The 106,250-nt window shown below is 42.6% G+C and overlaps 8 protein-coding genes across 12 annotated transcripts; 4 read left to right on the top strand and 4 right to left on the bottom strand.

The window, feature by feature from the left end:
- Positions 1–4,498: 4,498 nt before the first annotated feature.
- LOC311494667 (uncharacterized protein) lies at positions 4,499–24,314 on the top strand (the record flags this gene model as incomplete). Its single annotated transcript, XM_084553838.1, has 54 exons — positions 4,499–4,592; positions 6,387–6,593; positions 7,676–7,692; positions 7,813–7,845; positions 8,378–8,410; positions 8,515–8,568; positions 9,062–9,154; positions 9,623–9,700; positions 10,226–10,270; positions 10,372–10,425; positions 10,713–10,766; positions 11,104–11,157; positions 11,259–11,312; positions 11,429–11,482; positions 11,576–11,620; positions 11,758–11,811; positions 11,952–11,996; positions 12,140–12,193; positions 12,440–12,538; positions 12,640–12,684; positions 12,793–12,891; positions 12,994–13,047; positions 13,164–13,271; positions 13,386–13,439; positions 13,601–13,699; positions 13,891–13,944; positions 14,409–14,507; positions 14,686–14,739; positions 14,845–14,898; positions 15,006–15,059; positions 15,190–15,243; positions 15,756–15,800; positions 15,984–16,082; positions 16,834–16,941; positions 17,118–17,171; positions 17,279–17,332; positions 17,460–17,513; positions 17,769–17,822; positions 17,921–18,028; positions 18,190–18,243; positions 19,159–19,212; positions 19,302–19,463; positions 19,555–19,662; positions 19,973–20,080; positions 20,210–20,263; positions 20,388–20,495; positions 20,686–20,739; positions 20,851–20,958; positions 21,052–21,105; positions 21,685–21,792; positions 21,890–22,178; positions 22,729–22,916; positions 23,006–23,248; positions 23,367–24,314. The coding sequence occupies 54 exons, from the start codon at positions 4,499–4,501 to the stop codon at positions 23,511–23,513; spliced, it is 4,464 nt and encodes a 1,487-aa protein (XP_084409964.1). The 3' UTR covers positions 23,514–24,314.
- Positions 24,315–26,378: 2,064 nt separating this feature from the next.
- aaas (achalasia, adrenocortical insufficiency, alacrimia) lies at positions 26,379–32,771 on the bottom strand. 2 transcript variants are annotated; one of them, XM_084553738.1, is made up of 17 exons: positions 32,294–32,771; positions 31,955–32,087; positions 31,475–31,602; positions 31,106–31,161; positions 30,939–31,030; positions 30,803–30,849; positions 30,360–30,458; positions 29,978–30,121; positions 29,490–29,610; positions 29,289–29,413; positions 28,961–29,021; positions 28,768–28,858; positions 28,226–28,322; positions 27,657–27,724; positions 27,485–27,566; positions 27,320–27,404; positions 26,379–26,618 (listed from the first exon to the last, which is right to left on the bottom strand). In XM_084553738.1, the coding sequence occupies exons 2-17, from the start codon at positions 32,063–32,065 to the stop codon at positions 26,463–26,465; spliced, it is 1,563 nt and encodes a 520-aa protein (XP_084409864.1). In that variant the 5' UTR covers positions 32,066–32,087; positions 32,294–32,771; the 3' UTR covers positions 26,379–26,462. The 2 variants fall into 2 exon arrangements, with proteins under 2 accessions (XP_084409864.1, XP_084409865.1); XM_084553739.1 differs by having other exon boundaries at positions 28,226–28,319.
- A 1,883-nt stretch (positions 32,772–34,654) lies between these two features.
- On the top strand, positions 34,655–41,608 carry map3k12 (mitogen-activated protein kinase kinase kinase 12; the record flags this gene model as incomplete). Its single annotated transcript, XM_084552621.1, has 13 exons — positions 34,655–35,117; positions 36,319–36,502; positions 36,609–36,800; positions 36,903–37,061; positions 37,176–37,334; positions 37,544–37,652; positions 37,832–37,941; positions 38,204–38,320; positions 38,412–38,546; positions 38,661–39,384; positions 39,477–39,544; positions 39,704–40,001; positions 40,844–41,608. The coding sequence occupies 13 exons, from the start codon at positions 34,655–34,657 to the stop codon at positions 40,997–40,999; spliced, it is 2,874 nt and encodes a 957-aa protein (XP_084408747.1). The 3' UTR covers positions 41,000–41,608.
- A 1,590-nt stretch (positions 41,609–43,198) lies between these two features.
- On the bottom strand, positions 43,199–48,421 carry LOC311494007 (poly(rC)-binding protein 2-like). 2 transcript variants are annotated; one of them, XM_084552839.1, is made up of 13 exons: positions 48,285–48,421; positions 47,326–47,454; positions 47,201–47,224; positions 47,076–47,108; positions 46,831–46,947; positions 46,599–46,730; positions 46,380–46,508; positions 46,208–46,282; positions 45,962–46,021; positions 45,581–45,653; positions 45,429–45,484; positions 45,109–45,278; positions 43,199–44,444 (listed from the first exon to the last, which is right to left on the bottom strand). In XM_084552839.1, exons 2-13 carry the CDS (start codon positions 47,392–47,394, stop codon positions 44,408–44,410), a joined length of 975 nt encoding a protein of 324 aa, XP_084408965.1. In that variant the 5' UTR covers positions 47,395–47,454; positions 48,285–48,421; the 3' UTR covers positions 43,199–44,407. The 2 variants fall into 2 exon arrangements, with proteins under 2 accessions (XP_084408965.1, XP_084408966.1); XM_084552840.1 differs by having other exon boundaries at positions 45,980–46,021.
- Positions 48,422–51,958: 3,537 nt separating this feature from the next.
- LOC311494485 (transcriptional regulator QRICH1-like) lies at positions 51,959–59,982 on the top strand. 2 transcript variants are annotated; one of them, XM_084553554.1, is made up of 12 exons: positions 51,959–52,374; positions 53,093–53,378; positions 53,466–53,558; positions 53,649–53,789; positions 53,884–54,660; positions 54,751–54,928; positions 55,058–55,212; positions 55,329–55,443; positions 56,293–56,401; positions 56,602–56,750; positions 56,857–56,947; positions 58,289–59,982. In XM_084553554.1, exons 2-12 carry the CDS (start codon positions 53,124–53,126, stop codon positions 58,473–58,475), a joined length of 2,250 nt encoding a protein of 749 aa, XP_084409680.1. In that variant the 5' UTR covers positions 51,959–52,374; positions 53,093–53,123; the 3' UTR covers positions 58,476–59,982. The 2 variants fall into 2 exon arrangements, with proteins under 2 accessions (XP_084409680.1, XP_084409679.1); XM_084553553.1 differs by having other exon boundaries at positions 53,884–54,928.
- A 47-nt stretch (positions 59,983–60,029) lies between these two features.
- LOC311494486 (receptor-type tyrosine-protein phosphatase O-like) lies at positions 60,030–64,683 on the bottom strand. The gene is made up of 11 exons (XM_084553555.1): positions 64,372–64,683; positions 64,025–64,085; positions 63,570–63,669; positions 63,396–63,486; positions 63,237–63,313; positions 62,989–63,123; positions 61,867–61,989; positions 61,569–61,726; positions 61,301–61,436; positions 60,367–60,428; positions 60,030–60,246 (listed from the first exon to the last, which is right to left on the bottom strand). Exons 2-11 carry the CDS (start codon positions 64,027–64,029, stop codon positions 60,039–60,041), a joined length of 1,095 nt encoding a protein of 364 aa, XP_084409681.1. The 5' UTR covers positions 64,030–64,085; positions 64,372–64,683; the 3' UTR covers positions 60,030–60,038.
- Positions 64,684–65,617: 934 nt separating this feature from the next.
- On the top strand, positions 65,618–74,107 carry LOC311494986 (uncharacterized protein). Of its 2 annotated transcripts, XM_084554267.1 has the most exons (8): positions 65,618–66,270; positions 67,024–67,092; positions 67,192–67,295; positions 67,423–67,604; positions 70,023–70,081; positions 70,727–70,762; positions 72,343–72,483; positions 73,250–74,107. In XM_084554267.1, the coding sequence occupies exons 1-8, from the start codon at positions 66,232–66,234 to the stop codon at positions 73,430–73,432; spliced, it is 813 nt and encodes a 270-aa protein (XP_084410393.1). In that variant the 5' UTR covers positions 65,618–66,231; the 3' UTR covers positions 73,433–74,107. The 2 variants fall into 2 exon arrangements, with proteins under 2 accessions (XP_084410393.1, XP_084410394.1); XM_084554268.1 differs by lacking the exon at positions 70,727–70,762.
- A 2,481-nt stretch (positions 74,108–76,588) lies between these two features.
- Positions 76,589–85,281, bottom strand: LOC311494249 (prickle-like protein 2; the record flags this gene model as incomplete). The annotated part of the gene is made up of 8 exons (XM_084553196.1): positions 84,750–85,281; positions 80,682–80,795; positions 80,431–80,568; positions 80,028–80,231; positions 79,257–79,443; positions 78,514–78,668; positions 77,634–78,435; positions 76,589–77,547 (listed from the first exon to the last, which is right to left on the bottom strand). The coding sequence occupies exons 1-8, from the start codon at positions 85,011–85,013 to the stop codon at positions 76,589–76,591; spliced, it is 2,823 nt and encodes a 940-aa protein (XP_084409322.1). The 5' UTR covers positions 85,014–85,281.
- Positions 85,282–106,250: the final 20,969 nt, after the last annotated feature.

Here is a 106,250-nt window from a genome sequence, read left to right as displayed (position 1 = left end):
GAAAGCGGTAAAATCTCCCATCGTGTCAAATCCGATTTTATCTGAGCTATTAATCTACCATAATTCGCTTTGTATAGCTGTGATGTTTCTGTAGTAATGGTGATACCTAGGTATCTAAATCCCTGTGTTGACCAATTAAATGAAACCTCTTTGTCCAACTGAGGTGGCCATTTTCCCACCAACATCATAGCTTCAGACTTAGTTTCATTAACTTTATACCCAGACACCATCCCAAAATCCCCCAAACATTTAAGAAGTGTTGGGATAGAAGTTAGGGGGTCACTTATGTACAAAATGACATCATCAGCGTACAGCGAGATTTTATGCAATCCCCCTCTATCAAATATTCCATGTATTCCAGGGTCTACCCTTATCATTTCTGCTAACGGCTCTATGCTAATCGCGAACAATAGCGGCGACAGGGGGCATCCTTGTCTAGTCCCTCTTTTCAATTCAAAGTGTCCAGACATGCATCCATTAACTCGAACCCTTGACAGAGGTCCTGAGTACAGTACTTTGACCCAATTAATAAAATCTGCATGAAATCCCATTTTCTCTAATGTGAGCTGCAAATACAACCAATCTACTCTGTCAAATGCTTTCTCAGCGTCCAAGCTGAGAAGCATTGAAGTTCGTTGAGTCTTGCGAGCCACCGAGATTAAATTTAGTGTTCGTCTAATATTATTTATTCCTTGTCTACCAGGTATAAATCCTGTCTGATCTGATTTGATTATTTTATTAATACACGCCTGGACTCTTCTAGCCATTATTGTGCTCAATATCTTAACATCACCGCAAAGCAAACTTATGGGTCTGTATGAAGCGCAACTTGTAGGGTCCTTCCCTTCCTTTGGAATCACAGAAATTACTGCCTCTGACCATGTCTTAGGAGGGTCTCTCTCTTTGAGGGCATAATTGAACACTCTTTGGAGAAGGGGTGTGATCTCTTTACTAAAACATTTATAAAATTCCCCCGGATATCCATCCATCCCCGGTGTCTTGTTGTTTTTCAAATTTTTTATAACTTCCTCGATTTCTTCTCTTTCAATCGGTTTTGCCATTAGTTTTGACTCTTCCTCATGCAATTTTGATAAATTAATTTTTCCAAGTAATGATCTAATCTTCCCTGCTTTCTCTTCTATCGCCGGCGAATCATAAAGTGCCTTATAATATGTAGAAAAAGCTTCCGCTATATCTTTAGGGTGGGAGACAATTTTTTTGGTGGAGGGATTAACAATTTTCGAAACCACTCGGCTAGCTTGTGCCTTTCGCAACTGAAAAGCCAGCAGCCGACTGGCTCTGTTTCCTGATTCGTAATACCTCTGATTCGTAAATCTTAGTGTGCCTTCCGCTTTGTACGTCAGTAAATCATTTAATTCCCGTCTACACTGGCTAAGAGATTTCAAAGTGGTTTCATCATTTGTCTTTTTGTGTTCCTGTTCAAATTTTTTGATGTTGTCTTCTAAATCTTTTTGTTTTTTCTCTCGCTGTCTTTTCAGCCTAGAAGAGAGTGCAATTATCTTCCCCCTAAGCACCGCCTTTGCTGCGTCCCACAAAGTAGACAATGACACCTCCCCGTTATCATTCTGATCCAAGTAATTATTAATTTCCTCTTTTATATTTTGTACCACATCAGAGTCGTTTAGTAGGGAAACATTCAACCTCCACTGTTTTGAATATTTTTCAGGTTCTAGAATAATTGACATTACCATCATTTACTTTTTATATGTGCCACTTTGTACACTGCGCTCCTCCAGCAGTTTGCTGACTACCCTCCCATCACCAGCTTGTGTGTACACAGAGGAACACAGCCACCCCTCTGCTATGGTCACTGTGCCGAAACCTAGACACCTTCTAGACCCCTGGAGCCTCTGTGCACCCGTACAGTAGTGAAGGATCAGCCCCACCATCGCCACCCTCCTTCCGTCAACTGCCATCTCTTCCCCTTCCCCTACCCTCAAACCAACCCCCCCTCCTCGACCTCCACCTCCCCCTTTTCATCCTCCGAGCTTCCACACCCTTCCTCACCCACCAACCCCCATCCTCACCATGCAGCTATCCCACTGCCCTGCCATCTCGCAGCATTCCGCGGGCCGTGCACACAGAGGCCTATTGTGTGTGCTGGGAGACGGCAGTAGGCAGTATACAGTCGGGGCACCGGAGAAAAAGGATGTGTGGTGCCGAACTGCACTCAAGACTCCTACTTTACATTTACACAGATCTGTAACTTAACTTGCCCCGGCATTCAGAGACGTAACGCTAACATCTCTTTAAAGAGATCTGCAACAATACTGCACTGATGAATATGAAATGATTGCTCCACAGCTCTCTGCTGGGTTTTGAGGTTATACATTCTCAGCACTTGTCGGATGCTATAAATGGTGGCAGTAGTTTCTTCAGCATCTCATATCAGTGTTGCTTCTTCTGGATGCTGTAATCAGCCAATCTTTGTAGTCTTGTCTTTTGAACAGTTTTCAAACTTTATAATCTGTGTTTCTTTAGTCTTTGTTTCACTCCATTCAAACTAATATATAAATGTTGACACGCATAAAGTAGGAGACAGACAGTCATTATCCAAGCCCCCTCCAAGCTGCAACTTCATCTTTCTTTACATGACCCAGCAATAATGACTTGACCTGACAGCAAATTGAACGGGGTGTTAGCGCTCAATGGGACTGTGTACACCTCCTTGTGTTTAAGGACACTGATTATTGATTCAGCTGTGAAAGTGGCTGTTTAAATTCCTGAAATACTTTCACTACTTTCTGACTCATCTGCATTATCACTGGTTTGTGTGTCCTTTTACACTTTAAAATATCTAAACCAAAAGTCCTCCTAGTTTCTTTCAGAGTAGCTTAAACTATGTGACAAACTAGATGATGAATATGAATTAGACTACATGGCCACAGGAAATTAGTGCAGAGGATACGCTTCAGGGTTTCTGTGACATGATTTCACCACATACTGGACAATTTTTCTAATAACTTCTGACTTAAATTCCAACATAGTTAACTGGTCATAGACCTGGTAGAGGCACCATGTTGGTTTAAAATCTTTCTTTCCTCCATGTGGAATGAGGGGGGCTCTCGAGAAGGTCATGACCCTGGAATTACAGTGCCTCTCCTCATGACAAAGACCCCCTTTCAAGCTCTTTCACCTGGGCCTATCTACCAAAGAGGTACATGATAAAGATCACACAGACGTTTCATCACCCTTCTGGCTCAGCTTCACAATAGATAATTCTGGCAGATATGTGCTATTTTGTCAGGAATGTTGCTGAGAAGGTAAATAATCACGTTAAAAAACTACTGGATAATTAAACTGCATATGGGCCAGCAATACAGAGAGACAATCATAACATTTAACTGCTGTTTGCGGAACATTTACTTTTAGCTAAAAGTTTGTGGTTGAAGTTTCCTTTTTACAAAAGCCCTAGCAGACCAGTCTTTGAAAGCCCTCACAACTTCTTGTTAATTGTCTTTGTCCAAATTTACCCAAGCCTCTCAGAAAGTTTTACTTTAAAGAGAACATTGACATATCCGTTGACTGGTTGGCTCGACACTTAAAGGCTGTCTAAAGTCTGCGGATTAATTCCTAATCCAAGAGACTGGTGCAAAACAACCCCACTGACCCAGTGTTGAGTTCCCATAACCGGAGAGTTGGACTTCTAGTAACACCTCATTAATGTGGACACATTCACATCTATTTGCCGTCCAAGTGTGTTTTACATGTGGATCTAGTAGTCACGTGTAGTGTTTAGTTAGAAAAGATATGTATTTTATCTGCTGATTAAAACATAGCACATGGAGTTCAATTGATAAAGATTATGTGCAGACAGTTCTAAAGATGCTCAGCATACAGGTAGTCAAGGAGGAATACATAATTTTATTATATTTGTGTACACCAAGACATATTTGGTTTATATGCCAATAGTATTTTATAGTTCTTTTAGACTTGTCCACAAGGAAACTACTATTTTTATGAAATGACGTGAGTCGTGGCGCTGAAATCCAGCTTTTTACACAATGGCATGTAGTTGATTCAAAGGTTGACCTGTACTCTGCTGCTTGTGTCTGTCATTTTAATGTGAAAGTGAAGGTGCATCTCTTGGCCTGGCCAGGCCAAACAGGTCAAGGGAGGAAGGAGGGCTTGAGTTAAAAAAAAATCCCTGGGAGAAGTAGATGCTGCTGGATTGAGGGGAGGGAGATGTGGTTCAGGTTTCAGCCTGACAGGGGGTCTGGGGGAAGGACTGGTATTTTGGAATATACGAAGATCCATACAAGGCACAGTGGACATAAAACCGCGGTACTTGCCCTGACGCGGTGGGTGCAGAGTGCCAGCTGGGGCCCCGCGTTGGATTCCACTTAGATTTTGGAGGGTTTGACTGCATGGTTCCATAAGTCTCTGGGAACACTCACTTAACACACCACTGTCTGAAAGCCGGGTCTACTCCGTCCCTTCATTCTCACCCAAGCTCCTGCATGTCTAATATTTAGACATGTTCAGCTTTGTGGATTCAAGGACTGTTCTGCTACTTGTAGCATCCCAAGTTGTTTTACTATCCGTGGTCAGATGTCAGGAAGAGGATGACCGTAAGTTGCAAAGTTTCTTTTATTTTTCCTTTTTTCTTGCAAACTCTGTAAGCTCTGATCCCATTACTAATTTTATGTTGCCATTTCAATACTTCATACCTGTAGTTTTATAAGATTTGTGTTGGGGAAATTACATTTCTGTGGTGTTATGTCAAATGAAGCTGTCTGGATGTAGTTTTTTTTTCATGTTAGTAAAAATATAGAAGTTTTTACTTATTTCTGAGCTGTGAGTTCATACTGTGAAACAGGCCGTCAAAAGTCTTTCCACAGAAGCCAGTGCATTTCTTTCTGTAGGATAGCTGAGGCTGTCAAGGTGCATCTGTGTGGGATGGAGGACCAGGTGAACAAGTGCCCATTTGTCACTGGGTCCTGCTCAGACTTTCCTGCAGAGTTTGGTCACATTACAGTCCTATTTGCTTAGCTATATTAAGCTGAGTTTCAGCTGGAAATCAGCTCTGCAGTGTTTTCAGCAAAAAACTATATTTCATGCATGCCTTTTTTTCCTGACAATCTGTAGCACAAACAATTGCCCACTATGTACAAATGAAAAGTGAGTTTAATTGTTTTTTCAAGACTTGCAAAATAAACCTCAGCCACAGGGTTTGGCTGGAGCAGACTCAGGATTTTCATGATGCAAAGTGACAGGGTCAGACAGCGCTTGACCCCAGACTAGCAGGCTCAAAGGGGAGCAGGAAGGGAGTAAGACAGAGGACAGCATGCACAGCAGGGAGTCAACAGATGATGGACATATATTTTTAGCAAGATTCACTTTAGGTTTACGGCTTCTAGTTTTCTCCTGTCTTATTTCTTTTATTAGCTCTTAGCATCCAAAAGTTTAAATAAAAAGACATGGTGGTTCATTTGCAAGCAGTCAAACTGATTGTCTCATAACACCTATGTGCTAAGTATCACTCTTAAAAACTAATTACAGTAGTTAGCAGGCCCAGTCCCAAGCTGTATGCATTAAACAAATCACCCATTCTTAATTCCCCAATGTGTTTGCACTAACTCTTAGCACATCTATGGGATCCAGATGGAGAAATTCAGAGAGACACCTCTGTTTACTTAAGGCAGCAGCTTGTCAATTGGGCACAGTATCCCTGTAAGAGAGGTTCATTCATTCGAGCCGCAGAGCAGGCCTCCAGGTTAAATATACTGAGCTAAAGACGTGAAATACCTCAGGGCTGTTAGCTGTTAACTGTGGCTCGTGTTGACATTAAATTTAATGCTCCTGTAAAATTCTCCATATGATGAATTGGGGAATTCTCTTGCCTTCTTTGTGAGTTATTATTAAAGCTTGTAAATTATAGTTGTGCTCCACAGTTAATCATTTATACCAGAGTATTTTTGGGTCAAAGCACCTGTTCATCAGCATCAAAGGGAAAAGTCTTCTCCCTCCATGTTAATTTAAAGTCACTCTGTGTTTTATTAATGCATTATCCTGTTTTTTTAATGTGAACACTTTTTCAGAAAGTCTTTTTATTTAAGATTACTTCTTTTTATTTCTTCCTTCTGCGCACCTCCACTGTACCCACTAACCACTCCTCCATCTTACCCCATACTGCTTTTACTCCTCCCACATCCTCGTCTTGCCCCTTGACCCCTTACATCCTCTTATTCCCACTTCCTTTTCTTAAACCTTTTTTTAAACATTTACTATACCATCTCACAACACTAAAACAAATCCCATTGCCTTTGCTGGTCTTGTTCTTTCTTAAACCAACCTTTCTACCCTCTTATTACTCCTATTCCTTTCCTGTCCTCCTGTCACCCGCCCCCTGCTGGTCACCACAGAGGAGGCAGGTGGCTGCATCCAGGACGGCCAGCAGTATAATGATAAGGATGTGTGGAAGCCAGAGTCGTGTCGCATCTGTGTGTGTGACAGCGGAGCGGTTCTGTGTGATGAGATAATCTGCGAGGAGATCAAAGAGTGTGCCAACCCTATCATCCCATCTGGAGAGTGCTGTCCCATCTGCCCCGCTGATGCCAGTGCGCCCATTGGTTGTAATTTATTTATTCACATACCCATAAATAAATTACTCTTTTTTGCTTGCATTTATCTCTTTTCTGGCTGACACTTTTGAACAGGGAACTGCCACTGAATCCAAATGTTCTGCCTGATCAGGATTAAAATAGATTAGAATCATAGTGTCTGCTTGATTTCATGATTTGGAGTTTGTAACTCAGTTGACATCAGGCGTTCCCTATTCACAAAGTGACCCTCGTGTTTTTTTATGGAGACTAGACAAGCAGCATTATCAGGATTTTTACATCCTCAATGAAAGTCTTTTCCATTTGGGATTTGGATCCTGGGATGTGCTATCTGGTCTTCACCTAAACCAACAGAGACACTTCTGCACAGTGTAACACAAGATGAAGTCTGTCTTTATATTGAGCCACAACTCAACGTTTGACCAGTTCAAGGTCTACTCTAAAATTTAAGTGTCTTCTTAGAGTCTCTCTAACCTGTCATGCCAAGACTACACTATATGGCTGAACCTGTGAAAGTTTCAGGTTCTTGTACACAGCTACTGTATTCCTGTCAAATGATGACTAAGCTGTTAAAGACAAAACACATACATGAAAGTATTTTTTAAATCTAAATTAGAGTAATTTGAACAAAATCATGACTATCAAAGCACATTTAATGACATCTCATCACTTTCTCCAGGCAGTCAGTAACAAATAATGTTTAATTTCACTTGAAGTATGGTTCCATAAATTTCCTATAAATAACAACCCAAACAAAATGTATTAAATAAACTGACACCACTTGCTTTCTACTTGCTTTAACGTTTTGCTTTAATGATTGGATCTAAACCCTCATCTCTCAGTCCATGCTTGCTTCTGCCTCATCGCTTGCATCATTAATATAAACTGGATGGGTTCTTTACCTTTGGGGTTTGGTAAATGGTATTTGATCACCTTAGCATCCTTAGATTTTTCTTGCAGGTTCCCCTTTCTTAGGAATCACAGACTGTAGATTTCAAGTCAATCATGGTGTCTGAAATGTGTCACAGCAAAGTACCACTTTTAATGATGTTCTTCTTTCTTCCCTCTCATCCGTCTATCTGCAACAACAGAGACTCTTGGTGCTAAGGTGAGGTGGTGGGAAAATATTGATACCTATACTCCCAACAAATAATACCCTCACACAGCATAACTTTTTTTGTAAATGTAACAGTATTTAATTTTGTTTTGTTGTTTTTCCTCATCTCAGGGCCAGAAAGGAGAACCAGGAGATATTGCAGATGTAAGTATGGACCCTCCTGGATACATAAGAGTGAAGAAATACTTAAAACATAACCACTGAACATGAAACTACCAGGCTTCCTTAGAGAATTATCAACTGCAGAATAAAAATGTATTATTAAAATATATCATAATTCTCACCCACACAAAGCATACTTTCCTTACTTTCCTTGAGTATTCAACATTTTTCCACAAAGAAAGGAAAGGTTTCTCACTGATAACCACAATATCTAAGAGTTCCCATTAAATGAGGACAAACCGTGCATTCCTAGGACATAATGAACCCAATCAAATCCTCTTAGCTCTTCTCAGCAACTTTGGGTCAAGTGCACACGTCAGGTGAAGAAAGTCAGCCAAACCAGAGGTCAAGAGGAGGTGATGTTTTTAGAAAAAGCTTTTCCTGTCAAACTAATTCCTCATCAGGTTTTAAGCATGAGAGCCACCTCCTACAAAGTTGGAATGTTCTCGAAATATAGTGTGTTTAGAAACAAAGGAGGCCTCCTGACTAAACCTTCCTTTTCATATTTGTGCAGGTTGTAGGCCCAAAAGGACCCCCCGGCCCTATGGTAACTATTAAACATTTTGTTAATTCTAAGTTTGCCATATTTGTTTTGCTGTGAATCTTTTCGTCATGTTGGGTTGCTCAGACAAACATGTTTGTTTTTTGCAGGGACCCCCAGGCGAGCAAGGATCACGTGGAGAAGCTGGCGCTAAGGGTGACAAGGTAAGAGACATCACACTGAGACGAAACAACCCCCCTACTAATCTACTGTGGAGATAATTCAGAGGAAACTGTCTCATATTAATTGATACTGTTATAAAATAATTTGAGCTCTAAGCCACCAGAACTTGGTCAAACAACAGCAGTTCTGATCATTATTAGAAGTAAACTGGCTGAGTCAGTTCTACACAAGCATGGGAACCTAATCATGCAAAAAATATATGACTCTAAATGCCTTGTTAAAAAGGAGATCGATGAAACAAGAGACCACTGAAACCAGTGACTAACAGAGAAACCATTTCATGCAACTGTAAAGCTTAAAAAATATGGAATTAACACGGTGCTCCTGCTGGTTAACGCCAGCAGCAGATGGATGAAGTCACACAGATGGTGGCTTTGTCTGCATCTCTGTACAACACTGTTACCATTATGACCTGAGGTCTTTTTTTAATGCTTTCAGTGACTCAAAGAAATCACCTCTCTCTCTTTTCCCTAGGGAAATCCTGGACCACGAGGAAGAGATGGTGAGCCTGGCACCCCTGGAAATCCAGGACCTGCTGGACCACCCGGACCACCAGGGCTTGGAGGGGTGAGTCTAAGCTGTAAAACACGGCATTTTGCCAAATTGTGCCAAGCCCAATATTACACACACACACATACCGTACAGTGTTAAAATGTATGACACACTGGAAACTAATAATATACTGTACATTACACTGATATCTGTGTGTTTTCCATTACTCAATATGCTTGTTCTTTAGGCAAAACAGAGGACGAAAAAACTGATATGTGAATCTGAAATCTGGCATAAAATGATTCTGTGAAAAGCATAAAGACATAAACAAGTGAACAGACAAACCAGCAGGTCGACAGGCTGCAGACACACTGGCACCTGTTATAGAAATAAAAAGTGTGACAAATTATGTGCAGGGAGCAGGTGCAGGTGTTTTTCAGGCATATCTTCCATAAAGCTCCATTCAAATCAGTATTTGAGACCCACTTAGCTCCAGCAGACAAACATGATGAACTGAGACTGGTCTGTTTTGTGTGTTTACAGAACTTTGCTGCTCAGATGGCCGGAGGTTTTGATGAGAAGGCTGGAGGTGCTCAGATGGGTGTGATGCAGGGACCAATGGTATGTAGTATTGCTTACTGTGGTACATCTTACAGGATGAGTCTATGTGTAATTGTCCAGTATGAAGAGAGTTTATCTTCCACAAACACCAAACATTATTGAAAATGATGAACTTAAAAAATACTTTCATCACTGAGATGATTGCAGTGCTGCCACCTTGTGATTGAGTAATTTGAGTAATTTCTCATGCAGAGATTCCATCTGACTTTTTAAATTGATGTTTGCTGAGCTGAATACCGGAGTTGAAATTTAAACAGACCATAAAAAGAGTATGTTTGAGAATAAATTACATTGAAATGTGCCTTATAAGTCATATTGCATAACATTATTTTTTAAAGATCTCTAGAATAGATTTTGTAGAGGCCTTCTAATAAAGGTATGGTAATGGGATATCAGCTCTAAGGCCTTTCTGAGCCCAAGTTGGATCAAGGGTTACATTTTACTCAGCTTTGGTTGTTTGTTTGTCGGATGAGATTGTAAAATATATTCCGCACTAATGTTTTATGTCTTATGTTTCTTTTTCAGGGTCCTATGGGTCCTCGTGGTCCTCCTGGACCTACTGGAGCTCCTGTAAGTACATTCAGTCAAGCACCCAGTGTTCAAATACATCAAGAATTGTTGACATAAATTTAGAAATTTATATTGCTGCTGTTTGTCATTTGAACAAATAGGGGCCACAGGGTTTCCAAGGCGCCCCCGGCGAGGCTGGAGAGCCTGGTCCAGCTGTAAGTATAAATATCAATCCCAGAATGCATCTCTACTTGATATCTGATGCAATGTTTAAGATTTAACAACAACACATACTTTCTTATTGTTCTATAGATAGTACCATGAGTCCATTTTAATCTTAATCAAGCTGTTTAGTACATCTCACTCAGAGCAAATCACTAATATTACAGCTAACTCTGGAGATACAGTTAACACTTTGCATCACATAAGACTATTTAATTGTCCGTATGTGGAGCTAGTACAAAATAGTAAGTAATGACTTGTCTTGTTTGCTTTTTGACAGGGATCGATGGGACCTCGTGGACCACCTGGACCTTCTGGAAAACCAGGAAGCGATGTAAGTGGCGAATCATCAACTAAATATAATGCTCAGAGCTCCTTAAATTATAAACACACTACCTACACCAAGCCATCCTTATTTTTTTTTATATAAAAATGGTCCTTAAACATGTTCCAGCTATATACAAAACTATCTCAGTCTGTTCCCTTACTTTTACACTGACATCAAAGTCAATCTGTTCCTTCTTTTTCACAACTTTTCACAACCTACCACCAGGGGGCACTATATGTCCCCAAATGTTACTGAAGAAAATGATGACTTCACACGTGTACCTGTTTGCAGTAGCTTTCCAGTGAAGTGCATGGCACTCATTCTACTTCCTGTTTGTCTTCAGGGTGATGCTGGCAAACCTGGCAAAGCTGGTGAACGTGGACCTGCAGGGCCTCAGGTGAGCAGATAATAATCAGTATTTTTCAGCTGTAGCCCACTTAAGGCTTAAACCACAAAATGGCGGTGAATAAAACATAATCATTTTTTTTTTTATTTCAGGGAGCTCGTGGATTCCCTGGAACTCCTGGACTACCTGGAATCAAAGGACACAGAGTGAGTGTTTCAGCCATCGTTGCTAAAATATGAATTTTTAACTAAACTGTAGATGCTCATTCACAATGAATGAACACTGGCTGATGTGTGAGTCCTGATGTCATGTTTCTTTCTAGGGTCATCCTGGTCTGGATGGAGCTAAGGGAGAGACTGGTACTGCAGGAGCTAAGGTTAGATCATTGTCTAATTGTCCTGTATCTTTAGAGCTTTCACTGTTTTATGCTCACTTCTTCTAATTTTTTCTTTATCTTGGTTCCTATCAGGGTGAGAGTGGTTCTTCCGGAGAGAATGGTGCCCCTGGACCCATGGTGAGTGTACACTGCTATATCGGGTCGACCACATTTATAGTGTATAGTATAGTGTATAGTGACACATTGCTGGTAAGAGAAATAATAGATGTTTGAATCAAAACGATTAACCTGATCAGTTGTATCTTCTGTCATAGGGACCACGTGGTCTGCCTGGTGAGAGGGGACGTTCTGGACCTGCTGGAGCTGCAGTAAGTGATAATTTCACATATGCATCAATCAGTTCACAAGAAAATAAGTTTCTAACTCTGGATCCTTTGGTAGATTATAATTTTATTGGCCTTTTTGTAATGATCCACAGAAGTGACTGTTCTGTCTTTGCACTTTTCAGGGTGCCCGTGGAAATGATGGCTTGCCCGGTCCTGCTGGTCCCCCTGTACGTATCACAGTCCCCATTTTTTGTCCAATTCATCTCATTGATTTTTCTTTTATAATTCAGTTTTGTATCACTTTGATATATCACAGCAGCAAGGTGATCAAAGGTGAACTCTAACCTGATGATTTTTGTTGCCACTACAGGGTCCAGTTGGTCCTGCTGGAGCTCCCGGTTTCCCAGGATCCCCAGGAGCTAAGGTTTGTACAGATCACTTCATCCTAAATATGTATCTGTAGTAGACCTTATGTATGGAGTCTCAACCTATAGTTTAATTTTTCATAGACAACTTATACAAATTACTCATAGACATAGACAGGTTATATCAGTGTCATGCATCTTGGAACACACCGTATGATAACGAGGAACTCCAGCATTATGTTCAGCCGGATGAAATGGTGGTACAAATGCTGCAGTGTTATTCACAATTTATTATGACCTGCCAGGGAGAAGCTGGTCCTACTGGTGCCCGTGGAGCTGAAGGAGCACAGGGACCCCGTGGAGAGGCTGGTACCCCAGGATCTCCTGGACCTGCCGGAGCATCGGTTAGTTTACGATCTCAGTATCATTCTTACATCATGATTTTTTTTCTGATTTATTGTTGATGCACTGTAATGCAATGTTTCCTCCTTCTCTGTCTGTATAGGGTAACCCTGGTACTGATGGTATTCCTGGAGCTAAAGGATCTGCTGTAAGTCCATACTCTTGATGGTTCTTTGATGTTATATTATCTCATCATACTTTATATTTTATCAGATCTACATTTACATGATACGTTATTGTTTCTTTTTACCTGAAGGGTGCTTCTGGTATTGCTGGTGCTCCTGGATTTCCTGGCCCCCGTGGCCCACCTGGACCTCAGGGAGCAACTGGACCTCTGGGCCCCAAAGGACAGTCTGTAAGTGAGCTGTGGACAAACTGAAACTATGTGAAACCTCAATATTTGCTCATGTTGTGATTAGTAATTGTTGTGGCTGTCTTCTTTTCTTGCCATGTTTAGGGAGACCCTGGTCTTCCTGGATTTAAAGGAGAAGCTGGACCCAAGGGAGAGCTTGTGAGTTGCTCAGATTGAATTTAATGGATTTTTGGCCATATAATATAGTGGGCCATAAACATAAGGAGACATCTAGGACTTGGATTGGATTTACTGATATGTCATGATATTTTCAGGGCCCTGCTGGTCCTCAAGGTGCACCTGGCCCTGCAGGAGAAGAAGGAAAGAGAGGCGCCAGGGGAGAGCCTGGAGCTGCTGGACCACTCGGACCTCCAGGAGAGAGAGTACGTAATCAGGACGTGGAAAAACTTATTGGTCACTTTTTACCAGTAACACAGGTAACATGGGCTTTTTATGCACACTCTAATCTTTATGTTTCTTTCTGTGATTTCTCTCAGGGAGCTCCTGGTAACCGTGGTTTCCCAGGTCAGGATGGTCTTGCTGGTGCTAAGGTGGGTCCTGTGCAAAGTAGTATTTATTGAATACTGATTTCATCTCACAGACACCGCTGTCTTTATCTGTGGCCAAAACAGTACGGCAAGACAAAAATATAACAGCAGCTGATTGTTATGTAACTCATATTTAAAGCTTGATTCCTTTTGTCGTTTTTAAGGGTGCCCCTGGTGACCGTGGCGTTGCTGGTGCTGCTGGGCCTAAAGGTGCTACTGGAGACCCCGGACGCACAGGAGAGTCTGGCCTCCCTGGAGCCAGAGTGAGTCTTGCAATTTCACACAGTACTAGTCCAGAATCAGTCAAGCAGTGTTGCTCTCCTATAGTCTTCTTGGATATTTAGTGTGGTTGCTGTGTTTCCACTGAATTCATTTCATCCAGTGCAGTATCAAGAGTTGTCCCACTTTCTGAATAATGCTGACAATATCTAAAACATGGGTGTGCCTTTCATAGGGTCTTACTGGTCGTCCTGGAGATGCTGGTCCTCAAGGCAAAGTTGGACCCTCTGTAAGTACAATATTAATGTAATTTTCTATGATACACAGGCCTAACCACTGATATGCATTTTCATATCCAAAAATATTACTGAAGCAGCACAGATGAACTACTATACATGTCCATTAAAACACAGTAAATATAACGCGAAGTCATTTACTGCAACATTTAATTCACCATGATCTAAAGCATTGTATTGAATAGACTCAACACAATGAGTCTGTATTTCACTGTAGCAGAGAACAGAGCAATTTACACTCTCTTTACATTCCATAAGCCACAACGCCTGATACACAACCTAGAGACATCTATTTTCACTTTAGAATCATTTTTGCATTCTAGTATAATGATCTTTACCTACATATATAATATAAAATATACATTATAAACATCAAGAGCACAAATGTTTCAACTCTTGGGTTGAGATCTGCTGCTTCTTTGTTTCAGTGCTGATTTATGATTTGTGCTTGTGACAGGGTGCTGCTGGCGAGGACGGTCGCCCTGGCCCACCTGGTCCTCAGGGAGCCCGTGGACAGCCAGGAGTGATGGGATTCCCTGGACCAAAGGGAGCCAATGTACGTGTCTGAGTGTCACAGAGTTCACCATTGCCAGCAACACACTATTCTAAATACACCCCTGTACACGCATATACAAATGATACTACTCTACTATAATTATACTACATTAATCTTTGTGCCCTCAAAAGCCAAAGAGACTTTCCACAGATGATTTAATGTTGTTTCTCTTCAATAGGGTGAACCTGGAAAGTCTGGAGAGAAGGGTCTTGTGGGTCGTCCTGGTCTAAGAGTAAGTACCTTTACCTTCCTCCAACTCTTACAGATCTTACAAATGGATTCAACAATTTCAGTTTCCTGAGCACTTTTCATAGTTTAAGTGCTCTTCTCTGAACAGGGTCTGCCTGGAAAAGATGGCGAGACTGGTGCTGCTGGACCTTCTGGCCCTGCTGTGAGTATTTCAGTATACCTACATGTTGTAAGATATGTCTTACACTCAGATGACAGTTTGCTTGTTCTTTGCCCTTCACTGATCACCTGTGTTTGGGTCTATGTTAGGGTCCTGCTGGAGAGAGAGGAGAGCAAGGACAGCCTGGACCCTCTGGCTTCCAGGTGAGTACATGTTATCATCTGGTACACCTGCCTGTACACGCAAAACGTTGATACAAATAATTAAAACATGAACAGCAATAGAAGTTGTCAGTATGAGACTTTCACCAACTCATTTGCTGTTGTTGAACAGGGTCTGCCTGGACCATCTGGTGCCCCTGGAGAGGCTGGAAAACCTGGAGACCAAGTGAGTATTCATTTTTACTGATTTGTGCCATCTGTAGGTTCATCTGTGGTTTAAGAAAGTAGAGATAAGGTAATGTATTTTATATTAAAAGTAACTGCCATTTATTAATTTCAGCATCAGCGTCGTATTATTATTGTGCCCTACAGCACAATTCAGTGCTGTTCTCTGTCACAACAAGAAGAAGCCACTTAAATATCCCTGTGTTAATGCTAAACGCTAAAATGACCAAAATGGCTCATCAACCCCCCAAATCAGCTCTTATTTAATAGTCTTATTAGTCTTTATTCTCTGTTGTAGTATTATGATTTTGTCATTGTCTATAATTTGGCATTTTAATGTTTTTATATGACATGGTTATGTTCCTGCAGAATGGCCAGTACAATTAGCTTTAAGTACAACAAATTACATTCATTCACATTCATTCTTGGACTAAGAAGGACAGCTCAACAGAAGTTTTTAGATGTGTGAATGTGTGATTATTATAAAAACTAATAAGTCTTTTCTTTCTGCAGGGTGTTCCTGGAGAGGGTGGCGCTCCTGGTGCTGTTGGACCCAGAGTGAGTTTCCATGTTCAGGCTTCTCATCTACAGTTCTAGTGTTATTAATCGAAAGAGAAATACAAACACTGCAAGCTATGTCTATCATGTACACTTAGAGTCGGTAGGTCTTGATTTTAACTGAGATATTGATGTCACTTCCTGTTTCTCCTGCTGATCCACCGTGTCTTTGTTCACTGACAGGGTGAACGTGGTTTCCCTGGTGAGAGGGGTGGTGCTGGACCTCAGGGTCTTCAGGGACCTCGTGGACTTCCTGGAACACCTGGAACTGATGGACCCAAGGTCAGTAGATGATTTTTGAACCTCTCCCAAATAATTGCTTATCTTAGAGTGAAATAACTATACCATGTAATGTATTAGCTGTTCCTTAGAAAGTACTTTAATTTTTCCATGTGGAGCTTAAGAGAATGTGTGAAGAAGTCTGTGGTGGCTGGATTTAACTTAATATCATCCACATCAGAATGTCTTCAGGGTGAAACAAAGGATAAAAATTTAAGTCAAGCCAGAGTCATTGCTTAAAAAAAACACACACAATGAATTTTTGATAATTTCTTTAAGCTACTTAGGGTTTTCTTAGGATTTTCTTTTGATTTCTTGAACAATGGGCAAAGACTTCCTGAAGTCTCTACTGATTGCCTGGAAACCTCACAGTTATAACTAAACTCCAGACATTTTTGCATCCCGCCAATAACTGTTCCATCATAACCCAAATTAAACCACAACATTTTTACACTTAAATATCTGCCAGATATGGCATGTTTATCAGTGACCTTTACATATGCTGGAGCTGAAAGCCGACTGATTCTTAGCAGTGATGGTGTCATCTGTGTCATTGTTGGATATGCTGAAAAGCAACTTTGGTCAACTTTTCTGAAGGGTGATATATTTTAAATGAATAATGAAGCTTTATTGGGACAGATTAAAGCTTTTTGCAGCTTTTATAAAATACTGCAGGTTCACCATGACACCAAAGAATATGACTTACCAGTGAGCTCCTATTTCTAATCCAGCTTTGCTTCTTGGTTTTTATCAGGGAGCTATTGGACCAGCTGGTGCTGCTGGATCCCAGGGACCCCCAGGCCTGCAGGGTATGCCCGGAGAGAGAGGAGCCGGTGGTATCCCAGGACCAAAGGGAGACAGAGTGAGTGACAAATATTTTTTGAAAATGTTATGGCACACTTTTATTTTAGCTTTGTGTATTATTTCATGAGTAAGTGTGTAGCTCATAGTAGTAGTGCAGTGTAATGTCTAATGCTGCACAAATAAATAATTTCATAGGGTATATGGTTAAACGTAGCCTTCTTTTTTATCCAACAGGGTGACAATGGACAGAAGGGACCTGAGGGCGCTCCTGGAAAAGATGGTTCTAGAGTGAGTTCAGAATAAATTTTGAAGAATAAAACACTTGGGCAATTCAACATACATTCACATCTGAGCTCTTTCTCTTATTTCGCCATCCATGCTTTTTTCTTTCTCAGGGTTTGACTGGTCCCATTGGTCCTCCTGGCCCATCTGGACCCAATGGTGCCAAGGTATGAATACCAGCGTTTGCTCCTAGATGGTTAAAGAGATCAACTGGGATATAGTTTACTTCAGAACAAACAATATTGTATGAGAGTCATCTTGGTTGTTTTAACTGACAGTTTCTCTTCTATCCAGGGTGAGACTGGACCTTCAGGCCCAAGTGGTGCTCCTGGTGTCCGTGGTGCTCCTGTAAGTACCTTCTTCTGTGTCAGTGCCACAGTTTGGAGTAAACACCAATGTTAAGTACTTGGTCTGATATGTGGGCTGATTGGATTAATACTTTCTCACTGTTAATTCAGTCTGTGTTGTAACAGAAATGTATTTGTGCTTTCTAATTTGGTCCTATTTAACCATGGAATTCCAACCCTTATCCTTGAAAGAGTGTCATGCTGTAATAAGTATTATTGGCAGCACTGACCAACAGTCTCTTCCACTTTCTCACAGGGTGACCGTGGTGAGGTTGGTCCTCCTGGGCCTGCTGGCTTCGCTGGACCTCCTGTAAGTAAAATCACCTCGATACTTTCTGTTCACATCAAATAGCTTAACCCCATTTACTGGCACTCTGCTAATGTCACTGTTCTGTTTGAAATATACAGGGTGCAGATGGTCAGCCTGGTGCCAAGGGAGAACTCGGTGAGGGCGGACAGAAGGGAGAAGCTGGTTCTCCTGGACCTCAGGGACCATCCGGAGCTCCTGGACCCGTGGTGAGTGTCTGACCTGAAAGTGAAGACCCGGAAATGGACACTTTATCTCTTGTATCCATTTCTGTATTAAACTAAACTGGAGATAGACACACAGCAGTGCTACATTGCTAGAGTTACTCTAATGTGACGTGAAAATGATTAATTGTTTATCTCTTCTTCAGGGACCTACTGGTGTAACTGGGCCTAAAGGAGCACGTGGTGCTCAGGGAGCTCCTGTAAGTAACTCCTACACCATCACATATATGGTCCATTTTGTAGTCCTGAACAATGACTGATTAATTAATACTTCATGTAAACAAGACACGGGACACACTAAAACTTAGTTAGTTGATAGAAAAATCTTCAGAAATGCCCAAATAAACCCATAATTGAAAATCTCAATGAAAAAATACCTCCCAAGGTTAGAGCTCCTAATCCACTGTGAGGATTTGTTGGTAGTAAACTGACTGACACAGTTATGACACAATTTATTTAATACAGTAACACAACTCATTTCTCAACATTTGTATTGTTTACTAATCTAGTTGGACACTCCTCATTTTTGTTCATCCAAAGCAAAAGCCTCAATTAATAGATAGTAATCTTTAATTGTAGCCTTAAAGAGATGTAGATATTTGGATACAGTATAGACAGTAAATTAAACTGGCAAGCCAACCAGGTGGACACAGACCAGTTTGCATGGATCACTGTTGGTGCTCATTGTTATTTCACCTCAACATACACTAAACGAAACATATTTTTACAAACCCATCATTACTTATTGCACACTGTCGCATTGTGCTTTAGAGATGAACATCAGCAAATCTAAAGGTATCTATCTGATGTCACATTGGACAATGAAGCTCCAACTTCTACTGGCAACATTAAAAGCCTTACAGAAGTAATACTGTACCAGCACTCTGTCCTAGTGTCACAGTGAGATAGCATGTAATATACCAAGACTTTAAAACTGACCAATGAAATGAGATCAGTCATTATACTATTAATTGTATTACTCATTATTTACATGTGTTTCCCATGTGTTTTCCCTAATGTGTCAAAAGGAGAGTATGTAGTTTATTTTGATTCAGCATACAAGGAGAAGTGAGTTTATGTGTTGATGTTTACTAAAATCTCTTTCACATTAACAGGGCGCTACAGGTTTCCCTGGAGCTGCAGGCAGAGTTGGAACTCCTGGTCCTAATGTGAGTATTTCATCAAAAACAAACAAATAAATTCTAAATGATTTTATTTCTGCTCTCACCCACTGAAATTCATTATCTTTCCAATGTAGGGTAACCCTGGCCCTTCAGGTCCTGCTGGCCCTGCTGGTAAAGATGGACCAAAGGGTGCCCGCGGTGATGCTGGCCCCCCAGGAAGACAGGGAGACGCTGGGCTCCGTGGACCTGCTGGCGCACAGGGAGAGAAGGGAGAGCCTGGAGAGGATGGGCCACCTGTGAGTTTGATTCTGTACCTATTTCAGTTCAGTCATGTGCACCTGAACAAGAACATTTCATGACTTGGTCTTCTCTGTCTTGGCTCTGTAGGGTGTTGATGGACCTTCAGGTCCCATGGGTCTGGCTGGATCCCGTGGTATTGTTGGTTTGCCTGGTCAACGTGGAGAGAGAGGTTTCCCTGGACTCCCTGGACCTTCTGTAAGTGCTTTTGTCAACTAATGTGTTTGAGTTTGTTTCAGTGTAAGCTATGGGACAATTGAAATAAAATTGTAGATACCACATAGTTTTTGTAAATCTGGACATATCAACATTTTTCAGACAACCCTTAATTTTAATGTGACTTTGTCTTAGATTTACCATAGACCATCTCTAGTTACAATATCTGTGAATAACTCAAAACTGTGAATAGTGATTCTTTTATTGATTTATTGAATGTCCAGATATTATACTCGACCTTTGATGATGATGAAGGAGCTGCTGAAATATATGTTTTTTCCTCTGTGTGTAGGGAGAGCCTGGCAAACAGGGATCTCCTGGCTCTGCTGGTGACCGTGGACCCCCTGGACCTGTGGGCCCCCCTGGACTTACTGGCCCTGCTGGAGAGACTGGAAGAGAGGTAAGAACTGAACAACAATAACATCAAAATAGTCATATTTACAACTCCGGAAATAATGCTGTCATCTTGGTCCATCAAATCGACCCATGCTGTATCATAATTTTAATTTGGGGTTTTTTCGTGAATCAGGGAACCCCTGGATCAGATGGACCCCCTGGAAGAGATGGATCTGCTGGAGTCAAGGTGGGAGACTCCCATAAAGATCAGAAATCAGTCTAACACTTTACTGTTTGACAAATACCTACCAGATGTGCTAGTTAGCAAAAGTGACTGTTACCCTGCGTCATCATCTTTTGTCCTCCTGCAGGGAGAGCGAGGTAACACTGGTCCTGCTGGTGCCCCCGGAGCTCCTGGTTCCCCTGGTGCCCCTGGACCCGTCGGACCCCTCGGCAAGCAGGGAGACAGAGGAGAGGCTGTAAGTGACACACTGTAGGGATTATAAGATAAGATAAGATTTTATTTGTCACATGCACAGTTATACATAGTAATATATATAGGCACATTATATATATAGGCATATTATATTATATTATAGGCACAGTGTTGGGCACTGACTCATACAGTATATTTCATAAAATTCCCACTCTTATCATTTCTTTACGTAGGGTGCACAAGGACCTGCAGGACCCCCTGGATCAGCTGGTGCTAGAGGAATGGCTGTAAGTATACTGAAACCTACCATTAAGTTTTTTTCAGATTTTACTTTGACTGAGGTGATTAAAAGTGCTTATTACATGCAGTAATGAATTACCTACCAACCTTTACTCCAGGGACCACAAGGACCACGTGGAGACAAGGGAGAGGCTGGTGAGACTGGAGAGAGGGGACAGAAGGGTCACCGTGGCTTCACTGGTCTGCAAGGTCTTCCTGGACCTCCTGTAAGCAATTCAAGCCTAATATTTCATCCCTGCAGTGCCACTTATCATCTGTCTTGTGCGTCCTCTAATCTGTTATTGTCCTTGTCTTGACAGGGCCCCGCCGGAGATTCTGGATCTGCCGGACCTGCAGGACCAAGTGGCGCTAAGGTGAGCAAACTGGGTGAAAGAGAAGAAACACTCCCTTGTTACATTTCCATCTTGCAGCTTTAACATTCAAGATATGTGATGGTAATGTAGGGCACAGGTCAGTCTCTTTGTAAGTCTCCAATCACCTGACTTAGATGGGGACAGGAAAGGCAACGTGCTTTAATTACCTACTGCTGTGATAAGATGGGCAGCCAAAGCATTTTGTAATTACTCTCCGTGAGGAAAAGTGGCAGACATTCAGGGGGGACCGTGATTTGTGAAACCACTCCTGCTGAGATCGGAAATGGGCTTCAATATCTGTCCTAGATTAGCCGAACACTGAGGATGATAAGAAAAAATGTGAAGAAATGTCACCATACGAATACTCTTCATGCATTAGGCAAATGTCTGAGCATAGTAGAGAGAAGCTGCTGGTGCATTTGAATTGATTTTTCAGATTCTTTCTTATCCAAACTACATAGTGGCTTTAAAGTCAGAGAAAAAATAGTTTAACAGAAAGTGTAAGTTTAGTAAATGAAGTGGCGTTTCATGTGAGCATCCTCTGGCTGTCACTTTGATTAACACTCACTGTTTCTGTAGGGACCACCTGGACCTTCTGGACCCGCTGGCAAAGACGGAACTAATGGACAGCTTGGTCCCATTGGACCCCCCGGACCTCGTGGACGTTCTGGAGAATCTGGTCCCGCTGTATGTAACATGCCGTTAGAAAATCTACAACCTCCACAGGCCTATATACTGTTCTGTTCCAGTCAGGTCTCATTTCTCCTCTTTCACCATCCTTTAGGGTCCTCCTGGTAACCCCGGACCCCCTGGTCCTCCCGGTCCCCCTGGCCCTGGTATCGACATGTCTGCCTTTGCTGGACTGGGTCAGACTGAGAAGTCCCCCGATCCTCTCAGGTACATGAGAGCCGATGAGGCCTCCAACTCTCTGAGGCAGCACGACGTTGAGGTCGATTCCTCCCTCAAGTCCCTCAACAACCAGATTGAGAACCTGCGCAACCCCGACGGCTCCCAGAAGAACCCTGCTCGCACCTGCAGAGACCTCAAACTGTGCCATCCTGAGTGGAAGAGCGGTAAGTAGAGCAAAGATCCAAGGCCTTACTGGCCACTGAAAGATAAATGAAAACAAGCTTGTGTGGACTGCACTTTTAATGATGTTCATGTGATGTTATACTATCCTGTCTTCATACTTCTGGATTCCCACACTGCATTTCATACAGTATAAAAATAACTACGGATTGTCTGTGCAGAAAACTTTGAAAGCACCAGAACAGCAGGATAGAGCATCATCAGTTATGCTGTGATATGCTTCTATTTCCCCAGCTTGCTTAATTAGTCTGATTATGTGGATTCACTGATGCTGAACACTGGAGATTTAATAAGTTTAGAAAAGAGGTGGCCTGGCCATGTTTAGAGTTCAAACTAAAAGATAAATGACTAAGAACAAGACACAACACTCAAATGAACATATTATAAAAGATTTAATCAAATATCTCACATAAACCACACTGATTAAATATTTCTCAGCTCAAGAACATGGTTTTGTAAAATGAGCGATTCGACATTTTTGCATTCAGTTATTAGCCTCCTCTCATCATTTACCTGCCTCTCTCATCTGTCCAGGTGACTACTGGGTTGATCCCAACATCGGTAGCACAGCTGATGCCATCAAGGTCTTCTGTAACATGGAGACCGGAGAGACCTGTGTCTACCCAAGCATCGACAAGGTACCAAAGAAGAACTGGTGGACCAGCAAGAGCAAGGACCGCAAACACGTCTGGTTCGGAGAGACCATGAATGGTGGATTCCACGTGAGTAGTGTTGTGTTTAAACTAATCCCGAAGAGACGGAAGTTAATGTGGAATCTGCTGACTCCCCCGCCTGTTGTCTGGCTCTACAGTTCAGCTACGCGCAGGACGGCCCTGCTGGCAACGCCGGCAGCGTCCAGCTGACTTTCTTGAGGCTTCTGTCCACTGAAGCATCCCAGAACCTCACTTACCACTGCAAGAACAGCATCGCCTACATGGACCAGGCCACAGGCAACCTGAAGAAGGCTTTGCTGCTGCAGGGCTCCAATGATGTGGAGATCCGTGCAGAGGGAAACAGTCGCTTCACTTACAGCGTGCTGGAGGATGGCTGCAAGGTGAGTGCGAAACAGAAACAGGACAAAGAGCCTCTCAACTACATATACTATATATTTGTAGAAATGTCATTGCATTATAAGACTGTAGGTAACAAATTTATCCGTTGTCACCCAACAGAGACACACAGGCCGGTGGGGCAAGACTGTCTATGAGTACAAAACACAGAAAACCTCCCGTCTGCCAATCGTGGACATTGCTCCTATGGACATCGGAGGAGCGGATCAGGAGTTCGGAGTGGATGTAGGCGCTGTCTGCTTCTTGTAAAGTGGAGTATCACAATGGCCCCCCAAAACACAGGAAATAAATAAACTCAACCATGAAACATTACACACACGTCCACAATAAAGAAGACTGGAAAATTGTAAAAGAAAATTGATACTTTTTCTCTCACAACAAAGTGCTCTCCAAGTTGTACTCCCTGGATGTTAGCACTGAAGGGCACCGGCAATATCTGTACACCACACCAGCATTCTCTGTCAACCCGCTTCCTGAAATCCAGTCATGTTTCCCATGGCCCACTGTTGACGGGAATGAGTCAGAGCCAGGAGGAAGAGGGACCAAGCAAACAAGTTATGGAGAACAGAAACATGACTTGATGTCACTTATTTATTGTCTAACCTGAATGGGCAGAGTTGAGGTAGGACTGGACGGGTTCACTTTGTAAGTAAGACAAGCCCCCAACCTTTTCCACTACAGAACAGCCGCACAACCTCTGTCCCAGTCCTACTCCACCTCCCTCCCCGTTTCCCTCCTCCTGACACACAAATACGGCATTTTGAATCAGTGTAGAATTAAAATCAATATTCTCAGTAAGTAAAAACCAACCGTGCGCTCCAGGCCTGTCCATCGTGAGCAGGAGCCGAAGCTTTACTGTGTATTATAAATCCTTGGTTCTATTGTTGTAAAAGTCTGTGTTTATAAACAACCAGATGGTTTTATATATATTTCCACATTATGTGTGTACATGTGTCTATATGCACACCAACACTTTTTGGAAAGTGAGGTTACATTTGGGATGTATGTTTCAGTGTCCTGTACCCCTTGACTGCCCATCAGAAGAAGGCCCAGTTCTCATCCCCAAAAACATTGAAAAAATTGAATTTGTTTTGCTCATTTTTTATTTTTTTTGTTTTATTGTAGTCATCCAGATTGTTTAAAGCTACCTCACGCTGAAAAACAAAGTGAACATGTTGAGTTTAAATCTGAGCTGAACCAAACATTAGCTTTCAGATGGATCTGGGGCTGAACGGCCGTCTTTGCTTTGGGTTGCTCTCTCTTCAGAAGGTGCTACGAGTTCTGTTAATTCACCCCCCCCCCCCCCTCCGCCCGCATACCCCCAAACCCCATCCCTAATTCCCACTAGCCTCACACCACACACTCACACTCCACCCTGGAGGAGGGGTGAGCCGGGTTAAGACAGGGGAGACAGGGCTCGGAGTCCCCAACAGCCGAACGCGGGACTCCGGGGACAGCTGATCAAAAACAACCAGGGTGGGTTGTCTCTGTGTGTGTGAGGGCGTGTACATTTTTCTAATTAATTTTATTATGATCACGATCGTTTTTGTTTTTATTTTGTTACACTTCTAATTGATGTAAATTGGAAAATAAAAGGAAAACCGAATGAAGGCTGAGGTGGATTTTTAATTGACTTTTGAATAAAAACAGAAATGGCGCGAGGATGTATCTCTTCTTTCAGCAGAACCATTCACGCGTGCTCGAAAACCTTTTTTTTTTGCTAAACCTGTACTTCTCGAGGTCAGTTACTCTTCACTGTGAGTGTGTGTGAGCATGTGTGTGATAGTTTAAGACTGTGACGGAAATGTGTGTCTTCGTGGGAGAATCTCGTAACAAAAAAAAAAAAAAAAGAACAAAAGTACTGTATTCGTTCTGCGGTATCAGGGTGGGGCTGACGCTGGCTCCTGTTTGTCTGAACTAACACGCATAAATAAAGAACATATTGTTGACTGGAATCAAGTATTTTGTAGAGGAGTTGTGCGCCGGAACAGCTGCATCTCTGCTCATATTTACTGCTTCCTCTCCTGAGCAATAAAAGCTTGACTGAAGCCACTGCAGTGACATATTTTCATTTAAGGTCATACAGCTTCATTTACACAAGGTCTAGTTTCCATTTCAAACATGTGAGGTTAGGAAATATGTCTGACAAAAATACACCATGATTAATATTAATGTTATTCTAAGATTAGACATCAGAGTTAAGAAAAAAAATATAGGATTTCTTTCTATAAATTAAACTAAATGGGCAACAAACTACCTTAAAAACACCCAAAAAATACTTCATATACTCAGGTGAGGCGGGTTAAGCCAGTCAAGCCCATGACTGGGTGAGTGGGTGCAGTGTTCAGGTGTAAATGAATATGAGGAGCCTTGTGTGAACCAATGATGTCACTGGATCATAGATTACAAGCAAGATGCTGCCTCACTCGGGCATAGAGAGGGATATAAACCAGGAGCATAATGTTGCCATGGATACAGTGAGTTACAATATAGGCTGAGAACATGTGTTTGAAATTTTCAAAAGGAGAGGTAAAGGTGTATTAACGATGGTTCAGTTCCATTACGTGTCCCAGTATGACATAATAGTTAACCAGCAGGCACAACAGCAGGGCCTGCCCTAAACGGGACGCAGCCGGCATTAATCTATTGGAAATTTGGTTTATTAATGGTTTACTTGGCATTGTGGGTAATGAAGGCACCAAGAATGCGTGGAATCAAATCAAAATCAAATATTAGCTGCATGTTAGCAGGCTCTGCTAATTGCACACAGAATGTGCAACACAGGAAGAAAAATTTTCAAAAGAAGATCAATGAAGTTAGTTTCCAACAGGTCAAGGTGAGCAACTTGACTTAACTTTGCTCCACTGAAAGCATTTATTTTATTCAGTTGTGTGAAACTCCTCCACTTATTTATACTGTAATTATCAACAGCATCAACAGTACACTTTCAGCTGCTCTAATTTAATTTTGTCACCTCTTCCGTTTGACTACACCACCTGCTCTAGCCTGCTCACAGTAAGCACGTAGTATGGAGTTTTGCCTGAACATCGAGAGCCCAACAGTAAGTGCTATACTCGCGTCAAATGTTTGAGGAAACAGTGCAGCAAGCAAGTGTTCATATAGCAATAACTTTCTACACATTTATTAACAATCAACGATAATAGAAATCACTTGTGAGTGGTAGTGGTAGTGGGCCGGTCAGGAGATGAGCTCTGTAAAGAGCGACTGATTGGCGAAGTCGCCGGGTCTTTCCTGCGGGCGAGGCAGAGACGGACTGCCGCTGAGGCCAAAGTGGGGGACGCCAGCGCTCACGAAATAGAAAGGCACGTGGGATATTCTCCCATTGGACCAACACTGAGGACGGAGAGAGAAACATTACTTTGGAGATGGCAGAGGACAACAGTGAGTCTTTAAAGACTTATTGAATGTGACGTAGGTTCCAGCTTAACACCTGTGTCATGATCACACACACGAAATGATGATTAAAAACCAGTAGGGATGAACTGGACAAGAACTAATTATAGTTATATGACCTCTGAATAGTTTTTAACAAGAATCCCATTAATATAACCAATCAAATTAAAGATGCTTGAACAAAACAGATTTATCAACTAGTAGTTTGTGTAAATTACTCGATCAATTGCAAGTTTCACAGAATAAAATCAAACATTCAGAAATGCAGAAAACCAGGTGACAATGGATGAAGGTTCAATTAGGAAAGCTAAATCAATTTAAAAAAAAAACAGTAAAAGATTTATCTTTTGCAGAGTTAACGATCGTCCAAAAGTCAATTTAGCTTCTCTCTGTGTCTGGGGCAGATTTCTTGCTCAGTAACGTCAGTACACTTGAATAGATATGTAACTAGTGAACTGAAATTATAAATGAAGGATGAGCTCTGGGAAATCAAACTCGTAATCAAACAAAAACTATTTATATTGAACAAGCTGTCTACAGCAGGTGAGAGCAAATATTTAACACCTTAGCTGGAGCAGACTCTTTAATACCTGTAGATAAATACAACCATGTGACTAATAATATACTTTATCAAGACTGACCACAGTGAGGAGAGCTCCGTGCCGGAAATTCGGATGAAACTGCATCAGTCTGGGCTCCGCTCCTGGCTCCCCTTGAACGAACCCACTAAACAAGACAGCAGTGTTACAGGGAAACACAATGACGCTACACAAGAAAGAAGTGAAACCACACGTTAAAGTACACACCACGGCAAAAGCTCAAAGATGGGGTTGGCCCTCGTCTTGAACACGGCTATGATCGCAGGCCGGCCCGCTGCTTGTGGATCACCTGAGAGGACAGGAAACCAAGAAAGACTGAGACGAGTTATAGAAAACATAAACATTGACAGGGTTCGTGAAAACAGAAGAAAAGTGAGACCTTTGAGAAGCACGGCGAGTCTCTCTCCTCTTGGGTCCCAGGATAAAGACTGGATCTCTCCACCAACACTGACAGATACATTAGACAGAGGTTAGCGACGCTGAACGCCAGGGGTCACTTTGATCTCATATTCAGCAGAGGAGAAACATTCAGATGATGTACTGACGTAAAAGGAGCAACACGACATTGGAAATAGATTAAAAGTAAATGAATTGTATTAAAAGTACTGTCACTGTACTTGCTTAAATGTAGTGGATCATTTTGACTACTTTTATTTGTATTCCTTTCTGGTTTTATCCATTAAAACTGATAGTTCTTATAAACTGTTCATCTGTATTGTATGTAGAGTAACTACTAACTACTGCTGTTGCTCTAAAATATAACTGAGAGAGACTGAGCTCAGTCTATTTTCTACTAAACACCTCCTGTCTGCTAATTTGTGCTTATGGAATACTAAATACGTTTTCAGGACAAAGCTTCCAACTGCCTTGCTGTTGTCTGTGGGCGTCTGTTTTTGATGTAGTTAGGTTAAAAGATGTCCAATTAGCCGTCTAACGAAGAGCTCTTACATGATGTCTCCATCTGGCGTGTTAAAGGTCGTCTCCGATAGGTCGGCCACCACAACTGCTGCCTGCGACCCCACTGACGTGCTTGTAGGCACAGCTGCTGAATAACAATCACATCATACAAATTTAAACATTAAATTAACAGAAGTTAGCAAAACTCTTTAAGTACTTCAATCCATTGATCCCTCGTTGGCCTTCTGACTGGTCTACTGACCTCAAATCAAACGGCTCATTCCCTTTGTCAAGCAACCACTTCCTGTGTAACTGTGGTTTGGTTACCACATGCAACAACCGAGCAGAATCACTATTAGCAGTTTAAATGCTTAATAAATACACAGGGTTTCAATGTTTTGTATAGGAATGGACCTCCACATGGTTATTGTTGGTCTAACCTAGCAAGAGTAACATAGAAAGTTGGGAACTGGCTGGTTGTTGGTGAGCAGACCAATCAGAAGGCCAACAAAGGGTCAAATGAGATCTATGTTTATAAGGAAACAATTATTATCTGTGTGAGTTTCTTTTGTGTAAAGGCTGGGATGGTTAACCTGGTGTGTCGGTGAAGGTCAGAGCGTAGATGACCGTCTCTCCCTGTACGCTGAAGAGAAGTCGACTCCCGTCTGGACTCCAACAACCAGACTAACCACAAACAGACAATCATTATTTATTGAATATGTGAGTTAGAGAATATTTAGTCACTTAATTTAAGCAATAGTGTTAAACGTGGTGAGGAGTTTTTACCTGGCAGCGCCCTTTCAAACACGGCCAACGCTCACAGGTCCACATCCTCGTCTCCCAAACTCTGAAGAAAGACATTTTTATTGTAACATGTGTAAAAGCTTTCTGTCCTTTTATTACCTTGTACTAATACCTGCTAAACTCCAGAGCGTGCTGCTAATCCCTTACATGTTCATAAATATTCATAAAGGTGAGCCGGCCTCTATTATGACATAGCATGTGGCCAATCTCTCGGATGCATACACACTAAATCATTTAAATGTCCCGTAGCAGCTCTAAAGTAAGGCAGGAAGGTTTTCATGTGAGACTTCTGCAAAGTATTTGCTCTGACCTGAACAGGGCGGACGGTGTAGAAGCCAGGACGTGGCTGCCGTCAGGGGACCAGGACAGGAAGGTGACCCCGCCTCCTCCAACACGCTGAAGTGGTACGCAGTTTTCTGCAGCTACGTCCCAAACCTAAAAGACACATTCATGTCAAAGCTGCAACAACAACAACAAGAAGAATCCCAGTCAAACACTGGTTCCCTCATACCATCATTGCCGTGTCCATTGGCGAGGCAGAAACGAGGAGAGATCCGCTGGGAGACCAGGCGATGGAAGTGACAGGAGAGTGACCAGGATGAGACAAAACCTGAGCGCAGCCGGACGAAGGCCTGGACACAGAGAAGACATACTCATATCTAGGCCATAAGAGCACCATGTGTTGGAGGAAGAAAACTCAAAGCTCAAAACATATTCCTTCAACTACACGTAAGTATTTGGTCGTTAACAGACCACAGTTATGTGAGTTTCAGGTGAGCCTACCCCATAGATGTTCCTATTTAAACCCTAACTCCCCACAAGTCATTTACAACAGAAGAAGCTATGCGTTAGAGTGTGAATGTGTTCAAGAAAACCAAACAAGTCCAGTCGCTTTTGCTATAACTGAGAACCTTCACAGACACCTAATCCTAGCACTAAAACCAAGAATAAAGATAAAGCCAAGAGCCAAGATAAAGCACTTCACAAACTTTGAAATACCTGGTTGACAGGGAGCAGGGGTCCACGTGCCAAACCAGTAAACAGTTCTGACACGCGACGGCGAGGGCAGACGCACACAGCGGCTTCCACTGCACTGCTGCAACGTTCCTCTGCAGACGGTGCTTCAGCGTGGGAGTCGTCGCACTGAGAAAGAGACAGAAAACAAATGTCACAGAATGACTGAGAGATCAAAGAACAACGCTGCTCTGTGTTCAATTTTAGTTTGTACTCTGTCACAGAGACACAGACAACCATAAATTATGGTCGTCTGTGTTTCCACTTTGTTACAAATCAAGTACCTACAAGTTAGAAAAGAAAGCAGGAGTGTTTTAGATAACAGATATAAGCTGTAGCCTTTATTCCAAGAGCTGTTGTTTTGCACCTTTTGGGGTTGTAGATCTTGATGGAGTCGTCTAGCAGAGCTACAGCAAACTTATCTGTATGAGGATGCCACGCAAAGGCTCGCACCACACAGTCAGACCTGGTAACAAAGGAAAGGTTAAATAAAGCAATGGAAAGGTCACAATTTATACAAACAATTTTAAGATGAAAAGGGAACTACAGATGGTAAACAAGATTACAGTGTTGCAGAATTATACAGAGCTTCAATTAGTGATTGTTTTCATTATCCATTGATTTAAGGATAAATGAACAATTCAATCTTTGGTATATAAAACACTGCCATTAAATGTCCTGTTTTATCAAACCATAGTTCAAAACCTAAGGGAATATAAAAATAATTGCAGTTTCTTCAGAACATTTAAATCATTCATAATTTCAGAGGAAAAAAAAAAACAACCTTCAGATTACCCACTTGTCACTTACCAGTTCAGCACTTGTGAAAACTCAGCGATCATGTCCTCACTGCTCAACTGTTCAAAGAAATAACAGGTAATGCATATTTTCACACAACAAACATCTGGTAGTAAAGTGTAAGATGTTCAACCAGCACACAACTCACTGTGAGATGAGGAAACAGGGAGCCATGGAAGGAAGAGACCCATCGGAGCAACGCCAGAGTACAACCAGAACTCATCGACAGCCATTTAGGCACTGCAAGAGAACCAGTTATATGACGGTTAACTCCTCACTGTATGTGCAGAATCAGGACTTTATGGGCGTACGTACCCTCTGTGTGCGAGTTGGTAATTTCATTGAGCAGCCCTGTGAACCCACCATCCCGCCTGGAAGAGACATAGAAAGGTTTGATGAATTGTTTTTGTTCAAGGTTTGGTTTATTTTACAAAACATGCAAAAAATAATTATTAAATAAAATCGGACTCAGATCAGCCAGAGCTCAATAACGAATTAGTGGGATTGGAACAGGGGCAAAATAACTTGACTGGGACATCCCAAGGGACATGCATGGCAAATGAACATAAAACTGATTCAACGAAAACTGGACAGTACGACATTCATGAAGGTGGGTTTCACTGCAGCTCTCCCAGGTTTTATGTATAAAGTATGTTACTGTATGCCTTTCTGTCTGTCACCTACCACGCTGCAGCGCTCCTCATCCACAGTGTTTCAGAGTGGTCCAGGAAGGCCGCCTTGCTGCTGCTTTCTGTGCGACTGTGAAGCTTCAGAGACTCTCGGGGGAAATGCAGATTCAGAGGACTGGAGTCCTGCGGAGAACACAACACACATACAAAACTAATGTACAGATGCATTTAGCAACTAATGATTAGTTAGTGACTAGTTAACAAAAGCTGGAGGAGAAAACACATTTTAATTCAAAAATATTATATATATTTTAATATTAAATGTAAACTAAGGCTCCACATTTGTAACAATTAAATATAATCTCAAACACGGTGGACGCTAAGGAAAACTAATATTACTTGAAAACCAAAACACATACACAGTCAAACAAAAAACACAAACTATGACTTATATTTAAAGACGTGATTTTACAATCTTATGCCGTAGTGGCTGATTATTAGTTATATATATTTTAACGGGCTGTATAATAAACACCTGTTTCAGTCGGTCTTCAGTGCTGGACCCGGACAGCAGCTCGTTGCTGGACTCACACAGAGTGATGTGTCCGGAGGGCAGCGGAGGGGGGAACAGAGCCAAAGAGCACATCTTCAGCACCGTCTGATGGACCCTGGAGACACAGCATGGCTCCGTCAGGTAAACACAGAGTAGTAGTGGATGTCATGTTTAAAAACGCATCGCTACAAACGGTGGACGCACTTTAAAAAGTGGCTAGCTAGCTAGCTAACGGTTGAAGTTAGCTAGCTAGCTAGCTAGCTCTACCAGTGTTAGTTAACGACTTTAGCAACAGCGTCCCATATGTATCGTGGACATTACCTTGTACCGTTTCCTGTATAATGTGGTGAATTATCTCTCTTTTATTTTCCCAAAAGCAACAAACTATAACACATGCTAACTGTTGTGACACATTTCAGGTGCCTACTTTAAGTGTGTCCCGCCGTGTGAGCTACGGCAAGCCGAAGGGACACACAATGCGGAATACGCTCAAACTGGACAAAGCTGGTGTGCTGCCCTCTTCAGGACACAAAGCGACATGACACCCACACTGATGCAAACAGGCACCAACTATTATTGAGTATAGAGTTTAGAGGGCTGAAAATTTATGTAACGCCCACAATATATACTGTTTTAAATTATTAAATTATTTAGAGTCCACGCATTACCATCATCCAGTTGACCAAATGTCGTCTAAACAAGGGTTTGATTTATTGTTAAGGTACATTTAATGATGCTGTCTTTCTCTCCTCATTTGGGAGCACATGGTCAGTGGCACGGCACCATCCAAGGTGGAGAGTCAGTGTGTCTTGCTCAAGGGCACATCATCATCATCATCAGCATCAGCAGCAGCAGGGTGGATGTTTTTGATATGAGACCGCTTGGTTAAAGATTAGAAAAAAAACAAAACATAGGAATCGATGAATGGCATTCAGCCATAATGACACATTTTGCGAATGGAAATGATGGAGCGGACTGAAACTTGCTCCGTTGTGCTGTGTGAGTGTTTTTGCAGGGGGGGGGGGGGGGGGGGGGGGGGGGGGTGCTAGTGGCTGGTAGCGCCCCCTGTCGGCGCAACTCGCATTTCCGTGACGTCAATTCAGCACTGGGAAGGAGACAGCTCCCTCCCCCAAAAAGCCCAGCGCGCCTCACGTTGCATGGGTCCCCGCTTATTGATAACACAATTTACCCGCTGGGATCCGTCCCGGTAACGTGAAACTCGTGGACACGGGCGCCGGAGGTACGGGAGACGCCGCGGATCGAGGAAAAAACAAGCGATCCGCTCGTTACCGCCGACAAATAGAGAGCCGAGCCCACCCCTTTCACTTGACAACGCGACATCAAGCAGGCAGAAAGGTATGGGAATGTCATAGTATCCGCTTAAATGCTGATTGAATTAGAAATCAGGTGCCACAGGACGTGCGGTGCCGTTGCACGGTGCGGTAGCGTTCACGCCGCTCACACACTGCACCACTGAACTGAGGCTGCCAAGAAACCGATCATCGTCGATGAATGCCCACAAAATCATATTTTTTTTTATTGCGGCGAGGGGAAAAAAAGGGCTCACGTTACGAAACATTTGTGTTGGTGCCAACGTTGAGTAAATGTGCAGACGCTGCGGCAGTTTCACTTGGCATGGACCATAGTAGGCTTGCAATTCATGCACGTCGGCTATGATGCTGCTGAGTGTCATCATCACATCCTCGGTTATTTAAAGATTGATCTTCCTGTGTGTGTGTGTGTGTGTGTGTGAGAGAGAGAGAGAGAGAGAGGGAGAGAGAGAGAGAGAGAGTGTGTGTGTGTGTGTGTGTGTGCAGTGTTCCTTTGCACAGGCCCGGTGGATGTTTATTGCTCGTTTTTTCACGCTCTCATTTCACTCTCTCCTCTCGGGCAGTGGTGCAGTACAAGACACTGGTGTAGGATATGTGAATTGGGTACATGTGCTCTCTCTCTCTCTCTCCCTTTCTTTCTCTCTGTCTTGCTCCCTCTCATACACATCCACACTGGAGCTGGTTATGCAATTCGTCATATTCTCCATCACACACACAATGGTCTTCGCTTGATGCATGACGGACGACATATGGGAGCCGCTCTGCTCTGAGCTCTGTCAGCCTCTTGGATGCTGCTCGGAGGGACAGTTAAAGAACAGGTGACAGTCAGGGCTGCGAACTGCACAACCCCCTCTGCTCGGTTCATTCATAAAGACCATCTCCACTCTGGGTGATGGCTCCTCTGGGCCGCCTGGTTTTCCCATTCACAGACACAGAGATGAGGCTTCGCTGCACGATTCAGACAGAATTCGGTGGAGTGGGTGAACTGGGAGACTGGCTGCGTGCCCAGCTCACCGCACGACTCCACTGTTTTGGTGTTTTGCATTTCTCTTGATTGGAAGAAAAGTTAGTGCCAACGTGAGAAGAGTGTACAGTATGTGAAGACAGCAGATGTTTCAGCACTGGACAGCTCCCTAACACAGATGTCTGTGTGACTACTGGAGCTGTTCAGTGCTGAAATGAATCAAAATGTCTATATAATAAAATGCATTAAGCATATGCGAGCGGATTCTGTGTGCGCAGACAGTTATTAACCACTCTGACACATTTGTTCTCACAATTCTTCTTCAGGTTTTATTCTCATCTTCCCATCCTCCATCCACCCTAACCTGCAGTGTTGGGGAAACCCCTGATGAGTGGGACCTGTATCCATGAGCCCCGTGCCCCTTCCCCCTCCCTGTCAGGCTTCAGCACCCCCATCTCAGAACCCCCCTATCGAAGACTCGATGGAGACACCCCTGCCTGCACCCCCGAAACGGACCTGACCCCCACACAGTGTGTCCTCCGTAACGTGCTGTCCATCGACACCGGTGGGCAAGTGCCGCCGGCAGGCAGCAGCCCCACTCCCAGCGATGGACCCGCGGCCCACTTTGACAACAGCGTTCTGAAACTTCATGAACATGAGGCCTGCCAGTGCGGCGGCGGGGCCGAGGCAGGCCACAGCCCAGAGGCTGGCGCTGTTCGGAGCCAGTCAGAGAACATTCGGCTGCAATCAGGAAGTGGAGGTTTTTTGGAGGGACTGTTTGGATGCCTAAAACCAGTCTGGACCATGATTGGAAAGGCCTACTCCACTGAACACAAACATTGTCAAGAAGGTATGTGAAGATAACAGTAAATCCTCCACCTCTACACTGTCCACTGCGTTTGGAAAAAGAAGTCAGACTGACTTAAACATGTCAGTCATTCGGTACATGAAATTACTGTGGTGCCTTAGTAACCATGGAGATGCACCACAAAAAACTAACAGTGGTGGAAGAAGTTAAAGCCCTGCATGTAACATCATTAGAAGTACAGATATGTTAGCAATTATTCTGCTGTCACAAATTTGTGACAGTTTTTTCTTTTAACTTTTCTCTAATTTTTTTCTTTTTTTTTGGAAATGTTGAATATTTTGGTTTCAGCATCAAACACTTATTCAAATGATATAACCTCAGCCATAGATATGTGCAATTGGTGGTTTAACATTCAACAAAGCCTTATCATTTATAGTTGTGTGAAGTCTTGTTCTGGAAAGTAAATTGGGCCAGAAGATGAATGTAGCAAAGTGAAATATGTAGCCTTGAAATTTAGTAGAGCACAAGTATAAAGTGACATAAAAAAAAAAAAAAAAGAAATACTGAAGCTCAGGCTCCTCAAACTGTTATTTTGCTAGAAAACCTACAACTTCTTTTGGTTGCTCCCCGACTGCCACCTTGTCTTACTGGCATCGTGACTGTGTTTTTAGCTCGTCCACAGCCATCAGCCGCTCTGAGCTTTCACAGCTGGTTAGGGGGAAGCATCATGTGCATCTGCCTGTGCTGCCTGTGCTGCTGCTGCTGCAGCTCTCAAGAGATCTCGACACTTCAGTGGACCTCATGAAGAATTGATCTGCCTGTCTTTTTTTTTTTTTTCTGCCGGGCTCGTCCGTCTTTAGTGTCTGAGCTCTCACAGTAATTTAACTAATGCCAGTGTGACAGATGACGGACAGATTGCGCTATAAGTGGATTGTTTTTTTTTTTTCTCCTTCAAATATTCTGTTATCTCTGGGTAGAAATGTAATGGTCTAGTGAATAAATTGTTAATATGCCATTCGTTTTAACATGACAGGCTTTTTGTGTTATGCAATTGTCAGTCCTGATGTGAAGCATGGGCTTACCATTTGCTCAACAAAGCAAATGTGCATATTGACGATGGGAGGCTTTGTAATGTGTGATGGATATAAATTAAGTAATTACTCAAGCACTTGTGTCAGTTCTGTGTAACTTTCAAGCTTACTCACTGGGTTTTTTTATTCTTGACTTGTTGGTCGGAGTATAGAGTCCTGGGAGGTCCCCTTTGAAGAGATCTCCGACCTGCAGTGGGTGGGCAGCGGGGCCCAGGGGGCCGTCTTCCTCGGCAAGTTCCACGGAGAGGACGTGGCTGTAAAGAAAGTCCGGGACATCAAGGAGACCGAGATTAAACACCTCCGCAAACTCAAGCACCCCAACATCATCACTTTCAAGTGAGGAAACTACTAACTACTAATATTCTGCTGGCTCACAGGTCAACATACAGTATCTGACTGTGCTTTACTTTTCTGTTTGACTGACTGCTTTGCTTCCTTGCAGGGGCGTTTGCACTCAGGCTCCTTGTTACTGTATCCTGATGGAATACTGTGCCCAAGGCCAGCTGTACGAGGTGCTTCGGGCAGGACGTAAAATCACCCCTTCCCTTCTGGTCGACTGGTCCATGGGCATTGCAGGCGGCATGAACTACCTACACCTCCACAAAATCATCCACCGAGACCTCAAGTCCCCCAAGTGAGACTCGGCGCAGCCAGCATAACGACAGCTTCATCCAACACAGGAGCTGAAATTTCATAACTGACAATTTGTTACGTCTGTGCAATCTCACCTCTGCAGCATGCTGATCACACACGATGACCTGGTGAAGATCTCTGACTTTGGCACTTCAAAGGAGCTCAGCGACAAGAGCACCAAGATGTCATTTGCCGGCACTGTCGCCTGGATGGCTCCTGAAGTAATACGGAACGAGCCGGTGTCAGAAAAGGTGGACATCTGGTAAGTCTGATAAACATTCACATCCCATTTTTTTTTAGCTCACAAATAGTCTTTCACTATTGGAGTTAATTGTTTCTGACTTCCGGCACAAATAAAACTGGACTTATCTTGAAGGTCCTTCGGAGTGGTGCTGTGGGAGATGCTAACCGGAGAGATCCCTTATAAAGATGTTGACTCATCTGCCATCATCTGGGGCGTGGGAAACAACAGCCTTCAGCTGCCCATACCTGAGAGCTGCCCAGACGGCTTCAAGATCCTCCTCAGACAGTGCTGGTGAGCAGCGCCTGGAAATGGACAGGTTACAGTGTGGACAGGAAAAATAATGAGCACAGAAGGGACAGCAGGACAAATGGGCAGATGAGAGTAGCAGAAGCAAGGGTTGGCATTTGTTGCATGGAGAAGCGTCTGCAGTTTAAGGACATTATTGATTTTACTGTGCGCTGTAAATGTACACAGCTGTGTTTCCCTTCTTGGATTTGCAGGAATTGTAAGCCCAGAAATAGGCCTTCTTTTCGCCAGATTCTTCTTCATCTGGATATAGCGTCAGCTGATGTGCTGTCCACTCCACAAGAGACGTACTTCAAGTCTCAGGTACGGCTGCTGCTCTTCGTCCCTGCAGTAAACTTAAACATAGCAGATATTTAAACATATGTACACAGACACATAAATCCATGCGGCTACACAAGTAATCAGACATTAAATGGCTCACCAAAGAGATTTGGTCTGCTCTGGCCAGACGGAGGTGGTTAACAGAAATGTGCTCTCATCAGGCTGAATGGCGAGAAGAGGTGAAACAGCACTTTGAGAAGATTAAATCTGAGGGCACTTGTCTCCACCGGCTCGATGAGGAACTGATCAACCGGCGCAGAGAAGAGCTCAGGTTTGTTTCTTTGCTGCTTGCTTGTCTCATTTTAACCAAAGGCATTTTAATAGACCAGATAAATAGCATCAAGCGGATACTGGTAATTCGAGTTTGTTAGCTTACATGTATGAACCCACTTTCCCTCTGTCCCATTTCTCGCTGCCACTCTTTTGTCCTCCCCTCTGGACGAAATAAGTGCCTTGAGTGCCCGTCTATTGTACAGGATTTGGGTTCTCTCAAGCGGACGCACAATGACACGAGCAGCTTCTTTTCTCCTCAGGCACGCTTTGGACATCCGCGAGCACTACGAGAGGAAACTGGAGAGGGCTAACAACCTTTACATGGAGCTCAGTGCTGTCATGCTGCAGCTGGAGCTCAAGGAAAAAGAGCTGCAGAGGTACAAATGAGCACAGGGTACATGTTTGAAAAGTGCTGACACAATTAATGAGACACGGCGCATTTACATTTTTTGTGTGACTTCTCTCCAGGAGAGAGCAGTCTTTGGATAAGAAGTACCCAGGGTTGTTCAAGCACCATAGCTCCAGGCAGAGCAGCTCCTCCAACTCCATGGACAAGCTCATTAAGAAAAGAAACGTCCCACAGAAGCTGCCCTCGGGAAAGAGGTGTGAGATCTCATTTCAGTGGGTATTTGATAAAAGATTGATGCTGAAATCATGACATTAATATTAATCAGGCTGGTGAATTGTAGTGTTGACTAATCCTCCCCTCCCTTTTAGGCCGGACATCCTGAAGTCTGAGGTAATCATTCCCAAAATGGATTCCTCTGTAATGCAAGTGACTATCCCAGCCTGCCCCAATAGAAGTTCCACTTCTCCCAGTCGGTCTCGGAGGGTAAAGACCCGCCATCGCAAGCCTGGCAAGGGCAGCAGTGGAGACCTGGCTGGACTTAAGGCGAATCAGTCCTCCCCTAACAGGGACTCTAATGTCCAGGTTAACAGTTCTGCCACTAACACCTCCAAGCAGCTCCTGGAGCCCTCTGCAGCCCTGAGGGGCCTCAGTCACGAGCAGCAGCAGAGGCAGCTATCCTCCTCCAGCCCGGACCTCATCTGCACCACACTGGAGGCAGAGGGCCAGGGGAAAGGGGAGCCCCCTGTCGGCGGCCTGGAGAGGGGAGGGAGCCTCAGTGCTTCGGCCGGTTTAGGGGGGCCAGAAGGAGGGGCGGGCGGTCTGGATGACCTCACAGAAACTCCTCCGCGCAGTGACACTCCCAGTGAGGATGCTGCGTCGTTCCCGTTCTCCAGCAGCCCGGACTCACCGTGTGGGAGGGGGGCGGCAGCGGGACGGGGATCCCTGGGGTCTCCGCGCCTCCCTCACGACGGAGACGACAAAGAGGAGGGAGCTGGTGCCGTGAGGTTGCCCCGGGGGGCATCGGGGGGAATTGGGAGTCAGCACCTCACACCTTCAGCCATTCTGTACAGGGCAGCTATCACACGCAAACAGGTACGGCGCTGGATGTCTGTTCATATCTCTCTCCATCCCTGTGGCGGTACTTTGATCATCACTTTGTGCATCTTCCCTGTTTCTGACTACAGAGGCGTGGAGTGTCATCAGAAGAGGAGGAGGGTGAAGTTGACAGTGAGGTTGAGTTACCACGGAGACGGTGAGTAACTTGCTGTCCTTCGTCACTAGAAAATTCCCTCAAGCCGTCTTCCTCTCTGACAAGTTGCTGATTTATGCAGAGAACTGAGATTCACTTCAAATTTGTGTCATTCTTTCACATCGTCAAATCCGGTCTTTCTCCTCTTCTCAATCTCTCCAGGCGTCCGACGAGCATTACCAAGTGCCAGTCGGTGTCCACCTTCAGTTCAGAGAACCTGTCGGTGTCAGACGGCGAGGAGGGCCACACCACTGACCACTCTCACAGCGGCACCCCTGACGTGGTCAGCACCAACACCGACGACAGGTTGGACGACCGCAGTGACGACCTCCTCTCTCAGGGGTCCGAGATCCCGGCGGACAACACCGATCCTGCGCAGGCCTCCGATGGCCTGTCGGAGAGAGACGGGGCGCTGGGGCAGGCCAAAGCTCAGCTGGACTCCGGGCAGAATCCGAATGAGGTAAAGAAGCTCCGCAGAGGATCACAGATGTAACAGATTGTACAATTTTAAGGTATTCATCCATTTAATTTAATTTTAATTTAGTCTTATACATTCCACTTGGAGATATTTTACTACTTGAGTTCACTAATAACTAGCTACTACATATTCAGCATTAAAACCATGTAATAAACAAAAATACAGTGCGTGGTTAGAGATTAAAGGAGTGGTTCCTGACCTTTTTAGCATTTGATCTCTTGCGCTTTGTTCACACGATCAGTGAAAAAACAGTTACTTTCAGTGAGACCTGGTGATGTAAAGCTACAAACAGACCCTTGTCGCTATGCAACAAAGAAATTGTGCAGTCCTCAATAATGTCGAAGCGTTTTTTTAAAGAGATCACCACATAACAATGTCATCAAGCAATTTAGAAACACTTAAATGACAACTTGGTTTTGTATTTCTGTCAAGTGTGGTGCAGAGTTATTATATTGGAGTACAGAAATACACAGTTATCTATCATAAGTGAAATGTCTAAAGGATTAAAACTTGATAAATAAATTTCATGACCCTACATATCTATCTGGTGACCTTTCAGAGGAGGTCTGACCCAGGTTGGAAACCAGTGGAGAGAAATTATAAGACTGTATCTAATACAGAGAAATAATCTTGACCTGCAGCAGCAGTAAAAACCTTCTCAGAGGAACATTTTTACTTTAATACTTGGTAATAAGGTACATTTTATTTGATATTCATAATTAAATACCTCCTTAAATACCTCCCTAAATAATTAAATAGTGTGCCAAAACACCTTCTGTCTTACATAGGTCGTGCATGACACCTCTTTCCCACTCACTCTTCAGAGTCGGGCCTTGTGCGACGACTCTGACTGCGACAGCGCTGAGCTGGATCAGTCAGGTAGCGGAGAGCCGAGCCGTCCCCCCAGCGCCGGAGCGTGGGTGCCGCCATCTCAACCCTACCAGGGGTCTCCACAGCTGCCCCATTCAGGACCTCCGTAGGTGTCTGGACACGAGCGAAGAAGACCTCCAGCTGCCCTACAGTGAACAACCATCACAGGCGTCCACCAATCTGTCAGTGCAGTACATTACTGTTGTCATGAGGGACCGCACCTACAACACCACTCAGACTATGACAAGTGGACTTATGGTGTCTCATACGTTTGTTGGCCGGCAAACCTGCATCAGATGACATAGGACATTTGTCATAACCTGACATCAGATATTTTGGCAGCTTGTGACATCAGATAAGTGTCATTTAGTTTCAGTAGGGTTTGTTTTAGGCAAAACTGTTGCCGCGGTAACCATAGCCACCGCTACAGTTCAGCAAAAAAGAAAAACCTTCCACAGACGCGCACGCACGCACAAGAAGATACGACACTCTTAGTCCTTTAAACACTCTAACCCTCACTCTGGGAGCATCCGCCATGATACTCCACACTTAATGCATCAGATACTAATGAATAATAATGTAAATATCCATTACGTACCACATGAGAAATATCTAACTTTATTTTATTTGTAAGATAAAATGTAAGACTAAACGGTATGCAGCCCTGTGAACAAATGCATGACTACATGTTTATAATTTATGGTTCGAATGTGTCCGTTTTATATTTTGTGAAAGTTTACACTTTTTTAAATCCTAAGAAGTATTACTTAAGTTATTTTTTTGTTTGTTTTGTTAATAAATGTCAGCACTCAAGAGAAAAAAAAAAATCTAAATGGAATGAAAATCTCACCAAGACATTGATCATGATGCATAATTAGGGTTCTCAGTAGGTAATATATTATTTTTTTTAACCCTCCTACTACTGAGTTTTGAATACACAAATGGCACGCTTGAGGTTTTTCACTGAGTTTATCAGATTTGTGACGGGATAGGAGGCCTTTAGGTTCACCCAAAGTGCTCTTTTGCCGTTGACCAGTTTATTAGGTACACAAAGTTTAGACTAATGCACAGACTAATTCCTGAAGTAAATCCTATTTTAGACTGTCAAGTTTTTGTTGAAAGGGTTCTGGGGAGGTGTTGATTCAGCTATGTGGTCATGTTGGATGATGTAGCTATTTTATGGTGTTGCAACGCTGCACCTCATTATAAAGAGAGGTGTATAAAATGACAGGAACACCTGTGTGCGCCATGACCACAAACCAATTCTTCCAAAGTGACCAAACATGTCTATGAAATGATAATAGTCATAGCATTACTGTATTTGACTGCATTAGTTTTAGCTACGTACACCTATAAACTGACAACCCACCGTTAACTGGTATTTATCCTAGCTTCCTGAAACGTTCCTTTGACATGCACTGGCATTGCTAAACAAGCTATCGTCTTCTGCTTTGACAATTTTTTTTGCAGCCAAGTGCAGAAGAAGTCCACACATTTAGCGTCACACTGTTGCGCCTCGGACAGTGTCTTATTCATGATGGAAACTGTAAAAGCAGGGGAATGTTTTATCTTTTTTTTCAGTCCACGCTTGGTTTTGAGTTCATTTATAAAATATATAGTTTCAGCAGTGGCAAAAAAATGTATATGTAACACAACAAAAGTATGTCATTTATTTATTTGGTGTAACCATGTGGTTAGCACAGGGATAACCACATCGGAATAAAACGTGAACCCAAGTCGTAGCTTTTCCCATTCTACTCAGAGCAAGTGAATGCAGCACTAAATCACAAAAGCAGCATAGTAGTAGTTCCCTCCAATAAGTATACACTGGTGCATTAACCAAAAGGCCTCCTGTAGTTTCACGATGTTGGCAGGCTCGATTAAAAACCTCATCTGTTCCTTTTACCCTTTAAGATTACTGCAGAAGTAGCCAGATAAGGAATAGAGCACTTCTCTGTGGTGGTTACCAGTAGAACACTAAGTATCCTTTGGGTTTGAATAGAGATGTTTTGTTTTTATACAGCATTGCACATTGTACCTGTAACATAGGAATTATATCGAAAGCAAAATATTATGAGCAACAATAAATAATGTATTGGTTAAGAAAAGACTGACGTTTGTTTGAACCGAAGGGCTGAGTCACAGCTACAGTTTCTGCATCTCACAACTGGGCTAAATGAGACTTAAGTGCGTAAGATTTTATTTGAGGTATTTGCAACTTCCACGTCATTAGCATTTATTTCTGGATAAGACGTTATCGGATTATTAATAGAAATTAATAACAGGCCAAACAAGTAAACCAAACACTGTTTAAGCATTTCACATCTTTTATTTCTGCATTTCATTTCTTCAACAATTTAATTGCACCCAGATCTACAATAGTTTGAAAACGTGCACAAAAACGTGAGTTTCTTCATCCTGCAAAGAATAATAAAAAATAAAATCTGACCCAGGCAAAAAAGGATAGCAGGAAACTAGTGTTAATTCTATAATTCTCCTTCTAGTTAATCATAATTTAATACCTCAGCATAATATACTTATAAAGACCAATATGTCTTGTAGTTTTGCCCCTTGCAGCATTCCCCCAGCCCTGCAGTTAAAAAAAATATTTTCTCTATTTAAAACAAACATTTCAGTGTTATTATCATCATCATCATTTTTATCGTCATCTATGGTCTTAGTAATTTCAGAGAAAAGAAAATACTTTCCTCTCGTTCAGGCCCACTCCTTGAGACCGAGGCCCACCCACCCTTATCAGAATCCAATACACAACAATGCTCAAAAGTCCTGATCGAGAAATAAAACGGATGGAAACACAGGAATGACACAAAACAATTACTCGGCAAATTAGAGGTGAGACATTATGTAGCTTAAAATTCTCCATAAAGACCCGCACTAGACCTGGGATGAATCACCTACTAAGGTTTTTCCTGCATACGTCTTCGGCTGGAAATCATTTACACCCTCTGAAACCCGTTAAACCCCACACATCCTCATTTAGGAAGTACAGCTTCAAATAGAAGATGGCAAACATCAATGAACTCTACTCGTACAAGGAGCTGTGTATTAAATAAAAATAAATAGATATTTAAAAGGAAGGGAAAGAACAGTCCGTCTATAATGTTATTGTGTGTCTTTTTTTCTTCATTTTTACATTTTCTAAGAAAAATCTGACATAAGAAAAAAACATTATTTATGCCTTTTCAGATTTTTCTAAAACTTTTTACCTACAGTATATCAAGAAGATCATACAGATATACAGCAAAAATAAAAGGAAAAAAATACAACGAAAAGAAGTCTTTAAAAACTATATGCAAAGGGAATTTAAAAACATAATAAATAAATAAAATACCAATATCATGATGATGGTGTAATTACAACTGAGTAGGTGTCTAACCAAAGCAGAGGAGAAAACAGTGAGTTTATAGTACTTGGTTTTTGCATTAAGTTCAATAAGGGTCCTCTTGGTAAAAAGTAGGGGGAGGGGTTACATTAGGTGCTGATGAAGATCCTCCATGTCAGTTGGCTGCGAGTCCAGTAGCTTCAGAAGACAGCCTGGGCAGGAAACAGATATGCGTCATTAACATAAAGAAAAAATGTATATAAAATCATAGGTCACAGGGATTGTTTCAGTTTTAGTGAATTAAGTTCAATTATTATTGTTTTTACTGAGTGGTACAAGTTCAATGTAAGTTCTGACTATTACAAACAGCTTTCTGCAATGAACAAGAACAACAGTATGTCGCCTTCATTTTCCAGTCAAAACTGCAACGGCCAATTCTCTGATAATAACTATAGTACAAGACATCCCAATCCAATCCATCAAACGTTATTTGTACAGTACCTTTCATGCAGGTAAAATGTTGAACATGATTAAGTAAATAACAGCTGATCATACTGTAGCCATTGCTAAAACCTACCTCATTGTCCAAACAGGACTTTGCACTATAGTCAGATAAACGCAACAGCTGGAACAGACAGGAGTCAGCATTACTCTGCATGAGAGAGCTGACTGTCCAGTGCTAATTAAGTTTTGATCAAATAATTTAGTTTTAAGGAAGAGGTGCCCCTTGTCACTCCTCTTATTATTTAATTATGCTCCTCTTTGCTTCTGAGGTCTTTGACAACAGCTAACTGCTCAGGTGGATCCGTGATAAGAGTTAATTTAGTGCACACTGACTCATGGATGTGTTGCGCTAGTGTGCAGATTCTCCCTTACCGGGCATTGATCAGGTACTCAGCCAGGCTGATACTGGCATGGGAGCCAGTGATGGTGACCTGTCTGTCAGTCGAGCCCTCCACAGGGTTGGCAATCTTGATCTGAGCCCCTGACATCTGACGGATCTCATTGATCTTTGCGCCCTGACGGCCGATGATGCAGCCAATGAGCTGGGTGATAGGAAGAAGAAAAATGCCCGTCAATATCTTCAATGCCACAATAAAAAGAGATGCAAGGTTGTAATAAAAAAATAAAAATTAAAAAAAGCTTTACTGCCAAGAACAGACAGCAAACGAGCGAAACAGATGAGTGTGACTTACATCGTTTGGAATGGTCAGCTCATGAGAGCCAGTTTGTGCAGAGGCATCCATCCCAGCTGAAGCAACACAAAGAAACCGCATGAGAGTGCTGACTTGGTGGATTATTACAAATATACAGCAATCGCATTCCCTCTTTCAACATGTACACCTACCCTGGAAGCCCTGGTTGCTATGTGCAATGGGGAAGGGGCTCTGCTGCATGGCCAGCTGGTGAAGTTTGGTGAGCTGTTGAGACAACGGCAGAAAGAACAAACACACACACACAGACAGAAAATAATTAGGAAACACTGAAAACATTCCTCAAGGCTGAAATATTTTTTCCCGTTTGTACGTGGTTGTAGTGATAATGTGCGGAAATCATGAAATGGAACATGGGATCCATGGTTCTTCTAAAATACGTTTTCGTTAGAATTTCAATCTACAATTGCTGAAGTTGTTAAATGAATGTGTGTATCAAGCAGTGGTGGCTGGATGAAATAAGAAGGTGGCATGGCTTCCCAGGACCGAAGTTACAAATATATTGGATCACTTACAGAGGGCCCTTCACTTACATCAGGCTGTGGAATGGCGTGCTGCCCTTGGACAGCGTATGCCTGCAAGGAGAGAACAGCACTTAGGAGGGTGTGGCAATGTGACACGAAGTGTACTCCAATAACCATCAGCCCCGTGCCCTTGATTTGTTACGAGACCAAAGGCATAATACACACAACCCCAGCCACCACAACGATAGACTGCATTTCAAAAGTATTTTCTCTGAAACAAATGTTTTCGTTATTTACCTGACCACCTGCAAAGATGACAGGAGAGCCTGAGGGTTTGGGTCTGTACGGGATGGTCACTCCTTTTGGTGGAGACTAAAAACAGAAATATCCACATTTGTCTTTAAGCAAACAAAAACACCAAAAGAGGGCGCACAAATGACCACAAAATTATACTGAACAACGTCTGTACCTCAAGCATGACGACACAGATCTGCTTGACACACTCAATAATGGACTGTGGGGTCCCTGCAACAGTAATGGCACGCTCTGTTGAGTTGGGCAACATGTCCCCTGCTACTTGTACCTGAGCTCCTGCCGACTGTGGAGACACACAACGAGGACTTTTAGGACACATCAGCGATAAGATGCAGATCCAGAAGTTTACAAGAAGAGACGTATGAAGACGAACCTCTCTGATTTCTTTGATCTTACAGCCACCCTTGCCAATGAGCGAGCCGCACTGGCTGGCAGGCACAACGAGGCGCATGGTGACTGGCGGTTTGCTGGTGGCCGTGCTGTTAGTCATTGAGGTGCTGATGTCCTGCAGGGAAGGAGACACCACGAGAGGATTTCAAAATCTGTGTCACCGTTTTTTGCTACGCCGTGTTTTGTTTATTGAAGGTGCAGACAGCAGCACTAACCTCCTCCAGCTTCTCAATGATCATGGAGAAGGCCTTAAAGATGGAGGTGGTGGGTCCTGCGAGGGTGATGATCCTCTCCGGACAGTTCCCCTCTGAGATGTTGATGCGAGCACCACTCTGCACGGAAAGAGGAACAAAGACGGAAACGCCAAATCAGTCGAGGCGTTATCATATGACGCATGAGTCAATGCTAATGGAGCCTTCTCGTTTGCGATCATGTTGCAAAAAAAAAACCCCCAACTTACCTCTTCTCTCATCTTCTTAACCGACTCGCCTTTCTGTAGGGGGAAAAGAAACATGAATATGCTTACAATGCACAAAAAGGCATGAGATGCAGATTGTGTCACAGTGGGAAGTAAAAACAACTTACCTTGCCAATGATGCTTCCAACCTCCTAAAGGAGACAAAAAAAACACACGTTTAAAATAAGCCTGTTTGCTTTCATTCACAGGCAATAGCTGCTGACTAATGTGATTGGAGTGGAGTCACACTCACCTTCCCATGCATGAGTAGCCTGATGGTTAAAGTGACATTAAGTCCTCCTTCAACCAGACTGGAGTCCATTGCTGCAGATGAATCAACACTTTACTCAACAAAGCGAGTCTTTGGTCACTGGCTGAATGTCTGCAACAGAGCGGAAAACGTGGCGGTCAGAGACAGATGTAGTAACTGGAAACTGTGAGGACATCTCACAAGAACTGGGCTTGTTTACTACAAAGCTGCTGTCGGTGCAGATCAATGAAGTGATGCAGGCAGTTAATATCTCGCGGGCCTGTGCTCGCCCTGTGCTTCAACAACGTTAGCGAGCCACTTCGAAAGAAAGAGACGTTTCAGCTCAGTAATTCACATTAGACTGGCCCGGGTCCACTCATTCACGTTAACACAATGACCCACTGTCTCCGCGCGGCCGCGTCTATTTCCTGGGCAATGCACGGCTGTGGCGACACAGCGTGTCGCTTTATTTTTTTAATGACCTAAATGCAAGCTACCTGACTCAACTCTTTATATTAGAATAACTCTCTGTCGCGTTGTGTTGTCGTAAGAGCAGCAAGAGCCACACAGGACAGCGTTAACATCACAAATCCTATTTTGTAAAGAGCATCACAGCTAGTCACGCAAGCAAGATTTGAAGGCTAAATTAGCCCCGAAACATTTCTACTGCAACTTCCTTTAAATCAAAACAAATGGCTTCGGAGGATAACTTAACTGCTGGAATAATTAACCACAACGTCTATAAAATTCACTTTAAATGCAGCAGCTAGAAACTAACACCTCGTCGACTATCGAGTTAAACACAGTTCGGTAATTTTCCATGCAGCGCGCTAGCATTAGCATCGTCCCATCCAGGAAATAGCCTGGTCCCGCGGCCTACGGAGCACACTGAGTTATCCCTGCCCTTCACTCCGACAGGAAAAACATTGTTAAAAATAAAACCGTGCTACTAGCAGCCTTACCCGAACCGTCCCTTGAAGTGTGTTCAGGGGGTGGGTAGGGTGGCAAGGGTGGAAGGGGAGAGGTTCGGGAGGGAGTTTTGAAAGGATCCGGGGAAGAGGGAAGAGACGCCGCTGTTCGATCGGACTCCACTCTTCTCTTCTGCTAAGCACAAAAGACACAACGCATTCAACTTTGACCCCTGAGTGCCCCGCCCCCTCGGCCGGGTCAGCCACGCCCACCAGCGGGCACCGCCCCTCCCCCCACAGATGTTCAATTCCAAAAACTGTGATCAATAAATCTAAATGGACTGCTTTTGTGGCTTTAATGTTGAACGCAAACAGCTCAAATAGAGACGTAAAATACTACAAACAGAAAGAATATTTAAATTAGCCAAGGAATTATTGGGAATTATTTAAATTTTTTGTAAACTTATTGGTATCTTTTGGTTTTGACAATGAAATTACATCTTGTAGATTGTGCTTCACAAGTAAAATGTTTCATAGAGGATATTTATACACATTTTGTTATTATTATTACTAATTTATTGAAATGATTCAACAATTCAAACAGATAATAAGAATTAAATAAATAGGTACATATACACACATAACACACAGAAAGACAAAAATTAATAAGCTGAATAAAATCTGTTTTAGACCCCCCTCGTAATTAAGGCTATCAGAATGAATAATAACTATGTTATATGCATATCTTTAAATGTGACTTCATCCTACTCTCAGTTACTAACGTCAAAAACTCCCAGACATGAAGAAGACTAAAAAATGCAGCCATTGTTCTGTTTAAATTGTTTTAAGCTGAAAAAAAAAAAAAGTTGATATAAATAAGTAAAAAGATAAAGACAGGAAAAATGGCAGAATGCAGCTGTTGTCCTCCTTTGATTGAGCTCATTTTGTTCCATGCAGATATCACTCATTACATTTTTATCATAAAAATACTGTAGCATTTATAATTTCCATCAGTGTGATGGTGCTGTAATAGGGCCCTAAATTTTGGGAACACTTTTTTCCATGCCTCTGATAACACCCCTCTGCGGTTCTCTGTGAATCCAACAGAGGGCACAATAACGCTGTAAAACTTAATGACAATAATCTGAATATAGCTGGTTATAGTTTTCATCTAAATCTGTCATAGCATTGCACAGATAATAATAATTCATTGCTGGATGAGTTGACTGAGGTGTCCTAACTATTCTGCCCTAAATTTACATTTAGCGAGCAAGTAACACTAATCTTAGCATAGTAAAGATAATGGAATTTCACCCAATTAGGAATATACACTGAGTATCCATGATCACGCTGTGAGCAAACTTGTCATAACCAGTGACTACCACTGATTATCTCATTATCATAACACTTGTCAGTGGTTGGGTTATATTAGGCAGAAAGAGAAACATTTTGTCCTTATAGTTTGTGTGTTAGAAGTAGGAGAAATTGACAAGTGGGAGAATTTTAATGACTTTGACAAGGGGCAAACTTCCAGCTCAAAGATGCTAGAAATGGCATATATACTACTTGCTTTGTGTTGTCTTTCATTGCCAATGTCTGGATTCCAGCACAGGCATGCTACAGGAGAAAGTACTTTCTCAGTGGTTCACCAGCTCTGCATAGGCTCACATATAATCCCAAACTCATGCTCCATCAGCTGGGCCTACAACATTGTGGCATCACTACAGGCCTCCCCCTCTGCAATCAGGCGAACAGAACAGACCTAATGGGTGTAAGATGTGGCCCCTTATTACTTTGTTTAGACTCAGCTAGCCTACTCCTGAAAATAACAGCACCATTGCAGTCAACAATTTCCCGACCACCTGGCAGCCCCTGGTCATAGATAACATCAAGGCAAACTGCCTTGATGTTATCTTCTGTGTCTAACCTACTTTTAACAACTTAATTCATGGGTTATAGACCTTAATTCAAATAAATGAAGAAACAAATTGCATGGGGGAAGGCATTCTTCCTGTTTCTTTAGTGAAATAAATTGTTGTATAAAGACCAAACAGTTCAGATGTTAGTGAATTCAAATTCAGCTCAATACTACAATACACACTTCAGAATAACCAGGCACAACATAAAGTCTATTAATGGAGCAATGAAACAAAGGAGCTAATCGCCATCTACTGTCTGTCCTCTGGAGCAACCTAAAGGTTAACTGGTTGTGGAGGACATTTCATTCATCTTCTGTAACAGCTTGTCCTGTGAAGGGTCGCAGGGGTGCTGGAGCCTATCCCAGCTTGGAGGACATTTCCTTTCCCCAAAATAGAGGTGATGGAGGAGGTTAGTTTTAATGCACAATAATAACTAATTGCCACCCTTCTCCAAATCTCCACGTTTTTTAGTTGTTATGCAGCTGCTGGATGAGGGAAAATATTTACAGGAAAACCACACACCTCAACACAAGAGGAACTCTGACATGTTTGAGGCAGGGTTCAACTCTGTAACTAACATTAGTGTCATGTGTTGAAATGGGCACCATCGCACTAGTCAGCGTGAGCAAGAAATGCTGTATTTTTGTGCAAACATCTGTCTGTGCTTCAGACATCCACAAACAGTTGAAGAATTGCTTTGCCAATGGAAAAAGGAACTGTATGACCTGAATCCCGTGGTGAGAGACCTGGGAAGGATCAACTAAAAACCCGCAGGTGGAAAGGTCAGTACCAAATACTGCTCACAATGGAAACTACCGTGAAGGTTGGTGAGAGTGCTACCTGGATCCAGCCACTGCAGACGAGTTTCTGAACCCAGAGAATACATATAACAGACTGGACATCAACTACAGTGAACCTACTCATTGCTGATGAGATGGAAATAGAGCCAGTGAAAACATGGCATCATTTTCGACAACTAGGGGGCCTCATTAGGGGATGTGTCCCCCCTCCCTCCAAAAGTGATGTTTGGACGGCAAGTTCAGACAGTGCACGATGTAAAGACAGAACTGTTCATGTCAGTGCAGGATGAGAAGGAAGGATGGGAGCAGGAACGGGGTAGAAGTTTCTACATCACACCTTTTTTGCAATAGTTTTTTCCACTGGTAATGCTGCTGTTTTCGACCCCTTGTCAGTGTTGAAGGCTGTTTTTCAGGACATGAAATTCATTAACTGCACAGCAGCAAAATCAATAGTCAAGACATGTTTCTCGTAGTCCCTCTGTGCTACATACATGACACAGAGCTACTTCTACTATACTACCACACAACTTTTACTATTCAAACTACTTCTGCAACAATATATTAACAGGAGATGTACAAGTGGAAACATCAACTGTATAATTAATTTACACTGTTACTGATTTAGTTATCCTGTAGAGGTGCATATAAGCAACAGACTCTAAGAATATGATGACTGAACATTGTTTTTAATATATATAACTGCGGAGGTGAACTGCAAGTAAGTATGAGACTGTGTGATGAAAATCAAAGCTATAAAAGAAACTTTAGATTCATGTTGGCTCTGTAGGTGAACGGCAGGGGTCCAGGAAAGGATCGGTGATCTTGATCAACTAACCAGTAAGTACATTGACAAGCACATTTAGTCCATAACAAAAATCAGTGTGGCAGATGCAGACCATGCTGAAGTGCAGGCCGTGGGAATTAACCCTCAAATGCCCAGAGCTTCCTGAGCACCACCCAAATATCCAACACATCTCTTTCGGACCACCTTAAAAGTTTCAGAACCCAGTGAACCACTAGGAGCGTCTCTCTGGCATAACTGCGTTTTAAGGTGGACTGACATCTAGCTCATCTTGCCGGCTACTCAGCCTGTGCGTGGCGCCTTTAAGGGACTACTCGACCAGCGCCAGTTATCGCGATATCACGTGGTGGAAACACCGCGACAGCACGACAGAGCTACAAATCGCTTGCCGATTGGTCTGAGGCTACTGTTGTAAGATGGCGCCCAGCGAAATATGAGTGGTGTAGAGAAAGAAAAAACTGCAGCCGACCATCTAACGAAAACCACCAAAAACAAAGATTAAAAGCAGCCACAGAAAACACTAGTAGCGCTCCGCATCGCTGCTCGTTGGAAGAGGAGCGCCGTTTCGAGGGCAGAGAAGCGCTTGTGTGCGGCTCAAACCTCGGCCCGGTTGAGAAAGAGAGGTAGCTAACGCGCCTGCTAACGCTAGCCTGCTAGCTTGAAGAGAAAACAGAAAAATGTAATCGGCGTAACGTTGCCGACGCAAGAGAGTCACACCATAACATTTGTTGTTTTCTGTCTGGGTGTCGTCTGCGGCGAAGCTAACGTTTTGTCATACGCGGACGTGTTTGCGTTAATTTGCGTTTCCAAAACACAACTCTGCACGGTGTTATTTGCAAACAACACGCGGCTAGTTAGCCGTGTACCTGGCTAACCTAGCTTGTTGTGCAATCGCCTGATAGATTAGCAGTTACTTGGATAATGTACCAAACACAGAATGGTAGCTCGGTCTTTGCTTGAAACGTGCATGTTTTCATTATGCAGTAGTTTCCATCGCAGCTTTGAATACGGCATCTGATTTGGAAAGTGACCGCGCTTTTGTCCCAGCTCGTTCACACTCAGCCAGAATTAACCCTTTCCTAATACCAGCAGTCTGCGTTGCTGCAGGACAGTGGTCTGCAGGACAGTTTGTAAACACTGGTGTCAGCATAGCGATTTCATCTTTAAATCTTCCCTCTGATTCAAATGCATTTAGTTATAAAGATCTCTGACAGGGCGACTGGGTTTTGATTCACGGTCAAACTGCATTGTTGTCTATATTGGTGATGTTATACATGCATGAGCTACTTCTTAATATATGTATATATAATAACAGTGCTTACCTAAAAATCATTTTCACAGGTTCACCTTTTTTAAGAGGACACTGTCTGCAATGAATAACTCCCTGGATGGCACAGGCTCCTATGAGGAGCTGATGAGGCAGAAAGCTAGGAGCATCCCTCAGCATCGCATGAAGGAGTTCCTGGAGTCCTTGGCCAACAAAGGTCCAGATGCCCTGCAGGAGTTCAGCCAGCAAAGCGGAGATGCCACGACCACTACCACCACTATGGTTTACCAACAAGAGGCTAACTGTATCTACACAGACAGCACCGAGGTGGCGGGGTCGTTGTTGGAACTGGCGTGCCCGGTAAATCAGCATACTGAAGGATTGTAAAGCTAAAAGATTTCTGTCCTTTAAATGAAGCTCTCTGAAAGTCGCTGTCTTCTGATTCAGGTGCAGGTGCAGGTTCAGCCACAGCAGCAGCAGATACAGGAGTCTACATCGCAGCAGCAATCTGTACAGAACACAGAGCAACAGATAGTGCAGGTCTGTACTAATCCTTTATCTTTTATGTTAGTGCATTAGTTCATCTTGTTCTTTAAATCCTAAATGTTGGGTCATAATGTGTGTTTTCAGGTGCAGATCCAGGGCCAGCAGCAGGCTCAGATGCTGGGGCAGGTTCTCCAAGTGCCCTCTGGATCCCACCAGCAGCTACAAGGTGTGACAACTGCACAACTGATTCAGCCTGGGGAACTGACAGAGGAGCAGCACCAACAGGTAAGTACACAAACAATAAGACAACAGCATGGCAGAATTGCTATTATGGCATCAGTTCACTTACAAGTTATCATCTTTCTCCTGTCTGTTTTAGCTGCAAGCCCAGTTGGTAGCAGCTGTTGCAGGAGGACAGCAGATCCAAATCCAGACAGTGGGAGCCCTCTCCCCCACCCAGCAGCAGGACGGTTCAGAGAGGAGAGTTATGGGAACCACAGTTGCCACATCCCAGGGAGCAGGTGTCCTCCAGCCAGCCAAAAAGCGTAAGGTGGACATGCCCATCACAGTCTCCTATGCCCTGCCTGGACAGCAGGTAGCCACGGTCCTGGCAATCCCCCAGGGACAAGGCCAGCAGCAAAGTTATGTGTCCCTGCGGCCAGACCTCCTTACTGTGGACAGTTCCCACCTTTACAGTGCTACAGGCACTATCACGAGTCCCACCGGGGAGACCTGGACCATCCCAGTGTATTCTGCACCTGCTGGATCTGGAGGCCGTGAGCAGGTCACGCATATTGCCATCCCCCAGGAGGCTTATGGAACAGTGCAGGTTGCAGGGGCAAACACTACAACAATGACCACAATGCCAACACAAGTTACTGTTGAAAATGACAAGCTGAAAATCCCTGCCAGTCAAAGTCAGACGGCACAAGCTGTTTCTAGCATTACAAGCTCTGGAGTAATGGGGGGTCAGGAAGAAGTGGTGCACACACTGTCTGCAAACACACTGTTCCCTGCCCAGCTGATGAACGGAAACATCCACATCCCAGTTGCTGTACAAGGCTACCCTAATGCTACACAATCTCTTATCTGGGACCCACAGCAGCAGGTGCTGCACACACACGGCCTGTCTGGGCAGGAGGTACAGCAGCTACAGGTAATAACATGGGTGTTCAGTTATGTTAGACTTGTATTGAAGAGGTGCTTTTCCAGATTGGCTGAGGTAACCGTGGTTATGTCTGTGCAGGGTCAAACTGTGGTAACTGAGGTAGATGGTCAAGGCCAGCAGCAGGTGCAGGTGCAGGAACTGCTGCTGCCTGCCACTCTGAAGCCAGAGGAGGGGTTTGACGTGTGGCGGCTTTGGGCTCAGCGGAAAAATGCAGAGTTGGACAAATCAGACAGAAATAAACTGGCCCCAATTGGCCGTAAGTACACATACACAATCCTGAAAGAGTGAAAACCATCTTTTATTATTGACTCATGTGTATTGACACTTCCTTTTCTTTGTTTTTAGCTGTCAGTCCAATCATTGGTGTTTTGTGTGTATGTTTTAGGACGCCAGGTACTGCGTTTCCAGGAGGATTTGGTGTCCTGTGCAGTTGCTGAGCTCTGCATGGGCCTTTCCCTAATGACAACAGAGGCCCGGGGGCTGGAAGGAGAGTCTTACGAGGCTGATGTTCTTTACTACGTGTTTCTGTGCATACAAAAAGTGAGTATAGCATGCACACACTCACACTCTCCATTGATTGTCCATTAAATCTGTTGATGCTCGTTTGTGATGCAGCAACACTAATAACATGAGTCTCCTTCCATTTCTTCCCGCAGTATCTGTTTGATAATGGTCGAGTGGACGACGTTTTCTCAGATCAGTACTACACTCGCTTCGCTCAAAGTCTGCACCAGATCCTGGAGCCTTGGAGACCATCTGTTCATCCACTAGGTGCGACAAAAGTTGTTAATCAGACCTAACGTTTCTGTGTTCCTTTAAAATAAACTTAATGGTTTAGACACAATCATTCTAGCTCAGATGCAGTAACATTGGTGTTTACACTAATGCTGGTACAAACGATAAATATTTCAGCTGATTAATGTATTGATTACTTTCCGACTTGCCACTTAAATCAAACGTTTCACTAAATAAAAAATGACTTTTTAACCTTTGTTCATACATTTTTTTTTTTTTTTTTTAAAGAAAGACATGTTTTTACATTAAACCATTTCAGACTTGATTCTTTTGTCTTATAATACTATTCATCGCAAAGACTAATGTAGTGCAGGAACAAAAATGTTCCGTACTATATTCTGCCTTTAATGAGTGTAGATGGTGTTGATTTCATTTCACTTATGTGTGCTGGTTAATTTTAAATGCAGCTGTGATATGCATCTTACACCCAATTAGAGCATCACATTAATGGAAGTCCTGTATCATTAGTTTTATAGGTCCATAACAAACTGCAAGCTGGTTGGAAAAGGCGTTGCCATACTAGCTATCAGCATCTGCTCTAGGGAGTCTTCCAAGCACTGAACACCAGCCAGCAAGCAGACAAAACTCACTGTAATAGTCCAAATACTGCTGCTGCTGTCTCGTTGTTTTGAGGTCAGAAAGCCAGTCGACCTTCCCCTTTGAGTTTTTTGCTCATGCACCCTTATGCTTGAGTAATGCTTCAGTTTCATGCAGTTTCATTTTTACAAAAAGTACATTCCAGTCCTCTGAATGTACACGAGCCTACAGTGTCAGCGGTATTATTTCCATATGTCTTCATAGTCTGCTCCTTTTGTCCCCTACCAGGTTATGTCATCCCAAGTCATGTGACGGAGGAGATGCTGTGGGAATGTAAACAGCTTGGAGCTCATTCTCCCTCAACACTGCTCACAACCCTAATGTTCTTCAATACCAAGTGAGTTGCCCAATGCTGGAAAAAAAAAATATTTAAATGATGTAATGGAGCCATTCAAATGTTTAATTAACATGAAAAACAATGTTGCTTGATATCATTTTGTTAATAAGAAGAAATCTTCATCTAATACTGTCCTATATGAGATCCTCCTTATGCTTGCCATCAGTGTGAATGCATTATTTATTTTTTTTATTTTACAGGTATTTTCACCTGAAAACAGTGGATCAGCATCTAAAAGTGGCCTTTTCCAAGGTGCTGAGACACACCAGGAAGAGTCCCAACAACCCCAAAGACAAGAGCACCAGCATCCGATACCTAAAGTCGACAGAGAGGTTCATAGGGCAGAAAGGTAAGTACATCCATGCATCTCGATTGTGCCGTGGTACCTGAGTAGAAATCAATCTTAAGGATAAACTATTGTATATATAATTAATATATTTTTATTTTTGGTTCAGTGACAGACGACATGTACTCAGAACAGCTGGAAGACCCAGAGAACCCGCTGCGATGCCCCATCAAACTCTATGATTTCTACCTCTTCAAATGGTAAATATAAAATATCGAGAAGGGTCAACAGTTCGTACATCCCTTTGAAACGCAACTTGATCAAAAATCTAACACTGGATCGTTAGTAATGTTACTCTGACCAAGGTTCGATATCAGTTCACTACAAGAGTCTTTAGTTTCTGTAGAGGCGTTGCCACCTTTAAATAAATCTCTGCATCTGTGTTATTGACATGGGGAGTGGAATACACGTTGCACTCACTTAAATGCGCGAGAACACTGTTGCTAGGCAACTGAGAACAACACGGATGATGGACAACTATTCCCTTAAGCTCCTCTCCAAAAAGGTGAATCATTTTTATCTGCATTTACTCATTAACAAGGATTAGAACTTCTTTGGCCTCCATCGTTTTTTTTTAATTACTGCCAGCGCCGATCGCTGCTGGTGAATATAGAGGAAAAATTACCCTGAGGAAAAAATGGAAATACAACAGAGCGGACTGTTTTGAGTAAACGGTCACGCTTAAATTATTCATTATGCTTCAGCACTGGCAGCAGCCGTAGCCAGAGGCATCATGTTTTCAGGTTGTCCATCCGTCCCATTCTTGAGAACAGGATGTATCGGGAACACCTTGAGGGATTTTTCTTGAGAATTGGCTCAAACGTTCATTGGGCCTCAAAGATGAACTGATTAGGTCAAAGGTCACTCACTTTTTGGCCATACCTCATAACTAATTACAGCAGATTTTCACAAAATAGTCTCATAGGAGTTTGCCCTTTTTACTCTTTCTGCATGACGACCATGACGGGGGACATCCTGTTCCTCTGGTATTCAGCCATAAACTCATTGGCTTTGCCGATTCTGAGTTTCTGGTGACTGATACTGCATCATGTGATGAAGCTCTGTATCAGTCCTAGTAATTTTCTTTTCCTGGTTGTTCAAGACATCTACTTAATGCCGAAACATTAATATGTGGTTTATGTTGAAAGTTTTTGGAGAAGCAATGATCCAACTTTGTGATCTTTTTTGCTATATGGTCTGAACATCTCTAAAACATTTTTGCTGCATTATTGTATTCGACTGCTGAGCAAATGAGTGCATGTTAGGATGAAGGGAGTAATGGTCACACTAATAAGACTACATTATCTCTTATCCTCATACAGCATTTGTCTAGCTTTGTGGTACTCAGAGCACTTTACAACGGTATTAAGGGATTGAAATTTCCATCTCCACTTCTTCCTCCAGTTCCACAAAAAGTGTTGGATAAAATTTAGATTTAGATGGCGCAGTACATAAAACTGTATGTAACTTTGATATCTAAATAATGTTTTAAGCGTTTTGTGAAAATATGTTCTCACTGTGTTCTGTGTTTCTGATTTCAGTCCGCAGAGTGCTAAAGGTCGCAACGACACCTTCTACCTGACCCCTGAGCCGGTGGTGGCTCCAAACAGCCCCATCTGGTACTCAACTCAGCCAATCCCAAAAGAACAGCTGGAGCAGATGCTCGCCCGCATCCTTGCCATTCGCGAAATCCAGGAAGCCATTAACATGTCAGAGAGCGTTCACTAGTTGGGACTGGAGGAGAAAGAAAAACGGACTAGACTCTTTGTCTTTTTCTTCACCCGGCCTTTGATTGCTCATTGCGAGTAGTTTTTCTATTCTCTCACACCCTCTTGTGGTCTTTATGGGTGGCATGTATATGTTTATATTCATCATGTGTCTGCATCTCTCACACACACGGACTGTACATACACATTAAACCAATACAGATGATGGTTTGTCTCACTGAGGCAATCAGATTTTATGTTTGTTTTGGCCAAAGGATGTAGTGTCTAATCTTTTTATTGGACCTGAACTCTAATTTAATTGTTATTTTACTGTTGGTTCTCTTCACCAGTGGTCTGGAATAATTGTTAATTTTCCTTCCTGTTTTAATCTGTAATATATTTCAGATATATTTTCTCTAGGGTTGGCCTGCGCTATGCTGCTTTTCTTAGACATCCCTCTTTGTTGCTCTGTTTTTTTTTCTTCCTTTGTCTGCCTTGGTCCCAGTGAATACCTCAGTGGTATTAAAGCTGCGTTAAGCAGCCAAACGTAGGCTAAAAGCTGATTTTCAAGTTGTTTGGGTTCCCCTTTCTTTGTCTTTCACTTTTGTCTGTCTGGAGCTCAGATCTCATGCGGACACTCTGAACTCTGACGATGACTTAGCTCATTAGCAGAAGCTACTGGGACTATCTCAGCAGCATCGAATCACATCAGGACTTACATTTGGTCTGGACTTGGTTGCAATACGCCGCCACCACTGGACCTGCAGCTACTTAGCACTTGCCACACTTTAGAAACGTGGCAGAGGGAGGATGCCGGCTGCTGGTGGATCCTCCTTTGTCTCCTCAGTACATCACCAACCCCAAAACTCACCTGACGAGGGATCTATTGTATTATACAGGTCTATTTCATGACGGACGAGAGACTCTTTGAAATGTGGGTTATCCCTTAATGTTCTATAATGTATAATACTCATAGCTCCTTCATGTACTGTAATGAGTTTCAGTCATCTAAGGAGAATGGCAGTGCCTGTGTGTTTTTGAAACATGACCTTTTTTGTACAGTCACTATACCATGTGTCTGCCTTTCTAGCAAGTCTCGTATCAATTCTGCACATGCATCCTTAAGTACTGATAGCCTGCATTGTGTGATATAAAATGATGCACAATGATTTTTCAAAAAAGAAATCTTAATAAAAGACATCTCACAATGGCGCTTTATCAGTAGTGGAGCTGTACACGGTAGAAAGATTTTGTTAGTCCCCTGAGGTGTTTTCACGTCATTTTCTCATGAGTCTTACAGTAATGAAGAGTAGAAGAACCTGTTGGACCTGGTTGGCAGGTTATTTCCTTAATTTGTCCTTCTGGTAAAGCTGCAAACTGCAGTGTGTGTATTTTCTTTACCGGCCTTTATCAGCATGTTGTCAGGCCAGTTTTCCACCTGCAGGGCTTGTCCTCATAGCATACACAGAATAATTTATTTCTGCAGTCTTTGTCCTTCCGTCTGAGGTATGATTTTGTTTTGTTCTTTTTTTGTTTTTTTTTACACCTGGTGTCTTTGCAGAAATACTTCTCACAGTGCATTAGTTCACGAGGCTGGATTCTGTGATAAGGAGGAAGGCAGTAACCTCCTCAGTAAGTTCTGTATTGTGTTCTGCTGCTGGTCTGATGGGGGTGTGTGTCGATGGCGGGGATGTCTCCTCCTTCCTGTTCGGGCTCCCTGTCCTGAGGAGCTGTGGGGTTGATCCTGAGCGCGTTGGTTAGCATTCAAGCCGGCTCCCTGGGTCTGTGGGCCGCTGGGGAAGAGAAGACACCTAATTAAAATGTCGTCGTACGTTACAGTGACTAATAATATGGTGCCTGAGTCCGGAACTGTATGTTGGATCCCGGTGGGATATTTATTTCTGTCTTCTCACCATGCTGAGGCTCCTCCACTGAGCCAGAGTAGCAGACACTGATGAACAAACATGTACTGCTCCTGAGGGCACACAAAGGAATGAGCAGGTGATGAGGAGGCTTGGTCTTGTGTTTGACACGAACCAATAAAACACACAGTGTTAATGAGCATCCGGATGACGGATTTGTAGTAAGCAAAAGAACATATGAATGAATTACATTTAAATACTCTTAATACTACGATCTACAAAGAAATCTGGTTCTGTTTACATAAATATTGTGCACATTTTTTAAAGTGCAGTGCCGGAATACACAGTTAATGTTACGAGGTATGCTATTTACATTTACACTGCTGTTTAAACAGTATAGATGCCTTGCATGTACTAGTATGTTAAATATGACAGCCTGCAGCTTAGCATAGCATTGTTAGCTCTTTCCCCCTGCGCCCACTCTTTACGCTAAGCTAAGCAAACAGGCTGCAGGCTGCAGCTTCACACAGTATGTACCTTGTAGCAAAAAAGTTCTTTAGTAAGTCACAATGCACATGTGGCACACGTAATTGGATACAAGACTTTCTGGTAGTAAAGTATTATCATTACTTGACACCTGTATAGTAGCTGATTAACATAAAAGAGTAAAGTGTAATTATTTTAAGGCTCTTACATTAGATTCCCCTCATGGTCGATGACCTTTGTTGTACTGTACGTGACCACAGTTGGGATATACTTTACTTTTTTACATTTTGCATGACTTCATACTACTGCTTTATAGTTGATTTGTTATTGTAATACATTTACAGTATTACATTCTGACTAATGCAGTTGTTAGCTATGTTTTAGATTAAGATTAATCCACAAAGTGTTATTTATTTGAAAAAGAAGCAGTATGAATATAATATGAATACATTTTACATTTAATGTTAAAGTAATGTTAAACTCGTCATTGTGGACTGACCGGAGTCTGGACCATGCACATTCGATGCAGCCGCAGATCCTCCACTGTAGCCCGGACATCAGGCCGGATACCCCTCACACACAGCTGCATCAGCCACAGCAATGCCACAAATGTCCCTGAGCGTCCAACACCTGCACTAAGACAAAAGAAAGAAAAAAAGAGCATTGACTTTAAACAACATCTCATCTACTGTCTGACTGATAAACCTCTAAAGATTGCAGGAATAATGCTGCCGGAGACGTGACGAGCTTAAAGTCAGAGGTCAAACCTGCAGTGCACCACGGCCGGCCCCAGGCGAGGAACGGCATCCAAATGCTGACGCACATGCTCAGTGAAGCCGCAAAGGGAGGATGCGCTAGGGATGCCCCGGTCCGGCCAGGAGGGGTAGTAGTAGTGTGTGATTATCCTGTCTGTTGGGCAGTCTCTCTGAAACACAAACACTTTCCTTTAAAGCAGCCACAACGACTCACATCTTTGATTGATTGCAGGTATGGCCAGTGCACGCAGAAGTCAGCAGCAGCAGTTTAAAGGGACAAAAGAGTGTGATGAATGCGTCTGTTGCTCACCTGTCGGAGGTTAATGGTCGTGATAAAATAATCTGGACCCTGTTTGCGAGTCACTGTTGTCACTTGGATCAGTCCATGATAAACTGTCCCCGGTTCCAGAGGCCAGTACTTATCACACAGCACCTGCACACGCAGAATAAAGAGACAAGGTCAGGGGAAAGTGCTGACATGATGTGTGGGAAACCTTTGGGAATACCAGGTTGTCTGCATTCATTTATCATGAAATGTCATATGATCTTCACCCGACTCAAAATTAGACAATCACAATGTGCCTAATAACATGTATATAACATGTATATTCACCAAAGCAGATGCTTCTTATGAATAGCCAGCTCAATATATCTGTTTTAAAGTAGCTCTTAACCATTCATTGGACTCCAGGTCGGTTAACTCATGAGTCTAAATAGCTTTTGTCTCTCCAATTTCCAGTTTATAATGAATAATTAAATGATATGTTTGATATGGACAGGAAGAATATAAGGACTTGGATATGAGTTCAAGTTGATCTAGTTTGTCACAGCTGGCAACCTGTTATCTCAGGTTAGTACAGACCGGTAGCACCAGTCCAAAGGGTGGAAAATCCACCTCTGAACCTCATTAATTAATACATTTTTTATATTTAGATTAAATCTACTCGCAGTTATATCTCATTGTTTAATTTCGACAAATATTTAAGTATAAAAATAAACATTTTTTAAAGCTGTTGTTGTACATGAAGTATTTCTTTTTTGGGTGGATGCCAGCGAACCTCACCGTAATGACATGCTCTGTTAGCAACCATACACTGTCGTTTGTTAATTAGAGAGTTAAAAGTGAAGTTTAGAGGTGACTCCACTATTGACAGGAGGACACAAATCAGTTACACGCTGTGAACCTTCAGGCGCTATAATAATGTCACCTGCCTTCCTTATTTGCTCCAGTTAGACGAGAGCTATACTGCCACTAAAGGGGACAGTCATTTCAGCATAGACGTGCTGTTTTGGTTTGTGTGCTGAAATAACAACAGCTCTCAATTTCTATTTGTTTACTGTAAGCCGAGCTAGTCCAGAGATGTCACTGATCTACACAGATCAGGCAGGAAATATGTTAATATGTTAAACATAAACTGAATGTGTCTCTCACTATGTCTTTGTGCCTCAGAGACGTCACCATGACGATTATTCTGACGTTTTGCTCCCACACCATCCTCCAGAAGTCGGCCATGGTGTTGGGCAAAGGGCCCTGGGTGCAGATGAAGTCTCTTTCCGATCCTCCACCCTGAGTGCAGACACACAGTCATCAACGGGTGCAGACAGATGCAGAGGCCATTAGCAGCATGACCGAGCAAATGATAAACATGAATTGGTTTGAGGAAGTGACTGAGGGCTTACAGGCACAAAACTTGCGTTGATGTAGTCGGTTTGAGGGTAGGAATTTTGGACAGACAGCCTCACCCGACAGTGATCATCTACAAAAAGAAATCATTACAAATTAAACTCTCTAACATCGCTCCACCCATTTGCCGCAGTCGATTCAAGTTTTTCACTCACAGGGTAAAATGTAGGGGTATCTGTTCTTTTCTCTGTTGACATTAGATTCACCCGCTCTGGTTGACAGCTCCCTGCCAACTTCGTTCAGCTCCTGCACAGAGCCACAGACATTAAAGCGCATGACAAACACTTTACAAATCAGACTTAAGTTCATTTTCATTACAGGATAGTCACCTCAAACTCCTGTTTAAAGCCTCTGTTATAATTGGCAGCCAGCGCCTGGCATCGCAAGTTTAACTCCTCTAGAATCCGCGCTCTTGGTAAAGATTGCACCCTGAAAAACATGATTGCAGAAGTCTGTGATGTCGTCATCACTTTTCTATCATATTTTTTCTTATTGGTAAGAAATTGAAAGCTCAAACCCAAGTATTCCTCCTTGTTTTAGAGCTCCATCGTTGGCCAAAAACAACATTTTCTATATACAGATGCTTTAAGATGTTAAGGTATCACAATTTTGTATCTATATAACCACATTTCTGTGTTCAGTAGGGGGTGTATGGTTGAATGGGTGGGAAAGGAAAGGAGCACGGTTGTTTTTTTTGTCTTCTAATTGATAATGTAGAATATCACCAGCTATAAACTTTGAGCGTACATTCTTGGGTTGTTACAAGGACTTTCGTCATCCTTACCTCATGTCTTCTCTTTCAGGTGATCATACGCCTTTAAAAAGAAAAGTCCATGTGAAAAGCCCTGTACAACAGAAAAAGAGAAAATGTAACCTGAACTGAAAAGCTGAGAACATCGTGTCTACCTCTTGTTTCCCCCTCCCCCACTAGTTGTTAAAGAGGAATTTTACCTTCTCAACGTGTGGGACACCATAGTAAGACCAGTAAAGCCAGAGTGTTACTGCATAAGATTTTTTTTTTTTTTTCTTTTCATTTCAGGTGGACTATACCTCTGTTCCCACGGCCCCATTTTAACAGAAAGCTTCACGTAACAAGCCCAACATTTTCACAGAACAATTAGTATCACTGACCTGGCAAGAAAGAAAACCTGCTCCGACAAGTTGTCACCACCAGCAGCAGCAGGGCAAAACAGAGTCTCAGCAGCTTCAGTATGTTTGTCTCAGGATTACCTTTGTAAACATGCCTTGGAAAAATATTTTAAGTCTGCTACAGGTTGAAGAGGTAGAGTAGGGGACCGCACGGCTCCAAGTCATCTTAAAGCTGTCTGGTTTTAAGTTCTCTCTTAAGGATTTCTCTTTCTCTGACTCTCGCTCTCTCTCTCTTTGGGTGTCTGTCCAAGCAGGAAAAAACAGTGATGGGTGGAGACAATGGGAGGAACACTAAAGTTCAGGGGAGGGATGTCAGTGTATGATGGCATCGGTAATTCTTTGTACTCACTCGCTTTGTCACTTCTTTGACAAACAAAACAAAATGTCTTTGCTTCTAGGAAACCTCCCTACTTTCTGTTTTTGTGTTCAGGTGTCATACCTGGGCTATTTCCAAACTATCAGCGACCAGTAGGGCACAACTTTGCCACACAGATACCTTTATAACATTTTAAATTAACTGTGAGATTTAAATGATTTGGAAACCAATGCATTGTGTTGTTGTTTTAATTTTACACAACGTTTTGGAGACATCTATATACACACTGATCAGGCATAACATTATGACCACCTTACTAATATTGTGTAGGTCTCCCTTGTGCCTCCAAAACAGTTGTGACTCATCAGAGAATGGACATTGGTCTTCTGAGGGTGTCTTGTGGTGTCTGGATACAGAATGCTGTTAGTGGGGACCTATGTGTTGAGGGAAGGGGCCTCTGTGGATCATCCCACAGATACTTGATCAGTGGGATCTGGTGAATTTGGAGGCCAGGTCAACACCTTGTGCTGTTTTTCATGTTTTTTTTTTTTTGAGTTGTTCCTAAAACATTTTTGTGTGTGTGCCTGTGCCATCAAGGAGTGTCATTGCTATGGGGTGGGGCCCCCACCCCAATGGGGTGCCTGGTCTGGTCTGGTCTAGGTGGGTGGTACATATCTAAGTAACATCCACACGAATGGCAGGTCCAAAAGTTTCCCAGCAGAACATTGTATTGTCACAAGATGGTCAATGTTATTCACTTCTCCTGTCAGTGGTCATAATGTTATACCTGATTGGTGTATCTAGACTAGGCTATATGTAAATGCATTTATTTTTGAGCACATGTGTTTTCCTTGTAATATAGAATTGTATATCTTTCACATTTGTACAAAAATTGTAATATTTGCAACACACGTTCACTCATAAAGTACACATAGTACACGTTATATAAAATTGAACACATAGTTTATGGGCCCACCACAGATCCTTAAAGAAAAAACATACATTTGATTTCACAGCTGTTAAAGATACTGCAGCGCAAAGTGTGCCATTATAAACACGGGTTATTTCCGTTTTAAACTCAGTGAACCTGCATGGAGGGCAGAGGTGGAATCAGGTGTGACGGGATCCATGGCGAACTGCGCCTGCGTGTTTTCTGGAGAAGCCGCTGATCATTTTTGTTGTAAGTTTTTTTTATAAGCCTTTATGGCACCAGCCTGTATCTGATTGGGCAGCAGTTGAAAAAGGAAGTAAAACATGTTGCGCTACTTTCATGCGCAAGACAACACACAGACAACGTAAGAAGACAGATGTGATACACGACAATGTGAGACATTGAAGTACAAGTTTAGCTTCTTCAACTACTACAGTGTGCGGTCAGCGAGGAAATGAACAGTAGAAAAAAGGTTTCACTTTAGAAGCGGACAGACGGGACTGGCTTAATTTAAGAGACCACACTTCCTGGTCCGTTGGACTCGAGAGAGAAATAAAGTCCTCGTGCGTTTCAGAAAGAGCACAAGCTGGCAGAAATGGACCATGCACGAGCGCCAGATACTCAGGAAAACAAGGTACATACATTTCCTAAAGAAAAGTAAAAAACAAAACAAAAACAAAAGAGTTAAGCTGTCGTCTGTTACAATCCCTGCTTGTGCCCACGGGTCGTTAGTGTGGTAAATTTAACACCTGCCTTTATTGTAATAGAATAATTAACAAGTAGGCAAAACTGCTGTTATCTCTTTAGTACAAATATAATTAGTCTAGTTTTATCCACACACTCATTGTACAGCTAAGGCAGTGGTAAGTGGGTGACAGTGAACGCATCTTTATGTTCAATGAACTTCACGTATGTTTTTTTTTTTTTTTTAAAGAAAGAAAGAAAGAAAAGAAAATATACAACATATGTCACTCACTAGTGACTTTCAGTTTCATGACAGGAAGTATGCTGTTGGCTATTTTTGGTCGCGTGAGCGTTGTAGCAATACACTACTATTTGTCGAATCCTCAGAGTTTACAACGACAAAATTATTTCCTGGTATGATTATACTCGGTGTGCCACTACATTTAAAGGCCCAGGTGCACTTTTAGTAGTAACAACAGTTATTGTGAGAATTGATTAATTTATCAGTTATTTCTTTAGTTTATGTAGATATAACTAGTTTTATGGTAATAACAGTTGAGAGATGCTATTTTAGTATAGTAAAAGGTAGAGAACAGCTTAATTGGTGCCATTGGTGCGGTGGAATATGAGAATTTAGCTTGAAAAATCACATATAAAATGAATACTGCAATGTCCAAATGAGCGTGGTGCTTTCTCTCCTCAGGGCTACAGGGAACACAGTGATGACTCTGTCAACAAGAGGTCCACTGACAGCACGGTGTCTCCCACTGAGGTACACCCTGTCTCAAAATGACCTTTTTAGTCTGTGCAATTGTTCTGTTTTCTCTGTAAAGCACCAATGTGATAAACTGCTTTACCCATGTCAATTCAGGAGGAGAACAGGCCGATCAGAAGGGTGCCAAGTCCGTCCATACCGAGGGCATGGACGTCCAGTTCTTATAAACCTAAGTTTGGAGGGCGATTCTACAAGTATCGGTAAGACTGAGGGGTCGCGAACAGGCGGCACTGTCATTACATGGTAACAACAATGTACAATGAGGACACTGAATATTATTCTGGCTGCTCTGAAAGCTTTTTCCTTCTGTTGATGTTGTTTGCCAAGGGATGACCATCCCTTCTCAAAGCACCGCTACTATAACTCCCGGCCCTACGACAATCGAAGAGATCACTTCCATCATAAGTTCCACCACGTCGCAGTGAGAGAGAGAGAGCGAGAGAGAGAAAAGGAGCGGCACGAGCAGAGAGAGAGGACTGAAGGAATTTCACCCCCAAAACAAAGCAGCGGTAATTTTATATGTGCAGCAGAGATCTGTGGACACACACGCCCGGAGATTAAGTCAAGACAAGAACAAAATGCTCACTATATGTGGTCAGATGTATTTATGTGTACGTTGATGAATGCATGAGGTCCATATAAAAATAGATTTTAGCATTTGGTGCCTAATGATTTGACTTCAACACCGTCTGACATCAGTAGAGATACTGAAGCTCATGTGCAGCTATTGGCAAACAACTAAGTTTAGACAGACTTCCTCAAGAATGATAAATGAGATATACAACTAATCAAGTTTCAGAGCTCACAGGCGTCCAGTCGATTCAACCCAAAGTGAATTTAATTTTTCATTAAACATTATTAGCCAATATAAATTAAGTCCTAATTGCCCATCACAAACAAGTTGCCCATAGATAACCTGCACAAAGAGTAAAGCAATAGTTTCCTCATCTGTCGCCATGTGGAGTATATGTGTCGGTACAGATACTAATGTTAAAGCAAATGGAGCAATACAACAATATTATAAAAAATATTATAAAAAATATTAAAAGCCACCAATTTATCTCGTGCTGTCGGACCAAATAGATTGTTGACAAAATTAAAGCAGTATGTTATTTTTCTTTAAATTTGGTACGTGACTATCAGAAGCAGCATGTTTCACATAAAAAATACAACACAAGCTACATAATAAGCTGCACTCACACACACTGGAACAAAGGTCAGAGCTGGCCTCTTTGAAGATATACAAAAAGCTTTATATGAATCCATGTTTGGGCTGCTGTACTGGCTGTGACTGCGTTCACATGAACAGTAGTTCTTAAACCCAACTCTAATCATTCTGAACAGAGAGTACATCTAATTGTTTTAATAGATGATAAATAAAACCCTCCAATAATATATATGCATTTAGATACCTCAAAATATTAATTTGAATATGACTGTGTTAAAATCTCCATAGTGCTTGTGCCTGATCTGCCAGACAATAACCCTACTCTCCCAACTTTATCAACAAGTTTATTCAATAGAAGAAGATGACCAAGGTGGAACCACGTCAATTGTGCCTTAGTTAATCTTTTAAAAAGCGTACTTGAAAGGCTACCACTACCACCGCTTCTGTTTCTCCCGGAAACTCATCGTGTCACCTGATGTGTATCACATGTGGGACGAACATGCACAGGAAGAATGTATTCAAACAGGGAGAAACTGTGTTTACAGGTTATTAGGTGCTAATATTTTCCTCTTGACCACCCCTCTTGAGGTGGCTGCATTAGGTGTTTTTTATATATCAGTGATCTGTAAACACACCCTGTATTTCCCAAAAAAAAAGAGAAAATCCTTTTGTCCAGATTTAAATCTATAAATGTGTGCCTCCTGTCAAGGAATGAAATGTTCAGCAGTCAGATATGTTTGGGTGTAAACACTGTAACACAGGTCAATAGAACAATATAACAAACCTAAAACTTTGGCAAATAACTCTCTGACTCAACCCCAACAACAGTCCAACTCTGATGATGCATTTACAGTATATTACATAATCTACTGGCTTCATTTCATCCTGTTGCAGTTTATAAGTTGACCATCTGGTGGCAGTATAAGCAAGCACAGGCACACACACACGGTTTCATGAGCACTTTGCATTGCAAATATTTTGAGGGCATTTGCTCATCGTCGTATCTGCTGGTTGGTAGGTAGTCACACTCTGGTAGCAACAAACCAGTGTTACATAACGCTGATCACTATGAACGTTGCCCTGGACTCGATAGGTGGATCCTAGTATTCAAACCGTTGCACTGTCCTCTTCCTCATGTTGAGCTGTGTAATTTAATAAGTTAGATGCAGAATTAATAGTCTTCAAGTAAAACGGGACAAATCTGTGTCATTAAAACAAATTGTGAAGTTTCACATTTCTCCGGGTAGTAAGCGTTGTGATATGTTGTTTTGGGCTGCTGGTACTGTATGTTTTTAATCCTCTCTCGAACATAGCCAGTGTATCTGTGCGCACACTGCAGCACTGTGGAGGTGTGTGTTTGTGTATGTGTGAGCATGGAACAGGTTTCTTGTGTGCCTGAGTGATGGTGCGATCATGGTGACTCATCGCTGATTTGTGTGTATATGAGAGTGAGAGAGAAAAGGAGAAGGAGAGACTAGCCAGAACTCTATAATGAGCCATAATGAAGCGATTGCTTTGCATAGGAATACTGCAGTCTGACATTGCAAGGCAGATTTCCCAAATATCAGCAGATTCTTGTCCTGAGTTCAGACCCTGATTAAAATAGAAAAAATAACAGAAGGCATAAGTGCAGTAGTGGAATAAAGATACACGTATAGAGGTAGCTGCAGTCACTGTAAACAGAAGAAGACCCTACTAATACTCCTCTTTAATTTGGTTCAAGGTAGCACGTTGACCTCTTGTTTTGTCTGTCTTCCAGGTTCTAGACCTTTCTTACCAAAGTTCATCTCCAGCAGAGACAAGGACATGCAGTTCACCGTAAGTTCACAACCAGAGAGTCTACTCTGGTTCACCTTTTGTTATAAAATGTTTAAAAATACAGCGGTCCTCCCTTTTTCTTAAAAATGACAGGTTCTTGTAGCATTGTGTTGTTTTTTTTTCCCTTAAAAGATATCATAGTGATGCCGGGCAGCACAGTCTGTTTGACCATTTCATGCTGATGCTGAAACATCTAACAAAAATGGCAATGTGCAGTGTGAAATTATACTTCTGGGAGGAAATAAATATGCATCAGTTAATTGGTTAATTTAGTTTGTCTGTCAAAAGAAACGTTATCGTCGTCTGTCTGACAGTTTATTCACCGTTCAAGTCATTTTTAATTAAAAACAGGTTCTCAAATGTAAGATTTCTTAGCTTTATATTTGCATGAATGAATAAAACATTTTCAAATGCAAATTTGTGTGTGGGATACTGTGACCGATATTCTTCTCCGTTTTGTGAAGTTTTAAAGACCGAACTATTAATCGAGGGCAAAATTGGCAGTTTAGCTGAGAATGAAAAATATCAGTAGCAGTAGCAGCAGCAGCCATGTACTGATGTAATGACTGATGTCCTGCAGTAACTAACAAGTATCTTAATGCAAGTGTTATTTGCACATCATTTTCTTGATTAATCTGTCTACAGTCAGAAAGCACTGACAGAGGCCTATTTCCTAAAGCTGTAAGTAACATTTTAAAAATGTTGTTTCGGTGTTCTTTCAAATTCAAATGAATTTTCCTTGTGGGATCAATAAATTCAATCACTCAATCAATAGATCTGTCATCTATCATCTATCCATCTATCTGTCATGGCTCGAGATTATTTTTCTGTGGCTTGGCCAACTGATTAATCCACTGCACTGGTCATATACATACGTAGAGTAGTAGGCGGTGTTTTTGTTTGTTTCATTAGACGGGATTTCAGAGCACAGACTTGAAAGCAAACAGCTGGGTGCTGCAGGAAAAAGGCTGAAATCCGGTGATCGCATAAATTTCTTGGCTGACCTAAGCACAGCACGCAGCAGAGCAGCACATGATATAGTTCAGCTGGTTACTGCTGCAGTGGAGTCTAAATGAAGAGGGGAAGTGAAATCTAAGAATGGCTGTTTTATAAAGTCACATTTTACAGTTTTTCTTTCAGGAATATTTGTGAAACTTCACCAGTAAAAGTCATATTGTAGTGTCCAGCATTAAATTTAAATGGTGAACCTTTAAGAAAAGATACTTTATGGATGTTTTGAAGTGTAATATTTTGTAAGAACAACTTTTGGTCAGTTTGTGGGTGGCCCTTTTAAAGTTCATATAATCCCTCATATAATTTCTCTTAAATATATGTGGATGGCTAATCAAGTAAGAAACACCATTTAAACACCTTTATATTAAAGGTTTATTTGAAGTCTGTGACTCATTAAATCTTTAACAACTGATGGTTTTGGTCATTTGAAGGCAGCAGGACTAATGTATCATCCCCTTACAAAGCTCAACAGCACATGGTTGCTTATGTACGGGTGACACTGACACTGGTCTGGAGTTTCTGGCTCAGTTTTTGGTCTCAACCAACTCTCGGGGGAAATAACATCCTTCTATCCGCCGTCTTAAATCTCCACATAGTTGTTTCTTCTGCACGCTGATTAACAATCATTTCACTTTTACTCCTGTACTGTGCTTCCCATTTGTTGTTTTTTGTTTTTTATTTTATCACTGAATAGAAACAGGTGGCGGCATGATGTGGTGGTTAGCACTGACGTCTCACAGCAAGAAGGTTCCGGGTTTGAATCCAGGCCGACTTTCTGTGTGAACTTTGCATGTTCTCCCTGTGTCTGCGTGGGTTCTCTCCGGGTACTCCGGCTTCCTCCCACTGTCCAAAGACATGCTGGTTAGGTCCATTGGTGATTCTAAATTGGCCGTAGGTGTGCATGTGAGTGTGAATGGTTGTCTGTCTCTCTGTGGTAGCCCTGCGATAGACTGGCGACCTGTCCAGGATGTACCCCGTCGGTCTCCCGATGACTGCTGATGGGCTCCTGCCCCGCCGTGACCCTTCACAGGACGAGCGGTTACAGAAGATGAATGAATGAATGAATGAATAGAAACAGAGTCAGAACAGTTGCAGAATTTGTTTCCTCAGTGCCACAAGTGGACATGTGGAGCTTCACTTCTACTCAACTTCAGCTCAGTCATCATGAGTGTTTGCATGTTTTTAGCCAACTGTCTCGATCCCTGTCCAACTCCTTTTTTTTCCAATTATTTTTATTTGTCTTGCAGGTTTACCAGAGCGACTGGAACCAAAGCAGGGACAGAGATCACAGGGGGACCAATAGCAGAGACAGGGAGCTGCCTTCAGTTGTGAGCCAGACTGTGGCACGAGACAGAGCCATCCAACAGAAGAGGAGGGAAATAGATGAGGTGGGGGGATTGCCGTTGCGCACACACGCACATCTTGGGGGAAGGGACGGCTATAAACAGATACAGAGACAGAGAAAGATAGGAGACGCTGGGATTAGACAAAGAGTGACAGAAGGAAGGTCTTAGAAGACGCTGAGAGACATGAGATAAAGATAACAGATTTGTAGTTTCTGAAACGCTGAGTCTGAGGCAAAATGAATTTCATTATTGGCTTAACTTTACCAAGTGTGACAAAGGAGGTGTAACTCCCTATTTGACACGATTGACGGTTGCTATTCTTCCATTTTTATTTGACTAACTGATTGAGCGAGGCTAGCTCACCTGTGTCACAAGAAGCTCCAACACGTGCCTTAATGCTGCTTTCAATGTGACAGACGTCACATGAGGCTCCGCTCATCGGCCGCGTGTTTGTGTGAGCGAGCGTGTGTGTTTCCACCCACTTGTAGGAAAAGATGGCCTCTTGCTTTTCATATCTCCATGGTTGCAGGGTTACAGATGCGCTGCAAGGAAAAGCAGTCTGGCAACAGGTAACTGCTGCTAAAATGTCCACAAAACTCCGGCGCTTGTGAACAGCCTGCTGCATTTGAGCGTTTCTGTGGACTGCTAATCCATTCAGTTGTAATTGGAGATGCATGACAAGACTTCTCACCTAGCTCATTTGCTCATCTTGTCCTCCATTACTCTCCTCTGTCTGTTTTCCTTTCATCCTTCATCCCTTCCATCTCAGAGCATTCGCCCTAAAACCATCCTTGTGTTTGTCTTTCAGGTGTACTATCAGGAATGTGAAATCTTCGGCCTTGTGGTAAAGATGCTGATTGCGAAGGATCCATCCCTGGAGCGACCTATCCAGTCCTCGCTGCAGGAGAACCTCAGTGACATTGGCAAGCGGTGCGTGGAGGCCATGGAGAAATTTATAGAGGACTATGACTCGAGGGAGCTGTTGCACTAATCAGACAAAAAGCCCTGCCCGTCTCCCAAACATTTTGTCTTCCTCTTAAAGTGTTGACTTCGTCTGATTGAACGCTGCCTTTGTGTTTACTTGTTTGTAATTGTCTTATATATTCTTGTCTGCTGCCTGTCTGTGCTCAGTCTCTAGTGAGCAACTCTGGTGAAAGAATGAAAGGGCAATCTTTGTTACCGCTTTTAATGTTGAGTATGTGATGATAAAACTGCACTGGATGTATTGGCTTTAATAATCATGTGTATATTGACATTTGACTTAATTTATTATCATTTGTCTTTCAATAATTAAACTTTGTTTACAACATACTAAAGTGTTCCAGCATATTTTCATTGACTTGACTTTGTGGCTGAAATCAAAGAAAACATATAAATGGGTCAGCGGGTGACAGAGCCAGTTTAAGCACACATAAAATGAGGAAGAGTATAGTTGATATTGGCTAATCATAGAAGAGCAGACATGGAAGTGAAAATGGAATCTGATGACAAGAAAGTTCAGCACAGAAATGTCAATGAGATTAAATTTTGTAAGGAACTCAGTGGCTAGCAAGGACATTTTAATTGACCCACTCTTTCACAGATAAAGATAAAATCCTTATGACAGTTGAAATGTCTGTCCCTAACAGGGGCCAAACTACAAAAACACTGGGGCCGTGATGATGATCAGAAACACCCAGCTTTGTTCTATTTCCCAGATGTCCGGCTGGAGAGATTTGGTCCTCGTCAAAGATGCTCAGGCAGAGCTGCTCGTTTCTCCCTCATCCAGCTGACTTAACTACAAGAACCAACTGTTCATGCCATGTTCATAGATCCCAGACCTTCATATGCACCTTTGTTAAGGGATGTTCACGACAGAACAGAGCAATTAAAATATCCTTCTTAGTCTGGCACACGAACAAAATTGTGCTGCACTTTCTTGTTATCGGCTCACTCTTATTACGTGTGAGACCTGAGCATTTTTGACAAGGACCAAATCACTATAGCTGCAAAACTGGGATCTGGAACTGGAATGATGTGTTTGCGTCGATCATCAAGTCGCATTGTGCCTTTATTTTCAGTCTCAGTCTGGAGTACCATTAAAATTATAAAACCATTAGTGTTTATGTTAAGATTATGTTATGTTAATCAGACAAGGGATATTTCTCTGTTGATGATGCTGGTATCAGTCCCGTAAGGAGTCATGGTACTAGGGATGATGAAGAACTGTTGGTACTCAGAGTTAACCTCTTGGATGAGAGAGAAATGGGCTGCTCTAAAGACCTGAGTGTCCTTGACCAAAGGAGCAAATCACAGCAGCCCGACAGGTGGGATCAGGAATAGAGCAGAAAGTTTCAGATCATCATCAAGTTGCATTGTGTGAAATGTAGGATCTAATATTTTTGTAGCCTAATCGTGGACTAAAAGGTGCAATATCCACCAACAGTGAGGAGTACGATTTGAATCATATAAATATTAGTGTTTATGTTCAGACAGCGATATATGATGGTGCCTATTTTTGTGTTATTGATGTTAGTAGTATTATTAGTATTAGTCAAAACATGAGCCCAACCACTACTACTGGTTGGGCTCATGTTTTGATAACATTAAGGTGGTGTGTATGTGTCACAGTGTCCCGTTTTCACCAAATCAGTGAACATACTTTGCCGTTCAACAGCAACTTCAACCACAACAAACATCAAAAAGAGGATACACTGGATTTCTCACAGATTTAATACATATTTCTTTAGGTGTACTGTTAGCATTGTTCTGTGGATGGTGATGTGGGTCTGTCATTAGTTTCGTCCAGATTGAAAATCTTAACAGTTATTGGATAGATGCCAGTGATTTGTGGTGCAAACATCTATCGGATGGCGCATTTGTGAGCAGCTCATCGATTTCATTTGTGCACAGCACACAGTCTTAGTGTGACATGTGACATGGCACAAGTTACAACAAAAGATCAGTCTCAACCACCCAGAGAACTTAATATTAACTTACAAAAGCGGCTTCCTGGTTGTTCATTGAAGTACACTTTATTTTCAGTATGAGACAACAACAACAAATTAACATGCAAGCCTGATCTCTACATCATGTTATACAAATAATGATTCTTTAGTTACAAAATATATAAATATTTAAGACCATATGTACAGAACATTTACATTACTACATCCATTATTAAAGTGTATTACTATATATACATTTAACAGGTATTATTCTTTAATATTCTTATAGTTATTATTTGCCTTATTATTACGATTATTGTTACCATTATTATTATTTCCATTATTCATAATCTTCTATAAGTAACTCTCAAAAAAACGAAGCATGTTGCAGAAGAGAAAACGGGACCATACCTGACGTTACTGTGCCTGAATGGTCAAGGAGCAGAGGCTGTCCGGCGCTCCGTCCTTGGTAAAGCATGGAGAGAGCTGGCTATGTAGAGCACAAGGTTCAACAGACTATTTGTACAAGGTGATAGCAGGGCTAGCGAGCCAACACTATATTCCAGCAGCATTTGGATTCCACTGAGGTAAACAATGACATAGCTTGGAATCTAGCACGTAGCTTTCACTATCCCAACACAATTTCTGCTTTGTCCACATAGAATAAGTTTACTGTCCAGGGCTTGGATCACTGAGCTGCGGCGTGAACAGTCAGATCACTGCAGTCCGACCATTTTTACCTTCCTCCTTCAAACGCTGTAGAAATTGTTCAATCCCTCTGTAACATGGATACACGCACAGGCACGCACATACATTGTGTTATTTACCTTGACCACAGTATATTTAGTAGTCAATTTCGTCAATTCCTGGTACCACCATCGTCAGTTGATCTCCATCACTGTAAACATCTCTGTTGTGTAAGCCAGCTGAGCTTCCTCTTATGATTAGATCATTCTGTGTAGGTGTACACAAACATTACCCGGTGTAGAGTTGTGTAAGCTCACAAGCACAAAAAATAGGCCTTTTTTCTCTTCAGCTCCAACACATACACACTCTCTCTCTCACACAAACACACAAAATCTCTATTCACTCTCAATTGTCTCACTCTCACCTTCCCACTCCCTCTGTTCCTCCTCTCTGCTGCTTTAACTGTCTCCTTACCTTTCTCTCTCATCTCTTTCACTCTCCTGCATATCCCTCCCCATCCCCTTGATCTATATCTAGGAAATTATGCAGTTTTTGCTCTTCCTCCTCTGGCGGGTGTGCAGCTGGCCGTGAATCGGTCCGTGCAGAGGTCCATGATGGCCACCTATCCCAGAGGGGCTGTAGCGATGGCGCAGCTCCTCGTTGTTGATGTAGCACAGCTGCACGGGCCGAGGGATTGGTTCACCTAGGAAATAACCCTCGTCTCCCTCAGACTCGGAGGAAGAGGAGCAGCTGGAGCACCAGGGGTCAGCAGCCTCCATGTACCCATCGCCCCAGCATGGACCACCCAGCCCCACAGGCTGCCAGCCAGCATTTTGCAGTGTGAGATCTGAAGTGGTGCGGGGGCAGGGCCGGTGAGGCTGCTGTCTGTACCCGCCCGGTTCCAGGCCGAACAACTCCCGGGCAGCGTGACCAGATGGGAAGCGATCATAATCCTCCTGAACGCGACGGTACGGCAGCTCCACCATTTGAGCGGGCCTGTCTGCCACCAGGTGCAAGGCATTATCGGAGCGAGAGCGGCGAGAGCGTTTGTGGTGGCGGCCGCTGCGGTGCTGCCCGCTGCCATTGTTTCCACGGTGGTGTTTACGACGTCTTTGTTGTGGCGGCTGTTGCTGGGACACAGGCTCCTGCCCGCTTATGCGCCTGCGAGGCATTCTGTCGCTCATGGGAGCCATCCGCAGGTTTCCGCTGCTGCCCATCACTCCAACACGACCTTTGTCATCGAAGCCTAGCGGCTGAGGGCCGTCCCAGTACTGCAGTGGGTAGCCAACTCTCAGCGGAGCGTACATGTTGTTGTTGTTGTAAGGGCGAGAGGAGGACAGCGACTCTGTGCTGTGGAACTGGACTGAGGAGCTGAGAGTACCCATGTTGCTCTTTTCAGACACATTAACACCTGAGTCCTTGCTCAGGTCAGGCATGGAGAACCGTGACAGATGCTCCTGGCGCTTACTGCCCCCGTCCAGAGAGTTACCTGCTAGAAACACAAATCACATTTCACATTTTAATGTCATTCAACTTCATGGCATATTGTATCAGTTTGTATCATTTATAACAATGTACCTGTAGCATTGGACATAGTGAGGGAGTCCATGGATCCACGAGGGGTTTGTTCTAGAGGAGTGAGGGGCTCATTGAAGCTCATGGCATTGATGGGGTTCCTCCTGGTCAGCGGGGGTCTGCCGTCTCTCTGGAATCCATGCAGACTGATGCTCCTCTTGTCAGAGAAGCCCTGATTCTGGCTAGACATCTCATTGAAACTCATCTGGGTGCGTAGCTTGTTGGGCCTGAACTCATCCTGGCTGTGGTGCATCCAGTTTTCATTAAAGGAATGGCCTCTGAGGGCAGCCATAGGGGTCCTCTTAGCATTGCCTTGTTCCTTCCCCCAGGAGTCAGGCCTCTTCCCTGGGTTGGCAGGAGTCTGGGCCGGTGGATGAGCGTTTGCGTTGGGATTGTAACCTTGCCTGGCATTACACTGACCTATCAGATGTATCGGCGCAGGGGTGGGGGAGGGATCCCGCTGGGGGCCCTCATAAGAAGCAGGGATGTAGGGGTCATCCCGGCTCATCCACACCTGGTTAAGGCTCGGGGCACGACTGGGAGTGCGGCTAGGGGTGCGATTAGGTGTCCTGCTTGGAGTCTGGCTAGATGAGAGGCTTAAACGGTCCATCTGAACAGACAGGGGATCAATTTCAGCAGAGAGACGATCAGGCATGGGTGGAGGACCTGACTGGCGGGCCTCGGCACTGCGCCGATCCTGGTCAGCATTCCTGCGCTCCTTTTTCCCAATCTTGGTGCTGTGGCGTGACTCACGGGAACGAGCGCTTTGGAAGGCAGAGTCTGAGGAGTCAGATTCCTCGGGATCCTGATTGGTTTAAATAAATCAGATTAGTACAGTTATCAAACTGTCAAAAGCTAAAAGTTGTATTTTTAGTTCCCTCACCTGTCCAGCACTACAGGACCGTGAGCAGAAGATCTGCCCCTGCTTTGGCAGGAAGGGGCGGCCCAGCAGAGAGCGCTTGCAACGAGCACAGCAAAAACATTCCTCAGTTGCGTGCCAGTGCTGCCCATCATATGTCATCTGGCCTTGGTCAATGCCTTGGGGAAAATCATAATAATTTAGTGTATAACATAGTGGAACAGTGTGTACAGAATATATAGTAAGGTCTTAATTAAATACACAAGTGGTGCAGCTTTTAAACTACAGTAGAAATGTTGTTTTAAATCTGTACTAATGAACACAATCCACAGTCTATTTCAGCCACAACTGTTATTATAGAAAATTAAAACGTTGTACAAAGAGAGTTTTTTTTTCTCCTAAAACATTTGTGATTCCATGCCCCACACATGAGATAGCACAAATGTATTTCACCAGCCCCGCTCCCCTGCTAGAGGAAGTAATCATCTTTCACAGCTCCCATCTGGATACAGCATGGGAGCATCCTCTGAAACACACTCTTTCACTGTGACTGGGGCTTGGGATGATAATAACCATCCACATCTCACTGCACTGGATCCGCCTCTCCACAGCTGTGGCACACAAGGCTCACAGAGCTGACAACACCCACACTTACAATAAATGGCTGTTAGAGGTTTTCTAGGATGCCCATGTGTTTTGGTTACAGTTCAAGCATATTAGAGAACTTTAAGCGACAATATAAAAACTGCACGAAACATGTGTTGTACCTATGTGTTCTCCACAAGCGTCACAGTACTCTGCGTAAAGGGACTCAAAGCAGTTGCAGCAGTGTGGCCGTCCATCCTTCATGATGTAGCGCTGGCCGCCGAGGGTGGTCTCACACTCGTAGCAACAGAAGTGCTTCATGTGCCAGTGCCTGCCCTCCGCCTCAGTGCACTCATCCGCAAAGATTATCTGCACGATTGAGACATTACATCAAGCAGCAGAACACATATTCATTTAAGTTGAATAACATTCATGAGAGCATTTTGTTTTAAGGTTGGGTTGCTATCATGTTTGGGGTACCTCAGGGCCCCATTCTCAGTCCATTAGTATTTCTTTTTTTGATATATCAACTTGTAGACTTTCCTCACATGTTGCACGTGACATTGAGTTGTTTGCTATCCCACTAAGGAGTGTTGCTTTTCTTCTGTTTTCTCTATTAGTTTCAGAGATGTGAAGCGGTAAAACAACTTTTATATCTGTATTTTATGATATTCACACTGGCTGCCACTTCATGTCTTTACACTTCATTCATTTATGAATTAAGGAATATGAAACCATTTTATCAAATAAAAATATTCCCTAAAATAAACACCTAAATCCTTTTCCTGCCAGAATCATTATTATTGTTGTCTGGCTTAGTAAACAAGCAGACTTTCTAACATGGCACGAATACTGAGACATCTTTTCTGTCCAGACTGGTTTCAACCCCATCCAAGCTATGAACCATCCAGGCTTTTCCAACCCTGAAGGGCTCCAGGCCCAGACAGGCGCACCTCATCACAGGCACAGCAGCGGGGTTTCAGCCTCTCGGCATGGTGCCGGCCGCAGAAGATCTTGCCATCCTGGTGGAAGTATATGAGATCCACCAACAGTTCCTCACACGTGCTGCACACAAAGCAGTGAGGGTGCCAGCATTTTCCGTGACCCGCCCTTGCAGCAAAAACTACAATGTCCCCTCCGTTTATCTGACCGCCACACTGTAGGAAAGGAAAGGAAAGGAAAGGAAAGGAATCAAGTAGGGAAGTAGGGATGGGCGAACAGGCAGAGAAAAGGTTGACTACAATCTGTAAGATGTGCAGGGGGAAGGTGAAAAGACTGAAATGTTGAGAGATGTCTTCACTGAGTAAAAAGTGGGCCAATGGGGCAAAATAAGGAGTTAAAATGTGCTGTGTATACCTTATCACAGATGGCCCCATTGATGGTGAGGGGGAAAGGACGAACGTTTCCTCTGCCCAAGTTATCCTTCTTCCGTTGGTTACTAAAGAGCTTAAGCTCTCGTTTCTCTTCCTCATCCAGTGCATTACAATAACGCACCTAAAGAAACACGGCTCATCATTAGGCATCATAATGATGATACCAGAACGCAGTCTAAACAAAGAAAAAAATCAATTCTTTCGTGTGTAAATGAGAAATCTGCCGTGCCTTACCTCATTGTCATGTGGTGGCAACTGGTGCAGCAGTTGTTTGATGCGATATTTCTCTCCAGGGCTGTTAATGTAAGGGACTTTCTCTTCTGGCAAGGAATTATAATACTGATGCACCTGAAACGAACAAAATCAAATATCTGTCTCTAAGTATTAACGATGCGCACAAATTGGCCACTTTAGGTAAAAGGAAAGAAGTTGCAAACAACATTAACATTTGATCAGTTTATAAAGTCACACAACGTGTCCTAAAACTGCCTTTTTTGGAGCTCACTAACCCTGAGATAAATATCTGTCTCTTTAGCAGCATAATGCTAGCTGATATTCTTTCTGTGTCTTGGTGATAGGCAGGTAGTGCGAGTTGCTGCTGAAAACAAAGCAGATGAGAGTGAACCTAGACAATACAGCTGTGGGGGAGAAAACTAGTGAGAACAGGTGGGCACTGTAGATTTGAGTGATAATTCCCCATGGGTCTGCCACAACAAGCAACAAGTGTTTAAACACAAGCAGTCATTAGAGAATTCCTTAATATCAAAATATGAATTATTGCAGCTTTAATGCAGCAGTAATGCTTTAATGCTTAATTTATTTACAGAGTGGAATCCAAATCATTGTATGTTGATTACACAGAGTTGTTGAATGTTGGGTGGTTTACATAATCCACCGTATTTTATTAATTGTAACAAACCTACCAAAATGAATCCGAAATTACTTTCAAATTAATTTAATACGGTTGTAGTGCAATTAGAATCTGTTTTTGTTTTGCCCTTGAAAAGTCAGTGTCTGGAATTGAAAGTGTGCACCACAACGATCTCTGTGCTGCTGCTGCTGCTGCTGCTGCAGTCACAACCTTGGACAGCGTAAGGTTCTTTAAATTTTCAACAGCTAATATTCACATTGCTTAAAGGAAATCCCAGTTACCCATACCCGCACTGCGATTAGAATTCATGATGCAGAAGCACTTGGCATCCGTGGCCTGAGCGTCCTTTTGTATTTTATTTTTTTTTTGTGTTAGCGAGTGAAACAGAGAAAACCCTGACTGACGTCTGAGATGTAAACACTCAAAGGAGGTAAAGACATCTCGTCACTTCTCTCTGATTTTCATCAAAACAGCCTTTGACGCGAAGTGCTCAGCGCAGGATAAAGATCTGTTTTGTTCATGTTTTTCTGATTCACTTTACATAATCACTGGGGTGGAGAGTTAAATGGAAAGGAAGGGCATTTCTTAGTGCTGCCCCTCATACCCACTTGTTTGTATTTTACACAGTGGAGGGTGACACTGACAATGATGCCAGCTTTAAAAGTCAAGGTCATTTTAAGTGAGGAACCTTTCTCCAAAATCAGTTCACTTTAAATGGAGTCCCAAGAAACAGGAAAAGACAAGTATGTCAATAAATATCAACTCCTTTTCGGCAGATTAACCAGATTGGTCAGGTTAAACAACAACAAGAACAAAAAATAAAATAAAAAACACTTCAGATGCAACCCTCCCCTAAAAGCTGTTATCTGTTTTGAACTCAAACATGGGAAAGTGGCATGCAGGCAGCAGGTAATGATTATTATATGACTGATTAATCTGAAGACTGTCTGAATGACCACTGCATTGTCTGTACTTTGCTATTTGTGCCATGAGTAGTAGTTAGAGAGGCAGCTTTGGGACCATAAGGCCACCAGTTCACATCCTCCTGTGTCGATAGCTGAGGTGCCTTGAGCATGCTCCTAACCCTAAAACTCTAAACCTTGGGCGCGGTACGAGTGGCGGCCCACTGCTCAGGTTGTATACGCTGCCGTCTGACAAGATGGATGGGTTCAAATGCAGACGAAGAATTTCACTATGAGGGATCAATAAAATAAAAAAAAAGGGATCAACAAATGTCTCCAATTGTTTTATGAGAAAACCAGCAAGCATTTAAGCTAGACCACGTAAAATGCAGCTATTATTGTTCAGATGATCACCTTGCTCTGCATCTATAAACATGTAGGGGAAAAATGTTGCATTTCAATAAATATTTAGAGGAACTCTTCTGAATACAGTTCGACTCTCCTAGAAACTGGGTCAGAGGCGGTCAGTGGTAGACGGTTCAGTTGGGAACATTTTCTCAGAAACTTGGGAAACAAAACATTTCAATAAGCCAGTTCTGACACAATTGAAGGCTAATGACAGAGGAAATGAAGTCAAAAGGGGGTCTTTATGATGTCTGACAGCTCCATGAACTATACTACACCAAATTATGATTTTCTTTTAAAATGAAAGTCTCATTAATGACATTGCACAGACAAGTCACAGGAGGTGACAGGCTTGAAATTCATTACATTCAAGTGCATTAAAAAAGAAACAGGCAGCTACAATTGCCTGCACCTCCTGTGGGATGACAGGGGCTGGAGCCTCTTTCAGCATCCTGTCAAGATGGCTGACTGGAGAAAATGACTGTTATCAGCCCATCTCGTCATCTGTTAACAGAGCCCTAGGAGGCCTGTTGCATTAGAGCGCTTCTCTTACTAAATAAAGACAGAAGTGTTTATACCCAGCACAACTGAACACCACCATGTTTATCTTATGCCACAACCGACAATACCAGCAGATAAAAAAAAAAATAAAATGTCGAGGAAATGTCTTCAACTGATTACATTAGCTTGGTCATGCATGCGATTAAAAGGCATTTAAACTGCAAATTAGTCCAGACAGGGAATTGTGAAGCCTGCACGCATAAACACATCGCCACACATTTTCAATTAGGTTCATCCAAACATTCCCTGACTCAAATGACTTCTATTCCTCTGGGTTTAAATTTGCAAGGATAGGCTAAAATGCCAGGCAGATTGTGGCTTAGTACACCAAAGGCATAATTAAATGCCGAATGACATCATGCATTCAGTTATGGAGTAAATAATGTATGTAATAGGTGGTTTGTTCCTTGGGGCGACTTGTTGTCAAAGGGGGAAAGAGAGGATTTATTTGTCAACCACACTGACCCACGGTGGTTTTGTCAATAACTGTCACCGCTGCAGACATTTTCTCATACCTCTGAATATCGTCCAAACGCAGTCAAGCCTTCTTCCATGCTATACTGCTTTCAGTCTGCTTTCAAACTGCCCACATCATCTATTATTAAGACCATCATTCCAGAGATTGCAAAATTTCTGTATAGAATGTGATCAATGATGTAATTTAAATAGTGACTGATGTGATTAAACTTATTGTATAATAAATGCAATGGTCGAATTGCAAATGTACATGTCAACCCGAGTGCCACTGGTCTTTATTCAGGATTTGCTGCACCTAAAATGAATTAAATGTGATGTCCTGAGTCAGATGATTGTGAGGAGTAAATACTAAATTAGTTGCCTTTATATCCAAAGGCACTGAACTGATAAAGTGTGTTATATCTTTTCATTGTAGAGCAAAACTCATCCTAGACATCATGTATAGTTTGCAATACCACTGGTGACCATCTAGTGGTCACCAGTGGTATTGCTTCCTGAGCTAAGTAGAAAAAATGCCATCAAAAACGCCTTAGCCATCACTGCAACAAATGACCCTTCAGAGAGATTTGGAACTGTTAATATACAGTATCATATTAATAGAAATGAGTAGTTATGCACTTGATGGTGATCGGGGGAGACTGCTTCTAGATAAACATAAACCCATACATTTGGACATGCAAAAGATCAATCAAAATTGTCATACACATTTTATTAACTGATTCCTAAGACATTGTGATGAACTAACTAACTTTCCAAGTTATCAGTTATGGTTGTCCTTTGGTCTGATTCTGAGTTTGGTTCCTCAGTCTCCCTGTACGTCATCCCTGCCCTTCCCTTTTATCCAGTCTGACCCACTGAGACTAAAACACCATGAAGGGAATTTAAAGCACTGATGACCCATTGTCTTGTTTCCGGATTGGTGATTATTAAGAAAAATCCCACGGATATTTTATCATCCAAGTAATTAAATTCTTTTGACCGATTCGGTTCAATTTGATACGGTCTGACCGCGCTGGACAAAGAATAAGCAACGGCTAATGATCCACTTATGAGTGGCGGGCAATGTGAACTCAGTGACATGAGTACCTGCTCAGGACTGAGGCCAGGGGGAACCCAGACGTATTCCTCCAGTGCACATCCAGAGTCATCATCAGAGGTGGAGTTCCTCTGGAAATCGTACATCAGCTTGGTGATGGTCTTCTCCATCTCCAGAGACATGGCTGTCACAACATGCTCCTCTACACAACACGCTTCAGTGGACACAGGTATTCCTGTCGAGAAGAGAAAAGGCATTGGAATAAAGAACAGAAAGAACAATAGAATAAGAAAAGTGGGAATAAAGTAGTACATGGGCAGATTTACACCGTCAGCACACTTGACGGCACAGGTTATACACTCAGTCTACCAGGACTGTAGATACTTTCTCACATACTCATGAAAAACACATTAGTTGTCAAGATCTGTGGAACGCAATGCAGCCATGTCAGCTGAGAGCTTTTAACTAAATGCTAACGTCAGCAAGCTAATATTTCCTAATTAGGGCTGAACACAAAGCAGATCTGATGATGACATCAAAAGAAAGATTACAGGATCACCAAGGTTATTCAAGTCCATCCTGGTGGGAAAAAAACTGAAGTCTGAATCACTTTTCAATGTCAGTGGTGGCACTAGAGAAAATGTCAGGTGATGACCAAAGTCAGCAGAATAAATCGTGTGGGAACCACGAATGTATGTGCAAAATTTTTGCGGAAATATGTCTCATAGACGTTGATATTTTTCAGATATGTGGCGTTTTGACTTTCTGTTGTCGCTAGAGGTAAAGTTAGGAAATCACCTGAAGTCAGCAGATTTCATCCCCTGGGGATCTCGACTCTCGTCTGTAGACAAGATTCCTAGACATTATTATGAGCAGACGCTGTTTTATTTGCATTCACAGCTTTACTGAAATGTATGAATTACAGATACAATTTGATCTCGTCCTCCTCCTTCTTTCTGTCTGAGAGGAGAACAGCTGCACACATTACTGACACATGAATAATTAACAGTAGGTATCGCCTGCACCACCAAAGTATGAAAATCAAATGCAACTCATTTTCCAGGCAGCTAGGATATGCAGAGAGCCAGAAATGAGCACAAGACTGAGCTGTGTTTACATCTCATGGTTTGTTACTTTCATAAATGTTGAGTGGCGAGATATTAGAATCAATTAATGTAACATGGAGGAAACAATGGTGGTTTCAAGCCTCGTCAGAAGCTCACAGAAAAGAATTCACAGTGATGATTTGACTCGTTGTAATGTGTAACCGGAGAATGCAATCTGACCGCTGCGGATATGCCAGAACAGAATATGAGACAGCAGATGAAACGTTTGTTCTCTATCTGTAGGTCATGCATCAAGGTCACGGCAGCTCACTGACAAAAACAACACTGGATGATGGGCCGTGAGGGAAGTGTGAACAGGCCCTGACATTTGTGATTCAAAATGATTTCTCCCACACCATGAGACAGGTGCTCTCTGGCAGTTTCAGACAGCAACACTATTTCCCACAGATTAGAAATCACAGAAAAACAGAGCTTAAGCAGCGGCCAAGGAACAGCAGACATTTCCACAGACTGAGCCAGTGAGTCAGCCTCCATCCAAGCAGAGCTGAGTACTGTTTATCTCTCTAAGATGGGTGCTGCTGATTTCTTTGTGAGGAGAGATCGCAGGTATGTAACCTTGAGCCTCTAGCCTGGCCCGAGGCTGCTCGTCATTAGTGCACGGAGGCTGAGTGAGAGTGGGCCTGCTGGCTAACCGGCAGCCCGTTGCCATTGTTAGGCATCACTTCAAACGCGGCTTTTGCAGGAAATAGGAAATCAAATCATTGCTGAATAGCCTAGCAACCATTCTGAATACATTTCACTTTCACGGCATCTATTTCACTGGAAAGCTGGTCTTGGCTTGGCTTTGACAATGACACCACTTTAAAGATAACAAAACGTACTCTTCTACTGTCTGTGTTAAAGGTGTATTAAAGGTGTTAGATGTGAGGAGAGTCACATCTATATGGTAAATATGAAGCTGCAGCCTTAGCTTAGCTTAGCATAAACAATAGAAACGAGGGGGAGCTGGCTACCAGTATTTCTAACACCTCACTAAATAAAGCATTAAATTAAACGTGTTTGATTAAAAATACAATTATACGTAGGTTAATCTTCTTTCTGTAGTTCCGTTACCACTTTGAGCTTGACAGTAGACTAGCTAGCACCCAAGGAAGTTGCCATGTCTGCCCAATAAGACGTCCCACATGCCAGTAGCAAGAAGGCAATGTGGAGATACTTATATACATTGAAAGATTAAAGCTTGTTCAATTCTTCTATGCTTCTTCATTGTTCGTTAATAATGCACGATAAACATCAGTAACACTGCAAAGTTTCAATGGTTGGGCAGTTCTTCAGTGCATACTGTGGCACTTTGAGCTTCCAGCAACCGAAAGATAGATAAATATTACCTTTTTTACATGTTCTGTTCTTGTATGCTAGCAAGCTAGAAAAAGTCATTTTCTTGTTTTCTATTTCCACAAGTTAAAGTTAAATACACAAGATCCAAATAGTACACTTGACAGCAATGGTTAAGGTTTCGGGGAGCTACTGTATAGACTGATTGCTCCCCACCCTTCTATGAACTTGCAAATAATGCCAGAGGCTTGCTTTAAATAATCACATTAAGTAAATGAATGACCGTAATGTTACATGTTTAATAAATGCATGCAGAATGTCACTTCTATTGAAAACACTGAATTAATTTAACATAAAAAAAAATAGTCGACATCGATTCCAGCTTTGCTCATCCTTTTAAACGCTGCTATTGCCATGTTTCTGTCACCAAAAGAAGGTCATCACTTTACCTGATGTAGTGTTACATTCACTACACCCAAAGGGAATTAATGTGGATGTTAGAGGCTAATATATTTCAGTTCAACGGATTATCAAAGGCTTACGCCGCCTCTCTCTGTTGGAATGGAAATTCTCTACAATCGGGGGAAGTCTGTTCAGGCTGAAGTGGCATCTTTGTTCTGACTGTGCGATATAATCGATTATTAGCAGATAGCACGTAGCATTGGCTTACACCGGCCATGAGTTTTACTTGACATCACAAGTCAAAGTGTCGGCAGTGAAAAAGATCCATCAACAGGTGGTGACAGAGTGAAGGGGTCGACTACTTTCTTTTTAGACCAAACGTGTGTGAGGTTATTTAAGTATGGTAATGAAACTACAAATTCATACAACAGAGGATTCAACTGGTTTTAATATATTCAGCTTTCGACTTTTTTTTTTCCTGTGTTGCCCAATCTAACACAAACATTGTTAGATCAAGGGGACGACAGTGTCACTGTTCGCACCAGTGCTTCGATTAATGGTCCCTTCACACCGCATTTATTAAGATGTACTGTAAGTCCCTGCAGCACATAGTTCAACAAAGACACAGATTTAATGTCCAACAGTGCCGTCTTTACACCCTAACTTTTGACTGGACGCACATTCAGCTGGTACAGAAGGCTGCTGATGAGTGTGTGACTTTTTGACGTAAAACACACTCGCCAGGCCGACTGGTTAGTCATAACACACTCCTCTGTTCTTCCCCAGCAACACAAGCAGAGAGGAGAGACAAGTTGTGAAGTTCTGCTTCCTGGAGGAGGCTACTCTTGGGTTATTCATTTTTCAGAAGTGGTAATGTATTTGGGGAGAAAATAAGTGCTCCAGAGTTTTCTGTTTTGTCATTTTCCACACTGTCCTAGGTTGTTTGCCTTCCTGTATGTGAAGCCTGGTTTGTTGTAGTGGTTCTGTAAATATTCCTACACATTAACAGAGCTGTACTCTGTTTGACTGTTTGATTAATAGTAAATCAAAGTACGGCAGACAGTAATCTATGATGTCAACATTTTTAGGATTTTATGTCCAAGAACACTATTAATGTTAATTATCCAGTGTTTAAATGGAAGACACTAATGACATTTATTCAACTAAATGCCATTTCTGTGTCAGAGTGTCTTTGTGGATCTCACTAAAGGTATAATCAGTATTGGTTGGTTTGTCGTTTTTACAAGCATGGCTGTGAAAGAACCCAGGGTTTGCAATGAACATTGTGTAGAGGTCTTTGGCAATGATGTGCCATGCAGGATCAAGAGACTGCACAACTATACATCAATACACTTTCAAACAGATAGAAAGAAGCAATCAATGAAATCACCCGGTGGTGTCACTGGCTAGAAAAAAAGCTATAGACCGTCTGACATGCCTGTATGCATGTAGCCCAACAATTATTGCAAACACGTGTTGATTTCCAATATTTGCACGGGCCATAATGTGACAAATCTCATCTTCATATTTTCATTGTGATGTGAAGAGGAATCTGTGGGGTCATGGTATTTTCATCAGTATTACAACAGAATCATCATCTTTGATTGTCAAGTCTTCACTTACCCACACTCATCTTCCTTCATATTTAACATTACAAATAGAAACGTTATAAGATAATGTATGCGCAGCCAACAAAGTTAATGTATGCACAGCCAGCAAAGAGTTTTCATATCATATTATGTTAAAACACTCAGTCAAGAGTGGCTTTCTCTTTCTCTCCAAATATCTTGTGTTTAATCGAAGCAACAGGTCATGTATAGTCGTTCAGATACTGAATATGTCCCATAATTGGTCTCCTTCTTGGAAGGTCGCTCAGCTTTTGAGCGCAGCCTGCACTGCTTAGATTTAGAGCTGTGACATAAGCTTTCATAATGCATTAAATTGAAGTTAAAGGGACGTTCACAGACTTGGAAATGTATCCATCTTGTATCCATCTCATCGTTTGTTTGGACTTATTGTTCTATTATTGAGTATGCACAACTAATTATGTAAGCTCTAACACCATGTGTGTGTACATCTATAGACATTTCTTTTATTGTGATATAGTAGTGTTTCCCTACGATGATCAATTTAAAATATATATTCAAAGTAGTAAAACAAGAAAACTTGTGTTAATATTTCTTTTAGGGCCGCATTTATTACCATCCACAGTAGATTTGAGGTACTTGCTGACATTAGGGTACTTTGTCTTTGGTGCCTACCCGACATTTTTCAAATAATCATAACTTAATGATGCATTTAGTTTGGAAAAGCAGATTTTGTTTCGTTATTTAGAAATGCAATTATCTGAAACTGCTCAGTGCTATTTTAACCACTGACTAGTATAACAGAAGAGAAGACAACTCATCCGAAGTGTACCTCCGTGAGGCAGCAGTCAGCCAACTGTAGGTCACTTGGAAAAACTCTGCAAGTTTCCATGGCAACGGATTGGTGTGCAAAGTCTTAAACAACACCCATCTACTAGCGTCTGCACAAATCTATGACTTTATCGATTTAACACTGAAGTACAAGCGGAGAGAAACGTGTGATACATTTTTTCTCCCGGCCACCATCCTTGATGGGAAGCATGAATCTTCCATTATGTTTTGCTTTTCCTTATACGCTACGACAGGTCCATTAAATAATGGATAATGTACAAGCTGTAGGCATTGCGTGCTTCACAGATCATAAATCATCAGCGAACCTTACTTGAGTTTTCCCATAATTTTCCTCTTCTTTAGCTGAACCCAATTAGCAGCGTCTTCATTTACACATAAATTAACAGAGATTAATCAACATCTCTTTGCCAGAGGAGAGAAGATCTTTACAACAAATTGGGTAATTTTGAGAACAAAGAGAAGAGGCTCTGCGTATAAATTCACAATAGCTATAATTTCATTGAGAGAAAATACTCTTGAAGACATATGCTGTTTGGAAACCGAAAGGGGAGAAGAAAAAACAACGAGAAGCAGCAGATAAAGGGCTGTAGATGCAGTGTTAAGAGCAGCGCTTTTCCTTTTTCACGTGTCATGCTTCACCCACCTCCCTCCTTCCTCCTCCCATCCTCATGTGCCTCTGACAGGCTCTGTGTGGGTGTGCATGAGAGAAAGAGAAGGAGAGGGAGTGATGGAGAGAAAAAGCTCTTATTTATGTAAAAGCTGACATGAGAGGAGGTACTCTGCTGAAGCACGGAGCCTGACCAAGGCTCTATTAACACTCCACAGTCGGAGCAATACCGATCAAAATCAACTACAGGCTCTCCATGTCGCCAATGCGGAGCTGACTTTTTAATCTCTGTATCTATTACCTCTACAGTAATTACAATCTCCCTGGACAGAAATTCCCTTCCTCTATTACAATTCTCATTTAAAAGGCAAATGGAAACAAAGCAGGAAAGGGCGTATTAAGCTTTTCATGGATATTTTCAATCAAGATAAACCAGTGATTTGAATTTAATCATGAAATTCGATTAAACAATAAAAGCTGCTATCTAAAAAACTGGGAAAGGGGTTTTCAATCAATTGTATTCACTCCTCGAATGCACAAAAGCAGAACAAAAGAGTATGCTAATTGTCTCAACAGGTTCTTGGTTGTCAGTTACTGTCAGAGCCGTATGGAAGCAATTATGTCACTACAAACAAACGCTGTGTGGAATTATTCTACCAACATACAGTAATTAATCACAATTTGCCTGTTGCGGACTCTGACGAAGTATTTTGGGAGACACGCAGGGCTTATAAATGCTGTTAAACCATTTACTGTCTGCATGAAACAACTAAGAACCACCAAAAGCAGATGCAGCAGCATATTCGTTTCATACGCTCTTGTCCTCTGTTGGTAATGGCAGTACTTTACAACTTTCAACAGCATCCCTTTCTCAAAGACTCATGCGCACATCAGATGAAATATTAAAGGCAGAGAACAGTGGGAGGTTTGAAGCTTTCAGCTCATATCTTCTGTGTGTGTCTAGTGGATAAACATGTGCTTAAAAAAAAAAAAAAAAGGGTTCTGATTTAGTTTGCCCCCCCCTTTTTTTTGTGGAGTGCAAAACAGTCCAACAACGCTCCGGGAGGATTGTGGCACACAAATACTGCACATGATGAGACCAAACACAAGCAGTAGAGGACAATTATTAAAAATCAAAGGAGGGGGGAAGCAGGATAAAAAAGACTGAGCAAGTAGGCGTTTCTGTCCCGTCCTCCGTCCTCGTTCATGGCAGATGAATCAAGCTGCATAACTAAGAGTGCAAAAATAATACAGAACCAGCAGCTGTCATACACAAGTGAAACAGCTCATTTATTATGTTTCTTGTTTAAAGATGCTTCTCTTTGCTCTTTTAACGTACATGATAAGGAAAACATTCAAACATGGCTCCTCCAAATCATTCTTGGATCACTTCTGATGGTAATTATCTGTTATATCTAAAAAACAAAATGTGGAGTTGTAGTATAACAACATGATTTTAATATCTAAAAAAAGGGAACTTTAAACTAATATGCTTTGCCATTCATTTAATAATATTGGTTTCATTCTCTGTCATTGGGATCCTTCATGCTGGTACCCAGCGCGACGCTGCGAATCTAATTTGGTGGTTCACCTCATTCCTCACTTACATAATCAACTGATAATCAGTTTTGAGGGACCACAGATGGATGAAATCCGGTCTCATCCCCTTCACCTCGACCAGTTTCCTGATGCAAATGGCTTTTGAATAGCTCAGTGGGTACAGTTTGTTTTGTGCTCAAAGACACAAGCGGAAAAAGTACAGCACACGACGAATCTGGAAGTTTAAATATGGATAATATTGCTGTCGATGTGAAGTCCTCTCGCAGACATTTAAATGCACTCACACAGATTCACGGTGACACAACAAAGCACAGTTGGCAGGGCTGAAACAGTAACCTACTGCTCCACTGACGCTGGTGTGTGTGAGCCTCCCCGCTGGACAAACAACAGCCCAAAATGTCAACCCTTGGCCTCTTTCCCCTCCCCTGCAGACCTCACAGTTATCCTTGATTAATAATAAAGGGCTACAGACACACATGCACATGCACACATGCACAAAAGACCGCCTGCGCACATTCACAATTCTCAAACTTGGAGCCTTTCTAGCTTATCCACAAGTGACAGGGGGAATTATCTTACACAGCAGGGAACAAGTGTGTCAGAGCACAGTAACCTTCCATACAGGATAATGGCACGGGAGCTGGTCGCCATGGAGTCAGCCAGGTTGAGTAAATACAGTAACCCATTCAGGAGATTTTCAGATACACGGCCATGCAATGAGAAGGAAGAATGCAATGAAGATGCTTGACAGGAAATGGGTTATTCATTTATCTAAACATATGCACACAGATGCAATGAGATGATTTGTGTATTCTGCATTTGAGGAGGACAAGGGACTCGCCTTCACTGATAAGAGGAAGGGGTGGAAACAATCTTTAAACTGCAGTCTTTCAAGCAAGTTCAGCATCCTGCATTCCTCCATCTTGTATCTTAATCCTAACAGAAGGGGAGGTGTGTGTGTGTGTGTGTGTGTGTGCACGTGTGAGTGAGTGTTTGTGTGTTCAACAGCTCTCTGAGGTCTGCGTGGAAAATCAGTATCAAGGACACTCATAAAAACAGCCAGTGCTCCGTTAGGGCTCGTCTCCTGATAGAAGCCGGAAACCATCCGCTCTACCGGCGAAGACAAGTTTCTGATTTGAAATTAACCGTCCTCATTCAAAAGATCTGATTGGCTGTCAATACGCCATCCATCCAGAATTATGTAACCCCCTCATTTTAATAACAAACAGCTCTCTTGTAGCGCCAATCAAGCTCATAATCCAGTTATGAGGATTAAATTCTTATTGCAGCTTATTTGGATCAGGACTAACAAGAAATTAATTGAAAGGGGCTGACCCTATAGGAATAAAGCTCGGCAGTTCAGCTGGCAGAACAGACTGAGAAAAGCTCGGAGTGAGTGACAATCCTGGTGATATAATTGGGAACATAACACACACTCAAAGTGGCCGTCCGCATTACTCACGCGGTGTTGTCATCAGTTGTTGCAAGGACATAATTTTCATCGGCTGAAACCGTGGATTCCGAAAATACAGGCAACTAAACCAAAATGCTTAAATGAAAGCAATTAAACCGTGCACACACCGCTGTTCATGTCCCTGATGTGCTAATTGCTGGAGGTGTGTTCCTGAAATCCAAAGTAGGCCTCTCTTACCTACAGATGCACAAAATTTCACAAGGACCCGAAAAGCTGTAATTAAAGGGTGACACATTTCTGCTCCTCTCCCACTGTGTGTGGGATGGCCTGAAATAGAATTGCAGGGTTTCAACAGGCAAATCGCACTCCACACCGCTGCACAGGCACCTTCCTGCGACTCAGGCAGGGAAATGGATAGCGCCTGCGCTCAGAAGGCTCCCCGTCTTTGTGGGAATTTTAGCAAATTATTTGACAGACGGGCATGATCAGGTGCGATGGCAGGCGAGGCTGAGGAGCAGTGCGCCGCCACCGGAGAGTGACACAGAGACACAGAAGAGCGGATCAATCTCCAGGCCGAGCCTGTGACCTGTGCGGGGAGAGCAGCTGGACGGGCGGCGGCACATGTTCTCCCTCGACCGCTGCTGGTGATTCATAAACTGAGGCTAATTCCTATTGTGTGATGTCATTTACATAATTTGCCCGAAGGTGTACTCTTTAATATGGGGCCATTATTATTCCTCAGAGCCTTGTGTTGTTGGTGGGGAGGAGAGTACATGTGTGCTATATTTGTGCAGGCGTGTATTTGTTTTTCTGTGCATGTGTGTGTGCGTCTGTTAATGTGCCTGTGCGAGTATGTGAGAGAGAAAGAGAGAGAGAGAACAGGAGAGAACGAGTCTGTTGCTATGCATTTTTACACGTCCTCCCACTAGTCTCTTCACATGAAACATCACGGCAGAGAGGAGTTAAACACACGTAGCTGAGCCATTTTCCTGTGATGCAACAATGTTTTAGCAATAAAAGCCCTGAAAGCTTCGGCATGGCGTGAGAGGTCGGGAAGACCGCTGAACCGTCTTGATGCTATGAGGGAAAAGGGCTTGAACCCCCTTAAATTGCTTGTTGTTTCGCCAGATTGCTCCATTACTTCGATGGATTCCAGGGTTAGAGCAAATGGGGAAGTCGGGGTTGTGCGTTATTGTTGACTCAAGGCACTATGTTATTTTGCAGTTTAACCTGTGGTGAGGAGTTCTGCTAGATGGGTTATTGCGTAACTTTTGAGTTACGTAAGGGCTCAAGAACTAGACGCATGTATCGCTGAAAGAATTTCCTCCTTTCTCAAATACTACTTTAAAACTCAAAAGACAAAATGCCTCCTGTCCCTTGCCAAACCATTGCAAAAATGAATCCCTTTCGTAATGTGACTGTTTATGACGAGAAGATTGTGTTTAAGGAAACAGTAAGGTTTGGGCTTGTCTAATATTTTGTTGACCCATCCATCCACCCCAACCTCTTCCCTATGCTGTCTTCCTTATTTGCTCCTGTCATGATTCATTTGTCTTCTAGAGGGTTAAAATGTCTGATGATATCATTATTTTTGGGAAACCCCACTAACGCAAAAGAGGAGCTTGACAATGGCTTTAATTGTGGTTCCTCTTAAAAAGTAATTTCATTTTGTTTCTTCCTTTCTTGGCAAGTGTACACCGGGTTACAATGGCACACATATGAAACAGCCGTATTCATGCATATCTAACGTGATAAATTAAAAAAAGATATAATTCATTTAGGGCCAAGCGGTGAAGCCTGTTATTCCTGTTCTGACAACTTTGACTGATCACAACTCTGCCACAAAGTGACAGCACTGTGTGAATTTCACAATCTCAGCACTCTCTCCAGAAATAATATTATAAATCTCAATATATTTCCATAATCTCTCTTTTACTGGCAGCGAACTAGCCGCTAATGTTTTTTTTTAAACCAACGCAGAAGGGCTGACAAATGTGTGGAAGCTGCCATATGGGAAGCGTTTACTTCTCTCCACGCATGTGTAAAGTGCTCTCCATACGAAAGAGACGTCTTTCGGTGTTTAGTCCGGAGAAGATTTCTTTACAATGTTTTGAATCGCATTATCAGGGCGGCCCTGACAATTAAATGTGAGAGCTACACTGGAGAATGGAGCCTTTCTCTTTTTAAGCATTCACACAATTATCTACAAAACAGAAGATGGGCTCATGAGGTGTGAACTGGAGTGTTGTCTTAAATGCACGACAGTGCTGCAAACAGAAGAGCTAACAACAGATAACTCAGTGTGCACAGAAAGAAAATAATCCTCCACCAACAACATCTGTTTTACACTGAACCCTGGGTTTAAAAGCGCAGGGTACCAGCTCAAATTCAAAAGCGTGGAGAGAGTAGCCACTGAAAGCATGATTCATTTGACACCCTCTGTCATCGTTGTAGCTTTTTTTTTTTTTTCGAGAACTGGGACTTTTGTGGAGAGATGCAGTCAACAATGAACATGTAATGACTCATGCCAGAGTTGTTCAAAAGCAAACAAAGACATATAAATTGAGTGTGACAGTACAAAAGAAGTAGACAATGAGCTGGGACGAACTGATTAGATCTCAATAGATGAAGTCTAACCAGACAAAAAATTCTGAAAAGAACAACTCTGTATATGTATGTATGTAATGGCCTGAAGCTGCTGCAGGTGTTTCTACCAAACGTGCAAATCTGTGATTCACTTACACCTCCATAACTGGAAAACTGGAATTACAGGCTGAGAGGAAAATGACTCGACTGCTACCTGGTAAGAGTATGATTACATATAGACCAGTAGGTGCCACCATTATTTCTGATAGAGCTTTTTTTTTTTTTTTTGTACTGGCCACCGACCTCCGTCATACGGCAATGTGATGCTGCAGAAAGGTTCACGGAAGTTCAACAAGATAAACACCAGCTAGTCTGTGTGGCTGAATGAAGAATGCTGTTAGACATAATAGGCGGCCATGGAAATGCAAAAAGTGCAAAAATAAAGGCAGTTATGATCTGTGTACAAAGGTGATCAGTCACCATTAGCCTAAAAGCTATTCAGCTAACAGCACAAAGCTGTAGACAATATCACGAAACATAATTAACTAATGAGAAAAACCTGTTGGCCATTAGCGGCGCGTCTCTGCAGCAGAAGGGCAACGGCAAGATGTCGCACCTAAATGGGTTACAGTGCAGCACCAGGGACGACAACAGTGTGTGTGTGTGTGTGCGTGTGTGTGTGTGTGTGTGTGTGAGAGAGAGCGAGAGAGAGAGAGAGAGAAAGCGGTGGGCTGAGACGGGGTGGAATAACAGGAACAATTATGATACCCACTCGTTTTGTGATAAGAGCTGCTTCCAAACTGGAAAGAAAAATAAATATATTAAGCAGCTTAATGGAGGGTAGATAACTGAGTAAGATTTGGTGAAAGAAAAAGCAGGAATTGAGATGGAGATTATGTGGAGCAACATTAAAAGGATAAAAGGATAACAATGGAGGTGAAGAGACAAGGGGTCTGAGGGGAGAAGTCTGTGTTCCTGACTGAACTACAAATGGAAACCGATCGGTATTGGAGTTGCCAGGTTTAAGAGCAGCTTCAGACCTGTCAATCTGAAGGCAGCATTGGGTTTTACCAGAGATTACCGCTTGAAAATATTAAACCATCTACCTAGACTTGAAATCTGGCAATAAATATTACATTCAACTCACTGCACTGGTCAAAGTTAATTACAAAGCTCTCCGTCTAAGGCGCCACAGGTTGTTTTTTTCGTCTGCAAACACTGATGTAGATGTAAGTGGATTGATTAAACACAATTCCAATGATCTAACCAGGATGTGAAGGTGCAATACAACATCCTGATGTCAAGGGGATTCTTAATTGGTATTTAACAACGCCATTCTTATTCAAAGGCAATTAGTCTACCATAACATGTATTCAGTGAAGCCTATAAGGCAACACAATATGGAAAGCTCCGTATATGTTGTTGAAATTACACGTGCTAACAAGTGCTATTAAATCACGAGTGTTAAAAGAGTAAGAGGTACTTAGCTTCTCTAAAGCCATTATTGGATGATTTAGAGCTCGCCTAAGCGACACTCTGCGGAGGCCATGCGTGACGCAGCGAGTTCTGAGAACGGGTGAGCGTCCTGCTGTTGGAAAAATCATTAGCTGAAACCTCAAATTCAATTACTTCCCTGCTACTGGATCTCCCCTGATGGTCCTCTGGAGGACTTTGTAGCCGAAATAACCCCCCACAACTCCCCCCACTTCTCTGATCTCCCCTGCCAGATGAGAGGGCCAGACAGGATCAGGAGGCGCCATCGATGGAACAACACAATCAGAAATACTCAGAGGAACATTTGGCGACCTGGCGGGGAGCAGTACAAGTAAACAAATACAAATCAAGTCCAAAATGAAGGAGGCATGATTTGTTGTGCCACAGGAGGTGTCCAATGGGAGAGTGTGCACAATGGTACATGTGTTTTGAAATCACACCTAACCAGAGCTGGAGAAGGTAGTCAAATCCTCTAAGAGCAGCTACACCGATCAGACAATGACATCATGACCATCTTCCTAATATTGTGCAGGTCTACCTTGTGCCTCCAAAACAGTTGTGACTCATCAGAGAATGGACATGGGTCTTCTGAGGGTGTCCTGTGGTGTCTGGATACAGGATGTTGTTAGTGGGGGCCTTTGGGTTGTGGGGAGGGGCCTCTGTGTATCAGGCTTGTTCCAGTGCATCCCACGTATACTTGATCAGTTTGGGATCTAGGGAATTTTTTTAGTTGTACCTAAAGCGTTTTTGTGTGTCTGTGTCTGTGTCAGGCTGCACCCTGCTGGCGATGGCTGCTGCCATCAAGGAGTGTCAATGCTATGGGGTGGGGGTGCCAGGTCTGGTCTAGGTGGGTGGTACATGTCTGAGTAACATCCACATGAATGCCAAGTCCAAAGTTTCCCAGCAGAACATTGTATTATCAGAAGATGGCCAATGTTATTTACTTCTCCTGTCAGTGGTTTTAATGTTGTGGCTGATAGGTGAATATATCAATTATAAATTAAAGTCGTGCTTTTAAAATCATTCATCGGTTTTGCTAACAAATGGTCCCTGTGAACGACATATCACCATTTGGGACCTCTCAAGCTGTAGTTGGTCAAGGTGGAAATGTAGCAGTACAGCAAATTTAGGTTAGTTTAATTTAGCAGGTCCCATCTTCAGAGGGTCAAAATATAAATCATAGACAATCATGAGAAGATAAATGAAGCAGGGACAAAGAAAAAACGTTCTGACACACTTTGTTGTACATTTTATAATTGTTTCCATTTTGTGAAAAATATATGCATAGAAATATGGAGAGCTTTACCTCTTTTAGACCTTTAGTTATTTAAATGTAAGCATGTGAGAAGTTCAGAGGGGGAATGTCTCCTTTGTTGGATCGCTATCTGAAATCTGACCAATACCTTTTTTGTAAGCCAAAGATGTTGGAACCCACAGTGTGCTTAAAGTGTCTTTCTCAAATCTAGTCGAGCTGTACAGAATTAAAATACTTGGGAAAACATTGTACTTAAGTGAATGTACTGTACATTCCCCTATTAGACATCTCCTGTGCAGCATATGCCAGACTTGTCCACAAATCCTCCAGCTGTGATTTGTTCAGAGAAAAAAAAGAGAAGCAGAGAGCACGGATGTGTATATAAAAGGAAAGTGAGTGGCATGAAGGGAGTGTGAAGGCAGTGAGCACCTTTTAGGCTAGTGACAAACTGTCAAAAAGGGCTTTAGTTTTTGAGATACCCCTCCCCGAGGTAGAACAAAACCTAACAATGTTTTTCCTCATCTCTAAGGTCTCCCATATATGAAATGGGTTCTTAGGTTAAAATATTTTACTGCAAACATTGTTAAATTGATACATATTGTTATACACCCCAAAACTAAAAAAGAACAAAAATATAGCCTGGCCGTATGGGAGTTAAGACATATAAACTTATGTAGATTAATAACACAAGCTCTGACAGCTTTGAAACTTGACATAATTGTGATCAGGAAGTTGCTTTACCTATTAGAAAAAACTGGATGTGAATATCTTGATGTGTGTAACATATAGAGCCCTATGAACACTTGCCTAAAATAAGCGGACATACAAAAAAAGAATATCTATGCAAAATGTTCTCATTTACTTTGTTGTTGCTTTGTGTGGGATTGTCACAGAAACACATATGATGGCTTGTTGGAAAGATGGGGTTGTGCTTAATCCAGTGATACCAAATATGTAAATATAGCATGCAAAGTCAGCGTGCTACATCACTGAATGTATGAGGTGTCCCAAATGAGAAAAAAGTGAATCAAGTCTCCACAGCCCCTTATCAATGGTGACAAGAATGTTAACCAATTCAGTGTTACTGCAAAGTAAGTCACTTGAGGTAAGCACTACTTTTTATGATGATGCCTATGTCTATGATATCTACACCCACTTGAATTTATTTTTGGTCAAGTAACTACTGCATAATGGAAAATAATAGTTTATGTGTTTGTCCAAACCAGTAGAGGGCAGTATTGCCTGCACTGCTTAATTCACTACCTTGGTGTGATCTTTGATTAAAGTTTTGTGGTCTACAGTGAGCTGGCTACTGTTAGGCTACTCCTCCTGGGTGGATCCAACTGTAGTTATCTACATCATTGCCTTCATGTATTTTTTTCCTAACCTGACAGGTAAATCACTGCAAATACTATGTCATGTGAAAAGGCTGAGATTGACCTAGCTTAAAGGTTGAATATGGAGAATGAGCAAAATACCGCCATCTAGTGTCTCAAGATCATAGTTGCAACAACAAAAAATAATTCCAGCAGTGTCTCAAGTGACTGACTAGGATCAACATGATATAATGAAAAAAAGTATTGCAGAGGAGTTTGACCGACAGGTAATGTTAGCTAAGTTAGCTAGCGAGTTAGCGAAGTTAGCTAGCGAGCTAGCTAGCGAGTTAGCTTACCAATCGAGGAGAAAATTTTCTATTTCCACGTGCGTTGATGCCATGGGAATCCTTTACCTGAGCCCATCAGCCTATTATCATTATTATTATTATTACGTCATGTGAAAGAGACATAACATGACATGTCTATATGTGTGTGAAAATACAAAATCTGAAATGTATATTATTTTTCCCTTTTACTAGTTTCTTGAATTATGGAGAATGTCTCACAGACTTTGGATCCAAAAATTTGTATCGTCTGTGGGAAACATTTGGAAAAAGGCAAAAAAAGAGAACCCTATGTCCAAAAGCCCACAGTTGAAGGCCTCCAACGTATACTTACCCTTGCTCAGCAGAGAGATGATGATGTCCATAAAACCCTGGCTCCATACACAGATGACATACTATCCTCCAAAATAATAGTATCATATCATGTATCATGTAGAGCAAACTACTGCCTTAAGACAAAAGTCAGTGAGCATGAAGTTCCAAATCTTGAGAGTGAGAGCGCATCTGCACCAAGAAGACTGAGTAGAGCTGACACAACAACATTTAACATACGGAGAGATTGTTTCATTTGTGGGAAGGCCAGTACTAGACCAGAACTTCTGACAGCTATTACAACTGGTACAGGTGCAAGTACCAGAGACAAGGTCCTTCATGCAGCTTCTGAAAGGCTTGATGAAGATGTACATCTTCGGCTGCTTTCATACCCTGATCTCTTTGCACATGATGCCAAATATCATAGAAGCTGCCTTGGACACTACATCTCTGAACGAAATATAACAGCTGCAAGACGAAGAAAAGAATCAGAGAAGCAGACCAATGTCCATGACAAAGCCTTTATTAAGCTCACTGAAGACATTGATAAAACAGTATTGTCTGAAGATATGAAAGTTGGGACTCTAAACTCTTTGACTGATAGTTATAATGACATACTGAAGACCCTTTCTGAGGAAGAAGATGGCACAGTGGTCCAACACAAGACATATGCATCCTCGAAACTAAAGGAGAAGCTGATACAGCATTACAAAGGCAGGCTGGTATTTGTCCCACGTCCTGGAAAGTCAGATCTGGTGTGCTCTGAAAGTATGCCCGTAGGTTATGCAGTGAGAGAAGCTGCTCAGCTCACAGAAAAGACGGTGAGAGACTGTGACTGTGAGACAACACTTCCACAGACAAGTGAGAGTCTTTCAGAAACCCAAATATTACACAAGGCTGCAGACATATTGAGGAAAAGCATGGAGCAGGTTGAACATGACCGTCAATCATATGTTGGCAGTGATCGTCTATCACGTCTGCAATGCAGCAAATATGTACCCAATATCCTGTATGACTTTGTCAACTGGTGTGTTGATTCACATGCCCACAGAGATTACCAAACATGTGATGAGGACCCAGCTTCGAAGGACAATCTCTGTGTGATTGCCATCTGCCATGATCTTATTGCACAGAGCTGTCACATCCATACGCCAATCACACTGGGACTTGCCATTCTGATTCATCATGAATTTGGTAGTAAGACACTCATTGATGAGCTCAGCGCAATGGGGCACTGTGTGTCCTATACAGAGGTTAGGCACTTCCTCACATCTGTGGCAGCAGACCAGATATCAAGAACAAAGAGTGGTGTCTACATCCCAAATGGCCTCAGTGAAGTCGCTGAACACGGAATTGTTGATGCAGCCATCGACAACTTTGATCAAAATGAAGACACTCTGGATGGGAAGCATACAACCCACGCTATGGCTTCTGTTGTGTTTCGAAGAGGCCATGTCTCCACAGCAGATAAATGCCTACCACGGGTTCCGGAGAGGTCTCTCACTACCTTAAACACGTTCAACATGGATGGAGATAAACTTTACAGGTACATTTTGTGCATTCTTTTTTCTCTGAAATCTGTTCCATGTCGTCATGGTATTTACTCAGTCACATAAACTACTCAAATTAATGGTTGAGCAGAGTATGAATGCATGTCGGGAGGTTTTAGAGTGTTCTGATTTGATATTTAATGCGTATGATCACAAGCTTATCCTTTCATTTCAATTGTAATTACAGATACATCAAATCTACAAAGCGACCAGAACCACCTGAACTTCCCCAACCTGAGTTACTGCACACAAACACAACAGTCTCTAAAGCAGCTGATGACAGAGATCTGGTATGGAAGCTGGCCCGAAACGTAAGGGAGAATCAGCAGCGGGTCCCTGCATGGTCTGCATTCAATGCCTTCACGTCAGACACTGCTTGTTCAGTAGCCAGTGTACTCTACATGCCCTTCATAAGAGAATCACCCACAGAACTGTCCACCATCTATACATCTATGGTACGACTTGTACAGCTTGCTGCAGAACTGGGACAGCATCATATTCTTGTGACTGCAGACCTTGCTATTTATAGCAAAGCACAACAGATCTTGTGGAACAAACCACCACTCTTACAGGGTAAGATCACAATGAGACTTGGAGGTATGCATATCATGATGGCTTACCTTGCAAGCATTGGCAAGCTCTATGGCGATGGAGGACTGTTTGACATACTAACAGAGACAGATGTGTATGCAGAGGGAACAGCCCGACAATTGCTTCAAGGGAAACAGCTGGCAAGAGGAGTAAGGAGCATAAAGCTAGCCTCTGAGGCCCTGTTCAGGCTCTTCTGGAAAGCCATGCAATCATGGCTTAAAAAACAAGGCCAATGTGCAATGACTAAAACACAAGAGAAACTCCTACATGATGTGCAGCATGCATTTGATGGTAATGACAAGGCCACTGCTCAACAGCTCATCAGTGAGGTGAAGACTGAACTCCCTGAGATCCATAATAGAATCCAGATGTTCACAAATGAGGGAGTTAAGCAATCAGCAACCTTTGGATACTGGTTAACGTTCCTAAATGGTGCTGATCTGTTGCTAAGGATGCTTCGTTCAGAGCGTGAAGCTGACTTTCAGCTTCACCTGAATTGCATGTGTGAAGTTATGCCTTGGTTCAGAGCTGCTGGAAGGACCAATTATGCCAAGTATTTGCCAGTCTATGTTGCAGAAATGAAATCCCTTGAACATGAACAACCAGAAGCATACACATTTATGCAGCAAGGAGGATTTGTTGTTCGCCGGTCTGAGGATCAAAGCTTCAACTGTGTGGCTACTGATCAGGCACTGGAGCAAACCATCAACCGAGAAGGCAAGAGTCAGGGTGGAGTTGTCGGCTTCACACTACGGAAGGGAGCTCTCACAAGATGGCTGATGACAAGACATGTGACCACAGCATATGTAGATGCCATGAAAGAGCTTTGTGACACTGTTGCAAAGAGCCCGAGAGCACACAAGGAGCATGGAGCATCCAGAATGGACAGAGACGAGAGAGACATACAGAAGATAATGGAAGCTGTAGAGCAAAAGCAGAATCCCTTTGACCTTGATAGTGTTCCTGAGGAACTGATCAACATTGCAAGTGGTCAGGTTGCATCTGAGAAAGTTGCAAAAGAGCTCTCAAACTTCCTCCAAGATGGTGCAAAGCAGAATGCCATCTTTATTGAACAACGTCTGACAAAATCAAAAAGAACAAAGAGCTTCTGGGACCCAGAGAAAAGAAACCAGTGTGCAACCTTCAAGGACATGAAAACATCAGCTGGAGTTAGTGTATCTAGACAGGTTCACATTGACTCAGATGTGCTCTTTCGAAGGTTACTTGCTGTCTCCAAACAAAGAGAGGTGTGCATGGAGACTGTGATGTCTCACGAACTCGCTGCTGTCCCACCCTCTTTGTTTTATGATGATGGAAGCATGAGGAAGACCACAAAAGCTGACCTTGCTAAGAAACTGGAGTCTGTCGTTGAAGAGACACAACAGCTGTCCAGCGTTAAAGAACCATCAGCATATCTCATCGATGGCATGGCTCTTCTGCAGAGTCTCCATGATTCAGGCTTTCAGACATTCAATGACCTGGGTGAGTGTATCTGGAATAAGATCACAATGTTAATGGGAAAGGAAGGCATCAGCTGTGTTGTTTTAGTGTTTGACAGATATGATCATCAATACTCAGTCAAAGACCTTGAAAGGCAAAGAAGAGGCACCATCCAAACCAGCAGACGAACACATATTATCACAGGAGAAGCAAGTGTTCCAAACTACAGGAAATACCTGAGGATCAGTGGGAACAAGGCTGCTCTATGTAGCTTTGTCAGCAACTACATCACTAGTACTGGGCCACAGAGAATCTCTTCAGAGAACACAGTCATATTGGCAGGCGGCTTTGAAAATGGTGAGGAGGTCAAGAGGGTTAGCAGATCAGGTGTTGACAGCTTGACAGATCTTTACAGTGACCAGGAGGAGGCTGACACACGACTGGTGTTACATGCAATACACCTTGCAGAGTCACATTCTCGTCTCATTGTCAAATGTGATGATACAGATGTACTGGTTTTGCTTGTGTACTATTCAAGCAAAGGGATGTTTGGATCCTCAGAGGTGTTCATGCACTCTGGACATGGCCTAAAGGAAAGATATGTCCCAGTTTGTTCAATTGCTCAGAGTCTTGGAGCAGCTCTTTGCGAATGTTTACCTGCATGCCACGCCCTCACAGGTTGCGATACCACAAGCAGCTTGTACAGGATTGGAAAGACCACTGCCTTCACAAGACTGAAGACCCATCTGAACGACTTGAAGGAAATGGCCATGTTTGGACTGTCTGGGAGCCTGGAAGAAGCTTTGCCTGTGGCAAGAAAATATGCCCTCCTCCTGTATGGCCAAAAGAAAAAGGAGAATGGCCGTCCTTGCACCACCCTAGATGAGCTGAGGTACATACTAGCATCTACCACAGATTGTTCAGCAGCAAGTCTACCCCCAACAGAAGATGCCTTCCAGCAACACGTATTAAGAGCCTTACACCAGACAGCAGTGTGGCGTCAAAGCCACCTGGCCAAGCCTCATCTCTGGAACCCAGTTGGCAGAGGATGGAGGCTCAGACAAGATGGATCCATTGAACCTGTAATGTTCCAGAAGGCACCAGCACCTAATGAAGTTCGAGACATCACCCATCTGTACTGCAAAGATGAAAAATGCACTGAAACCAGTAAATGCCAGTGCCTTTCAGTGGGCTTGACTTGCACTGAGTTCTGTTCTTGCCCTTTCCCAGACTGCTCAAATATGACCCACTTTGTCACTGATGACAATGCTGATGAGTGACAGGGATGGCTACCAAAAGCAGTCCATGTAGAACACCAGCGAAAGAGATAGGGAGTTTAGCTTGAGGAGAGGGTTCATTCCTCCTCAGAGGAATTTTGTTTTTGATGCCATGGTTTTGTTTGATGAACATTTGTTTGATTTGAGACAGTAATTTAATTTGTTCTGTCTGAAGTGAAGTTATAGTTTTATTAAAAAGATCATCAAGGCCAAACTACAATCCTGTCACCCTGTCTCCTGTGTGTACTATTGCTGAGCTGTAAGCCTTAGCTAGATCCATCCCCTGGTGATGTCACACGGTACAGTACACTACATTGCTATGCAATGCAACATATTCTTTTATTTGGGACAGTTCAGATATTTAGTGATGAATGATTATGTACATATTTGGTATTGCTGGATTCAGCACAACCATGCAATAAATGCATTATTAGGGTGGCACTTACCCAAAGTAACCTTTATTTATCCAGGTAAATCAATTGAGAAGTTACTTGCTTAGGTTGCAGTAACACTGAATTGGTCAACATTCTTGTCACCATTGATAAGGGGCTGTGGAGACTTGA

This window comes from Chelon labrosus (genome assembly GCF_963514085.1).
Source record: "Chelon labrosus genome assembly, chromosome: 10".
Lineage (NCBI taxonomy): Eukaryota > Metazoa > Chordata > Actinopteri > Mugiliformes > Mugilidae > Chelon > Chelon labrosus.
This window is presented reverse-complemented; position numbering and strand designations above follow the sequence as displayed.

Coding starts and splice junctions, on each gene's coding strand:
- aaas (XM_084553738.1), bottom strand. CDS start 32,065: ATGTGCTCTTTGGCTCTGTTCCCCCCTCCGCTGCCCTCCGGACACATC. Junction 31,603..31,954: donor CTGAAGACCGACTGAAACAG/GTGTTTATTATA, acceptor TGTTCTCCGCAG/GACTCCAGTCCTCTGAATCT. Junction 26,619..27,319: donor ACGGAGCTCTCCTCACTGTG/GTCAGTCTTGAT, acceptor CTCCGTCCTCAG/TGTTGGTCCAATGGGAGAAT.
- LOC311494007 (XM_084552839.1), bottom strand. CDS start 47,394: ATGGACTCCAGTCTGGTTGAAGGAGGACTTAATGTCACTTTAACCATC. Junction 46,509..46,598: donor AGATCAAAGAAATCAGAGAG/GTTCGTCTTCAT, acceptor GTGTCTCCACAG/TCGGCAGGAGCTCAGGTACA. Junction 46,283..46,379: donor TCTGTGTCGTCATGCTTGAG/GTACAGACGTTG, acceptor TTCTGTTTTTAG/TCTCCACCAAAAGGAGTGAC.
- LOC311494485 (XM_084553553.1), top strand. CDS start 53,124: ATGAATAACTCCCTGGATGGCACAGGCTCCTATGAGGAGCTGATGAGG. Junction 55,444..56,292: donor ACCATCTGTTCATCCACTAG/GTGCGACAAAAG, acceptor GTCCCCTACCAG/GTTATGTCATCCCAAGTCAT. Junction 56,948..58,288: donor GATTTCTACCTCTTCAAATG/GTAAATATAAAA, acceptor TTCTGATTTCAG/TCCGCAGAGTGCTAAAGGTC.
- LOC311494486 (XM_084553555.1), bottom strand. Junction 63,124..63,236: donor TCAACGCAAGTTTTGTGCCT/GTAAGCCCTCAG, acceptor GTCTGCACTCAG/GGTGGAGGATCGGAAAGAGA. Junction 61,990..62,988: donor CTCTGAGGCACAAAGACATA/GTGAGAGACACA, acceptor CTGCGTGTGCAG/GTGCTGTGTGATAAGTACTG.
- LOC311494986 (XM_084554267.1), top strand. CDS start 66,232: ATGGACCATGCACGAGCGCCAGATACTCAGGAAAACAAG. Junction 67,605..70,022: donor ACCCCCAAAACAAAGCAGCG/GTAATTTTATAT, acceptor TCTGTCTTCCAG/GTTCTAGACCTTTCTTACCA. Junction 72,484..73,249: donor AGAGGAGGGAAATAGATGAG/GTGGGGGGATTG, acceptor TTTGTCTTTCAG/GTGTACTATCAGGAATGTGA.